The sequence below is a fragment of the Gastrolobium bilobum genome, unplaced genomic scaffold (assembly GCF_033153095.1).
Source record: "Gastrolobium bilobum isolate Gb01-03AN ecotype WA unplaced genomic scaffold, APGP_CSIRO_Gbil_v1 utg1863, whole genome shotgun sequence".
NCBI classification, from domain to species: Eukaryota; Viridiplantae; Streptophyta; class Magnoliopsida; order Fabales; family Fabaceae; genus Gastrolobium; species Gastrolobium bilobum.
In genome coordinates this window covers 116829-261007 of record NW_026898976.1, presented here as the reverse complement: position 1 = coordinate 261007, position 144179 = coordinate 116829, and the positions used below count along the sequence as shown (strand labels likewise).

The following is a 144179-nucleotide window of genomic DNA, read 5'->3' as shown; positions in this document are numbered from 1 at the left end:
TTCATTTCTTCAATGTTTATACTTCCCACATTGGATATAAGCCAACCGAACGAAAGGGGTGGGCCTTCTGTGGGGTCGTTCCTCTAGGTGTCTTTCATGTGTTCAATGACTCTTTCAAGCGATTTAAAGGCAACTTCTTCAAGGTGGTGGCCCAAGACGGGTGCCAACCTTGGTTCCTTTCTTCTAATGAAGGGATGGAGGGGGAATTTATGCTTTATTGGTCGTACAATCATTACAATTCCATGCTGTCTAGCTACCGTACAAGGGAGTCCAACCTCTCAACCGAGGAGCTAGCCTCAACCCAGGCATTGCTAAAATTTATTAATGGCAGTGGTCTTGTTAACATGACATCACTTGTACAAAATTTTGAGGCCGAGCTAGATAGTTGAGTATGATTTTTCTTTCTTTGTTCTTAGTCTGCGCTAAACTCCTTACTTTATTTCATTTAATTGACGATTTCCATCTATTTGCCTTGGTTTACTTTCTTTTGATTTTATAGTTCCAACAATGACTAGCCCTAGTTTCCTCGCAGTTGTCGTGGGTTCGATTCCCAAAGACAACACCAATGTTCTATCTTAGCGGATAGAGAAGTCTACTCGATTACTAGTAAATCGATATTGCATCTAGGGCTCTATTAGGTATCTATAAAAGAGATACCTTTGAAGTGACAGATCACTATGCACAAAATAACGACGTAGCCAATGGGTGATGTGTGTCACAAAGATAACAAGTAATGAGAAAGAGAGTATCTGTCATATCTATAGACTTTACCTCTTATTTATCGAATTTTTCTGTGGGTAGTGAAATTCTAAACCTTTAGTGGTTTTTCTAGGGCCCTACTGTTAAGTCCATTACTTTCGTATTAGGATTGGTAGCAAACAATGATTATTTTATTTATTTTCTTTAGTTTTCTCTTTCTGTTGCCCTTTCTTGTATCTTATAAAATATGAGCCTCTAATATAGGCCCATAACAAATTATATTCTGGAAAAAATTCAAAAAAAATTCCTTTTAACTTTAATCAACGTAAAATTCAATTATTAACCTTTGATAATATATTTGCAAATCCTTGAACTTTTAAACATATACACTTTATTATAAGATAGTAACGATCGTCTAATTTGGACGGAACAATGCAAGTGATTCTTAAAATGTTGTCAAGCCCAATGTTTTTAAAATCGAGATCTTAAGTAAAATTAGAAGGAGATTAAAAAATCGTAAAATGTAAAATTGTAACGTAAAGAAAATCGTAAAAAATCGTAAAAATGTAAAAGTGTTTGGAATATTAGTAAAATCGTTTTGATGAAAAAAATCGTAAGAATATAAAATCGTAGTGATAAATTGAGATTTTAACAACAATCAAGCCAACTCATGTAACACATCATGTGAGGATATTTTGGAGATAAAATCAATAATAGTATTACAAAAAAAATATCAATAATAAATGCACTTCTGTGTTTACTTTATTTTCTTTCTGGATATAAACTTTTACATATTATAGTTTATTATATCATATCTTTAAGTATTTAAATTACTATTTAATATGTATAAAAATATTTAAATATATATTTCTAACATGACTTCTATAATTTAGCACATGTAATATATCATATAATATTTTGAGTGTTTATAACGAAGAAGGTTATATTTACAAAAAAAATTATTTACAAATTATACTATGTCTTACCGATAAGACATTTTTGAGTGAATTGTTATCGATAATATATAGTGTAATTTGTCAAAAAAAAAAATTGTCAATATAACCCTCATCATTTATAATAGATCGTAGTTATCTAAAAAATTCTTCTTAATACCCAGTTTCGCTTAAATAAAGTTGATCTATCATTAAGTTAAGAACAAAAATAAATCAACTTACTTTAGAATCAATGCTAATTTTTAGAAGATAAAGTTTGTGCAATTAATTTGCTGAAAGATAAAGTTAGGACTTGTACAAAGAACAGGTGGATTGGAAGGGTGAGTGAGATTCTGACAAAGCGCATTGTAATTGTCCGTGAGAGCACAATAGATAAGAGAAGTGCCACTGAGCACTGGGCCCATTGTCCAACAGCAGGAGGAATAAAATTTTGGTGTTATTGTTACATCAAGATTCAGTATATCTCATTAATGAGAGCATTACATAGCATAGAAAAGAGAAAAAATTTGACAGATAAAAAAAAATTTAGCTAACATGTAATATTTTTTATTGGTGGATGAATCTTTGGTACAACAGTAACACTAAAAATTTATTCCACCGGGACACACTGTACTATACATGCCTTACACGTGTCATTACCACGAGAGTGGCGAGTGCGTTCACTCTTCACTCACTAATATTACACCAACACATACCTTTGTTTAGGAGAGGCGTTTCGTTCACAACTTCTTGCTTCTTTACATGACATTTTGTTCACGCCGTAATCAATTTTTAATTTAGATACTATACTTATTTGGATAAACGTATCTGTCGTGTATTGAAATCGATTATATATAATTGATGAATTAGTAACCTCAAACTTGCTTTTTTGTATTTAAAAACACACCATCTAATATATGATATGATATGGTACTCTTTATTTGGGTGTTATTTTCATGAATGATTTGTAGGATATTCTTGTTTGAGGAATGGGATAAACTTTTACATTAACTAGGAATCAACAGTAAGAGTCATATAAATGAAAAACACATGCACTTATTGACTTAATAATTATAAAGTTGATAAAATATTAAGCCACAAATTATAAAGTGTAAAATAAACAATAAATGCTATTAAAGTTGATTAAAAAATTAATATTTTCAATTTAAATTAAGATTGAGAGAGTTAAGTACTGGAAAAAGTAAATTAAAGGAGAATTAATTGATAAAGACAAAAGTTAAAAAGAGTATGTAATTTATCCTTTAAAGTATGATAAAATTCACAATAAATAAACAAATAGATAAAATGAAAATTTTCTTTTCTTTCATATACTAGCATGCATTATTGTATCCTCTACTTCGCTAAACTTAGGCCCAATAATTTATAGATTTTCCTAGCTAGTAAATCATTTCCTACTTTGAAAAAGCGGTCAAAGGAGAAAGAAAAGCAAGTCAAAAGAGTAAAGTATCCACAAAGGAGGTACGGATTTAGTCTTTTTTTACTTGATGAACTTGATGCATTCATTTTCATGAAAGTTGAGTTCGGAATAATAAAAATGTATATGATTTAATTTGAATTAAATTGACTTGATTTGTTTATAATGTTACAAAATTAGTCCATATTTTAAAAAAAAATTAAAAAGGTTCATTAATGAGTAAATGGATTTTAATTTTAATTTTTTTATTTATAAATCAAATTAAATTCTTGAAATTAATGATTCCAAACAATCTTGAAGTTATATAATACTTCCAATTGTGTCATTGACGAGTAAGAATAATATGATTCGGGTTGGTTTCCCTTTATGCCAAATTAAAACCAAAGTAACCTTTGGACAATAGGAATAGGATAGTGGAATGTGCGTGATAGTCTATGGAATTATAAAATTTCCAAAGGCAAGCTACACGGGCTAAAAAAAAACCCTCTAATCACACTTTGAACTTAGCTGAGAAAAAAGCCCCCTTATCTTTGCCTCAATGTGCAAAACTTCAGGATAACTTTCTCCATTCAAAAGAGGAAGAAAAACAAGATAAGTTAATAAAACAATCAATGAAAAACTAAAGGGTTTGTCCAATCAAACTCAGGATACGTAATGGGGTGCCATAAGTGATTGGGCAACAAACCTTTGCAATAACTAATAAGTGGATATATGATGTCCGCATTTGTACACCGTGTGCCTAGTGCTCCAAGGGTAGTGCTCCAAAGTAGGGAGAAGTTGTGGATCACTTCAGTAATTTAGATTATGCTAATAATGAGGTTCCCATCCAATTAAAATAAAATAAAAAAACTGTAAAAAAATTAATCTGTATGATAACTAACAATGAGAGTCAGCCAATCTTGATATTTCCAAAATTCAACTCATGATATATATATATATATATATATATATATATATATATATATATCCAAATGATTCTGTGTAATTTAATATAAGTGTTTCACTATACATTATTAAAATTGCTAAATAAAAAGTATTAGGTCTGGCTTCACCTACAAGGTTAATACCACCCTCTTTTCGGGGACAAATCGTGGTAAAAAAATTGTTAAATATTAATATGCTTTAGAGGGTTAGAAAAAGTGAAATATTTTTCTCTTTTTTCTTTTTCTTTTTTTATATATTGATTCTAATAATTTCTTTAAGGTGAGTCGACTTCTCAAGTATTTTCACAATCTTCAACTCTTTGAGTTCGAGAATTAATCCCGATTCTGAGTTTTTTCCCTCCCAAAAGATATATTTGATGGAATTGAACCCAATTTTTATCCCTATTCTACTCCATCTGTGTTGCTACTGAGCTATACTTATTTTTTTATAGGGAAATATATTCTTTTGAGCCGTATATATATGTCTGTTGCTAATTAAAGTGGTCCATTAAGTTGATGCTTGGAGTGGGACCTTCTGGATTTTGGCTTAATTTAGCCAATTGGATATGACTTAACGTCTGATTGTCTTCATGTTTCACCTTAACATTGTAATGATTGGATTTATTTTAAATTTGAAAAAGCTTTATAGTTTTTACTTTGTAGTAATTTTTCCCCTTTCCATGAAAATATTGTTAAGGTGAAAAGTAAAGGTGGCAATAGATGTGATGATTCGTAAGTCGATCTGCAATTAATACGATACATCAAAATGCAGGTTATATCAATATGTGCATGTATGAATTTTGATATAAACAGCACAAATTATTATTGTATTGAACCCGCAAATTTTTTTTTATCCAAACAAAAAAAAAATTGAATCTGTTGCGAGTCATTAATCAACCCACGCATTTTATTTAGTTTTTCCCTTCTATTTTTAATTTTCTTTTTAAATTACATTTTCAATTTTTGTGTGTCAATCTGTGTGGCCCGCGATTTACTGCGAGTTGTGTCTCGATTTCAATTTTGAATCATGAACAAAAACATATTGCATGCGTGTTGGACAATTTAACCACCAAATCAAACCATCACATGATATGAATCCAATCCACCCAACATGTTTTGCAACCCTGGTAAAAGTAATGGAGCTTCCTTTTCTCCTCTCTGACATATCACTCCAATTTTGCCGTCGTCCAGCATTTAACAGTAATATTGTATAGTAATTCCGTCAAGTAACGTGTAATGCCTGACAATTTGCAAAAATCAACTACTGTCTCCACACACTAACATGAGACTTTTCAGCAAACTTCCTAGGTGGTCATTCATCCCAGAATTGCCCCAAGTCAAGCATGCTTAACTATGGAAATTTTCCGTTCCGAGCTACCGAAAAGTGGATGCATCTTGTTAGTATAGGTAGTACCAATTAATTCTTATAAGCTATTCTCAACTGTACCGTCTCATACCAGCACAGCCTCTGGAATCCCTCTCTTTCGGGTGTTGATTCGATTTATTCATGTACCCCCGTCACTGGAAGCCTGCCAGGAGCCGCTCCTTGTCCATGTCCTTTCGCACTGGCGATCACTCCTCGCCCTCGTTAGCGCCCGGGAAGTTACATGCCCACCAGCTTCCGCCTGGTTCGTCCTCGAACCACACCGTACTTGTAACGTCTGGCAACTTGCAAGGATCAACGACTATTCCCGCACACTAACACGAGACTTTTCAGCGTGTTTTGTCCTCACTCGCACTCTTCCCGAGAATACTTCCTTGTAGGTCACCCATCCCAGAATTGCCCCAAGTCAAGCACGCTTAACTATGGAGTTCTTGCGTTCCGGACTACCGAAAAGTGGATGTATCTTGTTAGTATATGTAGTACCAATTAATTTTTATAAGCTATTCCCAATTATACCGTTCCATACCAGCACAGTCTCTGAAATTCCTCTCTTTCGGGTGTTGATTCGATTCATTCATGTACCTGTCGCTGGAAGCTTGCTAGGAACCGTTCCTTGTCCATACCCTTTCACACCGGCAATCACTCCCTACCGTCGTCAGCGCCCGAAATGTTACATAATGCATGTCTATCAATGTTCCATTGTAGCTTGAAAAGCATTACCCAACCCAAAGCGCAAACAGTATAAATGGTCAAGGAGATTATTATAATATGAGAAAATCTAACTTAGATTATCCATGGCAATAAAAAAAGTGCTGCCAACCCGAATTGGTTTAATATATATATATATATATATATATATATATATATATATATATATATATATATGGGAAAGTTATGTTTACAGAATTTTTGTTTACAAACTACACTATGTTCTTCCGGGAGAATACTAGGTTATACTATGTTCTCCCGGGAGTACATAGTATGATTTGCAAAAAAAATTTAAAAAAAAAATTGTAAATGGATCTTTCCCTATATATATATATATATATATATATATATATATATATATATATATCCCTTTTTTCTTATACAATATGAGAATTTTTCTCCTATTATAAATATAAGATATGGTAGGTCCCACCATCTATTAAAAATAAAAAATAAAAATAAATTGTTACATATAATTCGATATCTCACTAGTAACATGAAAATTATTTTTCCTTATATTTTTTTATTTTTATTTTTGTGTACTTGACTGTAATTTCGTTTTAAGGGCTACTAACATTGTGATATTGGCGTTGGTAATCGGTGCCATTCTCCAAATGGCCAAAATATCTGTGGCACTCGATTCCTCTATTGGGCTTCATTGTTAAAGCTTAAAGGCCCATACAGTGTGTGACGAGTTGCAATAAAGATGCGGTTGCACTTGCATCAGTGTTTGAATTTGAAGATTAGGTTGAGAGCCAACAAAATAAAAAATCTCTCTTTCAAATTTTATTTGGGCCCAATATATAAATAGTGCTATAAGAATTATATTATAAACACTCACACACACTCGCAAAAAAAAAAAAAAAAGAGAACAAAAAAAAAACGTAAACACCCTTTTTAGTCCCTGGCAATATCTACGAAGTCCTTTTCAGTCCCTGACAATAAAAAAGGATCAAATTGGTCCCTGAAAGTACAAGAAAAGGGTCACTCTACATATTTGGGAGTTGACATAAGGACTAACATGACCCTTTTTTTGTAATTTCAGGGACCAATTTGGTCCTTTTTATTGTCAGAGACTAAAAAGGACTTCGTAGATATTGACAGAGAATAAAAATGGTATTTACTCAAAAAAAAATTGAGATATAATTTATTTTGATTTACTCCATGTGGACTATGTCCAATAATACTTCATTATATTCTTCTCATCACACTCATTACAATATACTGTGTTTATAAGAAGAATATAAATAAATTTAGAAATTCTAAATAACAACAGTTATTTATAATCCTAAACTAGAACTATTAGAAAAGAAAAAAAATAAAATAAACCCAAGACTTTCACGATAGTACCAGACCTCCGTAGTTAGACCAACAAGAGTCATTATTTGAATACGAAATATGAGTCATACCTAACAAATGTTGATTGTTGATCCCACTTATATATCTAACAACTTTTATTTTTTTTGTTATGTGAGTTTTTGGATATAAGTGAATCAATGACAAAAAATTAAATGTAAAATTTCTTATTCATACTTTGGTGTAAAGAAAAATAATTTTTATAGAAGGTGCGAAATTATATATAAATTAATTTTTTTTACTTTCCACATAAAATATATATTGAAACTAAAATCGGGGGAGTGAGAAAGCAGAGGTGAGGGAAATCATTTTTCATACGACCATAGTAGGTATGTCTGCCATTTAATAAGTGACATTTAGATAAAAAATATTTTTCTCTCCTCAGCGTACAAATATCACAATTATTTCTCTATTTTTATTGACTAGTCATACCAAGTGAATGGTGCGACCATAGCACATTAAATATTTCCGAAGCGAGGGCCTTCCCTAGCTCCCTCTCGGTCCATCCGTGCTCGTATGGTTGTTTCTATCTTTGTTATTTCTCATTTGTCTCGTCTTTGACTGGTACAACCTTTATTCTTAATTCAGTGGCGGAGCTAGTAAGACATTTTAGCTAGTGCCAAAAAATTCAGCTGGTATCAAGATAGTTACTTCTATATAGCTATGTCCAAAACGTGGTTAATTTTCAAAAATTAAGAAACATGATTTGTTATATTTATTTAATTACGTTTGAATCATGGCTAAATTAGCTAGTATCAAAGAGAAATATTATAATTAAGTGGACGTTTGATATAAGAGAAATATTTTTTTTATCCAAAAATTATGATGTTTGAGAATATAATGAGGATATGAGTTTTTTGAGAATATTATAAAAAAATTATTTAGTAGGCTAAAATATTTCAAAAAATATTTGATTAATTTTTTTGATATTATATTTGATTGTTTGTAAAATATTAACTGAGAATATGAAAAATAATCCCACCTTCAACCAGATACTGTGTGTGATGGAAAGAGCAAGCAAAATGCCATTGTCTTCCCAAAATGCGATCCTCCAGTACCTTTTAGCTTCATTATCGTCGCTGTCTTGCTCATAGCGATTCTGCCTAGGAATGGTCGACCCGAATCGATTTTTTTAAAGAATCGAACCGAACCGGTTTAAACCCGTTCACTTCTTTGAATCGGATTATTTTTACAAAATGGAACCAGTTCAGTTCTGGTTTAAAATTGGTTCGAACCGGTTCCGTACCGGTTCGACCTGAATCATTTATGAACTGGCTACGAACCGATTTCGAACCAGAATCATTTCCGAACAGATTTCGAACCATTTTCGAATCGGTCTAGAACCAGAAATTCTGCCCCATGTTCAGTTTCGCCCCTTTTTCATCTCCTTTTCTTTCCTCCTATCGTTTTTCTCCAATTCCAAACCGTCTCTGAAGAAAAAGTTCACGTTTTTCGTTTTGGGTTTTTCCTTTTTTGTTGTTGTCGTGCAGTGACACGCAACATGTGAACTTCACTTTAAATCATTTTCACCGTTTTCATCGGCTCTCGGAACCCTCCAGAAACAACTAGGGTCTGTCCTCTGTCTCTGTCTTGTTTGTTTTGTTTTGGTTCCTTGTCATTATTTTATGAAATTGTTGGTATTTTTATCTTCATCAGGCACACCTTTAAGAGCATTACTCTTCTTCGTTGTGCCATGACTCATGCTTCCATCTCGAAGGAGAACAACAAAGCTTTCAGCATTTTGGGTGCAGTATCATTGAAACATCTATGTCTTTTCAGTTGCTTTCAAAAGACATTGATGTTTCTGCAAAAGAGCTTAACATTCGATTATCTCAGAGGATGAACATTTCTGCAAAAGACGTTGATGAAGATTTCCTTTTCCAAAGGATGAAGAAGAAGAATAAGGTTAATTATGTCTTAAAAAAATTATTAAATATTTTTAAGATTATCAAAATATCAATCATCTGGTTATATTTTAAGATGGATTTTTTCTTCACAAACATGAATACCAGGAATTCAATTTTTTCGGGAAAAATGTTACACTTTCTTGTATCAAACATGAAAAAATAACGTTCTCAATACCACTTTTCCCATGAATCCAAGATATCTGCACATACCAAACACCCTCCGCAAAATTTCACTTTTTAAATGCTCTTGTATTTGCTGCTATGAAACTCTCAACGCTTAGGAAGAAAAAGATGTCACAAAAGAAGAAGCGATTCCCTTACGGAGGGTTTGGTTGAGGAGAAATTTTTTGAATACTAGAAAAATGTAATTACTAGGGAAATGGTTGGAAAGTAAGTTTGGTAGGAGAATGTAAAAAAAAGTTATTTGGTTGACCGAAATATTACCAGGAAAATTTATTTAAATTTACAAAATCTATGTTCGGGAGAGACTTCGCACCTTTTTTTTTTTTTACTTTTCCCGTTATCTCAAAATTTCACATCTCAAGTGGTATTCTGTAACAGTGAATTTCATCCAAAAATCAACACAAAAGTCATTTTTCTATCTATCCTATTTGCCTAGTATTTTTTGAAAAAACCTGAACCAAACTTGGTATTTCTTGGAGCAAAATAAGCCCACATCAGAAAATACACAAGTTGATCCACCAAGCTGTGACACGTGGAAGAGTTAGTTAGAGTAATTATAACAGATTGTTAAGTAACTCTGTAATCTGTTTTTCCCGCTTCTAGTGTAATTGGTTGGATGTATAAATATGACAAATCCTAATGAGAAGGGTAATCGAAATATTCAGAATGAAATGTTTTTCCATGAGTCTTAAGATGGTATCAGAGCCCTAAATTGGGGTTCTGATATCGCAGTGAGAGAAAAGTGAGTTTCTAGTTTTCTTCAATGGCAGATCTTGGTGTTGGTGATGCTTCTGGTGTTGATGATGTTGCTGCTGCTGTGAAGCAGCCATCGTTAACGAGTTCACCGTCAATTGCATCTTCAATGGTGCCTGATTACTATACAAATCCTTCTCATCCATTTTTCCTACATCCGAACGAATCGCCGTCCACAGTTCTGGTTCCTCAATTGCTTAATGGAAACAACTATCATACGTGGGCTAGAGCGATGACTGTAGCTCTTATTTCGAAGAACAAGATAGGTTTTATTGACGGTAGTATTAATCCACCTTTGGGAACTGATTCTTCTTATTTTGCTTGGCAGAGATGAAATAATATGGTGAATGCATGGATCCACCGTTCAATTTCGCAATCAATTGTTCAATCGATCATATGGATTGAAAAGGCTAGATATGTATAGATTGATCTTTGTAATAGATTTTCTCGTTCCGACATTTTTCGAATCTCTGACCTTCAAGAAGAGATATATCGTTTAAAGCAAGGAGATAGAGATGTTACAGTGTATTTTACTGAGTTGAAAACCTTATTTGATGCATTGAATAATCTGAAACCATTGCCGATTTGCAATTGTGCTGTTAAATGTTCATGCGGTGGATATATGAAGATGAAAGAATATCGTGAAAGAGATCATATCATAAGATTCCTCAAAGGATTGAATGAGCAGTACTCACAAGTTCGATCTCAGATAATGTTACTCAAACCTCTACCTGATGTTAGTCAAGTTTTTTCGATGGTAGCTCAACAAGAGCGTCAATTTCAGGGTGAAGGTCGTGCAGGTAATTCCATGAATAGCCAATCTTTTGCTGCCTTTTCTGATACTGGTTCTTTTCGAAGAAATCAAGGTGCTCTTGGTGCTCGAGGTTTTAGAGGCAGAGGCAGAACTCCTTTCAACAGTCACAATGGAGGTCGTACCCAACTTATGAGGATTTGTACTCATTGTGGTAGATCTAACCATACTGTAGAGACTTGTTTCCACCTTCATGCTTTTCCACAGGGATACAAGACACGCCCTGCAGTTTCCCATGCTGCAAATAATGCAATAGGGAACACTACTGATAATTGGCTTCACAAATCTGATAATGCTGCAAATAATTCCTCGTCCACTGTTACTTTTTCCAGTGATCAGTATCAGCACATTCTGACTTTGCTTGAGAAGAATACTATGGCTTCCAACATTACTCCTCCTGCAACTCATGCTACGAATTTCACTCAAGTTTCCAATCTCAACACTGAATCGATAACTCAGCCAGGTAACATAAATGTTCATTGGATTTTAGACACTGGTGCCACAGATCATGTGACATGTTTGAGATCTCAGTTCACACAATTGACAAAAATCCAGCCTATTTCAATAAATCTGCCAAATGGATCCACAGTACTTGCAGAGTACTCAGGCACTATTCACATTTCGCCCAATCTTGTTTTACTTGATGTTCTTTATGTTCCACAATTTAGAGTTAATCTCATTTCTGTTACAAAATTACTAACCACCACCCCATGTACCTTAATTTTCCATGCTTCCTATTGTATTATACAACAGATCCATACCCAAATGAAGATTGGTATTGCTGAGCAACACAATGGGCTATATGTGATCATGGGAAAGAATATCAAAGGAGTGTCCTCGATGAAGAATATCAGTAGTGATAGAGATACTCAAGTCTGTAATGTACAAAATCAAAATTCAGTTCTTTGGCATAAAAGACTTGGCCACATGCCACATACTGTAATGAAGGAAATGTCTGTTAGATTCCCTTTCATTTCTTTTGATTGTTCAAATCCTTGTGATACTTGTCATTTGGCAAAACAGAAACAGTTGCCATTTAATATTTCTGAAACAAAATCACTCCATAGCTTTCAGCTTATTCATGTTGATATTTGGGGCCCTTTTGCCACTGCTTCTCTTGAGGGTTATAGATATTTTTTAACCATTGTGGATGACTACTCTAAATTTACTTGGGTGATGTTAATGAAAATGAAATCCGAGGTTGCAGCTCATATACAGAATTTTGTGGCTTTTGTTGAGACTCAATTCAAAACAACAATCACTGTTATTAGAAGTGACAATGGCAGGGAGTTTTTTATGACTGATTTCTACTCACGAAAGGGTATTATACATCAATGTAGTTGTGTAGAGTGTCCTCAACAAAATGGTACCGTAGAGAGGAAACATCAACATATTTTGAATGTGGCTAGATCACTTCTTTTTCAGTCGAATATACCAATTTCTCTTTGGAACTACACCATCACACATGCTGTCCACCTTATTAACCGAACCTCAACCCCCATTTTGTCTCACAAAACCCCTTATGAAATCCTTTACAATCAACCACCATCATTTCTTCATTTGAAGGTCTTTGGTTGCCTTGCTTTTGCTTCAACACTTCATGCTTATCGTTCTAAGTTTTCACATAGAGCTCGTAAGTCAATATACCTGGGACACAAAACTGGTGTCAAAGGTTCTATTCTGTATGATCTTTCATCCAGAGAAATTACTATATCCAGAAATGTTATTTTTTATGAGCACATTTTTCCTTTTCTTGCTAACACAGCCTCTTCCCTTCATACTCAGGATACTCTTCCTGATATCCCTGATTCAACTACCATACCCGAACCATCTTTTGAGCTTGACCATTTCTTTTTTCCTTCAAATTCTCTTAATCATCCCATTACACCTTCAGTTCTCCCTTCCTCTCTACCTGCAGACACATCACATGATATTGCTGACCACATACCAGAAAATACACAAGTTGTATCTGATACAGAAGACACTTTCCTTCATGGTACTAGGAGTTCTATACAACATGCTGCAGAATATGACCTGTCTTCTTTGCCTCAACCTCGAAGATCCACCAGGACAAAAGCACCTCCTAGATATCTTGAGCAATATCATTATAGCCCTATTACTGTTCAACATGCCAATTTTTGTGAAGGTAAGCCTATCTCCATACCACTCAAACATTCCATTTCCAATGTTCTCTCTTATGTCAATTGTTCATCTCAGTATTCCCATTTTTGTCACAATATCTCTACTAATATTGAGCCTAGTTGTTACACTCAAGCTGTGAAATCCATTAATTGGAGGAAAGCAATGGAAGCAGAACTTCAGGCTTTAGAATTAAACAAGACCTGGCATCTTGTTGATCTTCCACCTGATAAACACCCTATTCAATGTAAATGGGTTTACAAAATAAAATATAATTCTGATGGATCCATTGAACGTTACAAGGCAAGGTTAGTTGCCAAAGGATTCACACAATTGGAGGGAGTAGACTTCTTTGATACATTCAGTCCAGTGGCCAAATTATCATCTGTTCGCATTCTTATATCCATTGCAGCTGCTAAAGGCTGGTTTCTTCATCAATTAGATGTGAATAATGCCTTTTTACATGGGGACCTTCATGAGGAAATTTACATGGTGCCTCCACAAGGATTGGCTCTCTCCAAACAGGGACAAGTGTGTCGTCTTCAAAAATCCATTTATGGATTAAAACAAGCTAGTCGCCAGTGGCATGCGAAGTTGTCCACTTTTCTTCTTTCTATTGGTTATACTCAAGCAAATTCAGATCACTCTCTTTTTGTCTTACATACACATCAGACCTTTACTGCTTTGCTTGTTTATGTCGATGATATTCTCATTTGTGTAGATGATTTTTCTGAGATTACAAGAGTCAAAAGCTTACTTGATGCTACTTTTCGCATCAAAGATTTAGGTGACTTACGATACTTTCTTGGCTTAGAGATTGCTCGATCATCCAAAGGAATTATCTTGAATCAACGCAAATATGTGTTTGATATCATCAAGGATGCTGGTCTCCTTGAAGGCAAATTTGTTTCATCGCCGATGGATCCTTCAGTTAAACTTCAAAGTAATCAAGGAACTCTGTTATCTGATCCTTTTCCTTACAGGAGGCTTGTTGGTAGACTGTTATACCTCACCAATACCCGTCCTGACATTTGTTTTGCGGTTCAAAACCTTAGCCAGTTCATCTCTGCTCCTACCACTACGCATATGGCTGCTGCAAAGAGAGTGGTTCGTTATCTCAGACAGGCACCTGGTACTGGTCTCTTCTTTCCAGCCGTCAATGATCTTTGTGTACAAGCCTTTGCGGACTCCGACTGGGCAACTTGTCCAGAAAGCCGCAAATCAGTAACAGGATTTTGCGTTTTCATTGGTTCTTCATTGGTAACTTGGCGTACAAAGAAACAATCCACCATTAGCAGATCATCAACTGAAGCAGAGTATCGTGCACTTGCCAGTCTCTCCTGCGAACTTCAGTGGCTCCAATATCTTTTCCAGGACCTTCATCTACCATGGCCAAAACCAGCTTCTGTCTACTGTGATAGTCAATCTGCTATTCATCTTGCCCATAATCCAATGTTCCATGAACGATCAAAACATATTGAAATTGATTGTCATGTCACTCGAAGTAAAATCCAATCAGGCTTGCTTCGTCTTCTTCCCATTGGAACCTCTCATCAGGTTGCTGATTCTTTCACAAAGCCTTTGGGTCGTGATGCTTTTTCTGCTGCTGTCTCCAAGCTGGGGATGTTTGATATACATCGTCCAGCTTGTGGGGGGGGGGGGGGGTCTTGGAGCAAAATAAGCCCACATAAGAAAATACACAAGTTGATCCACCAAGCTGTGACACGTGGAAGAGTTAGTTAGAGTAATTATAACAGATTGTTAAGTAACTCTGTAATCTGTTTTTCCCGCTTCTAGTGTAATTGGTTGGATGTATAAATATGACAAATCCTAATGAGAAGGGTAATCGAAATATTCAGAATGAAATGTTTTTCCATGAGTCTTAAGAGTATTTTCTAATATCCACTTACACTTTCCCATCAACCCAAAATAAACCTTCAACCAAACACTATTCTCCAAATGGCTTCGTTGATTCTTCAAGAATGTCTCTATTCTGTACGATATATGCTCTTAACTTTTTGCTAATCATTGGAGAAAGATTTAGATAGGAAATCAGATTTCTTAAGTCATAGAACGCACAACTCGTAAAATTTGTGTAGTTGCTGCTTAGCTCAGGGAATAAATTTTGGAGGTATTGAACACCAAAGATTCAGTGCATCCCATCGATAAAAAATATTATATGTCAGCTAAAATTCTCTTTTTTATGCCAAACTCTCTTTCTCTTCTTTGACATGTAATGTTCCCATTAATGGGATGCATTCAATCTAAATATAACATATGCACCTAAGATTTATTCCGGTAGATGATGCTTTAGTTGTTTGTTTTTAATATGATATATAATTTGGGGAAGACATGGTTGAACCCAAATTGATTTTTTCTCTGAATTAAACTAAACAAATATCTTATAAAAAAAAAAACTAAACAAATATAACAAATTATTGGAAATTGGAAGCGCTTCAGCCCAATCAGCATAATATACATTTTTTTTATCTCCATTATCAAATAGCGTAATTAATAAAATATATACTAATTCCAAATATATTACTCAATTTATCATTCAAATGATAACCAAGAGGATTTAATAATGTCAAAATCTTACCAAACAAAGTTTGAAATTCAAACATAAGTCATCAGTTAAAATCCAGTTGAAGCATTAGACCAACATCAAGGGATTTATAAAAATTAATCACAATTAATAAGGTAATTCAAACACATTTTTTAATTTATTCAAATAGAAAATAATTTTTTCATATGCTCAAAGTCATAATATTCATTATCAAATAATGTAATTAATACAATAAATCTTAATGCCAAATATTATATCAGCTTATCATTAAAATGATAACTAATGATTCAGTAATGTTAAAATCTTACCAAATAAAATTTGAAATTACCACTAAACACGTGAATTAATTAGTAGGGAATTTTTTTAGCTTAACTAGTGATTTTGAATTTGAACCCTAATATATATGGTGTGTTAAAAATTTGGTAGAAAAAATCTTATTATCCTTATGATCCTGCTTTACTCAAACCAAATTAATTATATAATCGATAAATCAATAAAAAATTTTCTAAAATAAAATAAAATCTGAAGTTCAACCAAATAAAAATCAGTTGAAGTAATGAACCAACATTAAGGGATTTACATAAATTAATCATAATTATTATTATTCAAATAGCAAACAATTTTTTCACATGTTCAAAGACATAATATTCGTTATCAAAACTAAAAATTGAAGATAATTGTAAAGAGCCAATTCCCCAAAAATTTAAGCTGGTGGATGAGTTTATATTAATGATTTTATATATCTCTAACATGTCCACTCGCAGGAGAGTCCATTGGACTTGAAAGATGGATGATGTATCAGGCTCAATCCACCTATGCTAAGAAATTTCACAAAGAAAATGGGAGGTGACGAGGATCAAACCAAGGACATCGAGACTCTGATATCATGTAAAGAACTAATTCAACCCAAAAATTCAAGCTAGTGAGTGAAGCTTTATTAATAGTTTTATATATCTATAACAATAACAAAGATAATGAAAGTATTAAAATGAGAATATTTTAAATTATTAAACGTCTAAATCAATAATATTTACCAAAAAAAACTAAAAATATCACGCCTGTCATACATATTTATAATCTTGGAAAAAATAATATTTAAAAATATTCATATAATAAATAGATTCATATTTTAAACTCACAATTGCCTTTTTTTTTTTGTACATTTCAAGGTTTTAAAGCTTCTATCAAATGATAGTAGCTTAATTGGTGCCAAGAAACTGAGCAGTGGGGGTGAGAATATATGTTTGATTCTCTCCAATATCATCTTTAGGAGGGATTTAAAATCTTAATTTTAGAATCCGCCTTGATCGGACTAATTACGAAGCAATGAACCAATGGATTATCTTTAACTTGGTTTTATCATGAATTCTCTTTTTCTTTCATCTTTTGTTCTAGTTTCCATAAACATGCTAGGCTAAGTCTTTTTATGTAGTTAGAGCGAGACAGAACCAATGGATTCTTGAATGCTGTTTAATTATAATGTAATTATTATTCGTATTTCAATTATGCAATTAATCTATTTTAAATTCATAGTCTTGTTTATGATCTGATCAATCTTGAATGAGCAGTAGATTTTTGCATGTCAATAGGGATATTGTATGCTTGAATCCGATTGGTTAATTGCTAGAATATGTATGTTCTATGAATAGTCTTATAAATTCTATGACGCATAATTCTTGACCTTAAAGCTTGCTTTAGAAAAAAAAAACCCTAAGGGATTAGAGCCTTGGAATAAAGTAAAGAACTAAAACCATTAATGGATTGGGGATTCAGTTAAATTAAAAATAATTGTCAATAATTAATTGCAAACTTTAATTGCATGAAAGTTAAATTCGTTAAGAAACTATTGGGGAAGTCGAATCCCTAGATACATTCGTCATTAATTAAAGTTAAAATCATTTTCTTCACATTATTAATTCTTGAATTCAATTTTTGAGTTCTTAAATATGAAAAATTAAAAATAATTTCTTTAAAAATTCTGTTTTTACAATTAAATCAATATTCTCAACAAATCTGTTTTAAGATCAATCCAACTTTAATCACATATTCTCTTTTTCTTTCATCTTTTGTTCTAGTTTCCACAATTTTATTTTAGTTTTATTTAGGCAATACTGATTACATCACAATAAGGATATTTTATCACCCAATCCTAACAATTTAGCTCATTCTTGGGTGGAAAGAAACAACAAAGAGATTCCATAGATCTAAGATAAAGAAAACAGAGACGATGCTGTAGCACTGCTCTAGCAGCAACCGTGAGCTCCACCACCATCAACCTTGCCTCAGCCGCCAGAATAATGCAGCAAGTTATTGGGTTCAATGATCTCTCAATTGAACCCTAGCTCCTTCCTTTGATTCGCTGGATATCTCCCTGATGAGTCTCCAATTTATTATGTTTTAAGGTTCAATATGAGCATGAAATTGATTTAAAAGTAATCAAAAGTTATGAGAATTATAATTAAATTGTTATTTTATTCTCAATAATATTCTCATAAAATTTCTTATATTTTGCAGTAAATTTTAGCTCAATAAAGAGATAAATTGGAGAGATCAAGTAGATTGCTTTGGATTTCTGAATCATTTAAGATCTTATCAAATCTTAGTTTGAATATTTTTAAGAAAAGTTTTCCATTAAATTAAAAAAGGGAAGATTTGAAGGACTGGATCAAAGATATGATAAGAGATTCTAGTGAAGATTCCATTGAAGATATTATGGAAAATTAAAAGACATAGTTTCATCCCTATAAAAAGGCATATCTTGGAAACACAAATTCACAATTCGACAGAGGCAACAATATTCAGAGGAGGAGACTCACGCTAGAGATCAGGATTCCGGAGAACTTGAATATTGAAGACCATTGATCTTTCTTCTTCATCTTTTTCTTTTCTTTCCTTGTTATGAATTCTTTTTACTATTTTAATTTGTTAAAGTCAGATATGTGTGGCTAATTTTCTTTTGTAGTTGGGATCACGGACCTAATGTGAATCCTTTATATTTTCTGTATTGTTTTTATAAGTTAATTAGTTTATTTTGTTTTATTCTGCCTGTGTTAATTTTTTCATATCCTGATTAAAACTGATCACTTTAATTATAAGGCTTTGAGGGTTAGGGCTCACAATAGACATATTGAGATTTTAATCTGGACAAGGGTAGACTAACAATTGGTGCATGACCTAGATATAAGCTTACATAGATTGCAGACTTTTAATTCATTTGCTTAATGCTTAATTCAAGAGGGATTACTAAGATATTAAGATTCTAATTGGGTTAAAGGGTTGAAATCACTAAGACATTAGGTTCAACTATTTTATAGGGAAATAATGAATTGTCTGAGCAAACCAATTAGTTAATTATAAAATGCAATATAGGAATATAAGGGAGGCTCGGAGGTGAAGTGCATCCTGACTACAACCTTTTTACAATTTTTAATCAATCTCATATTTTCCGTGACGTTCTTGATCTTTTCTTACATGCCTTTTAATATTATTGTTTTTAAAATTTTGTTTTTAAAATTCCAAATATCAATCACCTTCACAATCAAACCAATTTCTTTTCCAACTTAAGGGAATAGTTAAATTAATACTTGGTGCATTAATCCTCGAGGGAACGATCTTTACTTATCATTTTTATTACTTGAAATGAACGGTATACTTGCCGATTTCGCAACACTCCCAGTCAAACCTTCAAATTCATTCTAAGTGTTTCTCCATTTTCTCTCTCTAAAATATGCTTTCAATTAGGTGTGTAAAATATTTCCAGCCGTATCTCCTGTGTGTAGTTTTCTTCTCTTTATATATTTTTATGTTTTGGGCTTTAATCAACTCTTCATATCCATTGCAAATCTCATTCAAATCTGCCTTGCGATTGATTGGGAATATGACTCTGTTTTGCTGTAATGCTAACAGAGCATGTTGCTGCATATCTTCTCCAAATCTTTCCAAATATATAATTCAGATTTGAGTTGGAATTGTTTGTGCTGATTTGTGAGATATTTGATTAGGATTCTTGAAGATCCTTGAGTGCGTATTCAGATCAAATCTCTGTTTTGCACGTTCAGAAGCTTCCTCCATCAATTTGGGCTTGGATCCATAGCTTGCTGGTGATGATGTCAACCACATGCACTGCTGACCTCATCTACACTGCTACAACATTGTTTTCCGATGCTACAACATTGACCTGCAATAAATAGCAAATGTAATAATTGGTTCCAATACTCAAATTATCTTCAAATATTCACACTTAACATATTTCTCATTCAAATCATGAAAACATAAAATTCATACTTTATTCATATAAAATCAAGAGAATTATGCATATTCTTGGCACCAAAACATCACAATTAAGCCAAAAACAACTCTCTTTTAGAGAGTTATCAATTATGCCAATGCAAAATTAATTAAGAATTAGTTAGTGAAATTAATCCATTATGTGATGACTTACGATATATTTTATTTTTGTGAGTAAGCATTGATTGAGTTAGTCTAAGAGTCAGCAGGAATATTAAAATTACAGTATAAGTAATTGAGAAATAGCATAATTAATTGAATTGCACACTTATAGCCGTGAGGTTTTGAGCCTAAACAAAAAATTCTATTTGGTGTGCACTTCATTATTGAAAATACTTCTGGAACTTGCTTTGTTTCTCCTTAAAATGGTTGTTTACATGCATTTTTGAAACGATTAAGCCATCTTTTTGTTTTAGCTACTTACCAAAAAAGCCAACTATTATGATATCCTTTGTTTAACCATTTGAGTCTGAGCCTTTTCTTTTGTAAATAACTTATTATTTTAATTAGCCACTCTTCATACACATCCACCTTAAATAGGATTGGATTATAGAAAGTTCATGGTAAGGAGTAAGCATGAGTACTGTATCATTAGGTGAGTTGAGCAAAAACAAAGGTTGGAAAATGGTAAAAATAATTATTTTTGATTCTATGCAAATAAAAGTGTTGAAAAATATAGAAAATGAAAAAAAAAAGTATTGAGTGTTGAAAAAGAAAAATACAAAAAAAAATAAAAGTGCTGAAAAATAAAAAGGAGGAAAGCGGGAGAAAAAACATTGTCTTGTTTAAAGTGTTTACACTTTACCATGATATTTGTGTGTTCCAATGCTTTAGTTAGTTTTATCTTATTTATCCTTCCTTTAGCCAAGCCCCATTACAACCCGAATAAACACCTCCTGATCTTTTGTGCATGTTAATTAATTGTGGAGAGTGAGAATATGATCAAGCTTATGTAAGTTTTGATCCAGTGAAGATTTGAGTGAAACACTTAGATAGTTGAGTGATGAGTGACTTGATATCTCCAGAAAGAGGTGTGTTGAAATTCAGTTGCTATGTTTGATTGATAGATCTCATGTAATGATTTTATGACTTGCTTGCTTTCAAGACTGCTTAGTTGGATGTTTGTTCCCAAACTCTGTTATTTTTCATTAAGTCTGATCATTTGTGGATTGATTTACTATTTGAATCTTGCATTGAGCATGATTTTTATGCTTTTGCATGTATCCAATGTTCTTAAATTAATTCATTGTTGAGAACAACAATGAATAAATATGGGGATGATTTGATGAGTGTCATAGACACTATGCTTTTAAGATCAAATTATATTAAATAAAGATAAATATGATAATGAACATAATATAAATTAATAAATGCAAAAGATTATAAAAATGTTATACTTGATATGATTCTGATATCTTTTTCATCTTGTTTTAGGTATAAAATAATAATTACAAATACTAAGGGATAAAGGTAGTTACAAAGTATAAAGGCCAAGAAAAATAAAGAATTAATGAGAATTAAATCTTGCTCGCTGGCTTTCTCGCTTTCTGATTCGCGTTCCCTTGCTCTGCAGCTCGTTAGAGCGAGCATGCAAGCAAGGAGTTAAAATTTGCTCTCTGAGCATCTTGCTTCGGCGAGCGCCTCAGCGAGCCTAGTCCAAATTCAAAGCCCAGTTTTATTTCTTTAAAAGAGACGTAATTAGGGCTTTTGAGAGGGATTCACACGGCCAAAGACCTGGAGAGGAAGCAAAAGAGAGCTTTTGGAAAGGATAAGGAAGAAGAACAACTCAAAGTTTCACCGTGGATCATATTTAACTTGGTTGTATCATGAATTCTCTTTTTCTTTCATCTTTTATTCTAGTTTCCATGAACATGCTAGGCTAAGTCTTTTTATATAGTTAGGGCAAGACAGAACCAATGGGTTCTTGAACGCTGTTTAGTTTTGATGTAATTTTTATTCATATTTCAATTATGCAATTAATCTGTTTTAAATTCGCAGTCTTGTTTATAATCTGATCAATCTTGAATGAGCAGTAGAATTTTTCATGTCAATAGGAGTATTGTATGCTCGAATCCGATTGGTTAATTGCTAGAATTTGTATGTTCTAAGAATAGTCTTATAAATTCTATAACGCGTAATTCTAGACCTTAAAGCTTGCTTTACAAAAAGACCCTAAGAGATTAGAGTCTTGGAATAAAGTAAAGAATTGAAACCACCAAGGGATTGGGGATTCAATTAAATCAGAAAGAATTGTCAATAATTGATTGCAATCTTTAATTGCATGAAAGTTAAATTTGTTAAGAAACTATTGATGAAGTCAAATCCCTAGCTACACTCGTCATTAATTAAAGTTAAAATCGTTTTCTTTGCATTATTAATTCTTGAATTCAGTTCTTGATTTCTCAAATATTAAAAATTAAAAATAATTTCTTAAAAATTCTATTTTTATAATTAAGTCAATATTCTCAACAAATCTGTTTTAAGATCGATCTAACTTTAATCGCATAGATAAGTTACTGCTTGATAATCAGTCATTGTGGGAATGATAACTCCACTATTTTTCGCTATATTACTTGTACGACCGGTGCACTTGCCGAAGTCGCAACAAATAAGAATAATAACTCCAACATGCATAAAACACAAAATTTCCTACATGTTTTTTTGTTTTTTGGGAAATTGTTTTAAGGGTATTCCCCCATCGAAAGCCAAGAACTAATTCCCTTGAGGCAGAGAGATCATGCGATTGTGAGTACAACTTTTACCAACAAAGTCTTTTCTATACACACGGCCACTGATCAAACTCCTGTCGCATGTATAAAAAAGGCTTTGTTGGTAAATGTTGTACCAATGATCGTGTGATCATTTCACCTCGAGGGGATTGATTCTTGACTTTCGGTTAGGGATACTCTTGGAATATTTTTTTTTTTTTTTTAAAAAAAGGATTTTGAAGTTAAGAATAATTGGAGTATAACTTTTTTCCACAATATTTTATTCCGACCAAGTGGTGCTCTTATCCATCTCGTTTCTTTGTGAATCTTCAGAGTCTAACATAATATCCCCCACTATACGAAATTATTATCATCTTTTTTGTTTTTTTCTTTCCGAATGCCATGACCATGAGATTATTTTTTGAAGTAGGATATTCATACTACCAAATTTTTTTACTACCACTCCACTATCACTCTAATCACCATTGGATTCAAAAATTATTTTTCTTTTCTCTCTCTTGATTCAATTTTTCCTCTAATCCAATGGTGATTAGAGTGGTAGTAGAAAAATTTGGTAGTTATTACAAAAAAAAATTGGTAGTATGAATATCCTACCTCTTATTTTGTTGATATATTTATCCTTTTCACACTAAATTGATGTTAGTTGAGATGACTGGATTATTAACTAATGAAGAATGGAGTAGTTGAACCATTCAAGTTAAAAAAAAAAAGAGGCACTAAATATCCTGCTTTCTGCAAAAGCAGAAAGCAAATCAAAATCATGCACAGAATGTTACACATTAATTTATAGGGAATTAATTTTTTTATTTTATATGAAATTTTTTTCTCACGCTACATTCACAATACATAAGTGAGGTCCACAAAAAGATGAGAAGACAAAAAAGTTAAAACGAGACCCATTTATGTATTGTGAGTGTAGCATGAAAAAATTTTCTCATGTAAAATGAGAAAACTATTTTTCTAGTTTATATTCACAACCCACATTATTGAATATGATTCAAAATATGTTCTACAAGCTTCTCAAAGCGGGGAGAACATACATGTTTCTAATCATTGAAAAAAGGAAGAACAAAACCAAATCTTATAACTTAACACATATTATAAATAAGGTTTTATACATATTATGTTGCATGACACTAGTGTCATGCTACTCTCACATGATAAATGAGACTCGTCTTATTTTTTTTTCTTTTTAAGTGGGACCCACGTCAAATGTATTAGAGTAACATGACAATAAAAGTGTCCAACGTAACATATATAAAACCCTTATAAATATATCTATGTTAATTCATACAAAATCCCTATTCTCATTCGCGTCCATCTTTCCCTTTCCACTACTAGTGACCACAAAGTCAAGGTTGTAAAGCACTGGAACCATAGCGAGAGAGCACAGGAACACCAATACCGGGCCAAAGATCCAGAGCAACAGAGGAAGTGCTGCATAGAAGAGTCTATTTCCGACGGTGTTCAAAATGAAGCCTTTCTGTAAGATCTCATTCACATATTCTGGGGTCACCAAGGACATTGAGTCCTGCGGGGTGTTGATTAGGATGTTAACTTGATTTATGAACCTTATGGAAAGAGAGTGGCAGAAGAATGAGAAGAGGAACATAGTGAGCAGAGTGACATATTTGAGAGCAACCATGAACTCCCCATGTGCCCCATAGACTGTGTCATCGAGTGGCTTCTTCCCACTGTAAGTGCTGCTTATGACTGCTGCTAGGCCTGTGCACAGGAGAACAGAGGTTGTGGCCATTAGGCTCGAACCCATGATTGCGTTCCGCAGTGACTGAACAGCCAGGATGTTTTTTTTCTCATTGTCCTGCCAAATTCAACACTCTTGCGTTGTTAGATTATTTGAGTTGAGATATATAGTCCTACATTCGTTGTATTTATAATTAATGTGGAGTTTATAAGGCCTTGGGCACTCCCAACCTTTGAGCTAGCTTTTGGGTGGTGTATCTCAAGGTTTTTTACATGGTATGAGAGCATCGCCGCCCCTTGCTTTCTCTTGTGGTGTTTCTTAACACAGACAAGTTGGGCCTGTTGCATTGTCCACTCTTCAAGTCCAATGGACTCTCGTGTGAGGAGGCGTGTTGAGATATATAGTTGCACATTAGTTATATATGCAACTAATATAGAGTTTGTAAGATCTTAGACACTCCCACCATTTGAACTAGCTTTTGGAGTGGTGTATCTCAAGTTTCTTTACAATTTACTGTTTGCTTTTTCCAATGAAAATTACTACTTTAGGTCACAATTAATTCCAAGGAAACATTTTGTTATCATTATAACTTTTTTTTTTTTGTAACAAGTTATCATGATACTTTAATTTTAGGTGAAATAGCACAAATTAATGAAAAGTACAGTGGTAGCCACTTCTTCATCGCCTACAAGGTCATAGCCTATTTGCAGATGTGATTGATTGAAAGACACTGCGAAATTCTTGTTGAGGATATGACAGATTATGTTTTAGTTTTAGGTACATGAGATACGTACGACAGCTTTGTAAAAAGTCAAGACTCAAGAGTGCTACAAATTAAGTTCACAAGTCTTTTTTTCCCCCCTCGTTTTCTTGTTTGCTAGTTTGGTATATACTAAGGAGAAAAACCCATTAGTAATTGATCACGCATTAAAACATGAATAAATTAAGGATTCCTGCGATTTAATTTGGACAACATTTGAAGGAATTGTTCACAAGCAGATGCAGCACAATGCTTAGATTTTTCTATTTTAATGTTTTATCATTAATATGTGGATTTGCATACACATTATCTAAGTCTAGCTAGAATATGTTGGGTAGGATATTCGCCTAATTATATCCTAAATAAAGAACATTCATCTTGCTTTGTTTGTGACTAGTAATGAAAATGGCATTTTATCTGGTAGGAACAAGAATAAATTGCGAAAACCCAAGTGGAAAAGGAATATATAATTAACACGCAAAATGCTGTTGAGAAAACAAAAAATCACTTTGACTTTTAATTACTCCTTTATTCCATTCTCTCTCCTTAGAAATATCATATGGTAAAAATTAATTCCAACAACAGGTTGCTGATGAGCCCAACTATTAATGTTCCGTAAGTACTAAAAAGGGAAGACCGGGTATATATAATTAGCTAGTGCTACGCATATAAACTTTTCGCTGACACTATTAATTAGTATTAAGTTGAAGCTTTTAAGATAACTGGTCGATTAATAACTAGAATTATGCATGGAAAATGAACGTTCAATATTACATTTCAAAGGTATAACTAAAGAAAGATAGGTACCTTCATCATGGCAGCAACCCAATTCCGTCTACCACTGGCATTGATGCCAATGATAGTTGTGTGTGGATGAGTTCGAACAGCGTACCACAGCCAGAAATGATAACCAATGCTTATCAGAAATGCTAATGGCACCAATATCACATCCAAATAACACTTCTTCCATTCCATCTCTGCGTGAGCACTAGCTAGCTATCGTTTTCTTAAGGTATAATATTAAGCTCGAACTTTCAATTGTGCCTCGAAAGTAAGCAAGCTCTCTTGAAATTTGATATCCTCTCTTCTCCATGGCAATGCCAACCATGGGTTATATACACATGAACATTTTGTTATATCATTAATATCCTCTTTCACAAGCTCTCTTGATTCCGTAGTTTGACCAACAAGAGTCATTATTTGAATACGAAATATGAGTCATACTTAACAAATCTTGATTGTTGATCCCACTTATATCTAAAAGTTTTTATTTTTTTGTTATGTAAATTTTTGGATATAAGTGAATTAATGACAAAAAATTGAATGTAAAATTTATTATTCATTCTCCGGTGTAAAAAAAAATACTTTTTATAAAAGAGGCAAAATTACATATAATTTAAATTTTTTTACTTGCCACATAAAATATATATTGAAACTAAAATTGGGGGAGTGAGAAAGCAGAAGTGAGGGAGATCATTTTTCATACAACCATAGTAGGTGTGTTTGTCATTTAACAAGTGACACTTGGATAAAAAAATATTTTTCGCTCCTCTGCGTACAAATATCACAGTTATTCTTCTATTTTTATTGGCTAGTCGTACCAAGTGACTGGTGCAACCGTAGCACAATAAATATTTCCAAAGTGAGGGCCCTCCCTATCCCCCTCTCGGTTCATCCCTGCTCGTATGATTGTTTCTATTTTCGTTATTTCTCATTTGTCTCGTCTTTGTTTGGCACAACCTTTATCTTTAATTCAGTGACGAAGCTAGCAAAACATCTTAGCTAGTGCCAAAAAATTCAGCCGATACCAAAATAGTTATGGTTATATAGCTATGTCCAAAACGTGATTAATTTTCAAAAAATAAGAAACATGATTTTCTACGTTTATTTAATTATGCTTGAAACGTAGCTAAATTAATTAATATCAAAATAATTATAAACACAACATGACTCCGTCACTAAATTCTTATTAAAATTTACATGAAAGTTTTGTAAAGAATGATAACAAGCGCAATTTAAATAATCCACTTAAAAATTCAATTGCCTACTCAATGGGGTAAGCATGCCAACCGTCCCGTACAAAAAAAATTACACAATTCCAACCCTTATGATTTGTTGATATGTACGAATTAAATGTGTCAAATGCTTCCATGCATGCTCCCACCATCCAAAAGCGCCAAATGCAGGCTGATGATAATTAAAAAAGGGAAAAAACAAATGCCATGCAATAGGAAAGTGATTTAGTTTCCTGCAGACATTTCAAAATTTGTGTTTTAATATTTATTTTTTTAAATTATGGTGGCCCTCGTTAGTTTTTGTGTGTGTAGCATGACGAGATTAATGTCCTGTAAGATGACAATTGTACTTTGACCCATTAAAAAATTCATGAGATATCATATAAAATTTTATATTTGTTATGTTATATAATCTAATTTTATTTTTCTACACATACATCAAAAAAGTGGAGTGCATATATTTTTCTCTTTCTTTTATCATTTCACTTTTTCTCTTCTTTTTGTTGTGTGTATAAAAAAATGAAGTTAAATTATGTAACGTACTAAACATAAAACCGTATGATATATCTTATATTCAACAAAAATAAAAGTGCATCTGATGAGTAATGCGCGCGTGAGACTTGGACCTATCGCTGGTTGTCTCTTAATAAATACCAAAGTACAGTAACAAGGCATGTTGCTCCTTGCTATCAAATAATGAAACAGATTTCAGTCATAGTAAATTAATGAATTTTAAAGGTTACCGCAGTATTTATATTTGCCTAATAAAAAAATAAATATAACATTTGTATTGATATAATTTTTAAGGAAAGAGGAAATTTTTTTATGTCTATGCATTTTCGAAAATATATAATTTATATTTATTTTGAATGAAAATCATACACATTATTTAATATAAAGATAATATTAAAGATGTTCTCCAGGAGTACTTACAGAAAATCAAGTATAGTTTTCTTATTCCAGTGATATTTTGGAGTTTTAAGTAATATCTTTTCAAATTATATTCACTATCTTTTCAAACCAAGTATCCTTGCAACATCCTAATATTTAATTAGTTTTGTTGGAAATAATTATTCAGCCCCATGCATTTCTATAGAAACTCATTCAAGTCTGCATGCAAGCACCATTGGTTTCTCCTTCAAATAGTTATTACCTATTTTAATCCGAAATATTCTAGGACAAAGTTTTGCATTACATTATTAATATTTTTGCTTAAATTTTTCGGAATTTTTTTTATTAAAGGGGATTCGTAAATTAGAATATATTTATGATTTTATTTAATTTAAAATGTATCATAATTATAATTTATTAACATTTATAAAATGAGTATCTATACCCTTACTTATTCATGTTAAACAAAAATCTACTTTAAAAAATTATTTTACATTTTTTCTTGGGTAGCAAATAATGTCGCCGAATATTTAGGAGCGTTTGATTCAAGTGATAGAGGTTCTAATTTTTATTTTATTTTAACATGAGGTTCTCATTTTTTAAGCACATACATCTCTATTTTTTGAGTTTTTCTTAAGTATTCTCCGGCCGTCAATCGAAAAAAATTAAAATTTTTAAGGTGTAAAGATCACCAAAGTGAATTTTGTCTCTACCAACAACGCATTTTCTATAGACATGACCAAAAATTGAACCTCTATTAACATAGTTAACGAATCTAGCCATCTACCAATTGTGTTGTACCTCTATTCAAGATCCATGCACATAAAAAAATATCGTTTAGAAGAAATATTTATTTCCACCTATTATATTTTCATTATTGGTTGGTGTTGCGATTACGACAAGTATACTGATCGTCTCAAGTAATAAAGTAGTGAATAAGATATTGTTTCCACGAGGATTAATGACACCAAGTACTATTCCCACTATTCCTTCTAATTTGAACAAATCAATTTGATTGTTGAGAATAATTTTTGAATTAAAATAAAATGAAAAGTAATTGTAAAAACTATCAAGAACATGCAAGAACAATTAAAGAATTATAATAAAGAACTGTAGCCAAGATACACTTCACCTTTGATCCCCCTTATTAATTTAAATTAATTCTTATAATCAATTATTTCAATTGTTCAGACAATTCATCCTCTTTAAATTAATTGATTAAACCCTAATGTCTTAATATATTTAACCCTTTAACCCAATTAGAATTCTAATGTCTTAGTAATCCCTCCTGAATTAAGCATTAAGTCCAATGAATTAAGAAGTCTGCAATTCATACAAGATTATGTCTAGATCATGTACAAATTGTTATTTTACCCCAGTTTGAATTAAAACCCTAATATGTCTATTGCGAGCTCTAACCCTCAAAGCTCTAAAAAAATTAATTGTTTAGGCTCAAACCTCACAGGCTATGTTTTCAAGTTAGAATCTAATCCTAATTTCCACATCAAAACATTATCTAAAAATTCTCAAAAACAAAATCACACAAACGAGTAGTCATATTCTCTAGATAATATTCAATGCAATGTCATGACAAAAAAAAAATCATTATGAATTCTCACAGTGTCACTTGTGCCTCTTAGAGTTTATTCAGATTTATTAATTAATTCAGCTCATGCTATCTTGGAAAAATATTCAGAGACTAGTAGAATAAGAAAAGAAAGCTAAAAACAAACTAAAAATCAAAACAATCAAAAGGTCAAAATAATAAAAATAAAGAAAATAAAAAGGATTGAGATATCTCCCCTGAATTTGAAAATTCTTTTAGGTGTCCCTCTCTTGGTGTCAGTTCCTTAGCCAAAATATGCTATGCACCCTACAAAAAAAGAAAATTAGAATCTAACTTGAATACCCCTATTAGGATAAACAAAACACTCATCACTCAAGTGTTTGGGTATAATTGCTCAATCCATCAGTGTAATAGCACTACCATAGACTTGATCTTATTCTCAAGTTCCTAAAGATGAGGAACATAGATAACATGTAGAAATTGATCAAAAGGTATTTTCAGGGTTGTAACATGACCTGATTTAGAGGTAGGAAGATTTGAAAAGTAGTTAACTTTATTGTGTGAGATTGAAATATATTTAATTTGATTCAGGGCTCAGTTAACTCTCATACAATGATTACTACTTCTTCTTTTCAATGCATGATTATTCCTTTTTCACCACTTCTTTCTTTCTTATTGCTAATAATTTATAGCATAAATTTTCTTTCACAATTTCTTTCTTTTCCTTTGCACATCCTCTTTTCAGACGGATTTCTTTTTCCTCTGAGGTACTATTTTTCTTTTTATCACTTAACTTTTAATAGATAACTTTATCTTGAATTTTCCTTGATAAGTATTTCAATCTCATTCAAGGATGAGTCAATAGGAATATCAGCTAAGTAATTTATGGAAAATTGAACAAAACCAGTCTAAGGCTCAAAAGGCTAGCAATGAATTTTTTTTTTTTCAGGTGGGCTATTTGGCCAAGTGGTTAACAAGAATAAAAATGCCTTTATCATTTCAATTCATGCATACATCACAGAGAAACAAATCAAGTTCTAGAGTACCACTATAGTGAGGCCTCTCAAAAAAAATTAACTATTTAGGCTCAAACCTCACAGGCTATGGTTTCAAGCTAGAATCTAATCCTAATTTCCACATCAAAACATTAGCTAAAAATTCTCAAAAACAAAATCACACAAATGAGCAGTCATATTCTCTAGATAATATTCAATGCATTGTCATGAAAAAAAATCATTATGAATTTTCACAGTGTCACTTGTGCCTCCTAGAGTTTATTCAGATTTATTAACCAATTCAGTTCATGCTATCTTGGAAAAATATTCACAGACCAGGAGAATAAGAAAAGAAAACTAAAAACAAACTAAAAAATCAAAAGGTAAAAATAATAAAAATAAATAAAATAAAAAGGATTGAGATATCTCTCATGAATTTGAAAATTCTGTTAGGTGTCCCTCTCTTGGTGTCAGTTCCTTAGTCAAAATATGCTATGCGCCCTACAATTCCCAGATTTAGAACATTATTGTCCTCGGCAATAACTAAACTAGACATGGGATGAATATATTCTGCACATTAGGAACATATACACTAGATGAAAACACAATAACATGAAAATACCAACATGAGATAATAGAATGAGTATGTATCTCAATACAACACTAAAAGAAAAAGAAATAAAATAAAAAAAATAAAAAAAAATAAATAATACAAAATAGAAAAATTGATTGAGTTGCCTCCCAATTAGCGCTTGTTTAACGTCACGAGCCTGACATTGACAGATGACCAAGGTGGCTTATAGCAAAGAACCAAAGCTGGCTTTTTTCCCTTGGTCATAGTCATCTTTTTGAATTTCTTTATCTTAACCCTGGGTTTGCTTTTCATTCTTAATAGATGAATATTCTTGAGCAATGTTCTTCCATCTCCCTTATCTTCAACAAATTGTGTTTGTACATCTGACGGAAAGATTGTAAGTGATGAAGAATTAATTATAAAATCAAGAATACTTACCTGGTCTCCATCCACTTTGTGAATTGCCTGATCTTTTAGCTCATCTACCACTACATCTGTGGTGGCCATGAATGGTTCTTCAAGAAGGTGTGCAAGAACAGGGTCTACCTCCATATAAATGACTGCAAATTTTTTCTGTACCCAAAGTTGCTTGCCTTCACTAATACATTTTCAGCAATATTAACCAACACTTGAATAAAGCGATTGGGAAATTGTAGAGTCATCTTCGCAGATCTTATATGCCTTATTCCCATTTTTTCTAATAAGGTCATTGGCACTTGATTCACATTAATCTCAACATCACATAAGGCTTGCTCAACATGTATGTCTACCATGGGGCCATGGGTGTTAGTACTTCTTTCGTTGCATGGCTCAATTGAATTCACAGGATTAACTTACTCGTATTCTTCCTCATTTGAAGATCTTGTCTCTAACTCCTCATAGTCTGCATCTTCTTCGGTTTTATACTCCTCTAATTCAAGTGTTTCATCATAAAGATGTATGAGGGTAATCGCCATTGGAGAGGGGGTCTCTTCTTTATATGTTTCATCTTATTGCTCTTCTTTTACATCAAAATATCCTTCGACTTTGGATTCTTCTTCTGTAGCAGATTCCTCCTCGGTTTCGAATTCTTTAGTAGCTATTGTCATATCCTGATCCTTCAAGTATGAATTTTCCTCATCATCGGGGTCTCTTCTTTATATGTTTCATCTTATTGCTCTTCTTTTACATCAAAATATCCTTCGACTTTGGATTCTTCTTCTGTAGCAGATTCCTCCTCGATTTCGAATTCTTTAGTAGCTATTGTCACATCCTGATCCTTCAAGTATGAATTTTCCTCATCATCTTCAGTGAGTTACTTGAGAAGGGGTGCAACATTTCTACATAATTCTCTTGAGCTAGAATGGATGGCTTCTCCTCAGTTTCTTGTTCAACTATTGGTTGGGCCTAGAGTGCCTGGTATTCTTCGTAAACCACTATCTCGATCAGCGCAAGAACTTCTTCAGGTTTCCTAGTGTAAGTGATATTCTAGCTGCTAGATCTAATTTTATTCTTGAAAGTGGGCACATACCGCTTATAAAATGGAACAAATTCCCAATCTTCAACTGGGCATTTTCTGCATAATCTCTTAAGTCTACCCCAAGCTTGATATAAATGTTCTCTTTCCTTTTGTGCGAAGGAGTCGATCTCCTTTTTAGTCTTTGTGGCTTTGGATGGTGGAAAATATTTGCTCAGAAATCTGAATTCTATGTCCTCCCATGTGGTGATGCTTCGTTGAGGTTGAGACTTCAACCACGTCTCAGCTCTACCTTTCAGAAAGAAGAAAAACAAATGGACCTTAATGGAGTCTTCAGTGACTCCGTCTATCCTTATGCCATTGCAGAAATTCAGAAATTTATCTATTAGATCGTGAGGATCCTCTGCATATTCTCCCCCAAAAAGTTTTGCATTTTCAATGTAGAGCAATTCTTCCTCTAAATCTAATGCAATTTCAAATTGTTCAACCAAGCTGTTAATAGTATATTATAGAGAACAATTTTTTTTTTATATAAAAAACAAAAAAAAAACCAAAATAAAAAATGAGATGAAAAATAAAAAATTTAAATTAAAAAAAGTCTAATGTTAAAGATCGAAAGTTACGGATAATATTGGCGTAAATTAATCTCCGGCAACGGCGCCAAAAATTTGTTGCGATTACGGCAAATATACCGATCTTTCAAGTAATAAAGTAGTGAACAAGATATTGTTCTCACGAAGATTAATGACACCAAGTACTATTTTCACTATTCCCTCTAATTTGAACAAATCAATTTGGTTGTTGAGAATAATTTTTGAATTAAAATAAAACGAAAGTAATTGTAAAAACTATCAAGAACATTAAAGAACAATTAAAGAATTATAATAAAGAACTGTAGTCAGGGCACACTTCACCTTTGATCCCCCTTATTAATCTGAATTAATTCTTATAATCAATTATTTCAATTGTTCAGACAATTCATCCTCTTTAAATTAATTGTTTAAACCCTAATATTTTAGTGTATTTAATCATTTAACCCAATCAGAATTCTACTGTCTTAGTAATCCCTCTTGAATTAAACATCAATTTCAATGAATTAAGAAGTTTGCAATTCATACAAGCTTATGTCTAGATCATGCACAAATTTTTATTTTACCCCAGTCTGAATTAAAACTTTAATATGTCTATTGGTAGCTCTAACCTTCAAAGCCCTATAAGAGTGATCAATTTTAATAAGGATATAGAAATTTCATTAAAGGTAAAATAAAACTAATTGAAATAAAAGAATTATAAAACAATTTAAATATCAAAAGGGTTCACATCAGATCCATGACCCTAACTACAAAAGAAAACTAGCCAGACATAGCTGACTTAAACAAAACAAAGAAATAAAAAGAAGAAGTCATGAAAAAGAAGAAGAATAATCAATGTTGCTTAATCTCCTTCAAGCTCACCTCTCTCTCTGAATTCTCCAACTCTGGTATCCGGTAATCTCTTTCTTCCTCTGAATTTGCTTCCTTCTTTGTGTTTCCAATAGTTGCCTTTTTATAGTGATGAAACCATATTTTTTGATTTTTCATAATATCTTCAATGGAATCTTCACTAGAATCTCTAATCATATCTTTAATCAATTCTTTCCTTTTATATTTAAAGGAAAACTTCCCTTAAAAATTATTCAAAAGAAGATTCAATAAGATCTCTAATGAATTATATGATTCAGAAATCTAAAGCAAATTCACTTGAGCTCTCCAATTTATCTCTTTATTGAGCTGACAATTACTACAAAATATTAGAATTTTTATGAGAATATTAGTGAGAATAAAATTATAATTTAATTATATTCTCATAACTTTTAGTTACTTTTAAATTAATTTCATGCTCATATTAATTGGGTTCAAATATGAATTAGTCGACATAGTTGACTTTTAGATATGTTATGATTTATTTAAAAACAAAATAAAATGAGGAATAAAAATAAAAATATATCGCAAAAAATCTTTCATCTCAATTTTTTTTTAAATTTTCTATTGATTATCAGTGACTCGGACTCGAGATTGCTTAAATGAAAATAATTTCTTAGGAGTTGATTCACATATGCGTTGGTTCCAATTTTTTTTTCTAAATCATATTTTTTTTGAAATATTACAATCGATTTATCGCTTCGCGACTAGTCTGATTCGGTATGAGTTTCAGCATTAAGGTTTTAAATCTCTTCCAAATATAGTATTGATGAGAATCAAACACTTACTCTCACTCACACATACTCAGTTATCTAACGCCAACTGAACTACGATACTTTAGTCTGACCTACATTTATATACACCATTAGATTACGTACTTCTATAAGGTAATATTTAAATGCTAATTTCCTTTGTTAGCCCCGAGGAAACAGTATAAAACCTTTATAAATTGAACAAGAACCTTGAACTTTCAATATTTTTGGTTCTAGCTGCACTGATTTGATTCTTTTACTCTTTCTTTCTTTATATATATATATATATATAAAGGATCCGTTTAATTTTTTTCCACAAATTACACTAAGTATGACCGATCATACGCTCTTGATTGAAGTATGACCGGTCATACTTAGTGTAGTTTTTAAGAGTTTGTAAATAAAAAATTTGTAAACATAACTTTTCCGACCGATCATACGCTCTTGATTGAAGTATGACAGATCATACTTAATGTAGTTTTTAAGAGTTTGTAAACAAAAAGTTTATAAACATAACTTTTCCCATATATATATGGAAAAAGTATTTCTCCAGTCACCGGAGATAAAACTATCTCCTGTGAGCTCAAAACGATGTTGTTTTAGGTTATAAGATTAAAAAATTATAATGATAAAGACTAATATAACCTTCCAATATATTATAATTACAAAAATACCTTGATTTCTGTCCCAAAACGACGTCGTTTTGGGCTCACTGGAGATAACTTTATCTCCGGTGATTGGAGAAATCTTTTACCATATATATATATATATGGGTTTCATGAGTATTAAGTCACTAGATATAAGCTTTTGTCCGATTACTAAATCATAACCGTACCAAAATACAAGAATGATAATGAAGAAAGAGAAAGAAAAAGAAAAAAGAATCATAGTGAATCAATTAATATAAAAAAGTAAATAAATAAAATGATATAATTTAATCATGACTTCACCATTTAGTGACATAATAAATAGGGTTTAGTGTTTGTCATTTTAAATGATATAAGTTATGTCATTTTAGGAGAGAGACAGACACAGGAAAATGGAAATCATGAGAGAGAGAAAGTGTGTGATTTTTTGTAATTTAAAATTTAAATAATTTTTATGTGTCTGTCTCTCTCTTAAAAGGACAGAGTGTTATGTCATTTAAAGTGACACACTTTTTCCTAATTAATAATAATCCATATATATATATATATATATATATATATATATATATATATATATATATATATAGAGAGAGAGAGAGAGAGAGAGAGTCAGGATCATTTTACACCAATGTAAGTTACACTCTCAATCTTGTCCATTGATTTCTCTTATATCTAAGGTCTCAAATTTTTTAGTAATGTGAGTCATTCGATACAAGTGGATCAATGATCAAGATTGAGTGTAAGACTTCTAACTCTTACACTAGTGTAAAAATATCTTACCTCATATATATATATATGAAAAATATATATTTCTACAACCATTTTAGATAAGGTTATCTACCGTCGCCCCAAAAACTATGTCGTTTTGATTAATGAAGGGTATTTCTGTAATTTTAGGTGAATTAATGAAGGGTGTTTCAGTAAAATGCATATGATAAAAAAATAAACAAAATTACATAAACACCCTTCATTAATTAAAATGACGTAGTTTTTGAGTAGCTGTAGATAACTTTATCTAAAGTGGCTGTAGATAACTATATATACCGGGAAGGATCCGTTTACAAATTTTTTTACAAATTATAGTAAGTATAATCGGTCATACTCTCTTGATTGAAGTATGACCGGTCATACATAGTTTTTAAGAGTTTGTAAATAAAAGTTTATAAATATAACCTTCCCTTATATATATATATATATATATATATATATATATATATATATATATATCTGCAGTTACTGCAGATAAGTTATCTACAGTTAGCCCAATACGACGTCATTTTGGGTCAGAAATCATGGTGTTTTTGTAATTTTAATTTATTTCAGGGTTATTCTAGTCTTTATAATTATAATTTTTTAATCTTTCAATCCCAAAACGACGTCGTTTAGGGAGTAAATGCAGATAACTTATCTGCAGTAACTGCAAAAATATTTTTCTGATATATATATATATATAGAGAGGTAGGATCCTTTAACACCGGTGTCAAATTTGAAATTTGACACCTCATCTAAGAGCCGTTAGATAAAAAAAGATCAACGACTCTGATTTGTAAGCATGTGACACCATTAATCTTTTTTGATCTAGCGGCTCTTAGATGAGTTGTCTAACTTCAAATTTGACACCGGAGTCAAAGGATCCTACCTCATATATATATATATATATATATATATGTAAGGTTTACATTTTCTGTACGTGCAACAATCAAATATTTGCCATATATATACTCGAAAGCATTAAATGCAGGGAATCATATTCATACAAAGGATGAAAGCATGGAATCATAACCATACTCCTGTCGTTGCTGTACGTAAAGCGGCTGCAAAAATGATTTTACCTATATATATATATATATATATATATGGGATAGGTTATTTTACCTACTCCTATTTTGCCTACCCCTTTCAATATCGTTAGATTACAATCCCATCCGACGGTAGACATTTGCGAAATAAAATAAACTCTTCTTTCTCCTCACCTCTCGCACCCTTTCTCTCTCTTTCCCTTTCTCTCTTCCTTGCGATGAAGATCGAAAATTCCGGTAACGCAAAATCAATTCCTCCAAAAGGAAAAACACATATTCAATAAAAAAAGAAAGAACAAAAAACAGAACACGATCGACGACCATCAAACGTTCTTATTCCTTAGGGTTCATAGAAAGCCGTCGCTTTCGATAAAATGATGGAGTGCTAGGGTGCTTATGCTTATACCTTTATAGAATTTCGAAATAACATAATTCATGCGGATTCAGTAATTCATGTCTCTGCCAAACAATTTGAATAATGGTATGATAAGCAAACAAACAATTCAATCTAAAACTATTCTATATACCTTTAAAACTCAATAGTTTGTTTCGCTTCCGGTAAGATTCTGAACGTGGTATTTTTTTTAATGTATATAGAATTGTTTGCAGTTTGAATTGTTTGTTTGCTTATCATACCATATTTTTTTTCTTCAATTTTTTATTAATAAATCATGCGGTTGTGAGTGCTTCTGGGTTTTGTATTGTGGTATTTGGTATTGGAATTTCATGTTTAATTATTTTTTTGTGCAAATTTTTCTCTTTTTTTTTGTTTGGATTGTGGTTTTGCTTTGAATTTTTGTAAAAAATTTGCTTGAATTTCTTTACAGGAAAACGTATTACTGAATTCGATCATGAACCAAAAACATATCAGAAATATAGGAGGCCAGGATTATATTAAATTACTCAATTGATTTTTGCCTTACCGGAATTTTCAATCTTCGTCTCCAGGAAGAGAGAAAGGGTGCGGCAGGAGGTGGGGAGAAAGAATGAGAAAGAAGGATTTATTTTATTTCGCAAATGTCTACCGTCGGAGGGGATTATAATCTAACGATATTGAAAGGGGTAGGCAAGGGTAGATAAAATAAGAGTAGGTAAAATAACCTATCCCTATATATATATATATATATATATATATATATATGTATGGTTTTAATATTTCTACAGTGAAAATAGATAAGTTATCTACATTCGCTCCCAAAACGACGTCGTTTTAAGTTGAAAAATTAAAAATTATAATGAAAAAGATTATTATAACCCTGAAATACATTATAATTACAAAAATAACATGATTTTCGCCTCAAAACGACGTCGTTTTGAGCTCAATGTAAATAAGTTATCTACATTGACTGTAGAAAAAACGAACCCTATATATATAGGGGAAAATATTTCTGCAGCCACTTTAGATAAGGTTGTCTACAGCTACCCCTTTTTAACTAAGTACGACCGGTCGTACATTAAACGTGCATTTTCTCTCTCCGCCACGTCAGCCGACAGTGTCTGAGGAGAGAGAAAAAAAGAGCAGCTTTATTGTTTTATAACTAAGTATGACCAGTCGTACTTAGTTAAAAAATGGTAGTTGTAGATAACCTTATCTAAAGTGGCTGTAGAAATACTTCCCATGTATATATATATATATATACATATGTATATATATATATATATATATATATGGACATGATCCGTTTACAAACTTTTTTTTTCAATTACACTAATGTAGGACCGGTCGTACACTGTGTGATTAATGTAGGATCGGTCCTACATAGTGTAGTTTGTAAGAGTTTTTAAACAAAAAAATTTGTAAATATAACCTGCCCATATATATATATATATATATATATATATATATATATATAGGGAAATGATCCACTTACTACCAAAAAAGTTTACAACTCTTACAACTAATTTAATCACCGTTGATTTCCGTCAATCTCACGGTTATAATTTATTGGTGATTAATAACATTTATTTTGTCACACTTATTAATTAATTATTAATTTCCAATAAATTATAATCGTTAGATTGACGGAAATCAACGGTGATTAAATTGGTTGTAAGAGTGGTAAAAAGATATACTTACCACCAAAAAAGTTTACCACTCTTAGAACTAATTTAATCACCGTTGATTTTCCGTCAATCTAACGGTTATAATTTATTGAAAATTAATAACATTTATTTTGTTACACTTATTAATTAATTATTAATTTTTAATAAATTATAACTGTTAGATTGACGGAAATCAATAGTGATTAAATTGGTTGTAAGAGTGATAAACTTTTCTGGTGGTAAATATATCTTTCCCTATATATATATATATATATATATATATGTATCGTTGTTAGCCACGAGGAAACAGTGGAAAACCTTCATATATTGAGCAAGAAGTCTAGATTCTTTCAATCTTTCTTGTTCTAGCTGCACTGATGTGATTATTTTACTCTTCATTCCAAGAAGAGTAGTTATGTTTTCTTTGTACTTTCATCTCCTTTTCCATAGTACATTGAACCCGAAAAGAAGAATTTTAGCTTAAAGTTGAAGATGGACCTAGGAACACTATATAAACTCCCAAAAACTGACTCAGCCTTCCTTCTAGGTCTCGTGGACTTGGCTTTTTCTTAAGTACTCAAGCATTTAATAATTTGTTAAGGACGCTCCTCTTGAGGATTCTCCATGAGATCAGCTAAAGGGCACTCCTTTCAAATTGATTTAGTATATTTAAATGAATTAATTAATTTCTTTAGGAAGTGGTTTACGGTTTGAAATTGAGTACTCAAAATAGGAAGACCCATATTGGTTCAATAAATTTTTTAAATTCTTCAAATGTAATCCATAAATGCTAAATAGATTGATATTTCTTATGTTATAAGAGATAATTTTAATTCCTATACACATAAAAATATGTATGATCTTTTTTTTTTTCTCTTCTTATATTGCCTATATAAACCCCCATACAATTTTATCTTTGTATAAAAGATAAAACTAATAAGAAATATTAATCTCAATAGTAAAGGTACGGTCGTACGGATAAAACTTGAATAATGAAGTAATTCTTTCAAAAATGACTACTATTTTTAAGCTCCTAAAAGTGTCTTTATCTCTCGTCATAAAGGCTGTTTAAGTAAATAGTGCCCTTGATGTTGAATGGTACAAATGTATAATTAACTGTAAAGTATATAAATATTGGGAAATAGTTATTTTATGTAATATAAAATAATTGTCTTATATTACATATTTATGAAATTTTGTGTCCGTTTTTTCTTTTTCTTTTTTAAAAATCATGGACCCCACAACTTTATTTCACTCATATAAAATACCTATCTTATATGACATAAGATTAATAACTCCCATAAATAAAAGTGTATCTCTTTTATTTAAAATATATTATAATTTCTTTTGGTAGAAAAATATATTATAATTTTAATCTCGTTAAAATTTAAAAATCAATACACTTTTATTTGTGCATTTTACAAATAGAAAACTTTTTCCTAAGTTGGAAACCAAATCATCCAGTACCTATCGCTGAGTCTAATATAATAAATCTGTTTAAAAATTGATAATTTACTCGTAAATGTCAGCCCTAGTCAGCCGTGATTTAAATTAATCAAAACCATTTGAATTTATCTTTGAAAACAAAGAATGGTGAGCGAGAAAGAAAGCTCTGACTTACACTAATCACTCACATGTGAAGCCTAGGAAATAGAGTTTGAACCTTTTTCTTTTGTTGGTTTTCGCATGCATGTGACGTAAAAAAACCAAATACTGATTATAATATTCGTTAAGAGAATTGAGATTTTCAATATTGAGAATCCCGAAGGTATCAATCTTCTATAAATTGGAGGCATGCACTAACCCATATAGCCAGACTTAAGCTAATCCGAAAAATGAAGAGGGTTTGGCTCATAATAAAAAAGCTAGCTAATGCTAGTTATTCCGAAAAAGAAATCAGATAGAAAACTGAAATAACCCAAACCCCATAAAGAGAGACACTACTGGGTCCATGGATCCACCAAAGAAACCTAACAAGATCAGGGACATTGTTAGACTTCAACAGATCCTTAAGAAATGGAGAAGGATAGCCAACTCTTCAAAAACAAGCAGAAGTAACAACAACAGCAACAGCAGTAGAAGCATAAACTTTCTGAAAAGAACACTTTCTATGTCTGAACGTGAGGGAGGAATATCAAGCAATGTTGTTCCCAAAGGCTATCTAGCTGTTTGTGTTGGGGAAAACCTTAGCAGGTTCGTTATACCAACAGAGTATTTGGGTCATCAGGCCTTTCACTTATTACTCAGAGAAGCTGAAGAAGAATTTGGCTTTGAACAAACCGGTGTTCTGAGGATTCCATGTGAAGTGTCGGTGTTTGAGAGTATCTTGAAGATAGTGGAAGGAAAGGACAAGTTCTCTATTCAGAAATGTAGATTTAGCATTGAAAAGATGATCGGATACTGCTCCTCAAACCAGCTTGATTATTCTCATTATCCTCAAAGTCCAATGTGCAAATAGTCTAGTAGGATCTTGACATTTTTATCTATTTTCTTTACTTTCTTTTTCTATTGCTACTTATGGAATCCAGTCCATGTATGAGAATGAAAGCGAACTCAATTATATGTAAGATAACCTGTTTGGGAATTATGAAGCAAAGAATAGAAATTTCATTATCCAAATCCTAAGGTAATAAATATCTAGATAAAACCATCCTCAAAGTTACAAATCCATGTACTACTATTGTCTGTATCTATTATACTAGAACTGAAAGTTTTGGTGCTTTACCATTCAAATCACAACCTCTTACAATCAAGAAAAACAGGCATTACCAAGCAATATATCATATATATCCATCTAGTAGGAAACTAATGATCATGCACATGCGGTATTATACAGAAGTTATTTAAAATCCCCTTCCCTTCAAAGTGACTTCAAATAGAAGTTTATGAAGTACAATTATTGAATCAAGAAAAAAACACTTAATTAACTGGAAGGCATTAATCGAAATCTTTGAGCTGAAGGTCAATTAAACGCCAAGAGTGGAGTAAAGTTCCAAAAAAGATATATACATGTTCTAAACTAAGTAATACATGCTTTCATCCACCAAAAAAAAAAGTAATACATGCTTTAAATAGGGAAGAGTGTCACTGTCTTTTGTCCATCTTGAACCCCCCCCCCCCCCCCCCAGGAACAAACTTTGCCTAATATTGATAAGAAACTTGTCAAAACGGAGAAATGCAACTTTCAATTTGTTATGATTGAAAAGGCAACTCAGAGGTGTATACTGTATAGCTTAGCCTCCTTGTACGAGATAATTCTTTCTTAACGGTGATTTCTTATTAACTTCAATAGTCTAAAGGTAATATATGAGAATAGAATGTGAGGTTGAGGTTAAATCTTTGAGATCTCAGAATGCCCACATACGAGTCTCCAAGTGACAACTAGATACTAATTAACATACGGATAATCTACGGAATTGTCCCATCTTAGAAGCCATGTCATTTATTCAATGTTTTCCTTGGATTCTTCTCCCATGATCCTTTCTCTTGTAAAATCGTGGAGATTTCAAGTTGCAATGCCAGTAATCCAGTATCCTCTGCACTAGGTAAACACGTGTCCTAATGGTGCAGTTATGCTTAATAATATTAAATTACAGTCACTTGCCTTCAAGTCGTGTTTGTTTAAAATTTCTAAATGACATATTATATTCGAGTTTAAGTAAGAAAATTTAACATTATTATTCAACGATGCGTTGCTAGATTTTTTACTGAATTTAACAATATGTGAGTTGTGAAACTCTTTAAATGATGAAACAGTGTAAACCTTTTTACATTCATAGTCCATACAAATTAAACTCTATTCCTCAAACTACTATATGCAGCTGGCATGCCATCAATTATTTCAGCAGCTAAAAACACATGTAAACAGTGAAGCTTGAGAAATCAGCCCTTGTTATCCATGGTATATCACAAGTAAAAACTTAAACTACTGCAACATATGGAATCTTCGGTTAAGTTCAAGAAGACTTCGGTTAAGTATAATGTAAAACATGGTCAAATAATCCCGGGCATAATTAATATGTATTCTGCCTTCATCAATTTAGCAGCAAAACACATTATTTAAAGGTTACTGGCGTTTTAGTTTTTCAAAGAACTGTATTTTTACTGCATGCAAATCAAACACATTGGCATTTAAAATCTAATAGATTCCAATCAAACAAGGAACAATAGTAGAGAAGTCAAATTGTTGAGATTCAGAGAGAAGAAACAGAGTATGTGGAAAACTGAATTCATTGATTATTCAATCTGAATACAACTTCCGTACCAGTTTTACATATATAGCTATCAATTTACACAGCTAAGATAAACAAAACTAACTAACTGAAAATCGTTTACATAACTTCCTAACTAACTCATATGGATCCAGCTATACAGCTTACGTGGCCTCTTTTCTATCGTGATTGGTTGCTTTAATAAGATGATTATTAAAAGCAACTGAATTGGGCTTGGTTTGCTGTATTTCATTGGGCCACTTTATGTTGGGTAATACCCCCCCACAAGTGGGACGAAGCAAATTGATGAGGCCCAACTTGGAGATGATGGGAAGAAAAGACTTCGATGGCAATGGCTTCGTAAATATGTCTGCAAGTTGAGCAGCAGAAGACACAGGAAGAAGGTGAAGAAGACCAGAGTGTATTTTCTCTCGGGTGACATGGCAATCGATTTCGATATGCTTAGAACGCTCATGAAAAGCTGGATTGTGAGCTAGGTATATGGCTGATTTATTATCGCAATAAACCGAAGCAGGTTTAAGCCATGGGAGGTGCAAATCATGGAATAAGTGTTGGAGCCATTGAAGCTCACAAGTCAGAGTGGCGAGAGCTCTGTACTCTGCTTCAGAGGAAGAACGCGAAACAGTTGTTTGCTTCTTGGAACGCCATGCAACTAATGAAGAGCCAACAAAAATACAGAGACCCGTAACTGATCGACGAGTATCGGGACAAGATGCCGAGTCTGAGTTGCTTAAAGCTCGAACCTGAATGTCTGTGTGTGCAGAGAAGAACAGACCAGAGGCTGGGGAACCTTTAATGTATCTCAGGATACGAGTTGCAGCAGTAGCATGAGTTTGTAATGGGTGAGCTATGAATTGGCTCAACTGTTGTACTGCAAAACTGATATCAGGACGTGTTGTAGTCAGGTAGAGAAGTCTACCAACTAAGCGACAATAAGCAGTTGCATCTTCAAGAGGAACACCATTGGTTCGACTGAGAGACAAGTTAGAATCCATGGGAGTGATGCATGGCTTTGCAGCTAAAAGACCTGCATCAGAGAATTTCAAGAGCGTATTTACGTTGATTGAGGTGAATCCCATGTTTTGATCGGGATACCTCTAGACCCAAGAAGTATCTCAATGCTCCCAGGTCTTTAATACGAAATTTGTTGTGAAGAAACTCTTTTACACGTTGAGTTTCACGTGAAGAATTTCCAGACAGAACAATGTCGTCCACATAAACCAGAAGGACCGTAAAATCAGATCCTTGTTGTAAAGAAAACATTGAATGATCCGCTTGGGCTTGCACATATCCAAGGGACAAAAGAGCCGAAGACAATTTACTGTACCATTGACGACTAGCCTGTCGTAGTCCATAAAGAGACTTATTTAAACGACAAACCTGATTTGCTACAGTGAGTACAAGTCCTTTTGGAGGTTCCATATAAACTTCTTCGTGAAGATCATCGTGGAGAAAAGCATTGTCCACGTCGAGTTTTTCTAGAAGCCAACCCTTTGAAGCAGCAACAGAGAGAAGAACACGAAGGGATGTGAGCTTTGCAACAGGAGAGAACGTATCAAAGAAGTCCACACCTTCCAATTGTGTAAAACCTTTAGCAACCAATCTTGCTTTGTATCTTTCAATGTCTCCATTTGACTTATACTTAACTTTGTAGACCCATTTACATCCAATGGGTATCTTACCTGGTGGCAAGTCAACTATCGTCCATGTATTGTTAAGAGCCAAGGCAGAGAGCTCCTTGTCCATAGCAATTTTCCACTGATCACTTTTAATTGCTTGGTTGTATGTACGAGGTTCTTCATGAGTGGTGACAAAGAGACAGAAGTGCTTATATGATGGAGTACAACAATTATAAGATAAAACATGAGATAAAGGATGATGAATATGATGTGTTGTGGAATTACCTGATGATGAATGATCCTGCTGTATTGCAGATAGGCTACAGTGATAGTCTTGTAAATACCGAGGGGGTTGATGTGAACGAGCAGAATGACGTACAAGAGGGACAGGTTCATTTTGGTCTATAGGTGATGTTGGATGGGTATGATATGGTGTATCTGGGTTATTTTGATTTATAGGTGGGTTTAGTTGGTATGGTTGTAAAGTGTCATGGTATGGAGGAATATCTGAAGGAAAAATAGGGGAATTGTTGTCAATATGTATGGGAATATCTGAGAGGTTGGATGTAGGGGATTGAAATGGAAATATAGTTTCATGAAATGCAACATTTCTAGAAAGGAAAAGCTCATTAGATTTCAAATCATATAAAAGATACCCCTTTGTGCCATTTCTAAAACCCAGAAACACTGCCTTTCTTGCACGTGGTGAAAATTTTGTTCTATGAGCCAAAAGAGTTGAAGCATAAGCAAGGCACCCGAATACTCTCAAATGAATGAGTAAAGGTGGCTCATTATATAGTCTCTCATATGGCGACTTATTGGCAAGCATTGGAGAGCAAGTGCGATTTATCACATGCACTGCGTGAATTACTGCATAACACCATAGAGGGGAGCTGAGCTTGGAAAAATAGAGCACGTGCCACATTCATGATGTGTTGATGTTTACGTTCAACAACCCCATTTTGTTGTGGGGTTTCTACTCATGTTCTTTGATGAGCTATTCCTCTTGAGCATAAAATTGATTCATGATGAATTCTGACCCATTATCAGATCTTACAATTTTGACATGAGCATCAAATTGATTCTTAACAAATCTGATAAAGTGTTGCAGATGTGTACGAGTTTCAGCCTTAGTTTGCATAAGAAAAATCCAGGTAAAACGAGAGAAGTCATCAACTATGGTAAGAAAATACTGGTGACCATGAACAGATTTAACTGAATAAGGGCCCTGTATGTCTACATGCAACAAATGAAAAATCTGAGTAGACTTTGTAACACTGGAATGGAAAGGCAACTTATGCTGTTTAGCTATATGACATACATCACATGGATTAATATGGGCAGAAGGTATAAAAGGGAATTTAGTGGCCATAAGGTGTAAGACATCTTTTGATATGTGCCCCCTATCTTTGATGCCAAAGAAGAGGAGTATCTTTATTTTGAACTGCATTGCAGATGGAACTGTAGGCTTTGGACTTCTCGGTTTCTTGTACTATCACATATAGCCCATCCTTGCGTTTAGCAGAACCAATCGTTGTCTGGCAATCTTGGTTTTTCTGTTGAATAATACAAGAAGTATCATTGAAAGTGATAATGCAAGGAATGAAGTTAAACAATTTGGTAACTGACATCAGGTTAATATGGAATTCAGGTACATAGAGTACATCACGAAGTGTAAGTAAAGTGGAAATACTAAGTGTACCAGAAATAGTTGCATTTATTTTAGAACCATTTGGAAGAGAGATAGGTATAGGTTTAATTTTGTGATAAGATGAGAAACTTGATAGGGAGTGTGTGATGTGATCTGTTGCTCCTGTGTCAACCACCCAATCAAAACCTGTTATACCTGATGGATTAGTGTCATTGTGCAAATGAGAAAGAAAAGCAGCATTAGCAAGATGTGGCTGTGACACATTTTCTGATGAATTGGATTTCTGCAGTAAATTCAATATCTGTTGATATTGATCTTGAATAAGGCTTATGGATGATGTTTCTTGTTGCACCTCAGCTGTAGTTGCATTAACAGCTGAAGAACCTCCATTCTTTTTGTAACCTGGTGGAAAGCCATGTAGAGCATAACACGTCTCCACATTATGATTATTTCTATTGCAGTGTGTGCAAAATTTCGTGCCATTGAATCCCCTTCCTCCATTACTACGACCACGTCCTCTGTAGTTTCTGTTGCCATTGAAAGCACCTCTTCTGGATTGATCTCCAAACACAGCTAGAGCTTGAGGATTGCTTGAAAAATTTGTGCCATTCTCAGATTGAAACTGCTTTTCTTGTTGTATCACCAAAGAAAAAGCTTTTGTCACATTTGGAAGCGGCTCAAGGAGCATTAGCTGCGATCGTACATGAGCATATTGCTCATTCAAACCTCTCAAAAATATGATAGTGTGATCATTCTCACGATATAGACGCATCTGTGTTACAGAACCACAAGCACACGGGACAGCAGGATTGGGAAGCGGTCTCAAATTCTCCAATTCCTCCCACATAATTTTGAGTTGAGTGACATACTTACTTACAGACTTTTCTCCTTGACAGAGTTTGTAAAGATCTTCTTGAAGATCACAAACACGAAAAATATCTGCCTGAGAAAAGCGATCCTGCAAATATCTCCATACATCTGATGCCTTCTCAATCCATAGTATAGACTGAGCAATTGTCTATGTAATGGATCTGTGAATCCATCCTACAATCATAGTATTGCATCGATCCCAAGCTGCAAATTCAGGATCATGCTCAGGTGGAGGAATAATGGTTCCATTAATAATACCAAGCTTACTCTTGGATCTTAAAGCCATAGTCATTGCACGAGACCAGGAGTGATAATTGGCTCCATTGAGGAGAGGAGTAACAAGAACTTCAGATGGACTTTCATTGTAGTGTAAAAAGAACGGATGAGTTGGATTTGTCAAGAACTCAGGAAGAGGATTCTGATTAACCATAGCAAATTCGCTATCAAGAAGAACTAATCAACGAAGAAAGAAATGCTACAAGAAATCGATTCAAGAACAACTATGATCCACTGAAGCAGATACCAGAGCTCTTTTAGAGCTCTGATACCATGTAAAGAACCATTTCAACCCAAAACCTTAAGGTGTTGGGTGAGGGCCTTTTTAATGATTTATATTATTCTCTAACATTATTTAAAGGTTACCGGCGTTTTAGTTTTTTAAAGAACTGTATTTTTACTGCATGCAAATCAAACACATTGGCATTCAAAATATAATAGATTCCAATCAAACAAGGAACAATAGTAGAGAAGTCAAATAGCTATCTTTAGATCCAAATTCAAGTATGTGATGTTAGTCGTTCTACTTGGAAGCATCCAAAGTCGTGTTCTACTTGGAAGCAATAATAGTCAGATTACCAAGGAGACCACGTGTTGCCTCCATTTTTAAAGAGTCATAATCATTAGAATTAATTGCAACTTTTGAGGGAATGAAAATAGGTGTTAGTTTTGATCTTGTTCAACTCCTTGTTAAGAAGACGTAGATGAGCTGATAAGGCATTTCAAAGGAATTAGCTTGTCGTCCATTACTTAACTGGGGAGAACCTGTCCTCCAGTGGTGTGACACGATAGACCTTGGCCTCTCTCTAGTCACCTAACTAGCAACCCTTAATTTTTAAGAAGGTTGCCCTCAGGATTTTTACTAGGATCAGGTTTTCTTTATTACAGCACTACTTTATAGCAATCTTCAACTTTTCACAGGCTCAACTGTGAAGTTAAAACATGGAACTCCAAAACCAAAACACAGCTAACCTAAGCAAGACTTACACAAATGGAAGCTATAAGCTGTGGACCAAACTATACATGTGATTGATAAGTTAGCCACACAATGAAGCTCTGTTTTACTACCAAAAATAACTGTTCTACAAGTACATATTCGAGTTGATAGATTAAATTTGCAAAAGATTTCCCTTTTTATGTAATTTAGTGGGTTTCCTTTTGAATAAGGTCTTCAGTAGTCTATTTTATGACCAATTCAAACAGTCTATATATAGTGTTATGAGAGCATCTGCTTTTCTTTCTTCCAGGTTTTTCTCATACTCAGAAGGGATTAATTAGATTCCACCCCCCTCCCAGGACGGTTCGGCAGAGGCAAGAATAGTTTCCATGAACCCCGGTTTTTGACTTGGTTATATATTTTGTCACACTTAGAAAGTACAATATAGAAGAGCAAAGGGAAAAATAAAGAAAATGGAAAAACCAAAAAGTAAGAAAAAGTGAAGAACATTTACAAGAGGCATTTTTAACACTAAATGGTGGATGTAATCACGTCGTAATGTTTTACCCAATCTTAACACAATGTAAGGGACTGCAATATAAATGTAACCTAGCTAAAGCAGTGCAATTACCTGTATTTCATAGCCAGAATTTAATTTATGAACCTAAATAATATGTTCTGTTGCTGAAGTATAAGGGAAAAAATGGAGAGGTTTAAAGATTTCTGCAGTAAGGTAAAGCTCGGATAGCATTATAGCAACCCGAACTATCACAAAATAAAAAGGAATGGAGTTACCAAGACAGATCAGCTGTAAGAACAATCTGCAAATCCTAGTACACGCAACATTAACTTTAATACCCAGAATATCTGTGACCTTTAACTTTGACCACTTACTAAAACTTCATCTGGTTTCATATTTGGCAATAGCATTTCAAATTTCTGGACAGATAACTCATTCCATTTATTTAGAAGTGAAAGTATAGAAAGTGAGTCAATTGAATAGGAATTTTGGTTAAACTTGACTGAACAAGTGCACTCCTAGATGAAAATTCTCTCAACTTTCTAATTATGAGCAATTGTCTTGTTTTCGAAATTTTGGGAATAAGCATTTGCCACATATTAAAAGTTTGAGTGAGGTAATTGCAAAATTAAAACCGCTGAGAGTTACTTGCCAAAGAACGAATGTTGACGGAGTTACTTGAAAAAAAAAATCACTCCCCGTTAAACCCGACTAACGACTGTGGGGTGGAGGTAATCCTTGTGCGCAACCTTACCCTTGCATAATTGCAAAGAGGTTGTTTCCTGGATTCGAACCCATGATCTTTCGGTCATAAAAGAACAACTTTACCACTGCTTAGCTTTACCAAAGAACGAATGTTGACGGAGTTACTTACATTATAAATTTTGAAAATCACAATTTCTAGATACAATAACTAATACATATTCAGACAATCTTTTTCTCTCAATTTGTATCATCATTTATCATAAGACAGACTGACTTAACAGTATTACAAAATTCGGAAAGGCTGGGGATTGCATAACAGAGATTACCATGTTGTTACAACTTAGAGATTAACTCCTCTTTAGCTCTAACAGTGCAAAATCTCATCATTAATTGATCCTTTTTCAAAACAACTATCATGCTTAAACATTAACATAGAAGAGGGACTCTGGCACTACTACTTCCAACCTCAGCTCGTGATCTAAAATTTAAATTAAAGAGTAAAACAAAAAATAAAAACTGAAGTTATATATAAGTTAACACTAAAATCTGAATCAGGAATGCATGACAAGCATAAAAATTTACAATTTTTTTAATCACATCAGTTACATCCATAAGAAATACAAAAAAGGGAGACACAAAGAATCAGAGAACCATCTCTTTCTTCAAATTTTAATTTGACAAGTAAATAGAATTGATTCCTCTCAAAGTAAGCTTCACAAAGAACTAAAAATTGTACATGTAGGAGACAAAAAGAAGCAGGGGCAACAAAAGAAAAACCTGCATAAGCACATTGCTGAATGCACCTTTCTTGGTGACTTGCACAACCATATTGGCATTGGCATTGTAGGAGTGCTGAGAGGCTCAAAAAGAAAGTTGGTCAACTCTCACTGTCATTGAAATTTGGAAAAGTGACACATTTGAAAACCTTACACCTTGAACACAAGACATATCCAACCTGCAGGCAGCAAAAGAAAGAACAAAGAGAAAAAACAGTTATACATAAGGGTTGCAATAGTTGACAATGAAATTGAGTTATTAATAGAGAAGTGGAAGTGGTTACGGCTCTGCAAGTGGGACATCGACGGTAGAGACGTTTGTTTTCAGCTTTGACATTTGTCTTTTGGCCTTTACAAAAGTCACAGAGTAACCATCCTTTTCCATTGCAAGGTTCACACATGATAGTTGCATCTACATCTGCATCATCAAACTTGAACACAGATGAATCATATTAGGAACAAGGCTACGACTTCAAATCAAACACAACAACAACCAAAAAAGAAAAAAAAAATATGATTGAGGTACCTGTTGGTGAATAGGAGCGCAATAGAGAGGCTTAATGTAAAAAACGCGCCTATGTCTATGACTATGGCTGAGAGTGAGAGTTGAAGGAAAGGAACAGAGAGAGGGAGAGGCTGCAAATGCAGAGGACATGGTGGCCATTTCCCTATGTGAGTGAGAATTAGAAATAGAATCCCTTATTCTTCAATCTCGTTATCCGAATTATCAACAATTCTAACCTTGCTTTTCCCAATAATAACACGCTTGCCATTTCCATAATTTAAAATCCACTTCCACCTCCTTGAAGCTGTTTTGTTAACTCCGCCGTCATGAGTTCGGCGGCGGTACCCTCCGCTGATGGTCCTCCTCGGCAATAAATTCTAATGGCTCTGAGCCTAATTAATCATCATTCATAATCTTCTCAAATCACAAGGGAGGTTTATTAATGTTCAAATACTACGAGTAGCGTCCCTTATGAGTAAGGTTCGGAATGATAACATAGGTCACAGTTTTTTGGTTTAAGTGATTAGATCGATTCAAGTTGTAATACTATAATGTTGGAAGACCCATTCTTTCTTAATTCATGAGAGAGTGAGAGTCATCGGCTTCTTTACAAGTTATTAGTTCATTTCGTGCAAGTGAGCACGTTGGCAAGCAATACAGTAATGACATAAAAATATTAGTTTACAATAATAGAATAGGATATTGTAACCAATATTGTTAAAATTGAAATTTTAAATAAAATTCAAATGGGATGAAAAAATCGTAAAACGTAAAATTGTTATGTAAAAAAATAGTAAAAAAAACGTTTGGAATATTGATAAAATTGTTTTCATGAAAAAAATCATAAAAACATAAAATTGTAATGATAAATCGAGATTTTAACAATTATGATTGAGATTTTAACAACTATGATTGTAACAACTAATTAGTGTTATTACCTATCAATTTTACCGTTAGATCGATTATGTTGATCCGACGGTTATATTTATTTTCATTCTCTATATTTAATGTGAAAGCATTAAATATGAAAAATCATAACCATACAAAGATGAAAATAAATATAAAGTATTAAATATGAGAATCATAATCTTACATAGATGAAAATAAATATAACTGTTGGATCAACATAATCAATCTAACGGTGAAATTAATTGATAGTAACAATATCATTCCCCTTTACTCAAATAATAAAATATTTTATATTATCTTCCTAACACTCTTCCTAACACAGGGAGTCTTTTGTACTTAAACTTGTCAACAATACAAAAGTCAATCTACCTTGTGTTGGAATTTTTGCTTTATTTTATTTTAATTAAAAAAATAAAGAGAGCAATTATTGAACTCTAAATGATTTTAAGGGATTAATATTTTTCATATTAATTTATCTCATACACACACATAAAAGTGTGTAGGGTCATGTGGGATCATGTGAAGAGAAAAGAGAAAAAATATATATGAGTCTCATATACTTTTACATGTGTATAAGAGATAAAATTATTTCCTATAACATAAAAAAACATTTTAATCATAATAAGGTTTGTGACACCATACTAACAATGATTTGTAAATAACTTAAGTGATTCTATAGTGACCCATTTTTTTTATTTAAGACTTTATAATAATTAATTATAAAAAAAAATTGCAACTATGAAAAAATATATAAATTAAATTATAATCAAATTCTAATTTATTACAAATCAAATCAAGAAATATAAGAATACATAATACAAGATAAATAAACAAATAAAAAAATAAATAAGCATTTAACTACAAAGAAAGCAATGAATTAACTTATTTATATCGCTTACTATTTCATTACAAGATAATAAATTCATATAAGGAATAATGAGGCTAGTTACCATGCATAATTAACCATACAAAGCATAATTGGCTAAAGGATGGAGATATAAATAGAACATCAAGTTTTAAACCCAAAGACCATGTGAAATAAGGAAATTCAAGGGTCTAATACAGTGATGAAGGCAATGAAGGGGTTAGAGGCAAATCGACAATTTCAAATTCATGCAAATTTTTGTCTCAGACCAATTCGAACTTAAAGAAAGGTAGTGTAGCATAAGTTTTCATTTCCTCAAGTTTAGCCTTCAAGCTTTCATCCTTATTATTATTCCTCATATATGTAGAAAACTTTGAAAGTTTTTTTAATTCTGATTACATATTAACCCCCTATCATATTATCCCGTTTAAATTTGTGTGAATTTTACTTCATTTTTCCTCTTTCACAATTTTTTGACTCTAGCATTGATGGTAAACTGTTGTGGATTTAGAGCTAGGTCTGTATCATTCTAGACGTATAATATGTTAATATAAAGGGGCTCAAAGAAGTAGTGATAGAGACCAAAGCTCAAGGAAAGTCACCACAGGTGCTGTTGCAAAAAGGGCTATGAAGATGGGGTGATGTGTAGGCTACGATGGCTCCAAAATCCAATAGAACAACAGCTCATAAATGTGATAGAAATCAGATGCTTCCTCTGTTAGATACGAGAGATTTATATAAGGGAGTGAATATTCCTTAATGATGAGAAAAAAAGAAAAGATAAGTCAAATCATTAGTCATGCCTCCACTATTGCAATGAGGCGTGCCTCACCATCGTGGGTGTACGATGATGAGCTGTGCAAGGTGAAGGAAATCCCCTATGGTGAGATTTCAATGCTCAACCATGGGAGTGCTTTTTTGATGCATCAGATGTATCATATATTTGTCTAAAAAAAGTGACAATTTGAGATATATAAGAAATACTTAAAAAGATATGAATGAAATGGGAAGAAAACTTTCTCTTTTTGAAAAAAAAAAAACATTAGGCATTCTGTGTATAGAAATTTTTTCCACCCATGGAGTGTCATCTAGTAGGACATTTATTGGGGCTTTTGACATCTGACCTATTACATTGGACCTACGAAGGCCAGCTAGAACAAATAGCATAATTACTCATGCTTAATTTTGATTAATTAAATCAAAATTAACGGGCCAAACACGTAAAAATTAAATCCATTTTGATTAATTACACATAATTACCCATGCTAGAACAAATCAAGATTAATTAAATCAATTTTGATGAATAATAACGGGCCAAACACGTAAAAATTAGTTGGTACTTGAATTCATGCTTAATTTATAATGTGGAGCATTAGTTAAGACTTTGACTATTGGTCGGCATGCTTGAAAAGACTTTTATTATAAAGAAAATACACTAATATTGATAGTTACGCTTGTAGTTGGAAATTTAAAGATGAATTGAATAGTTTAGGGAGAAAGGAGTGAAGCATAGATGTAGAGACCCCTAAACATTATTTAGTCTTTAAGTTAATAACTCAAACATGTTCCCCCTATTTTACTTAGGGTAAAGTGTGTGTCATTCTAAAGGATATAAAGTTGTGTCATTTTAAGAGAGAGAAAGAGATAGATAAAGGAGGAGAGAGTTGACAAAAAAATAAAGGTGTGGGTCCCACCTCTTTATGAAAGTGAAATGATATAAGTTGTGTCATTTAAAAGGATATACATTTTTTCCTTTTACTTATCAAACAAAACAATAAATATTAGCATTGATAAGCATATAAGCTTTGCTCCAACAAGAAGGAAGAAAACAAATATGATGAAGTGCACTTGCATTAATAAAAAGAATCTCGTGTTCAATAATATTTAATTATTTATTATTGATTGGATTAAGAGTAAATATCATTTTTGGTCCTCAGCAAATTTTACGATACTCGTTTTAGTCCCTAGCAAATAAAGAGGCCTATTGTGGTCCTTAAGAAATTCAAAATGAACCCATTTAGTTGAAATTGAGGTCCCTCATAAATTCTAAAAAGACCCATATTAGTCCCTAGAAAGACTAAAAGTGGATCCATTTTGAATTTCTTAGGGATGACGATGAATCTTTTTATTTGCTAGGGACTCGAGTGGACATCATGAAAATAAAAAAAATATTTACTCTTGCATTAAATTATTGGGCCGTACGTGTTGAGCCCAAACGCGGGAAACGTGTGGTCCCTTCCGCAAAGGTTTTGAAGGAAGAAAGCGGCAGAAAACCCCAAAACACGAACATCCCTTACAATCCCTACGTGAGTGATGATGATCATGCTCTCAGCATTCACAGAATATTTGATATCAATTTCACAACAATGACGAAGCGCAAGGATTTTGACCATGACTTCCCTTCAATTTCCCCCGCAACAAAATCCAGGAGACTGGTAACTGATTCTCCCCCTCTCTCATCCCTTTTTTTTTTTTAACTATTTCAGGTTCGATCAGTATATAGTTACGAATTATTTATTGTTTTCTTGGTTTAAATGAAAATTTTAGGACGGCGAGTTATGTGGTACGATGATGGAGGAAGACCTAAATGCAATGCTGAAGCAACCTTGGACCATAGATGAGGGTTCTGCTTCTGATTCTGCTTCTGCATATGTGCCAAACACGGACGAGAGAGCCCTCGTGGTTTATGACCCTACCAAAACCCCTCTTCTGAAGTCCCCAAGCACGCCCCAGTTCTCTATCGTTGTCAAGGCTGACTTGATTCCCGGTTTAAAGGGTAAATCATTCTCAATTATCTCTGGCTTTTTATTTTATTACAGGTTTGATATTGTCTTGTCCTTGGTCTATAATTTTGTGTGTATTTGATTTTGGATATATATATATATATAAGTTGTGTGTGTGTTTCGGGGAAGTTGGGTTGGGTATTGAAAATTGAAATATGTTTATGGCTTCATTGAGTTAATGATTTCGCATGACCATGATGATAATGCTCTCATCGTCGACTCAATTTTGGCTGGAAAGTAGAATTCTCAAATTTTGAATAGGTTGAAAATTTTCAAGCTTGATAATCATACATGAGATTTTATTCTATCTGATCATTCGCAACTTTTGAGAACAATCAAATCCCATGGATTGCTATTCATTAGATCTCTTCACGAAACTTATAAATATAACTAAGAGCTCTGGAGTGTTTTTGAATTTCCCTGGAGAGGATATCCAAATTATTATAGAGTTTTATAAAACATTGCTATGGAAATCAGAATCATCAAGAGCAATGGTCATTCACTGATAAGATGGTAAATGCATGGGAAATGTTGTAGAGAACTGTTATGGGTCATCCTAGATGCAGTATGTATGTGTATGTTTCTGTGATCTTTATATATCACCATTTGAAATTTCCCTGGAACCCACTCCCAATAAGAGTAATAGGTTTCTACAGACAAAATTTTGTATGCGTGAAGTGATTTTAATTTTTCTCAATATAATATTTGGTTTCTTGAATGAACTGATGGCTTGGTACAATTTTGATTACTAGTGGCATCTCATAACAGCTGCTGTTCTTCCTTGTAATTACACTGTTATGGTGAATATTGGCCATGTGAATTAATTATTAGCTATTTACAACATTCATGCTTGAAGAGCTGGGGTTTTGTTCTATTGCCTTTTTAAGTAGATTTTTTCTAGGCTGCTCATATTAAATTAGGAATTGAAAATAACTGATAAGCCTTTGGCATCGAAACTATGATCATCAGCATCGTGTTCTTTTCTAACCAACTATTCAACAAGACAAAGTTTCCACACTTCCCTGTTTTATTTATTTTTTGGGGGGTGTGGGGGGCGGGGGGATGAGGTTATTTATCTGCCTGGATATTTTTTGAACAATTCTTGCCATCTTTTGCAGATTATCTCTTGTCATGGGGTACTGTAAAGCTAGACAACCCTGTGGAAGATGAAGTGAGGAGGGAGAAGAGTTCTGAAGTAACAAAAGACTCTTTGGCTGTTGTCCCGTGGGTTGCATTCCATTCTCCTATGGCATGTGAAGAAATAGCACCAGAAGCAGGTCAACCTTTAGAGGTAGAAGAAGGTGAAATGATGGAGATGGATGAACCCTGTGTCAATAACAACTATGAGAAGGCTATGGAAATTGGTGATAAGGTGGAGGCAGCTGGACCTTCATCACCATGGCAACAACAACACTGTATGATGCCTAATCTGTTGCAGAACAATTCCACTCCAATCCATTGGTGTTAACACTCCTAACTCCCATTTTGTGTATTTGTTTCTGGTAGTTTTACGTTGCTTCAGGTTACCATTCCCTCCAATGGTATTTTATGTACATAATTATAGGAAGTTTTGGAGAACTATCGAACAAACTGCTAAAATTTCACGTAGGGCGGGTTTATATTTGTTGAGGACGCCTTGTGTATATAACTTGCTAATTTGCACCTCTCAAATACTTGCTATATATTATCTGGAAAAAGACTTTCTATATAATTGTCTTAGATCTAATATTTCGGTTAATAATTTCACATGACCATGATGATAATGCTCTCACCTTTAACTCAATCTAGGCCGGAAAGTAGAATTCTAATTGATAGGTTATTATGGGATGGAATACTTCTCAATTTTTGAGTAGGTTGGAATTTTTTGAGCTTGATAATCGTAGGGTTTTATTCTGTCATATCTTTTATAAATATAATATGAGCTCTGAAGTGTTTTTTGAATTCCCCTGGAGAGGATATCCGAATTATTAAAGTGTTTTACAAGATACTGCTATGGAAATCAGAATGATCAAGGGCAATGGCCATTTATGGAATAGAAGATAAATGCATGGGAAATGTCGTAGGGAACTGTTATGAGTCAGCCTGGATGCAGTATGTATGTGTATGTTTCTGAATTTCTTTGATCTTTATTTATATCACAACTTCATGAAATTTCCCAGCAACCCACTACCAGTGAGTCACAAAATTTTGTACTCGTGAAGTGGTTCTAGCTCTCCTTAATGTTATATTTGTAATCTACCAGTGGCATCTCATGACAAGTACAAGGAATTTAACTTAAAAAAGGCAACAGGACATAGATATCTGCTCTTCAAGCATGAAAGTTGGAAATAGGCGATCGTTGGCCAATTTACAGCATTCCCCATAATCATACTAAATTAGGAATTGAAAATAACTGATAAGCCTTTGGGACCAAAACGACTTATCTGTCATCTACTTGTTCTTTATTTTTTTATTAGTACAATACTTGTTCTTTTTTAAACTAACTATTCAACAACACCAAAGTTCTCTCATTGCCTTTTTTTTTTAAGATCAAACTCCCGTTTGTTAAACAGAAATGTAAAGCAAAAATCATGTCTGATTATTTTCATCTAGAATTAAGTTTGTTTTGAAATACACAGATCACAAAAAGTGAAAAAAATGTAATTTTTCGTTTTTTTTTTTTTTTTTTTTTTTTATCGTTAATATAAGTGACTTCTGTCTTCGAGGTGATTGATGCTTGAATACAAACACGATTTACAGCAACCCGTATAAATAAATAATAAGCAAAAGTGAATAACTTCTTTGGAAGCAAAAATTGGATTAAGTTTTTTATTTTCAGTTTTTAATAAAAATATGATATGTGTAGTTGTTTTTCATTATCCCATATTTTTTATGTGTGTTATTTTTCATCATCATTGGATATATTTTATATATTATAAAAATACAACGCCCAAATCAAAAGCCTTTCACAATGAAGCAAAGCTTTAGTCAAAGAAGATCTTTTAGCTTTTCCTTGAATCGTTGGGTTTAGACATTACTTCGGGGATCTTTAATCGTTTCCAAAAATGGCAGTATCATACCATTTTTTCTTTCTTTCAAAGAATTATATAAATTGAAGGTTGATTCCCTCGTATACACTTTGGATCGAAATAGTTTTACCAATTCCTCCTAAAAGTAAATTGATTTTTTTGGAAACCTTGATCGAATTGGATCCTTTTTCTTTCTCTATCAAAAATATAGAATGCAACTTCATCTCTGTCACAAAGCTCACCTCATCAAGCTTCTCAACATTAAAAACTACATGACATCAAGTTGCCCCTTCTACATCTCTTTGAATACTTCATCTCCAAATATACCTCACCACTTGCAAGCTGCTCGTATCTCCACAATAAATACATACATGTTAACACAAAGGTAGACATTTTCTTCTACATAAAAAAACCTGCTTGAATCAAATCTGACTTGAGCGTCGAGTGTCTTGCAGGTACACTCCCCTTGTTCCATTGAAGACCCATGGGTTAAAGCTGCTCCAACTGCAAGATGCTCTGATCCAAGGCGATTACAGACCATTTGTGTAGAGAAAGATAACATGATCGGTCCAATTGTAAAATCGGTTCTGATCACCATATTTTTTGAGGTTTTTATAATTTAGGTGTGTAAAAAAAAGTTACATATTATTAGAAAACTCTATATACCATAACCATACATATAAAAAACTTATATTGCTGTAACTTAATGATTTGTATCATTTAATGTCCGGATGTCACGAGAAGTTGATCTTTTTATGTTTGTTTTGTTGTTTTGCAAGAATTGGACTTGTCATTATTTATGTTTTTTTGGTCTATTATAAAATGAGAAGGAACATAAAAGAAAGAAGAAGAGAATCTAAATTTCATGAAAGGGAACAATATAAAAACGACTACAGAAGAACTCATTATTATTCTTCTAAAGTCTATTAAATGCAGTTATTTTTCTTACTCTCATTACATAAAGAGAAAGAATCCACGAGAATTCAAATTTCTTTAACAATACCAATATTCTCAATTAATGTGAAATAAAAGTATAATTAACTTAATTATATTATGATCAAAACAATTAGTTAATATAATCAATATGTAATGGAATCATCCACGCTGTAGAATCATCCAACTTTGTCATGTCTTCATCATAATTTGGTGAGGCAGTAATTAAGAGGCGATAGCAGACACTAGTCAGATAAAGGGTACAGGTGTTGCTTAATCTGCAACTCAATTTCATGCAAAATAGCCACGACACAATAAGCACCCTCAACTGTTGCCGCGTAATCTGTCACAAGCTCCACCTATAATGCTATATACTACTTCTCTCTTTCACTCTCATCTCATTAAACTCTCAACAACAATTCTTAGTTTGTACCTTTTGAAACCAACCACTCACACACACCATGTCTGATCAACCAAGAACAACAACAGGTTCCTATGGTTCCTATGATAACAATCCCAACATGAATAGTAGTAATAATAACTCAACCTCACGCCAAACAGTTAAGTTCTTAACTGCTGCCACTATTGGTGTCTCACTCTTGCTCTTGTCTGGTTTAATCCTCACTGGGACTGTTATAGGGTTAATCATTGCAACCCCTCTTCTTGTTCTGTTTAGTCCTATCCTTGTACCTGCTGCTATAGTCATAGCACTTGCTGCTGGTGGCTTTTTGTTCTCCGGTGGTTGTGGTGTGGCGGCGATAGCTGCATTGTCATGGATATATAACTATGTTTCTGGGAACAATCCTGCAGGTTCTGATACACTTGATTATGCTAAAGGGGTGATTACGGGTAAGGCTAGGGATGCGAAGGAAAGGGCCAAGGATTATGGAAGTTATGCTCAGGGTAGAGCTCAAGAGGCCACACAAGGGTCTTACTAATCATGCATGCGCATATGAATAGGGAAAGTTTGAGGTTAAAGGTGGCACTTGTCCCCTTTTGGATTTGCATGTTCATGTTCATGTTCATGTTCAGAACTTGTCACGTCTTGCTGTTTGTACTATCTTGTTTGCAATGTTCTATCTATGTTGTTCTGTTTTAAATCGTTCACCTTATAATTTGTGTAAGCATCATGTAATAATAAAAATCTCTTTTGTAGCTCCAATATTTGCTTGTGTTAAGAGGTATGTTTTGGATTGTTTAATTTCCTACCCTATTGCTCCTTTTTATCTTTATGTTTTTATATATTGTTGGGTTGGGAGGACAGAGAAGATAAGCAAAAATGAGACACAACAGATCATCAACTACCTCTGCATCTAAACAGGAATTAGAAAACTGGCAAAATTACCACCGAATAAGTTGGGTAATAAAAAAAGAAAAAAAAAACTAGCAAAATTATTAGCAACCACAAGTGACTTTCAAAATTCCATCTTCAAATGCCACAGTAGCAGAAATGTTATTTAAATCCGGTGCTATTTTGAAACAAGAATTGGATAACCATAAATACTAGTAATTTGTGCTCTCTCTGTATCCTGAACCTTTTGGGGGGGGGGGGGGGGGGGGGGGGGGGGGCGTCTTTGATTGCATATTCACCAGTTTCCCATGGCTTAAATTAGTCATTTTCTTTATGGTTGCTGGTGTGTGTTTATCTAGAAGTAATTGATTATATTTTCATCACGTTTCCGAGTTAATTTTGAAGGGAATTTATATTTATAAATTTTTTTGTTTACAAAAACTTTTGAAGTTAATCATATAATTCCAACTTTCTCTGGTTATAATACCAAAATATCAATTTGTGTTATTTTTTATTTTCGTGTAATATGATTTTATATGAACTGTGTGTTCCGAGGTGTGAAGTAAGAGAAAAAAAAAAATTTCATTTTCTTTTGCAAGAACGGATCTCAAGAAGAGTGAGGTTACGTTTGGAGGCTTTTTTTTTTTTTTTTTTTTTTTTACCATTGTAGCCTTTATTTCATAATTAATTATCAAATTGACCTTAATTATAAATTATTTCAAAAATTTAACTTATTTAAAAAATATAACATCTATCTATAAGTTTGACTATCAAACCTACCCGGTATCTCGGCTACGCGGGTAAACATTCATCTTTATTTCCTTCTTTCTATAAGCATTGCTCCATATAAGCACAAGGAAGGTAAGATGCTCAAATGTGGGTTTCTTTTCATTTTAGATTATCATATGAATGATCTTTTAGATTATAACTAGTCTTAAGAGGGACACCTGTTTTACAAGCTTATGAAACAGTGTTGATTGACTCAATTATTTTGTTTTGATTCATAAAATGGGTTATTAGTTAGAAATGAAAAGAAAAAGAATGTCATGATCAATAATTTTATTCTTTTGTTACTTTACAAATTTGAAGGTGCAGGTGCAGGTGCATGTCTATCCCATAGTACAGCTATACACGTTTAGATTGGCTTGTTGCTTATTTTTAAGCATTGAAGACTCTATCCTTGTGTCAAAGCTTTCCTCAAAATTTGATGAATTTCTGAAAGAGATGATTGGATTCCCCATCAATTTGCCTGGAACAACGTTTTATAGGGCAATGAAAGCTGCAAATGAAATAAGGAAAGAAATTAAAATGATTCTGAAGGATTCTGAAAAACGTTTCCCAGATGAATGTTTACCGGGTAGCCCCTTATAAATAATTCAACTATTTTTTTAGATTTTTAAAATATACCAAGGTATCCCCTTGACTACTCGAATAGGATAAAATTTTCAAAAAATACTCGGATAGAGGGGGGATACCTGGGTAGGCTTGCTGGTCAACGGTCAAACATGAGCAGATTGATGTTATGTTTTTAAACAAGGTTAAATTTTTGAAATAATTTATAACGAAGGTCAATTTGATAATTAATTATTAAATAAGGAGCAATGGTCAAAAAGCCTACGTTGGCATCATTTATGAATGATAAAAAATAATAAATGATAAATATTATAAAAGATATTAAAGAAAAGAATTATGTATAACACAAAGTATTTGTTAAATTTCGATTGAAGTTATTTTTTATCAAATAATACATAACGAATGATAGTTTTATGCTACTATAATTAAATATATTTTCTAATAAAAATAAAAATTAAAATTAAGTGTATCCCTTTTTTTTAATTTTTGTGTATTAAAAAATGTGAATTTAAAAGAGAGAGAATTCTAGTAGAACAAATTTATATTTGATGTTTTATCTTCCTTTTTAAAATATTTCAAATTTTTTTGGCGATTGTATTATTAAAAATAAAAAATAGATATATCTGCGTAGGTTTTATATTGTGATAATATATATGTTTTTCTAATTTTTATTTTATTATTTTTGAAAAGCTGAACCAAAATAAACTAAGGTGAAGTAACTCAGAGGGAAGAAACGAAGTAGATATACGAATAGTTATGGTGTGTGATAAAAGAAAGAGAATTATTTGAGAAGTACAAATGAGAATTAATAATAAAATAATTAATAAGAAACAACTTTTGTAAAGTTTAAATAAGGATGAATTTGAAAACATCATAAAAACAAAAAGGCGGAGAAGTGTAAATAGGCATATTAAACTATCAATAGCCTTACACGTACAAATATGCTGGTTGTCATATATCATTATTAATAGTTGCGGGTTATTATACATGCATATTTGCGTGTTGTGTGCACAACATTGATTTAAATCAAAACTAACTAATTACTCATGTGAGTTATACGCCATGAATTTGTTCTGACAAATGTTATGATATGATACCTTTCATGTTCCATGAACTGTTGCCTGAATTATTAGTCTTGAATTGTACTTATTGATATTCTGTACTATCAACAGTGTATATATCTATACAAACAGTACAACTCTAATCCATGAGAAGAGTCTATAGCAGGAGTTTTTTTTACCTTGTGGTTGGTTGTGCCTGGTACTTATTAGACCATTCTGCTTTGTTTCTTAATTTCTCTGATTGAAAGTGTTCTTGAGTTAATGTACAACTCTAATACATTATTTAATAATTTGTTGCTTTTATGATCCAAGTTTGTGGTGCTTCAGACTCCTAGGACCTTCGAGTAAACATTGAAAAAGACTATGCCTATACATCTGACATTATTGCAGCATCTGGCTACGAAACTTTCATGGCTCAAAGCTGGACAAAAGGAAATAGTTCTACTTGTTGCATTGTTTTGTAATTTTAGGAAAAAGTTATATATGGTAATGTTAGTGAAGCTGATAGATTCCCAAGTCTATGTGAAGACAAATAGAGGTTAGGTGGAAATGAATATGCATTGGGGGGAGGGGGGGATGGAGGAGGCAGGTAAAATTGTGTAGAGAGTGAATTTAAGATATAAGAAATCATTCATATCTCTTTTGGATGGATTGGTGACATCTTTTTTATAAAATAATAACACATGTCTCTGTTATACATATTCAGTCTTGATGACTTGAGGTGATACTCTTTTCTATTTCATCTTCTCTCTAAAACTTTTGAACAAAAGCTTATGGTGAGAAGGGGTCCATAAATGAGGCTTCATAATATAATCTGAATTTGCTATGTACATTTTATTTCAGCTTAAGTAGAGTTACAAAAAAGCCACAGGTTATTTGCGCCGCTGTGTTTCCCAAAAAAGTTAATTTCAGTTATGGGGCTCATTGAGCGGCTGATTATGGATTACATTGAAATACCCTTATAAAGTAGGACTAACATTTTTGGTCTGTTAATATAACTAAAATGAAGTTACATTGAGTTGCACATCTGGCCATTATAAGCCTTTGCACCATAAAAGGAAACAAGAATATGAAACAATCAAAGTCTGGCTCTTGAATGCTTAGTTTGCGTATGTAATATTCTAAATATGAAGTTTTCTTCGTTTTTGGGTGTTGCCATTTGCACACTTCTTTCTTAACATGGCCAATCAGACTTTACTCTTATCTTACCTGTTCTGTATTAAATCAGCTGCAACTTTTACAACTATAGAGAGTTATAAAATGTCTCCAAAAAAAAAGTGTTATAAAATGTGCAACAATATGGTAAGCAGTACATGAAACCCTATAAGACCACTGAATCCGGTGCTCATTAGCTGAGCTTTTGTTTACATTATATTGATTACTGTGCTAATCAAGAATAACCATTATTAAGCTTGGCATCATCCAGATACTATAGTTTCTTAAGCTCAGATCTTAAAGTCCCAAACTCCACCTAATTCACCCATCAATATCAGTTGGATAACTCTTTCTATTTTACAACCCAACATCCATCCATTATTAAGCTTTGACGAAAATGCTTCGAATGTAGTGCTTTGCATGGATTTGTCATGGTTCAAGAGATACAAAGTGCACCCCCAAATTCTGTAGGGCGTAAACCCTTTCCCTTCCCCACAAAAAAGGCCTCCAAGATTAGTATAAGGCATTGGGAGATTTTTATTATTTTTAGTATAAGGCCCCCAAAACAGGCATGAAACATTAGTATTTAGACTCTACAAAATAATAAAATATCGGAATACATAAATACATTACTGAAACCTTATCATTGTGAAAAAGATAGCGTTGAGATGCTTATTAAATCATCAAATGAATAATTCAAAGAGAAACTAATAATTATTAAGAGTGAATAGTATGATTCATAATTGAACCATACAACACTGCACAATCCACATAATGCAGACTCTTTACAAACTGAAAACATCAAGGCTCAAGTGGCTTATCGTCTTCTTGCTTATAGAAGGATTCATAAGTCTGAACTCTTGGCTTCGGTTCTGGCAATTCCAACTCTTGCATAAAGCCATCAGTCATCTTGACGAAATCATTCATGTGAACTTGTTTCCATTCCTTTCAAGTCAAAAAATCAGAAAGAAAATAAGAAAAACTAGAATAGGGAGGGATGCATTAGACGATAATCATATTAGCCGCGAGGGCTTTAAGATTTAACCATAAAGGAAGATGTTTTAACATTGATATAATGAAATGGCCTCCATTAAGTTAATTCCCTCCTTAACCCTAAGATCAAACTTAATGCTGTGTGACTACTAATGAGCCAAGAAGAGACTTGAAGAACAGGATAACCTCCTTTTATGCATCCCTTTAAAATCAATCATAAAATTAACCTTGATGAAACCTCAAACAAGTTTCAAGCACTTACATAGTCATAACTCTTTAGTTAACTGGTTTCAAAATCTTCACCAAAACAAAACATGAGGAAAGTGAAGGGAAACAATAAAAGGGGAGGTGCTTGATAAAATGCCATCCACCTTTTAATTTGTATGCACACAAAAAAATGCCCTTTAATTGTTCCTCAAGGAACTTGAATCGTTATGTCTGCCTGATTACTAAAATATAGACAAAACAGTCACATCTGATATAGAAATCTCCTCTCCCCCCTAACTACCCTGCGGCAGAATTTCTCATTAATCAGTAATATTATGCCCAACTTAACCCCTTTCCCTTTACCCAAAGTGCTTTGCAATGCAATTTACAGCCAACAAAGGCTTAAGTCACATTTAGCTGGCATAGTGAATAAGTTTTCCCAACACATAAAAGAAGGAAACAGAATAAATATATTTGAAGATCATTACATGATTCTCTTTTGTCCCGAAAACATGTTGCGAATTATATTAATTTTGAATTTGGCAAATGAAAAATAAGAAAGATGGCATGTTTACCTCAAAATCCCACTCTGCATATAAGTCTTGATCATTTGGGTTGCTCCAAACATAAGCGTGAACTTTTAACTTTTCAGAAGTGTCCTGTGTAAATAATTTTAGCTTTCTTATTAGGATTCTTCTGAAAGCACAGAATATTTAAAGATCATATAATGTATTTTATATTATGCCTTTGGGAAAATGTAACATGTGCCTCATTTATCAAGAGAATTTTTATTTGAACATCAAATTAGCTTTAAATGTTTCTAACAACGGTAAACTGAATAAATGCCACTTCTTCGATGCTCAATATCTTCTTGGATACATAGAAAGTCAAATAAAATACACTTGAGTTAGACTTACCATCAATAAAACCTCAACATCACTTCTAGTATATTCAATATCCTCGAATTCATCTAAAACATCTAGTTCCAATCCTGAGATGCCAAGAAGGACCTGAACAAAAAGGAAAAACAAAAGGAAGAGAAACGGTTTATCAGCTTCAATGACAGGGTAGGATTGTGATAAGCCCTTTTAGATTTGTTATAAATAACCTTAAAAAACAGGGAACCACTGCACAAAAAAACTTCGAAAGATAGATATACACATGCATGGGTATTTCAATTCTCAGGGGCAGCCAAAAAAAAAAAAAACGACAACAATATGGATGATGTTAAGGTGGTTAAAAATTCAGGGACAGACCCTGCCAGCAACTTTCTTATTCTCCACAGGCAGAATAGCGGGATAAACGCGACCTTTGATCTTAAACCTATGACTGCAACTCAAATACGAGTACGAGGTTAGAAAAGTCAAACGGCAAAAGCATGAAAAACAGTAATAACATATTATTTTTTATCTTTTAATTGTTGGCGACCCATTGTGTGTGTATATAGAAATGAAAAACACTGAAAAAATGGATTTTGATTGGGATGAGAGGGAAATTGATGAGAGAAATGGAAAGGAGACTAACAAGCCATGGAGGGTAGCAGTTGCTGATGAAGGGACGCGCTTCAAGAGGACACGGACAACATCATCGGACAAGAGGCTACCATAAACGAACACGTTGTGGGTATCGCCACTCACTCCCACTCCCATTCCACAATTCACCTTCACGCTCATCTTCTTTCCTACACCTCACTCTCACTCTCTGCCTCTGCTTCCCACTATCTCGCTCTTATAATTATTGTTATTGCCAAAATGACGTGTTGACTTGGGCTACTTCTGAGTTAAGAGATTGAGTCACACTCAGCTTTTGTTATTTTGTTTTACTAGAAGATAAATTGTGAACGTGGATATTTATGGTTACCAAAATCCGTGTCTGCTTATGATATCATATCGTTATTATTACTATAAAAAAGTGTTTATCATTTTAAATGACACAATTTATATTCTTTCACTCCTATAAAGAAGTGAGATCCACATTTTTATTTTTTTTGTCAACTCTCTTTCATACTTTATTTATCTCTTTTTCTCTCTTAAAATGACACAACTTTACATCTTTTAAAATAACACATATTTTACCCTTATTATTAATAGAATATTTATACTATTAAATTTTTCTAGTATCATTCCATTATGATTTTAATTATTATTAGATTCATTTTTGTTTCTCTTTTCCTTCAATTTTTTCTCTAATTCAATAATAATTAGAATAAAAATAGAGTGGTAAAAAAATATTTGGTAATATAAATATCCTTTCTCCTCCTCCGATTTCTTACTCGGAAGGAAGAAAAAAAAACTAACGATTGACATTCTTCGGAAGAGGAATCTTTCGAGAGTATTAACATTTATCACTATAATTTTTTTTGAAATCTTCGTCCCAAGTATGAGCACTATCGCACTTGTGAAACCTTTCTAATAATTGTCTTCCTCAATTTAAATTTTAACGGTCTTTTAAAAATATGACTCATTTGCTAACACACCCAACTCTAGTTAGTATTTTTACTAGAATGTTCCAAGTAATTTTTTTTGCGGAATTTAACAGACGTAAGATATAAACTTTTAACTAAATGAAACTCACTTTAACCAATTTCTTAATCAGCTAATTCACTTTTAATCAAACATTCTATAAACTTTGCAACCAAAATAACAATTCATATCAAAACATTTGAAAATTTTAGCAAATGTTACAAATAATCTGTTGTTACACAACTTTCATAGAAAAATCAAAAATAAACTCTTAAGAAACTAACCACTTTCACAAAAACCCAAATAAATCCAGACTCAAGGTTTGATTTCTCCAGCCTAACTCATCGACTGAGTCATTTTTTAATGCATGAAGTTGAAACTTAAAAAAAAAAAAATCGTACGTCTAACTACCAAGACCAAAAAGAAAAAGTAAACGAGTTGATAATTGCTTTGTATGCATCACCAATTCACCACAGTACAAGTTACTTCGGGGCCATATGATAGAAATAAAGGCATCCATGGTACAAAACATGAGGATATAACGTGAGCGAAAACAATATCCAACCAAACAATGTAATTGATTACACAAATCGATAAACTAGTACAGAGAAAAGGATGACAACAGAATATAATCTAGCAGGGCAAGATTCTTAACCACAGCAACTTCATATGCTCATTGGCTCTGGTGAACCAAGAATATCAAGCAATGAGTTATGAGGCTCCAGTTCCTCATGCCATAATGGAAGTTGATCGCCAGGGTAGAAATTCCTGGTCACTCCCTCTGAGTTTATCTACAAGGAATTCAAAGTCAGATGATTTGAAACTGTTGTGCATATTTAAAATAAAACACAAGTCCCTGATTAAGATGCCTTACTATGACTGTTCGGACCACCCCACCACTTGCACCGTCACGAGCAATAGCTAGCGAAACTGCCTTTTTTACTAAATCCTGCCATACAATATCAAATAGACTGTCAGCAACAAGGATTGGGACATAATTTCACCCAAACAAAATATCATCCTCAATCTACTAAAAAAATCATCCTTAAGGGAGCATTTCGTAAAGAATAAATTTTTTTATGTCCAGAAATCATAATTACCAGGAATATGGTGAGAAAATCACTTTTCGTAAATATTACCAAAAAAACTATTTGGTAGGCGGAAATATTAACGGGATTTTGTTCCAAAAAAAGTGTAAAATTTTCTCAACACTTGGGATTTCAAAAATACCACCCCTTAAGTGGTATTCTTGGATGACATTTTGAAATAAAATTGTACATAAAACAAAATCCTGGAAAAATTTCCAGAAATCTTGTACCAATTGTTGGTAAATAGGATTACCACTATCACTTTCCCGGGAATCTCAAAAAATTCCTCCTACCAAACACCCCCTAAATTTATTAATAGCTTCTAAATTATTAGCCACTGTCCATATCTGAAGCATAATATTGCCATAACAAGAAAAACCAGGCCAGGTCCCCAAAAAATTAACATCCACAACAATCTGTTTGGCACTTAAAATCATTATTTTTTAAAATTGGAAAGGCAGTAGCAAGAATCAAGACCCATACCTCAGCTTCATCCTTGGTCATTCCTTCTTTCCAGGCTTGGTCAAAAAACCCATACAAGTAACTGGAGCCAGATCCTGCACAAGACAACTCATGCAAACCATAGCTTCATAAACAAAAGCCATGCATCCTAAGAAAAAAGCTAACAGGCTAGCAATGAAAGATTTAAAAATAATAATAAGATGTATAACAAGAGAAAACCCATATAAAAATTCGCAACAAGCAATGCTCCAGGCTATTTCCAAATTGACATATTAAGACCAGTAAAGTGATAGAACCATATCATCAGAGACTTAACAAATACAAAATCAACCGTCTCCAATGGAAAAATCCACTATTCTACAAGCCTTAGCAACACTACAAAAGATACATATTGAGAAGCGAAGAAATTTATCATGTTTCCATAATAAGTGGAGTAAACCCTCAATTCGGTGGCCCAAAGATTAGGGTATCCCCACATTAGTCCTGCTTAGGTATTTGTCACCAACTTAGTCTCTCAAAGAATGAAGTGTAAGCGTTTTAGTTTTCCAAACATTTTTCATCAAATTGATCCTTCGAAGATAAAAAAAGTCACCAAATTTGTCAATATGAAAAACTAAATGGTGACACAAAAGGATGAATTTGGAGAATTTTATATCCGAGGGACTAATTTGGTGGGAAAAAAATTGGAGGACTAAAATGGAGACACTTTAATGAAGTGACACCCTAATCTTTGAAGAACAAATTTGAGGGTTTATTCAGAAAACTATTATAAAGAAATTTCAGATAATTTTCCTCTTTACTTTTCTTCTTTTCCTCCACATCAGACCAAAAGAGGAGAGCAGCCTATTAGGGTGCGCCCGAGCCTTTTATCTTCTATTTCTACAAGTCTCTATAGTCTATAGATAACCTAGATTAACTTTTGCAGAGGGTTCACCCTGCATCGCTAATTCTTAGGAAGTAAAATGACTCCACACGGATTCAAATTTTGATATCAAGGTACAATCTGGGCAAGTGATACAAGCAATACATTCATGCAGGAACAGACATGTATAAACTGAATGTGCATGCAGAAATCATAAAGGAAATTGTAATTATGAACATATATCATAGGTAAAATACCTCCAATAGCAAAAGGTTGCTGTACTATTGTTCCACCCAGAGGAACTCCATAAATTTGACCACCTTCATATTTGTCCCAACCACCAATAATTAACCCAGTCTCCAAGAAATTCTGTAAATGAAAGTCGATTTACAACAAAACCAAATACACACGCATACACACATATATGATAACTGACTATATGAATAAATAAAAAACAGAGACTAAAACTAGGAGGATCCATCAGGCTAACACAATGTCATTAAGCCTGTTTTTTTTTTCACGCTTCTCCGGTTGCCCCAGATGCACATTGCTTTTGTAAATAGCAATCAAACCAATAACCATAAAATAAAATAAAAAACAACAGCTAACTTTAAATGGACTAATTTTCAATGTTTAAACCATCAGCTGACGTGAATTCAGCACAATTCAAATTTCTCAGTTCCTAGAATTAAATGCAACAGTGACATGGAAAAAAACCTATCATTCAATTTCTATCACTAATGTCCCAAGCCATACAATAGTTGCAAATTCTTAACCTAATTATAAGCAAGGCAGAAGAATATCATATTAATAGACACATGTTACAAGACTACGAAAAGCACAGGATAAAATAATTTTTCTTCTCTGCTTTATAAGAATAGCAACAAAGAATAAAACTTGGAATAAATATCGTCAATGGAGTAGACTGAATAATATCCTTCAACAAAAATGGAAGTAATAGATAAGATAATTCATTTAAAATCTACTGTAAACTCCAATTTCTTGATTTTGTAGGAAGATAGTATAATCTTAAACTAGTGTTTGGGATCAGCAACTAGAATCACTGATGGAAACTCAACCGTGCCAATCTAATTGACAAATAAAATCCCTTAAAGTCGAACCTTGTTGTTATATGATAGAAGACGGACAAGGTTTGCAGCAACTTTGACCGTTGCAGGTTGTCCAAGCTGTATCCTATACACATACAAAACTAACAGTAAGTTGAACATCATTGTAAATACAAACATATCGTAGTCTGAAACTTCATTTAACAAAAAAGAATATCCTAATAGTACGTATAGGATGAGGAAAGTCACTTACGTGTGTTGATGGAGGAAGTAGCGCACATAGTCAGAGACAATCTGAGAATCTGCAGCCTGCAAAAAAAAAAAAAAAACGCAAATCAGCATTTTGAGGACCTAAAACAGTATCAGTGCATGAGAAATTCCATAATCATCTGCAGCAGCATAATAAAACGAGCATGCTCAGTATCATTGCTAGAACAAACAAAAAAGAATATGATATTATTATGACTTTAACTTAGAACCTTCACCAAAATGTTACACACACACATTGAAAAGATTCCTTTCAGCGAGGGAGGATATATAAAAAGGAGAAACCTATGCACTGAGAACAAAAAAGAAGAAGCAAGATCTACATTATGAGGAGGGAAACTGCATAATTACATCAAATACACTAGGTAAATATCCAAATAACAGAAAAAGGAAATCAAACCCAAGCTAATAATAGTTATACAAGTAAAACAAATTGATCTTCACACAAGAGTGATAGGATAGAAATAATAATTACCGATCCAGAGCGACACACATAGACATTATCAGTGAGCTGTGTAATTTTGTCTGATGCTCTGTTAGCAATATATACTCCTGAAAATTTTCAAACATCACTCCCAACATGAACAAAAAAGGAAAGAAAAAAAAAAACCCTAAGTTAATTTTCGTTTGTTTTCTGAAGGCAGAGATTGTGTAAGAGAAAAAAGGTGTAGTGAATGAGTGTACCGGTGCTGGTTCGTGAATCAGCTCCGAGAACGACACCGCCGTTATAAGTAACGCCGATGATAGTAGTCCCCATGGAATGGGGAGCGCTGAGATCGACCTTGTGATCCATGATTCCGATTACCCAAAGAAAAAGAAAAGAGGCTAAAATAAATGATTCAATACCCTAACACAAGGTGCCAAACCAAAAGATGGAACGAAGGCAACGAGGAAACTCAACTCTAGCTTCTCTTAGTCTCGTTCCATACAATTTATTTTCTACGGAAAATAGACTTGCTGCACAAGCTTTTCTTTTCCGAAAAAAAAAAAAAGGAAAGGGATAAAAATGTTATGTTAATCAATTATACTAAGATTTCTGTCAAGACATAAATTTATTTTCACTGAACTCAAAGCGACTTGTTTTGGAACGAAAATTAAGGTGTTTTTGTAATTATAATATATTGCAGGGTTATATTAGTCTTTGTTATTAGAATTTTTTAATCTTATACCTAAAACGACGTCATTTTGAACTCAATGGAAATAATTTTATCTCCGGTGACTAGAGAAATATTTTTTCCATTATATTATATGTGTTTAATTTTGTTGTATTCATGGTATTAACTTTTCTTATACTATCATAAATAATATAGATTTTTACCGAACACCCTTGCCATAGATAATAAGAAATATGGGCCCCTTAATCAAATGTTTGAGTTCAAGATTTGAGAATGGAAAAAATAATTTGGTAAAATTGCTCCTTTTAATAGGGTCCAATAAATAGGGATAGCAAAAATGAGCAACCGGTCGGATTGGTTCGGACGATATGTGGAGCAATTAGACATAAATGGATACCGACTCCTCAGAATTTGGTGTAACCCACATAAAATGAATCAGGTTGGTTGAAAAAAATAAACTGACGAACCGAGCCCGCTTGAAAAAATTAAGCCAATTTACGGGTCAAATCGTGAGTTATCCTTTTATTTATTTATAAAAAGAATATAAAAGAATAATAAGGGGTTCAAAGAAAATAGAAACATTTTTCTACGTAAGTTTATGTTTAGCAATTTTAGTTATCTTATATCATACTTATTTTTTTTAAGCTTTAATATTTTTTATCTTACTTCAATTATTATGTTTTTTTATTTATTTTAGGCTATTTTTGTTCCATTTTTTCAAGCCAATCCGGTTTGGGTAGGGTTAAGTTGAGTTTTCTAACTCGTTTTTCTTAGCCAACTTTAATCCAATTTTTTTTTTTGGGTTGGGTCGGGTCGAGCCGTTTTGTCATCCCTTCTAATAAGTGCTCGAACTGAATGTAGTTCGAAATATGAAGTGATTGAAAAACTAAAAATAATATAAATTTCTTTACACTATATGAAAAAATAAGTCAAAGATAAAATGCATTTATCCATAAAAAGACACAAATTCCATAATTAAAAAGAAAATGCCTAAAGAAACCACATAACCATTAGCAGGCATAAAGCAAATTTACCATTAATTTTTTTTTTTAAGGTTTTAATATTTCAACTTTGAATGTAAATAAATTATTTATATTTACACCCAAAATAATGTTATTTTGAGTTAAAAAATTAAAATTTTATAATAAAAAAGATTATTATAATCCTAAAATAAATTATAATTATAAAAATATCTTATTTTTGTCCCAAAATAACATTAGTTTAGGCTCAATATAAATATATATTTTTTTGGTAAGCAATAGGGGAAAAAACCCCAAAAAACAAACTCAAGTCAGAACAACCCTACGCAAATTACAAACTAAAGAAAAATCTGCCAGATACAATGGCAAAATACCAGGAGGAGGGGAACTAAAATTACACATATTATTATCTACGTCATGATCAAGTGGATATTTAGATAACCAATCAGCACAGCTATTACTTTCCCTGTAGATATGAACAAGTTGAACATCTCAATCTTTTTGTAACCATGCTCGAATGCGAGCCAGTAGCCACCAGACGGGAGACTCTCGAGCTGCTCTCCCCTCTTTGGTGAGCAAAGTGATAACAGAGCTAGGATCAATTTCTAAGATGTAACGTCTCCAACCCCCATTCCAGGCAGCTTGAAGACCTTTTAGAACACCCCATAATTCAGCTGAACAATGCCCAATGTGATATGCCAATCCATGAAGCCAAACACCAGAAGCATCTCTTAAAATAGCCCCACAAGCAGCCCCATCACCATTACTTCTAGCTGTCCCATCAATATTTATTTTTATCCAACCAAAATCTGGAGGGTCCCATCTAACAGAAATGAATCCAAGAGAATTTTTGGCTCTCATACTATGATGATTCCCCCAAGCTACAGAAAATTCCTTTACTTTTGATTCAATAAAATTAATATTGTAGGCAAAGTAATTCAATTCATTTCCATGAACAATTTCATTTCTCCACCACCAAGCATTCCAAATAGTAACAATAAAAATCAAAGACCAAGAAACATTAAATCGAACCTGAGTTTTATTCTGCAAGTTTCCCAAAAGCCAAACATCTAGATCAGCATCGAAGAATTCATCATTCTCAGGGTGCCCAATCAACTCCTGCCAGAGTCTTTTAGTATTACAGCACAACAGTCTCTAGTCATATGCAAAATAGTTTCATCATCTAAACTACACAAAGGTCAAGTAGCAACAACCATATTTCTCTTAGCGAACAAGCTCCTAGTTAAAAGCCTATGATGAGTCATTTTCCACACAAACAAGCTAATCCGATTAGGAATCTTCAACTTCCAAATTAAAGACCAAATATTGTGACCATGAATACCTTCGTCCGTGTGATTCATTAAAGGAAAAAACTATTCTTATGTCACATGACATAAGTTTTCTCTCCTACACACCCTTCGATAACTGTGTCACTTTTTTCTTTTCTTTTCTTTTCAGTTGGTGGAGCTCACTAATTTGTTTCTATGACATGAGATAATTATCTCCTTTAACATGAGATTAATAAAACCTTTCATTAAAGCATTATAAATATTTTTGACTGTGACCCCACTAGCACCCCGCAGCTTCCAAACAATTCTATCAACACCATTTGATTCATGAGGAGGAATATGACTCCTAATGACTTGGATAATTTCTGAAGGGAGAAAACAAATAATTTATTTACATTAACTGCAGAAAAAAATAAATTTTTTTAATACTATAAACATGTACTTTATTTTCGATCTAAATTGCATACTGGATCATTCTTGTATACTTTCGAGCAAAATAAAATTTAAAAAAATTTCGTTTAACTATCCACTCAACGTACGAGTTTAGCTTAATGAATAAATATTAAAAAAATTATATATATCTAATAGAAGATTAATTCTAAATTACATAACTTATACAACGCTAATCTGCACTCTATCATTCTTATACAAATAATTCTTAATCAAAAAAGTTTAAAATAATTTTATTTAAGTTTCCACACAGTACAAGAGTTTAGTTTAATGAAAAACTATATTAGTAGATGTGTCATGTACAATGAAATTAATATATCATAAATAATAAAAATGAATTGTTTTAAAACTTTTTCAAAGAAAATATGATAAAATTTATGATTTATTTGACATTATTTTTTTGAGTCAAAATATAGAGGAGGGATATTCTTACTACCAAAATCTTCTACTACCAACTCACTACCTATCTAATTACTATTGGATCAATATTTTCTCTTTTTTCAAACTTTTTTTAGCATTCTCTCTCTTTGATTCAATGGTGATTAGATAGGTAATAAGTTAGTAGTAAAAAATTTTGGTAGTAAAAATATCCTTCCTCCAAAATATATACATGTTCTTTAATAATTAATTTATATCATTTACAAATTTAAATAAAATAAAATATTAAAACAAAAAAAATATACAGTGGATTATACTCGTTTGATGTCTAAGTAAAAAACGAATTCGGAAGTCCATGAACAAAGTCCAGTGCATCAAAGGGAAATTATTACGCAGATTGGCTTGTTAACTTTCATCTCACTCGTCGTGAGGATGTGGATTATAAGGTGTTTTCTGCTCTTCCTAGCCTTAGTGTCCTTTTCCTAGCTGTTCTCTCGGCTGTGAGAAGATCTCGTACTATTGGGATTTCTTATATTTTAGCAAATAATAGTATTTTAGTTGGCGCGAGGAAGTTGAGAGATGTGTTTGATCTTCTCCATTATTATTTTTGTGAGAGATTTAAAGTCTTAATTCTGGATCCGTCTCAAACTCTGAATTAGTTTATAGAAACCTATAGGGAGTAGGGGTGTTTGCGATCTGTATTGGATCAGTTTTGGAAACAAAAATTATCCGATAGAATTCCTTCGATTTGATCATGTAATCATCCATTCGGTTTGAATTTTTTTCAAATCCGATCTGATCCAATCCAATTTTTTACAGTTTGGATTAGATCGGTTTTCGGTTTTTTGAAAATCCTAAAATTTGTTTCATGATTATTATACAAATAATATCTTTTGTATATATTGACTTTGTAAAAGAAAAAATTGAAATACAAAAGCATCGGTAAACGATAATATAGTTTTTTTTTGTTGACAATGAGATATGAAGTTCTACACAGATGAAATTTTGTTGATGAGATGTGACTAAGTTTTTTCTTGGATTTAATTGTTGGGTTAATGGATCTTGGGTTTAAAAATTTTTGAATTATGATTGGGGAAATACCCAAGTAAGTAGAGGAAAATTAATATATTTGATCGGTTTGGATTGGATCGGTTTTCATCAACCAATCCTAAAACCGATCCAATCCAATTAAAATTTGCAGTTTTTTTTCGGTTTTCGATTTTTCGGTTTTCGGTTATCGATTTTTCGTTTCGATCACCGCTATTTGAATCGGTTTGGATCGGTTGATAAACACCACTAATAGGAAGTGGATCCTCTCATGTTCAAAAAGACATGATATGGTCATGTGAGCAATCATAACCATACAAAAATAGATCAATAGTAATAAAAGACGAGAGAGAGAAAATATTAAAATAGGTAGTTATTAAATCATAACCATTGATTTACCTTTTTGTGATTATGATTGTTCTATATAACCATGTCATATATTTTCTTTAACATGAGATGATCCATTTCCAAACCTATGAGATTATCGGGGGTAATCTCAAAAAAAAAAAAAAGATTTCTTATGTTTTGTGCTTTTGGACCATTGCCTAAGTAAAAAATGAATGCTAATGATTAATAAATGGGAAAAAGAAGTATCATTTTAAAGAACATAAACTTGTGTTTTTTTAGTGATTTACACAAAGTGTGACTTGCTTGTTTTCTCACTCTCCTCAGTCATATCGCTGATGTCCACAGTGAAAAAAAAAAATTTTCAAATTTACACAAAGTACGTAAGTCACTAAGTTGTGTCCTTTTAAATGACACACACTAAACCCTTATTAAATTTTTTGAATTAGAATTGATATAATTACAGGATTCATTTATGCATTTTAATGTCTATTTTATATTTTGTCATTATGCTCAAATGGTACAAAATAAACCATTTGATTCAAATGACCGTTTGTTTTCTCGTCTCTCTTTATTTTAGTTTTTTTTTGCCATTATTAAATAATTAAAAGAAACTTTTAAACATCATTTAAAATGAAAATACGTTACTTTGTTTTATGAAATAGTAATTGTATATTTATTTTGACACAAATTAGATGCAATTGCATCTAAAAATATTATTCAATAATTAAACATAAAGAAGTTAAAACTAAATCCAAGTATAAAATTGCAAATATTAAAAGCAAATATATACAAAAGTAATACTAATAAAAACAAAAGAATTCAACTTCGAGCATAAATAACAAAAGATTCGATTACCAAAAAAAAAAAAAAAAAAAGATTCAAGAAAAACCACACATGAAAATCATTAGTTTGGTTTTAAGATTTTTCAAAGGGTTTAAAGTTTTTAAATTACTTTAGATAATTTTATTTAATGTTTACCAAAATATATACAAAAAAATATATGAGGTCTATGTGGACCCATGTAAGAAGAAGAAAGAGAAGAAGAAAAAATATGAACCTAACACACTTTTTTGTTTGTATTTTAATGAACATCAAATAAAATTATCTAAAGTAACTTTAGAAACTTTAAATCTTTCTTCAAATGATGTTTTATGTGCGACAGAAATGATAATATAATAAAATCAAATAAGGATGATTATGGTTCGGAGATAACTTGAATAAAAAAAAAACAATTTGAGCCAACGAATATCATTATTAATAGTATACTAGTTGTCTTTGAAAAATTATATAAAGTTTTGAAAATTAAAAAAATTATACATCTTAAGTTAATAAATCTGATTACAAAAATTGTTACAAATATATGTTAAATATAAAATATAACTTATCAATATTTAAAAAATTAGCCCAATTCATTACGGTTGACACACATCACCAATTAAGGCCCAAATGTAATTTTGTTTTAATTAGCTCAAACCCAGCATTTTAACGGGAGATAGCCTGCGGAGTGAACCTATTTTGATTCAATTTACCAGAATGAGGTGCCTGTCACATATGCATCAAACAGATAATAATTATGTGTAATATTTATTTAAACAAAGGAGTTTACATTCGTCATTTAACATGAACACAAAAAAGTTCTTACATACACAACATTTTGTGGAACCCGCATGTTTTGAAAAAAAAATAAAAAAATTATGACACGTAAAACAAATCTTTATAACATAACACAATCACTTTTTCTACAACATAACTTTTATAAAACCCTTAGAAGACGTTTGATTGAGGAAATTTTTTTTGAATACTAAAAAAATATAATTACTAGAGAAATGATTGGAAAGTGATTTAGTAAGACAATGTAAAAAAAGTTAATTGATTAGACAAAATATTACCGGATAAATTGATTAAAATTTTGTAAGTCTACGTTTGATTGAGTGTAAAATATTGATAAGAAAATGATATAAAATGACGAAAGTAACCTTTTTTTATTTTTGAATCTCAATAGCTTGCGTATGACCATGAGAAATCATTGTTTACGTAAATCTACAACTTCACAATTAGTTTTCTAATACAAAATGAAGGGTCATTTTGGTAACAATTTTCACGTTCAGTTTTCTACTTCCCTAGTTTTCCATAAATACCACATCTCAAAAAGTATTCTTAAACAGTGAATTTGAGCACAAAATCAACTGAAATATAATTTCCTATGCAAACTTCTTTCCTAGACTTTTTTTCATAAACTTGTACCAAACATAGCATTTTGAGATACCTACCCACATTTTCCCATCTATCCAAAAGAAAACCTCAACCAAACACACAAAAAAAATTACATTAGTGGAACAGAAGATATCAGCTAGCGGCACAAATTCTTTTCTTTCTCGCACTACCCTAAGAAATAAGAATGACCTTTGATTGCCAGGCGCTACTGTATTTTTCAAAATTAGATTCACGTCAATATACCCCACACCCCAACTTAATCAACTAGTACATCAAAACTAGTTCCCATTTCTGACAAAATCTACAGTAGTGAAACCAAAAGAACAAGAAACAGCCTTAAAGTAAAATCCATCTATTGTGATGCTGCAAGTAAACAAAACCAAACATCTACATACTACACAAAAAGATAAGTACTTGCTCGAAAACATAAGTATTCATTTCGAAATAGCTATGAAAAAACTCTCTACTCAGTAGGATTGTTGTAAACTAAAAAACAATAATGATAATAAATTTTAACCTTTTCAAGGGAATGGCTGGAAAAACCGTAAAACTAGGCGCGTGGAACAGCTATCTGTTATTTTATTTTTAATTTTTTGAAAATGAATGGTTAGCAGTGTCCGCAGAGAATCAGTTTAGTTGCCAAAATCAGCATCAGTTTCAGCCATCTCTGGCCCCTCATCTATCCAAAGCAATAGGTTGAAGGGTTGGGATGGCTACATGAGGAGGGTGTTGAAGTTGTGCTGATCCAACTAATATCTTGTCCTTTGGTCGTACATTCGCCGTTCCAAGTACTTTCCTCACTTCATTGGCAAGCTCTATCACCAAGTCATCCTCATGGCCTGCAAATCAAACATCTCAAGTCTTCAGAATGCATACAAGAACAAGTGCTTGCAAATTTCAAATGGGAAGCTAGATCATATGTACTAGCTGCATGAAGCAAATAATGCTGACTGTATAATACAGATAGACAACTTACCAATATCATACATGGCCTTTTCTAGAAAGAAAAGGTAGTCCCTGTTATTTCCGCAAGGACCATAAGCAGTTGCTATTTGCCTGAATGGATAAGCAAAGATTAGCGGAACCGAAAGACAAGTGACCGCTTCCACGTAATAAAAGGGGGAGGAAAATGTGTACAATATTATACCTAGCCATGTCATGCAGCGGAGCAGGTCCCAGGTAGTATTTGTTGTTTTCTTTGTCTGGTGTAGATGTGAATCTGTATAAATTGACATAAGTTCCGTTAATAAACTTCTGAAGTCTGAACAAACCAATTGTGTAACTATATACGGGGATCAATAAGCTCAAGAAAATCGAATGCAATGATAACTTACACTATTACTCCAGTTAAAGCAGGGTGCATTGAATCCCCTTCCTAAGAAAAAGATAGCAAATTAGCAGGAAGAGTTATTAAACATTATAATGACAATGACTTACAACAATAAAAAAAAAACTTTATGATTGGGTGTAACTCACCTTGTAGAAGTTTACAAGAGTCTTTTGATCATATTCACATTCCCGCCGCTCCAAATACTGCACAACAGAAGAGTAAAAAATTAGCTAGAAAGTACATAAATCAGTTAGGAAGGTTTAAAAAGTGTTCGGCTAATCAATAGCTTATTGAAAACCTAGAAGCCAATACTCAGAAACTTAATAAAAATGATTTTTGAGATCCTTTATGGATAGAGAAAGTCAAAATTTTGGTGGGTAAAATAATGCCTCAAATAGCAAAAGAATCCTCATATGCCCGGGAAGATAACATTATTGCAACAGGTTTATAGAAATAGTTTGGAAGTGAAAATAATTTTACCTGCATAGCCAGTTTTTCCTTTTCAGGGCCTCCTCGAACACAATAAGCAGCACCCCACTGGAAATATATTGAAGAAATTATAACAGAGAAAAATCTAACTAAAAATAAATAAATGAAGTACTGCAAAATGGTAAGGACCAAATTTTATCATATAATTATACATTTTTGTATGCTAAACCTATAGGTACCACAGTTAATAGAAACAAAATATGCGCTTACGCAAATTTCCCCTTCTTTCTGCTCCAATGTGCAAGTTCTTGCAGGGTTTTCAGGAGTTCCTCGGTGATCAATGCATGCTGAAAAAATGAAATAGTATGTCTAAGCAACTTTGAAAAAGCTATGCAAATTGAAGATGGCATGAACAAAATTTACTAGCATTTGAGGAAGGACTTTACCTAAATCAAAAACGCGTCTGTAGTCCTTTATGAAGCCAATAATTTTCTCATCGTAATCGAATCCTGGGTTCCACACCAGTGAACCATAGCCAAAAACCCAGAAAACCATCGCTGTTTAACTACGGAGAGAAGATCCAGTATCAGTTAAAAGTTTTTCATAAATTAAATGTATGAGATGATCATAAAGTGTTTCATTGTGGAATAAAAATCATTAAAAAAATAAATTTCAGTTAAGAAAAATTCCAACGGACAATCAACATTCACCGGCATTGTGTTATTCGTTAACTGCTGAATTAGGGAGTGAAATAGCAAATAAAACACGAAAATGGGCTAACAAAAATAGAAAGGGATTCTTACATCTGGATCCGGAAACTTTCCCAAGGAAATGAGGAAGAAATTACGGCGGCGATTAAGCACAAGAGAGAAACAATGAGAGGAAATGCTAAACGATTAGGGTTTAGCTTGCAAATTAGGGTTGCGATTGTTCCTCTCTCTTTCTCAAACTCTTTTTTCCTCCTCTTTCTCTCGGGTGAAGGCGTGAAGCATTCCCTACATCAAGCCTTCATATTTATGGTGTGAGCCGTACGCGAATTCAGCGGTCTTGCCCCACAACATGTGCGTCACGTGCCTCTCATTGATCCCCTTGCTGTGCTGTCCATTTTGATTAATTAACTAATTAATTCATGTCAAATATTATAAAGTTGTGAATTTATCTACCTAAATAAAGCTGCTAGATTTTATGAGTCATTAATATAAAGGTTGTGAATTTATCTACCTAAATAAAGCTGCTAGATTTTATGAGTCATTAATAAAAAGTAGGGTTTTTAAATTTATTTACTTAATAAAATTTTTTTATCAAGAATTAATAATATTTTTAGATAGTAACAAATAACAATGTACTTTTTAAAGAAGAGGATTGTGCGGAGTGGAGGATAGAGTGATACATTGAACCTGGACAAAATGGAATCGGTATCGTTTATGTGCTAACAACCACTTGACTCAAGCGTGTGATTGAAGTCATAGAAAGAAAGCTACCGAATCGAATTGGGTTCAATGAACCTGGACATATGCTGTTCCTGCCAGGACCAGCGAATTTTATGCCTGGCCAGTTAGGTTTGGAATTTTGAAATTATCAAATTTGTTGAATTGAATGGCTTGCTTTTAATACTCCATTCAAATTAGTCACTTTTATTTATTATTATTTTGGAAAATGTATGTATCATGTAACATGATTTAAAGTTGTTTTTCTACCCAAACAAAAACTTATGGGCCACAATTTTTTCTTTTCTCTTTCTTAAACTCGTTTTCTCTTTCTTCCTTTATGTTTGTGCTGGAACAAACATTGATTTTCATGTAACATTATACTAATATAACTCTATTATTTTCTATATCCGGCACGGCACGGCACAGTAACATATCATTTTGTACTATTTATTGGATTCTACATTGCTGCTCAACTATAATTAGCATGCACATATGGAATTGGCTTGTTTAAACTTGTTAGTTTATGCAACATTTCCTGTTAATAAGATCATTTCATGGTAATGCATCTAGGCACAGAAGCCTGACTAGTGATGTAAACTAAAAGCTGATAAATGATAAGCCGAATTATTGTTTCACATTTATTTATCATATTGAATCAATCAATTTCAAAAACAATGAACCTATATTATTTGGTTAAGACTATACAGCCACCATACTCAGAATCCACAGCACCAGAGAGAACTCAAAAGCAAACAGAGTATGAAGCAATCCTCGATCAAGTAGAAACCCAAATAGTGTTATCCCCCCATAGTTGTGCTGCAAATACGTCACTGCAACAACCCAAGACAGAACTTCACTTCACGTCAACATGATAGATAAATCAAAATAATTTCAACCCTTTTGGTTAATGTGGAGATAATACTCACCTAAAGCTTGCCTGGTTTGGAAAGAAGAGGGTAGTTGTGGGGTTACTGATATGTATATGTCAGAGGAATCAGAATCACTGCCACTGGCTTTCCACTGTTCTGATTCGTCGCCAGATGCATTAGTCACCAGCATGTGCCATCTTGCGGCAATTGATACTATCCCTTGAGCCCTGTGTGTGATTCTCGCAGCACCAATGAGGCACAAGAAGAAGCCACTTAACTGCACAGCTGAACAAATCTGCAAAACAAAAATTTAGTCTTAAATGGGAGGCATTGTTATTTACCAGTTAAGAATATAAAGAACAAAATTAGTGTGTGTTTACCACAAGGTCACCAGAATTGAAGAAGGTCTTGTCAGATTTCGATTCCAAAACCAGCAATAGAGAACTTAACTGACTCACGGTGATTGTCAACAAGCAGCTAATTATGAAGAACCTGTATCTATGGCTTGTGACCCATAATTGTCTTCTAATCCTTACATGCTCTCTGAATATCACACTTGAATCAGACCCACACTCTTCAAAAAGCTTATGAAGCCCTTCAAACCTCAGTATCTGAAGCTCGCAGGTGAGCTTAAAAAGCACACACACAAACAAGAACACTCCCGTTCTGTAAACCCAAGAAATCAATACCAAAGCAAACACAACCGAATTCAGAGGGAAATCGGGGGTGATATGTGGGACTGAAATCTTCACTCTCAAAAAGAGGAGGATTTTGTGCGCAAGTTCAACAAAGAAGGAAGGTAAGATTATACATGCTAAGTATCTGAATGCCTTCTGAAGCTCGCGTGAGTATCCACGTCGAACATACATAGAGTCATCCTGTAACACATCTAAGAACAGAAGCTGTCTAAGTCCATATCTGCAAAGTCATATGTACATTGAAGGTTTCGTTACAATGATTCATCAAAAGTATTGATATGATTTAAGAATGTTTCAAATGATTGAACTCTATTTGTCATAAAAAATTTAATGTCATTTCAGCAACTATTATACCAAAAGTTTAAACTATAGATAAAAATATGGGGAAATGATTTGTCTTTTTAAAAGTACGTAGATTATGTCATTTTAACAATTTATAATTGTATCAAGAGAGGATAGTACATAGTTATAATATTAAAGTTATATTTTTTACTTTCTCTTCACTTCAGACACTGTTTGTTGACATGAAAAATAGAAGAAAAAAAACATTAATAATATAATTATGTACTATCCCTAATATATAGTTATAAATTGCTAAAATAACATATACAAAAGACAAATTTTTAATCCTAAAAATATATGTATAATTCTATATTTTCATAACATCTCTAAGATATACCATGCAGTTGAATGGGACAGAAAATGCTTGTTACTCCTCAATCACAAGTCACATCATCATAGGTGGCAGAATCAACGAAGTAGTGCAAAAAAAAATATGATAGGACTAACTGGTATAAAATGATAAAAACTATATGGATATGCATGTGTGTAAGTTTAGTAATGTTACGCGAATGAAAAAGTGGTATAAATGCTGTTTATGAAGAAATCTCTAGTGTCTACACATTTTTTACACTCTCTTTGGTACCTTCGAAAGAAACGGGAGAGAGTGAAGAAGCCGATAATGGAGAGGGCTGATTCTGGTAGTTGGACAAGCTTGTTGAAGGAAAAGGGGTTGTTGTCTTGAGAAGCTGAGGCAGGGACGCGAACGAAGAGGGAAGTGAGGAGAGGGATAGCTACGGTGAGGAATATGAACAAAACGTAGGAAATGAATTTTCCAACGGAGGAAGAGTGGTCAAGAGCACACCATTTAAGGCTCATGCGAAGGTTTTGCAGTTCGTCTGAGGTGATAGATTTTGATCTCGCATAAGATGGTTGCAGGAGCAGGGGAACATTGGGTTGGTGTTTTTCTTCATTTGGGTAGGAATCAATGTCAATGCTGGTGGTGGCTATGGCTTGTTCTGAAGAGGGCTTCATTGTTGGGTTTGTTTTGGGAGTATTTTCAATCACAGATTCAATAGAAGAGACAGAGAGAAACAGAGTGATGAAATGAGAGTAATGGATTTGTCACTAATATATACTAATTTATATATTAGTAATGGGTTAATGTTATTTGCATGCCTATTTCAATGTACTACTTTTATACTTTTTTTAGTGAAAGTTGAAGTTAAAAAAATACGCATTAGATGGTTATTTTTTATTTTGTAGTGTACAAAAATAATATCAACATTTTGGAAAAGGATCCTGTTAAATTTTCACATGATCTGATTATGTAAAAAAAATTTATATTTATATATTTTTTTCATTAATAATAATTGGATTACGAGACAATTCACTCCCAAACATTTTTAATGTCTAAATATCATTATAATCAAAGTAGGAAAACAGTGAAGAGAAGGAATATAAAAAAGGTATAAACCTAGGATACCAAAAAAAAAGGTATAAACCTTGCTTTGTCTTGGGAGAGGTTCCCACGTTTCAGCCAAGCGAAGAATAAATGGCATACGAGAAGTCGAGAACCAGTGATATTTATTTGTAGGGAAATATAAAAATCGTTTGTGGGAAGGAAAATTTGGTCACGTCACATATTATAAAGTATGATGCACGAACACATATACGAGATATGGGACATGACACGTTAATTTTAAAAGATGTAATATTTCGACACGTTGGGACATGTTTTGATATTAAATAAATTTTTTAATATATATAATATAATTTATATTAATACATATAAGAGTTCATAATAAGTCATATAACCAATCAAATATTTAAATTTCATAACACAAATATAAATATAAATAATTTTTCGTACTTTGTTAGTTTTTCATATCAAATTTCATAACAGAAAAAAATTAATTTATAAATTATTTCTTTTATATTTAGTTAACAAAATAAAATTAAGATTTTTTTAAAAAAAAACGTGCCCGAACGTGTCCGAGTATTGATCGCGTGTCCCTAAATGTTAACCACTTGTCAGACGGGTGTCAGAGCGTGTCGGACACATGTCCGACACGCAAAATTTTCAAACTTTGGCGTGTCCGTGCTTGAGAGATTATAACTATATATTATGGATAATATATAATTATAATGTTAAAGTTATTTTTTCTCTCTCTGTCGTATCAGTCAACATCCTTATGAGGAGAGAGATTTTTTTTTAATATTATAAATATATATTATCTATAACACATAATTTTTTTTTTTTAGAACCAAATTTCTTTACTGGATGCAAATACTAATTTGTTCAAAATTAATTGTATTGAAGCTATAACATCATCACTAGCCGGAATCGAAATATCTGCGAGATCGGGTCGCAATTTGTATCGATTAATCTCCAGAAAATATTTTTAATTCAACCCCTCCTTTTTTTTCTCCACTCGGACATCTGATTTGATTCATTCTCAATAGACACGAGATGATCATCTTAGGGTGATTCTTTTGTTGACTGATGCTCCTATTATACTCGTATTTTGGCTATTCTTGCCCCATGCTTTTTAACACTACATGAAAGAATATTTCACAGATATGAACAAGTTGGATCTTCATTTTTCAAATTCCACCTATAACAATGATTTATTTGTAATTTGGCTTTTAAGATATGTCAATAATGCTTCCCCACAATCTCCTTCTTTTTGTTTTTCATTTTGGTTATTTTTTTTTATGTCTCTTCATGATTAATAAAACAAAAAATGAGGTAATATTTTTATACTATTAATAAAATTATATCGACTAAAAATAAAAATAAAAGAACAAAACAAAACAAACGAACCCTTTAAGTATAAGAGAATACTAGAACATTTTTATTTATATAAAAAAATGCACTATTCTTGTTAAACAATATCTATTTAAATTTTATTATATTTAATTATTCTTTCGGATAAGATAATTTTACAAATTATTTTAAAATACAATTTATTAAATTTACATAAACAAAATATGCGTAATACTTCTCTCATTTAATATGAGAGAAAATTTTTTCCTACACTAATAAAAAATGTGGAACCCACAAGTTAAAGAAAAAAAATTATAGACACATCTTTTTATGTCTTTGTGATATGAGATAATTATCTCCTACAGTTAGAGAAAATAATTTCCCATAAAATATCAATTTCAGTGATAGTTATCTCCTAGTTGGAGAAAACAATTTTCCATAAAATATCAATTTCAGTTTTGTTATATGTTATTACTTTTATTTAATAATTGTTTCTTATGAAGTTGTCATGTTTAAATATAAATTACCCAAAAATATTTTTTTTATCAAATTTAAAGTGTAGTGAATATACAAACCCACTTGTTAAAATTTAACTTAATTCACTAAAAAATCAACGGTAAAGATTGAATTGTAGATCACTTTCAAAATGATTCAGTCACCATACAAATAATATATAAGGAGAATTTCATCTACTTACATTATACAATCACTCATATATTTATCCCTATAATCACACGCAATCATTTCGAATTTCCGATAATTAAACTTGATCTCCCTTAATTATGTTTAACTTCACAGCTAAACCAATCAAATCAACAATGGAAAGAAAATATACAATCACCTATAATCAATTTCATAATTAAATTTGATTTCCTTATTATTAAGTTTGACCTTAAATAAAAGGCAATTAGATTTTTTTTATAAAAAAAAAAAATCACCTAAAATCTCCACTAATTCATCTGCCGTTCCTCAATCCTAGTCAATTTTACATAAGAAATTTTTAAAGCTTTGTTTAGTATGATTTTAAAGGTAAAAAGGAAAGAAGAAGATTCAGATATGAAATCCATTATTGATCTTTCTTTTCCTTTTTTTTTTTTAATTTTTACGTAAAAGATTTGAGGAGAAGCAATTTTTCTAACTCTACGTAGTACGTATAGTTACATGTATTTTGATTCATTTATAACTATTTTATTATTTTTTATGAAATCCAGAAAGAGAAAAAAAAATGTGTATTTTTTACATGCATTATTTTTATTATACCTCTAATATATTTATATTATATCTAACATATGTCGTCTTCAAATAATAAATGAATAATATGCAAAGCCACTTATTTTACATTGAAATTTAATTGTTCATAGTAAAAAGGAGCGGTAAAATCCGCAAAATAATTTTTTTACAATTATGCAAGAGTAAGAACGTAGGTAAGGATTGTCTTTATCATACTCTTATTAGTCGGTGTTTAGCAAGGAGTTGTTTAACATTTTTTAATGTTTAAAAAAAAGGAGCAGTGAGGATTGAACACTAAACTACCAATAGGGGTTTTGATATCAATTTTAAAATAATGATGGATTTTTCCCCCCTTAAAGTCTAGGTCACTTGATGATTGAGGAGGATTTTGTCCTATTACACTATACAATGACCCACATTTACAGTCAGGCTCAATCATTCCCATAATTAAGTTTGACATCACAATTAATTATGGCAATCAAAACAAGAGAAGAAAGAAATTATATAATCACACATAATCATTTGCATAATTAATTTGATCTCCAATAATTAAGTTTGATTTCGCAGATAAGGCAATAAAACTAGAAAGAAAAAATAACCTAAATGTCAACAAATTCTTCCGCTGCTCCTCCATCTTAGTCCATTTTATATACTACATCAGTCTTTGCTAATACTTTCCCAATGCTAAGGAAATAATTTGATCCCAATGCTATGGAAATAATTTGAGAGGATATAGACAAAATGATTTGTAATGTGACTGCAAAAAAGTATTGATGCATTCACCTAGAACTACATTGTTTTGGGTGGGATAAAGAAAGTTCGTGTTCAAAATTAATTGTAGAAAATAGAAATATTATATTTATTTTCCCTTTTTTATGGTTATGATTCTCCATATTTAATGCTTTATATTTATTTCCACCATTGTATGATTATAATTCTCCATATTTAATGTTTTCACACTATAAAATCACATAGTTTTATATGACTGCACGAATCCTTAGGTGCAGTTATTGTACATCCACTAAACATTATATATATATATATATATATATATATATATATATATATATATATATGGGTCAGGATCATGGTAGTTAAAATCAGGATTCTACCTAAAATCAGAAGGAGGATAAAAAATCATCAAACGTAAAATCCTAATGTATAAAAAATAGTAAAAATATAAAAGCGTTTGAAATTTTGATGAAATCGTTTTGAATAAAAAAAATCGTAAAATCGCATATTTAAATCGAGATTTTAACTATCATGGTCAGGATCATCTTACACCGGTGTAAGAATAATAAGTATTACACCAAATCTTAAATATTAATTTTTTGCATTTAACGGTTAAGATTTATTAGGTCTCACTCATTAATTAATATATATATATATATGGGTCAGGATCATGGTAGTTAAAATCGGGATTCTATCTAAAATCGGAAGGAGGATAAAAAATCGTAAAACGTAAAATCCTAACGTAAAAAAAATCGTAAAAATGTAAAAGCGTTTGAAATTTTGATGAAATCGTTTTGATTAAAAAAAATCGTAAAATCGCAGATTTAAATCGAAATTTTAACTATCATGGTCAGGATCATCTTACACCGGTGTAAGAATAATAAGTATTACACCAAATCTTAAATATTAATTTTTTGCATCTAACGGTTAATATTTATTAGGTCTCACTTATTAATTAATTGTTAATTCCCAATAAATCTCAACCGGTAGATGCATGGAAATCAATGATTAAGATTTGGTGTAAGATTTATTATTCTTACACTGGTGTGTAAGTTGATCCTATCCCATATATATATATATATATATATATATATATATATTAAAAATGGAACAAATGAGTGCGTATTTTAAAATTTGGAAAAATTTGTGATAATATAGTTTAGGCAAGTATGTTAACTTATTTTTAGTAAGGAAAATCTTCTGCATGAATATTGAATAGTATCAAGCTGCAGAGTGGTGAGTGCTAGCTAATATCTAATCAATGTTGGTAATCAAATCACAGACTCATTTGTTGTTAACTTATTGTAAGGACGACCAATCATTGAAATTGATGACTTAAATACTCTGAAATCCGTCTGTCGAAAATGAGGTCCAAAACACTCATATATATGGCCCGCCCAACCAGCTTATGCTTTGCAGGAATGACCTTGTCAATGTTACCCTATAAATCATTCAATCTTACTTTCTTATGCATACTCTCTATCGTTTCTCAATATTCCTGATCTTCTTTTTTCTCTCGTTCTCTCTATTTTCTACGTACCTCATTAGCCTAAACACATCATCTCAGTTTTCATCTATCCAATTATGTCTCACAAAAGAGAACACTGTTGTCTTTTCATGTTGTTCATGTTGGCCACTTGTTTTTTGCCATCATTGGGTGACACAAACGCTCAAATTCTGCTCAACTTCAAAAGCTCCTTGTCCGATGCTGATGCTTTAAAGAACTGGAATGAGTCTATAAGTCTGTGTGGCTGGAATGGTATATTATGCTTCAATCAGACATTTCATGGATTGAGACTAGAGAATATGGGACTAAGTGGCTTGATTAATGTAGACACCCTGCTGGAATTGTCCAATTTCAACAGTTTTAGTGTCATTAACAATAGCTTTGAGGGTCCAATGCCTGCATTCAAGAAGCTTGTGAGTTTAAGGGCATTGTTTCTGAGCAATAACAAATTCTCTGGTGATATTTCTGATGATGCTTTTGATGGGATGGGACGCCTGGAGAGAGTATTATTGGCAGAAAATGGATTCACGGGTCATATTCCTACATCCCTTGCTAATTTGCCTAGGCTTTTGGATGTGGACTTGCATGGAAATAGATTTGAAGGCAACATACCAGAATTTCAACAGAGAGATTTCAGAGTGTTTAATTTATCGAACAATCAATTGGAGGGTTCAATACCCGAAAGCTTAAGCAACGAGGGTCCAATCTCATTTGCTGGTAAGTTGACAATCATCTCAATTTTTTGTCCAATTTGATAAGCTTACTCTTTATTTGTTTTTACCCATCATCATATGAAATTTGAAAAAATATATCAAAACCAAACCTTTTCTCCTCTCAAGTTGATTGTATTCTGAACATTCTTTTGGCAATGTTGTTTGTTAGACCCTCATTTTATTATTGATTTTCGAGTTATTTGGTGAATCCAATGACATATTTTGATATCATTGTAAATGTTGGAGTCTAAACCAAAGTTTAAATATGACAGTGACAAATTAACAAGTCCAACTCTTTATATGATATACCATTACACGATTTAAGAAACTTTACACCATCAAATATAAACGGTCAAATAATCCCTCTCCTTCAGCATTTGACAGCAAAAACCAAACAATCAATGACAATCAATTTATGCTCAGAAATTCGCCATGGTTTTTTTGTATACTATTTTTTTTTTTCTTCTTCCTAAGGTCATCATATACACCTGTTTTATCTAATTATTCAAGTGCAACAGGTAACCAAGGTCTATGTGGAAAACCTCTAAACCAGGCCTGCAGTAGCATCCCCCCTTCCTCCACCTCTGATCAACAACATCCTCCACAGGAAGAAAAAGAACATAAGAAACACCGTGTTCGTATTGCTGCCATTGTAGTTGCGGTTGTTGTTGTTTTGGCTTTAATACTAGCAGTTCCATTTATCCGTTGGCGTCGAATTAGGCAAACAGCACAACCCCAGAACAATAGTGCAGTTTCTAGTGAAGTCAGATCCTCTGAGGTGACAGCTGAATCCAAGAAGAATGTAGATGGAGAGTTTATGTTTGTTAGGAACGAGAGAGAGGTGTTTGATTTGCAAGACTTGCTTAGGGCCTCAGTTGAGGTTCTTGGTACTGGCAGTTTTGGTTCCACGTGCAAGGTCATGGTTTTGAATGAACCAGTTATGGTCGTGAAGAGGTTTCAACATATGAACAATCTTGGGGAAAAAGAATTCTTTGAGCACATGAAAAGGCTTGGAAGGTTGACACATCCCAATCTACTCCCTCCTGTTGCTTTCTTTTACAGCAAAGAAGAGAAGCTTATGGTTCATGACTTTGTTGAAAATGGCAGCTTGGCTAGTCATCTCCATGGTATGACATAACCACATTAATTTATTTATTTTACACTTTATAAGAACAAATATAAAAAGCTAGCAATTTAATTTAATGTAATGTAATGTATGGTTATAGTATGAACTTATATTGGATCCTCTCTTGTCTCATTTAATGTAGTCATGTGAGACGATTTTAGTCATGTATAAACAAATCAATGGTTATCCTTTCGCCATTTTTTATCCAAAATGTTACTCACTCCGTCTTGATTTGTCAATGCTTATAGTATGAACTTATATTAGATAACTCAAATGTCTCGTATGACCTAGTCTTGTTAGAAGAAACATGAGAGGGTTCATTCTCCTAAGATTTGCTTCAATATATTATAATGATACATATTAATCGGAATTGAAGTCTGTTTTGGCTCATGTTGACATTGATTTTCAGGTACAAGTGGTTCTGAGTTGGACTGGTCAACACGTTTAAAGATCATAAAAGGAGTGGCTAGAGGGTTAGCTTATCTGTACAGAGAGTTCCCTGACCAAGACCTACCACATGGCCATCTTAAATCATCCAATGTTTTGTTGGACCATTTATTTGAGCCTCGTTTGACAGAGTATGGACTTGTGGCAGTGATGGAGAAGAGCCACGCTCAGCAGTTCATGGCAGCTTATAAGTCCCCAGAGGTGAACCAGTTTGACAGGCCCAGTGAGAAGAGTGATGTTTGGTGTTTGGGGATCCTAATACTGGAGGTTTTGACGGGGAAAATCCCAGCAAATTATCTAAGACATGGGAAGGGAGCAAGTGAAGATTTGGCAACATGGGTGAACTCAGTTGTGAGGGAAGGGTCGAGTGGGGAAGTGTTTGATAAGGACATTTTGTGGAGAAGGAATAGTGAGGGTGAGATGATGAAGCTGTTGAGGATTGGAATGGGTTGCTGTGAATGGAGTTTGGAGAGTAGGTGGGATTGGAGGGAGGCTGTGGCTAGGATTGAAGAGTTGAAGGAGAGGGATATTGTTGAACATGATATTGAAGAAGGCTATGATTTGTTCTATGAAGTTGATTTGTCTCACAGTCATTAGTTAATGAACAAAGGCAACACTTCACACACACACACCCTGCATGTTTTTTTTGTGGTTTATGAATGGGATAACATTTTCTAGTGTCTTGGTCTGTTGGACATCTTGCGATGAATTGTTTTTATTTAATTCTAAATTATATTATTCTTATGTAGTAATGCTGATATGATTATTGATGAACCTCTTCGATCCTCAGTAATGTTATTCTTATTATACTTATCAAAAGTTTTAAAAAATAAAATGATACCAATAATTATTGGTTAAGTGTCAAGGAGTTTGTTCCTTTAGTTAAGTCACAAATTCGAATTTGAAAATGAAAGAGAATGCTGTTAGGATAATCTCCAAAATGAATCAACATGCTTAGTTTAAGGAGGTAGGATATTCGGATATTTTTATTATCAAATGTTTTTATTATCTATTTACTATCATTCTAATTATTGTTGAATCCCATTTTTTCACTTGATAATTTATGAAAAATTTCTAAAGAGGGAGAAAAAAGAAAGAGCACTTGTGAGAATAATAGTTATATTAGAGTGGTAGTAGGTAGGTAGCATATCATACCTCTACCAATTTTCAAAACAATGTTTTTATAAGGATGTGAAAATTTAAGTAGTTATTTTAATTAGAATTTTTGACAGAAAAAGTTCACTTTTTTAAAAAAAATAAAACTCTTTATTTTATTTAAGAATTATGTGGAATCTAACTGATGTTTAAAATTAAATTATGACAAATAACATTTTTTTTAGGGAAACTATCACCTTACCCTAGGGGGTGCTCATCAACCAATCCAAACCGATTTAAACTGCGGTGAGTGAATCGAAAAACCGATAACCGAATAAACTGAAAAATTGAAAATCGAAAAAAAAATCGAAAATTTTAATTGTATTGGATTGGTTGATGAAAGTCGATCCAATATATTAATTTCTCTCTACTTACTTGGGTTTTTCCCCAATCATAGCTAAAAAATTTCTAAACCTAAGACGCATTAACCCAGAACCTAAATCCAAGAAAAAATCTAGTCACGTCTCATCAACAAAATTTCATCTGTGTAGAGTTTCATATCTCATTGCCCAAAAAAAAAACTATATTATTGTTTACTAATGCTTTTATATTTCAATTTTTTTTTACAAAGCCAATATATACAAAAGATGTTATTTGCACAATAATTATTTAACAAATTTTAGGATTTTAAAAAAACCAAAAACCGATCCAATCCAAACCGAAAAAAATTGGATTGGATCGGATCAGATTTGGAAAAAAATTTAAATCGAATAGATGATTACATGATCAAACCGAAGGGATTGGATCAGATGATTTTTTCTTCCAAAACAAATCCAAGCCAGACCACGAACACCCATATCTTACACCAATGTTAAAATAATTATTTTTTAATATCAAATCTTAATTGTTGATTTTTGTAAATTTAATAATTATAATTTATTAAGTTATATTTATTAATTAATTTATTAATTTTCAATATATTATAATCATTAGATTGCAAAAATTTAACAATTTAGATATAGTGTGAAACTTTTTAATTTGAGAATTGTGTCAAACAATTTTGTCATATATATATATATATATATATATATATATATATATATATATATTATATCTAATAATAACCGTTCGCCCAAAAATATTTTTTTTATCAAATTTAAAGTGTAGTGAATATACAAACCCACTTGTTAAAATTTAACTTAATTCACTAAAAGAAATCAACCGTAAAGATGGAATTGTAGATCACTTTCAAAATGATTCAGTCACCATACAAATAATATATAAGGATAATTTCATCTAATTACATGATACAATCACTCATATATTTATCCCTATAATCACACTCCATCATTTCGAATTTCCGATAATTAAACTTGATCTCCCTTAATTATGTTTAACTTCACAGCTAAACCAATCAAATCAACAAAGGAAAGAAAATATACAATCACCTATAGTCATTTTCATAATTAAATTTGATTATCTTATTATTAAGGTTGACCTTAAATAAAAGGCAATTAGATTTTTTTTATAAAAAAAAAAAAAATCACCTAAAATCTCCACTAATTCATCTGCCGTTACTCAATCCTAGTCAATTTTACATAAGAAATTCTTAAAGCTTTGTTTAGTATGATTTTAAAGGTAAAAAGGAAAGGAGAAGATTCAGATATGAAATCCATTATTGATCTTTCTTTTTTTTTTTTTTTAATTTTTAAGTAAAAGATTTGAGGAAAAGCAATTTTTCTAACTCTACGTATAGTTACATGTATTTTGATTCAATTATAACTATTTTTATTATTTTTTATGAAATCCAGAAAGAGAAAAAAAAATGTGTATTTTTTACATGCATTATTTTTAGGGGAAAAAGTATCTGATGTTACTTTTGATAAATTTGTCTAATGTTCATCGAAACGACGTCGTTTTGGGGTTGAAAAATTAAAAAATTAGAATGACAAAGACAATTATAACCCTGAAATAAATTAAAATTACAAAAATACCATGATTTCCGCCCCAAAACGACGTCGTTTCAATGAACATTAGATAAAGTTATCTAAAGTAACTTTAGAAAAAACAAACCTTATTTTTATTATACCTCTAATATATTTATATTATATCTAACATATGTCGTCTTCAGATAATAAATGAATAACATGCAAAGCCACTTATTTTACATTGAAATTTAATTTTTCATAGTAAAAAGGAGCGGTAAAATCCAAAAAATAATTTTTTTACAATTATGCAAGAGTAAGATGGTAGGTAAGGATTGTCTTTATCGTACTCCTATTAGTCGGTGTTTAACAGGGAGTTGTTTAACATTTTTTAATATTTAAAAGAAAGGAGCAGTGAGGATTGAACACTAAACTACCAATAGGGGTTTTGATATCAATTTGAAAATAATGATGGATTTTTTCCCCTTAAAGTCTAGGTCACTTGATGATTGAGGAAGATTTTGTCCTATTACACTATACAATCACCCACATTTACGGTCAGGCTCAATCATTCCCATAATTAAGTTTGACATCACAATTAATTAAGGCAATCAAACCAAGAGAAGAAAGAAATTATATAATCACACTTAATCATTTGCATAATTAATTTGATCTCCAATAATTAGGTTTGATTTCGCAGATAAGGCAATAAAACTAGAAAGAAAAAATAACCTAAATGTCAACAAATTCTTCCGCTGCTCCTCGATCTTAGTTCATTTTATATACTTCATCAGTCTTTGCTAGGGGTGTAAATGGGCTAAGCCGGCCTATAGGGGCCTACGGCCTAGCCTATATTAGGCCAGACTTGGCCTATTATAATTAGTAAAATAGAATAGGCCTAGGCTTTCAAAAAAACTTATTTAGAAAACAGGCCATAGGCCTTTTTGTACATGCGGGCCTATAAGCTTACAGGACGGCCTATATCATATTATTTATTTAAAATATAATAAAGAAAATTATATAATAATTTTGAATAATAAAATAATATTATTTTAGTTATTCATTTAATTGTTGAATGTTTAATAGGCTTAAACATGCTAATAGGCCTAGACCAATGCTTTTATTTTTTGAATATAGGTCACGCCAGATTTGTAATTTGGAGCCTACACAGGCTAATAGGTCAGGCCATACCCAATGTTTTTTTGCACAGGCTTAGCCTATTTAAACCAAAGCCTAGCCTAGCCCAGCCCATTTACACCCCTTGTCTTTGCTAATACTTTCCCAATGCTAAGGAAATAATTTGATCCCAATGCTATGGAAATAATTTGAGAGGATATATATCTATCTGTCTCTCTGTCTGTGAGACAAAATGATTTGTAATGTAACTGCAAATAAGCATTGATGCATTCACCTAGAAACTACATTGTTTTGGGTGGGATAAAGGAAGTTCGTGTTCAAAATTAATTGTAGAAAATGGAAATATTATATTTATTTTCACCTTTGTATGGTTATGATTCTCCATATTTAATTCTTTATATTTATTTCCACCTTTGTATGATTATAATTTCTCATATTTAATGTTTTCACACTAAAAAATCACATAGTTTTATATGACTGCACGAATCCTTAGGTGCAGTTATTGTACATCCACCAAACTTTATATATATATATATATATATATATGGGTCTGGATCATGGTAGTTAAAATCGGGATTCTACTTAAAATCGGAAGGAGGATAAAAAATCGTAAAACGTAAAATCCTAACGTAAAAAAATCGTAAAAAATCGTAAAAATGTAAAAGCGTTTGAATTTTTGATTAAATCGTTTTGATTAAAAAAATCATAAAATCGCAGATTTAAATCGAGATTTTAACTATCATGGTCAGGATCATCTTACACCGGTGTAAGAATAATAAGTCTTACACCAAATCTTAAATATTGATTTTTTGCATCTAACGGTTAAGATTTATTAGGTCTCACTCATTAATTATTTTTAATTCCCAATAAATCTCAACCGGTAGATGCATGGAAATCAATGATTAAGATTTGATGTAAGATTTATTATTCTTACACCAGTGTAAGTTTATCCTATTCTATATATATATATATATATATATATATATATATATATATATATAAAATTAAAAATGGAACAAATGAGTGCGTATTTTGAAATTTGAAAAAATTTGTGATAATATAGTTTAGGCAAGTATGTTAACTCTTTTTTAGTAAGGAAAATTTTCTCCATGAATATTGAATAGTATCAAGCTGCAGAGTGGTGAGTGCTAGCTAATATCTAATCAATGTTGGTAATCAAATCACAGACTCATTTGTTATTGTAGGGACGACCAATCTATTGAAATTGATGACTTAAACACTCCGAAATCTGTCTGTCGAAGATGAGGTCCAAAACACTCATATATATGGCCCGCCCAACCCAGCTTATGCTTTGCAGGAATGATTTGGAAAAAACTCAACCGTCTGTCGGATCAGATTTGGTAAAAAATTTATATCGAATAGATGATTATATAATTAAACTGAAGGGATTGGATCAGATGATTTTTTCTTCCAAAACAAATCCAACCTATACCGCGAACACTCTATCTTACACCAATGTTAAAATAATTATTTTTTAATATCAAATCTTAATTGTTGATTTTTATAAATTTAATAATTATAATTTATTGAGTTATATTTATTAATTAATTAATTAATTTTCAATATATTATAAGGCTTTAATGTTTCTAAAGTGAATGTAGATAAGTTATCTACATTCGCTCCCAAAACGACGTCGTTTTGGATTGAAAAATTAAAAAATTATAATGAAAAGACTATTATAACCCTGAAATAAGTTATAATTACAAAAATACCTTGATTTCTACCTCAAAACGACGTCGTTTTGAACTCACTGTAGATAAGTTATCTACATTTGTAGAAAAAGCGAACCCATATTATAATCATTAGATTGCAAAAATTTAACAATTTAGATATAGTGTCAAACTTTTTAGTTTGAGAATAGTGTCAAACAATTTTGTCATATATATATATATATATATATATATATATATATAGAGGCAGGATCCTTTGACACCGGTGTCAAATTTAAAGTTTGACACCTCATCTGAGAGCCGTTAGATCAAAAAAGATCAACGACTCTGATTTGTAAGCATGTGACACCATAGATCTTTTTTGATCTAACGGCTCTCAGATAAGGTGTCAAACTTTAAATTTGACACCGGTGTCAAAGGATCCTACCTCATATATATATATATATATATATATATATATATATATATATATATATAGGCAGGATCCTTTGACACCGGTGTCAAATATTTCTCAAACTGCTTGAGATAAGTTTATCTCCGGTCACCCTAAAACTACGTCGTTTTGATTATTTATTTCTTTATATTTATTGATTCACCTTTGAATGGCTATGATTCCTCTTTTCTCTCTCTTCATTTATCACCATTGATCCATCTTTGTACGGTTATGATTTAGTAGCCGGAGATAACTTTATCTCCGGCAGCTTGAGAAATGATAAGCCCTATATGTATATAGTTATCTTCGGAGATAAAGTTATCTCTGGCTACTAAATCATAACCTTACAAAGATGGATCAATGGTGATAAATGAAGAGAGAGAAGAGGAATCATAACCATTCAAAGGTGAATCAATAAATATAAGAAAATAAATAATCAAAACGACGTAGTTTTGTGGTAGCCGGAGATAAACTTATCTCAAGTTACCAGAGAAATATTTTTGTCATAAGTGTAACTTATGAAAAAGTGTAACTTACACTGGTGTAAAATGATCCTGACCCTATATATATATATATATATATATATATATATATATATATATATATATATATATATATATATAGGAGGAATCTTTTGACTCTAGAGTAAGACTTACAACTCTTACTCTCCATCTCAACCGTTGATTTCCGTCCATCTAACCGTTATTATTTATTTGAAATAAATAAATAATTAATTGTTATAGATAACCGTTGGATGGACGGAAATCAACGATTGAGATGAGGAGTAAAAATTGTAAATCTTACGCTAGAGTCAAAAGATCCCTCCCCTATATATATATATATATATATATATATATATATATATATATATATATATATATATATATATATATATATGAGGCAGGATATTCTTTGTAAGAGTTAGAAGTCTTACACTCAATCTTAATCATTGATCCACTTGTATCCAATGGCTCACATAACTAAAAAATTTGAGCCCTTAGATATAAATGGGATCAACAAACAAGATTAAGAGTGTAACTTACACTGGTGTAAAATGATCCTGACCATATATATATATATATATATATATATATATATATTAATGATGTGTATCACATTACTTTATTTTTAAAATGGAATGAATACCAAAAAAAAAAAATGGAAACTTGGACCCAGTTAAACCAACCCTAAACCTTTGATTTTTAATGGTGACTATGTATGTAACTCTGAGACTCCCTCGCTGGCCCTATTTCGTGAAAACCTTCACCCTCACTCGTCAGTGTAATTTCCTTTATTGTAGAATGTAAATGCCCTAATATTTTTATGAGGTTGTTTTTCTTTCTACATTGCAATTCACTTGTGAAATGAACAGGATTCACGTTCCCTTTTGTTGAGTTACAGTTACAGGGGAAGGGAACGGTGACTGGTAGTGGTAGGGTTTTTCAATCCTTTTCTGCTAAAGCTATGCCTTGGTGGGAAGGTGTTCAGGAACCCAGGGTTCTCGTTGCACCCGGTAAGTTAGAGTTGCTGATTAGTTATTTCAAGCTTTGTGCTATTTAGAGATCTTTTTTATTTTTTTATTTTTAAATTAACTTTTGCCTTACTTTGCAATCATGTGTTAATGGCTTCTTTTCTTCTTCTCCAAGTGCAGATCCTGGTACAAATGGAAATGGTTTGGGACGTATGATATTGCTCCGTCATCCCAAATCTGGTAATTCAAAGAGTATACAATATTTTTTTATGTTCTTCTTATCATGTTTTTGTTACATACTTATATTTATATAAAATATATGATTTATTCTTATTTGTTTATCTTGATATATTACTGTGTTGGTTAGAATTCGATACAGTTCTGTTAATAGCATTACATTACACTACTTTGCTATAAATCTTTCTCGAGGAATTGGACCTTGTTGAGGCTTTTGAATGTCCTGTTTGTCTTTCTGTCTCTTCTTTAGCCTCTTTCATATGTTTTAACTTGTTTGACAGGAAATGCGACGCAATATCTCTTTGTAAATGGGGTGCTTCAAGAACTTCAATGGTTTAAGAACTTATATGGATCTTGGTTCTTGGGAGATTATATAAGCGAAGGTAGATGTTCAGTTTTCTAAAGATGCATTTTTCATTGTTATTAATGTTTATGTCATGTGGTGCATTATTTTCTCTCATTAATCTCTTATCTGATGAAATTATTCACTTCTATTTTTCTTCAAAATGATATTTTTGTTCCTGCTCTGTTTGTCTCATCCTCTTGTACTTTTTACCAATACTTCAGAAAAAATAAAAATCCCCTGTTCTTATCGTAGTCTGAATGCAAGCATTATGATTCCTCTTATGTTAGTAGTCTCGTGGTCTTCCACTTATGAAGAAACTATAGTGAAACAATAATTTTTGACAGAAATTCTTTCAATTTTTGTCATCATTGTCTTTATTTTGTTATCCAACAGATGGTCGTCTGTATTTATCCACGCCAGTTGATCCTGTTTTCATCATGTTGCCAATATTTGATGAAGCCAGAATGAAGGTAATTATATGTATCTTTTCAACCATGGGAATTGGAAGATATTTCTTATTTCCAAGTTGTTTTCCATTTGAGTAAATTCTTGGTCAACTGTTGCTGATGAAGCAGGAATAAAAGTTTTAGTTGCACATCTAACACCTCATGTATAGAGTCCACCCACACTAATAATTGTAAGTTTAACCTTAGAGGAACACACACACACGCAAAGCCAAAGATATGCCTTATTTGTGAGGTCGACTAAACTCCCATCAAGAAATATATCTTTGAAAATCACTGGTTGCTTTAAAATGCATGCAGAAAGGGGGTGATCTTGGGAAGTTCAGGCAATTGGATGAGATCTTGTTTATTGATGGGTATCCTGGATATCAGCAGTTAATGTCCGTTGTGGAGAACTGTATGCAAGTAGTTTGTGACGTCAAAGGTGATCCATGCTTGTACACCTTCTATTTACAACTTTAGTCTGAAAATTTGCCAAGTTATCTTATGATTTAATTAATAGATGGGGAAGATATTGAGGAAAGAAAATGAGAAGTTTGTTGTTGGCTTTATGTCTTTTATATTGCTGATGACTGCAAAGTATGGTGACCTCATTGTTAATCATATTCTTTCTTGTTTTTACTTTGCCTGGTTCTGTGAATCAGTAGAGGATATGATTCTATCCTTCGACATCAGTTTCCCTGTGCAATGTTGTAATAATACTGTCTGTAAGGTGTGGCTGTCTCATGGGAAAACATATACAAGATTGCACTTAAACTGTACTGAGATCATATTTTCTTTATGGTTGTGGTAGTTAAATATTGTTGTGTAACTAAATCTATCCTCTTCTATCCCCTGTTCATATGCAGAAGTTGGATCCTTAAAATTCTTTAGGCTTGATGATTCAAAGGTTCTACGTTGGCTGTGCTATAAGGTTGTCTGTATTTCCTTTATTGTCTTTTAGTTTACATGAAAACGATGTTTAAATCCCCCCACCCCCAAAACAAAAAGAAAGAAAGAAAGAAAAAAGCAAAAAATAAAAACTTGGATTCACCATGTAGCTGCATAGGAAATCCCATCCTTCATATGCTATTCTGGAGGTATAACATTTAGCAGATGGATGTCTGAACTTAATGTTTTTCATGTAAATGTGACTAAGACAGAAACAAGACTCATTTATTTTATCATACTGTAAACTTCGCATCGTTACAGAGTCATAGTCTATCTCTTGAGTTGGTTGTTGATCCAAGTATCTCTCTATAAAGTAACCCAAGGGATACTTGGGTTGCATTTTAACTTTTCTATTTATCTTTCGGTATATGTTTGGCTGTCTTTGATTTAGTTGGTAGAAAACTTTTCACTTGTATTAAAGTTTGTTATTTTTTTTTCCTCTTATTTTAGGTTTGTCAGCTAAAACAGACACTACCCACATTGGACAAAAACTATGCTGTTCAATCAGAGAAAGACGCATGTAAATTGTCTATTACCATTCTGTTCTTCTTGCTTTTGGAGAATTTTATTCTGTTGAGGTTTTCTATTTTGTGTAAATTCACGCTGAAATATTGTTGGACAGATATATTAGATAGTATAATGCATTCAAAACTAACAATTATATGTTACATTGGTTGTTAAATTTGGAAAATGGAAATAGGATAGCTGAATTTAACCTTTTTGTGAATAGGTTGTCTACTTTCCTTCTATGTGAAAACCATGCTTGTGGTTTCTGGTTTTTGTCTTGTTTGAGGAATTAACAATTATAGGTTGGTACATGAGCAAAATACACATCTATATATATTAATGCTTCCCGTGCAGTTTTGTATTTAAATACTTGAAGCACCTATATTTTTATGATATTCCCCAATCCCTAGATAGTAAATATTGATGGTGATGCTTGGCTTCATACTTGAAGTGCATCTCTGGTCTCTTCGTGTCACACTTTTGCTGTTGATTAACTTACTGATGTTACTGATGCAGTGGTTGATGCAGTGTCTATATTAGGAGAGTATTTGAAGGAAGAGCCTTGGTTGCAGTTTTTATGTAACCATCTTAAGTACGGCCTTTCAGAATGTCTTATTATAAAGATTTTACTTAATATATTCCTTGTGGTTACAATAGAAACCAAATGGTATTCTTTAAGAATGCTCGAGGATATTTTGCTTTTGCAGGTTAAATATACTTGAGGTTACTGGAAAAGCACAAGTAAATGGTGAAGGAAGTAACTCAGTTTTATATAATGAACTTCAGGTATTTACTGGGACACGAGAAGAATGAGTATATAGACTTTGCCAATTTGGATTGTAATTGTTTGTTTACTGCTAATTTTATCAGGAACAGAATGATGATAAAAAGGTTACAATTGCCAAGAAAGGTAGACAAGCAAAGAAGGTAAAATTGGAGACAGAATCACATAACATAAAAGAAATGTTTTCGAGGGCTTCCCGAAAAAAAAGCTAAAATATTCCCTTCCCATTAGTGGGAAAGGGTCATTGTCATATTGTATCGTTTTCTAGACCTGCGAGTAGTGGATAAGCATTGGGTCGCATAGCGTGGTTTGTACCGTCGACATTTTATTATTATTTATTATCAATTTATCTTTCACATGCAGTATATCTTATCGAATTTAATATCCATAACTTTTGAGCCCTCATAACGTATGGTGTATATTTTGAGAATTCCAGTATTCATCTCCATCGTTTCCCTACCCTTTATTATTGTTCTTTTCGTGTTTTTTTTTTACGCATCCCTAGCGAAGATGCTGACAACACGCAAATAGAGGTATTAAAACATGTCAACACATCATAGGCTGAAGGCTATATAAGTGGGTCAAGTTGACGCAGCTTTTGTGGATTTTACAGTTTAAATCATTAAAAAGTTAAAAAACAAACTAAATATCATAAAATGAACATTAAACTTAGGTTGCAAAATGTCAAAAGTTATATTGCAGTCATCACACTTAAATTATATTATAAAGAATATTTATAATTTTCAAATACAATAAGACAAAACTAAAAAAAAAAAAAAATCAAGTTATAGTAAATTAAGTCACCGATCGTTCTGGTCCAAACTCGTTAAATACGCAAGTTAAAATATTTCAATTTTTGGTGAGTCACATTTTAAATAATTCAATCATTTTGGTTTTGACATGCGAAAGGATATATCATATATGTGGATGTGATGTGCAGCTTGTAAAGAAAAATGAAAGTTATTAAATGATAAATTGTGTCATCATTAAAATAATATATTAATCATTTTTTATTGAGGTTTTGTTTTTTCTTTCACTGAAAAATTTGGTAATAATAATATAAGTGGCTGGTAAGTATAAATCCGCCAATCCCCTTCCATTCCGTTGGGTTGGACTGGTGCAAACAGTTTTAACAAACTTGATCATTTGTGACATGAAAAGAAAAATCCTTGATAATAGAATAATAAAATAGTTATTCGGAATATGCTTTTTAAGCAGATAAATTTATCTGCCATAGAGACATAAAAGAAGTGACCTCCATTATTATTTTTTCTCTCATTCCTCTATGCTTCCTTTTTCTATTCTTTTGTTTCTATGGCAGAGACAAATTTATTAATTTCAAAAGCAGAAATCATATTCTCATTATTTAAGCACAGTATTTTTACACGATATAATTAGTTATTTATTTAAAAGAGACATGCACGTATCTGCAGACTGCAGCGGCACCTGATAGCCTCCAATGCAGTCATCATCAGCATATCCGTTTTACAAATAGAGTATATGCGCAAGCTATTGAGTGTTTAGTTTTCAAGAAAAAACCAATAATAAAATAAAACTAGAAAGAAATAAAAGGAAGGGAAGTCTCAGCGTCTTACAACTAGAATATCCGTATATTTAAGATTGAAATGTCTTGAGGGGTATTTTGTCAAAATTAACATTAAAATAAGGAAAAAAAAACTTCTAATATTATAGAAGTCTCTTCTGATATGTTATAGATAATTTATTTTGGGTGTTAATATTTTTTTTCCTGGGAGTTGGGACCCACCACTTTTTTTCTATGTTGGAAGCTTATAACTTCTCCTGTTACAAGAGAAATTATGAGCCCTTTAAGATTGTAATAATTCTGATGAATGTGTTATGTAGCTTTTTAAAGAAAACTTGACCTCTTGCATAAAATGCTTTTTCAAATAATTCATCTTATGATTTCTTATTCTGAGAGTTTAAATAGATAAAGTACAATTTGAAAACAATAAATATCCATTATAATAACTAAACATATTGAAGTAAAACAAACTATCCACTGTTAGTACTTACCTAATAACTATCTAGAATCTATTCACTAACTTGAAATAAACCAACAATTTAAAAAATAACAAAATAACAAAATTATAATATTCTCTCCCCCTAAAATTACTCTTGTCCTCAAGAGTAAGATCAACTTATTGAATCATCTTCAATATCTATGTTAGCCTCTCCATTGTTGTTGATTGAAAAAGATCCTTTAGCCAATGACCCTTTCTTTCCTCTTCTCAAAGAATTTTAGAAATGAAGCTCTCATTGGATATTTCATATTTAAACCAAAAAGTTGGGGTCTAATTGAGGGATCTTGTTTGATTGAGATACTTTGACCATGTTCAAATTCTTAATAACAATGGTAGTATTTAGGGGGTGGTAAGAAAAAGAGATAAATGTTTGGGTATAGAAATCTAATAAATGAAATATAAACAATGACAATGGATATGAGGTTGTACTTTGGTGGTTGATACTAGAGCATCTAGTCGATTGGAGAGTTTGATAAACATCTCCTTCGATTGGATGGACAGTGCTCGAACTATATCTTCTAGTTTTTTCAAACGTTTGTCTACGACTGTTGTTTAGGTCTGATACTATACTGTTACATATATAGAATGATAATAGCTTTATTGAAAAAGTTTGACCTCTTGCATAAAATATTTTTCCAAATAATTCATCTCATAATTTTTTATTCCATATGATGAGAGTTTAAATAAATAAAGTAAAACTTGAAAATAATAACTACCATGACTAAAAATATTGAAGTAAAACAAACTACCCACTAGTATACTTACCTAATAACAGCCTAAAATCTATCTACTAATTTAAAATAAACCAACAATTTAGAAAATAAAAAATAATAATAAAATAGGCGCATGCAAAATTAAAATAAATAAAAACTACAATATACTTTAAATTAAATTAAATGCTCTTCATCTTCCCACCGTTCTCCATCATCTCCTTTCGTCTTGGAGACTCAACTTTCTTAACTCTCTCTCTCTCTCTCTCTCTCTCTCTCTCTCTCTCTCTCTCTGCAGGTGTTCTTCTTCTTCTACTACCACTGCAACTGTAAGGTAAATTACTTGAAAACTCTTGCTTATTTGCAGCACAACATGCACACACCACTTGTGTTTACTTTGGATTGCTTTTGCAGCAGTTTGATTGTTATTATTATTATTTTCGTAAAGTGATGCTTCGTTCTATGATGTTTTTGCTGTTAATGAATTCATGGCTCTTGACTGGGTTTGACGAAACTCAATGAAAAAATCAAGTTGTTCTTTAACGAATAATAGATAAGGGTTTTTATTTTTATTTTTTATCTTCCTCTTCTTTTTGCGCCAAAAATGAAGAAGCTAAATTAATATAGTACGTTCCATTTGAATTCAAAAATTGCCAACTTATTGAGTTGAGTAATGCTACTCACACACGCTTCCACACACACCGCTTCATATCTGCTCAGTTTTCAACATCTAATTATAGTTGGTCTTGCCTAAACTTTTATACACAAACTTTGATTCTGTCACCTTCGGAGATGTGACTCTTCCTATGTATCAAGCATCTTCCTATTGAGTTATAATAAAATCATTGATCATCAAAACCACTGCATGAATAGAAGAACCCAATTGGAGTGATGTGGTTTAGAGAATGCGATGCTGTTCCATTAGAAATGCGTCCACGCAACCCTTTGGCTGGTTTTAAAGACTGAAGCATCCTTCAGGGGAATATTCCCCATATTCGTTCTCATACATGTTCATCAGTTTCTTGTATTCTCTGTTTAATTGAAGTCTTCTTACCCATTTCCCACTTCAGAAATTGCTGTCAGCCAAGTTTGGTTCATATAGCTAGAAGATTTCTCCATTCTGCTTCCTTCCAATCTTAATTGAAGGATTGCTTCAGACAATTTGTGGAATTTAAGAAAAAGTAAAAGATACCCTTGCACAGAATTTGAATTTCCCTTTGTCTTCATGTCTATCTGTCCTTGCAAAAGTATAAACAAGTGTGAAAAATTAAATTATTATTGATAAGGTAGTATAGTCCATTTTAGATATTGCTTCCAAAACTCATATTTTTCTCTTGATCATTTAGGTTTCAAGGAAGCTTATAAAAAAAGAGAGGAGAACATCTGTTTTCTGCAGTACCCATGGCAGGGCTAGATTTTGAAGCCATTTATGTTGACAGCCATGATATTCTGAATATGTTTGCAGCTGAAGGTGTTGAGTTCCTTTTATCTTGTGAAGGGAAGGTAAGCTTAGTTTCTGCAGAACCATCCTTCTGTATTATGTGTGTGTGTTGCTTAGACAATAGGCTTGTTAATATATTCAACTTGAGATCAACTGGCTGTTTCAGTAGTTTAACTTCTAAACTATCCTGAGAAGGTTCTCTCTCCTTCTTCTTTTCTCAATAAAAAAAAAGGTAAAATCCAACTTAAAAAAAGAGAAGAAAAAATCATTTGCGTAGTTTGTGATCTTGGTTATTGTATCTAATACTTTCCATCTTTGAATCATGAGATTAGGTACCCTTGTCAGAATGCAATGGGAAAATCATCTGCCTATTTTTCTCTGCAAACTGGTGCAGGCCTTGCAGTGCTTTCATCCCCCATCTGGTTGAACTTTATGAAACACTGAGGAAGAGGGGAATAAGTCTAGAGATCATCTTCATCTCCTTTGACCGTGATGAGGAGGGATTTAAAGAACACTTTAAGAATATGCCATGGCTAGCCGTCCCATTTGATGTAAATTTACATAGAAGACTGATTGACAGATACCAAGTTGATCGAATCCCATCATTCATTCCATTATATTCAGATGGCATAACGGTTGAAGAAGAGTTGACTGGGTGCATTGAGGATTATGGTACTGATTCATTTCCTTTCACAAGGAAGAGACATGAGGAATTGAAAGCCATTGATAAAAGGAAACGTGAAGAAGGAAATTTGGAAGAATTATTGGCACATGAAGGACGCGACTTTCTTATTTCAGAAGATGATAGAAAGGTAGCCTAATGCCCTTCTTGGAGTTGTTTATATGTAGTAGTTACACACATATGACATGTCTTATTGTTGCAGGTACCTGTATCTGAACTAGCTGGTAAAACTATAGGCCTATATTTTTGTGCCTTCTGGTCTCCTCCTTGCCGTGCCTTCACTGTCCAACTTACAGATGTATACAACAAGCTCAATGCTGCAAAAGGACACTGCTTTGAGATTGTTTTAATCTCAACAGATAGGGACCTTACAGAATTCAATGTCAACATAAGTACTATGCCGTGGCTTGCTATCCCATTTGAGGATAGAACAAGGCATGATCTTTGTAGAATATTTGATATAAAGGGGATTCCAGCTTTGGTTCTCATTGGACCAGATGGCAAAGTCATTAGTGAGAATGGGAAGTTTATGGTCTCCTCATATGGTGCAGAAGCTTTCCCATTTACTGAATCACGGGTAAGAGAACTAGAAGCAGCTCTGAGAAAGGAAGGAGAGGCTTTGCCTCAACAGGTTGAGGATGTCAAGCATGAACATGTACTGAAATTGGATATGGCCAAAGCTTATTTATGTGATTCCTGTAAAATGCAAGGGAAGTTCTGGGCATTCTCTTGTGATGTCTGTGACTATGACCTTCATCCAAGTTGTGTAGAAAAAAGGTCAACAAAGACCGAAGTTGGTAGAGAATTCAATCACCGGAAGTTTGCAACCAGATATATCAACTAGCTACTTTTGTAGTGATGGAATTATTCAAGTTGTGAAATTTAAGAAACTTATACACCAAGATCTTTCTTTCCTATCTGTCTGCTATTAAAACTTGCCATTTGAAATTAAGAGTGGGGTAAATCGGGTGAGTTTTGTAAGGGAAAGGTCTGAGTAGAATTACTCTATTTAAGAAAGTTTAGAATTACTCTATTTAAGAAAGTTTAGGCTTGCACTTTTTTAAAGCATGTATGGCTTATATTTAGAACATGTCTGTATAATAGTTTGATACGACTCTATACATACTCATAAGTAAATTTAATGGTGAAAAAAATAAATAAATTACTGGAGTTTCTGTAACCGAAAATGTGTGTAGGAAAATAACTTATTATTTTCATATATTTCTTAGATTATTGAACAGTTTAAATTTTGCATGTGTTTCATTTTGGATTTGCTACTTTGTTTTCCGAGTTATTATATGTTATTTCACCGCGTCTGATATTTAACATTCTTTGTTCAAACAAACGTTAGGAAGCGTGAAAAAAAAATACTTTTAAGCGCAAATCTCTTCATCGCAACCGGTAAATCAGACAATTTATAAGAAGTTATACATTAATTTTGTCTGATGAGAAGTTAAAGAAAAACGGAATGATGAATAAAGAAGGAGATAAAATAAAATGATATGAAAGCTAAAATACAATTTATTCCCTTGAATTTTAGTCATGTTTTAAATTATCACATTATACTTTGAATTGTTTTAATTAACCCCTTGTGCTATGTAATAGTAACAAATTAGCACATCTGTTAAACAAGATGAAAGGGGTAAATTATATTTTAGCCTAATAGAAATGAAGTTAGAACAATAACCCATCTACACCTCTTTTCAAAATATAGAACTTAATAGTAATGCAATAAAACAGAAAATTATATAGAGAGTAAACAAATATGACATGATTTTAAGAAGGGTTCATTTTTTCTACAATCAATATAGATAATTTATTTCTACACAGAAAATTATCTACATTGAACCCAAAACAACGTCATTTTGAGGTGAAAATCAAGGTATATTTGTAATTATAATTTATTTCAGAGTTATAATAGTCTTTTTCATTATAATTTTTAACCCAACACAACTTCGTTTTGGGAGGAAATGTAGATAACTTATCTCCTCCATTAACTGTAGATACATGAATGCATAAAATATTTAGTAGATGTTAAACTGAATCCAAGGATTTTTGTGAAAATAGTTGTGATGAGATTCGTATATCAGAAATTATTTTATTTTATTTACAAATTTAATCACCTTTTGTTTTTGAGTATCGGCAATAGAGGTATAATACTATACACTTGTGGGGTTACTTACACAATTTATAATAACAATTACTTAATAAATGAGTGCACGAATGAGCTATGGTTTCAAGAAGGACGAAGTCAGAGACATCCCGCAAAGTTTGGTTATTCTTTCATGGGGATAAACAAGAGATAGAATAGAACAATTTGTGTGGTCGTTACATTTGGGAAAAAAGCTCAAAATAGTTAAAAATAAAGCCAAAAATGGCTGCTAATTATTCAAGGAAGATTGGTTATTTACTATTCTTTTGTCGTTTGAAGTTTTGAACACCAAAAGAAACTGCAACAAACTAACAAAGTAAACAAATTAAACGCATACCTCAAAGTTCATTGCTGAGGAGATTCAAAAGAAACAAGTTATCCTATATTTTTTGTTTCATTAAAGCAACGTCAGGAATTTTTGGTTACCACATAACAAAAACAACATAAGGGAAACACGAAAGGCTAAAAGCAAGGAACTTTCAATGGTCTCTTTCAAAGGGGTAGGAGATAAAACGTTATGGTTTCTGGGTTCCTTTAGTTTGGTCATTTGTTTTCATTGAAAAAGTACAAGAGATTTCAAGAGTTTTTGTAACAAAACGACAAAGAGAGTAATGTGGTTGCCAAAGAATCATTCTGACAAGAAGGATGGTGTGAATGGAATAGTAGCAGTGGCAATAGATAAAGAAAAGGGGAGCCAATGTGCACTAAAATGGGCTGTTGACAATATCCTCACCAGAAATGCAACTGTAGTTCTCATCCATGTCAAGCTTCTCACACCTTCTCTTTCTTCATCACCTTCTCTTTTCAACCCAAGTGAGTATACCTCATATATACTCTCTTATGAAACTGGCATTAATAATATCATCATTCTTTTGTTCCATATACCTTGTTAATGTTGAGAGAGAGCCTTGGAGCAGCGATAAAGTTACTTCTTTGTGAGAAAAAGGTCATGAGTTTGAATCTGTAAAATAGTCGATTTGCAAACATGCAAGGATAAGGTTGCGTATAATCAATCCTCACTATTGTACTATGTTAGTAGAAAGGCCAACGGACATAGTGTTTGAGTTGGTACTCCAAATGGCTACAAGATTGATTTCTTCTCACTTGGTTGATTGTAGGGGCAGGGTTATTTGGAAGTGGTGATCAGAGTTCACCTGTATGCAAAGAATCCGATGGCCAAAACAAAAACATTTTCCTCCCATATCGTGTCTTCTGTACACGGAAAGATGTAAGTGGAAATGAAATCAACAAACATTTTGGCAGTGATTTTCATTTAGAATTCCAGACATTATTATAGAATCTTATCCATCTCTTTGTGTTTTTTTCATAGATACAATGCGAGGACGTGCTACTAGAAGATGTAGATGTAGCCAAAGCTTTAACTGAATATGCTGCTCAGGCAGGAATTGAGCACCTGGTTCTTGGCTGTTCAACAAGAACTGGTTTGCTCAAGTATGAATCTCCCTTCTACCTTCCATTCTGACAACACAAGCAATAGTCAATATATGTAAATTTAAGGTGTCCATAATAAAGAATAGAGTATAGTAACAAAAATTACGGGCCCATTTTAATCCTTTAGGAAAAAAAAATCGACTTGTCGTCCTTGTGAAATTCAAAATAGACCCAGTTAGACAAAATCGTGGTCCCTCTGAAATTCAAAAAAGACCCATGTTAGTCCCTCAAAAGGATTAACATGGGTCTATTTTAAATTTCAAAAAAATCACGAATCAACTTTTTTTTTTCTAAGAGATTAAATTGAATTACGTGATATTTGTTGAAGACCAAAAAAGTACTATGAATATGTATTACTAAGCATAAATAAATGCCTAAATTTCTAGTTTGAATATAGGGTAATACTTCTCTCATTTAACGTGAGAGAAGTTTTTTTTCCTACACTAACAAGAAATGTGGAGCCCACAAGTTAAAGTTAAAGAAAAATAAAAAAGAAAAAAAATTGCAAGCACGTCTTTTTATATCTCACTAACTTGAGATAATTATCTCAAAACTATTTCCGTTGAATATATCAGTATGTATGTATTCCATTTCCTGAGGAAACTATTTTTTTATCAGAAGATTCAAGGTATCAGATATTCCAGGAATAGTATCAAAAGGGGCACCAGATTTCTGCACAGTCTATGTGGTTTCTAAAGGAAAGATTCAATCAATGAGATCTGCTTCTCGTCCTGCTCCAGCCATTAGCCCTCTAAGCAACCAGGTCAGTCAAGCTAGTATCAAGTCAGACCAATCAGACTCAACTGAGCCATTGACTAATAGTGTGAAAGGTTAGATCCATCTCTTCAAGAACCACACACACACACACACATATATATATATATATACCTATTGTCAGTGTGCTGCTCACTAAGAAATGTGGTTTCTTTCAGAACCTGCAAGGAGATCCATTGAGACACCACCACGTAAATCACTGGATGGAACAGAATCATTCAGGTCAGTGATATTATGTACTACTTGGCAAATGTCTTATTCTTGATGTACCAACTAGTTCTTTGCATGGTTAAATAGCATTTGCTTTATCATATGAAAACTAAATGCTATGGGAAACAGGTCACCATTCACTAGGAAAGGTTACATTGGAAGGCCTTATGGTGAAACTTTAAAGACAGATACTGACATATCCTTTGTAAGCTCTGGAAGGTCAAGTACAGACCGCATGTCCAACCCTCGGTTTTCATATAGCTCAGACACAGATGCAAGCTACAGCTTTGAGTCAATGCATTATGGAAGGAAGTCTGCGGAAATCAGCACTCCTCCAGAATTCACATCTCTTTCATTTGAAAGTGATAGGAATTCATCTTGTACATCACAAGCCGTGGTAAGAAAAACGGGCAATGTAATGTAAATTTGCCTGCATTTCCTGTGCTTCTATTAGTAGATCCTGCACTGATAAGGACTCCAAAAGAATTTTGTAATTTAGGTAAATTTTGTCAAAAAAAGGAAGATTTTCAAGAAGGTGCATAGGTTACATATCCTGAAATCTTAATGCAATATGATAATATCTTGTAATTTTCTGTTCACTTGCTTCAGACATTGCTAATAAGGCCTCCATGAGGGATAAATTTTTAGTACTTTTATAGTACAAACTACACTCGCTTAACTTATAACACTTGGACTTAAGTGGCACTACATATGAAGAAGTTGTAAAAAAATAGGTATAGATCATGCAATTAGGTGAATCCATGTGTTAAAATTGGAGTGTAGTATGTACAAAAAGGAATTGACCATGCAATGAAAGGATAAATAATCAGTGATCAAATACTGAAATATTTCAGTTTGAACATGTGTTGCTCTTTTAATTTATGATTGCTATTACCATGTGGATAATGCTGTGCTGCAATTATAGGATGACATGGAGGCTGAAATGAGGAGATTGAAGTTGGAGCTCAAGCAAACAATGGAAATGTATAATACAGCCTGTAAAGAAGCACTCACAGCACAGCAGAAGGTATGAATTAACATCTGGTTTATCTCTAATAAAGCTCAATAGTATCTAAGAAATGTTTTTACAAGCCAGGCAGTGGAACTTCAGCGATGGAAATTAGAGGAAGAGAGGAGATTGGAAGAGGCAAGGCTCGCTGAGGAAGCTGCATTGGCCGTTGCAGAAATGGAGAAAGCCAAATCTAGAGCAGCCATTGAGGCTGCTGAAGCACAAAAGAGGATTGCAGAACTGGAAGCACAGAAGAGACTTAATGCAGAAATGAAAGCACACAGAGAATCAGAAGAGAAAAAAAAAGTACTTGATGCTTTGGTAAATGTAGATGTCAGGTATAGAAGGTATTCAATCGAGGAGATTGAAGCTGCAACAAATTTTTTTTCAGAATCCTTGAAGATTGGAGAAGGAGGGTATGGTCCAGTTTTTAAGTGCCTTCTGGACCATACACCTGTTGCAGTAAAGGTTCTACGTCCTGATGCAGCACAAGGAAGGTCACAATTCCAACGAGAGGTAAGCCAAAAAAACAAAACTCTTACATGCAATAATATTAAGATTATCAGAAAACTATTTCTGTTTTTATTACAGAAACACTTTTCTGCCACACACAGTGTACTCCCCGAAGTACATAGGCAAATGATTTTTATTTTATTTTTTTGCTTGCATTGGTGGATCCCACTTTTTTTTTAAAAAAAAGAATGTCTCCGTGGAATAAATCTTTGGTACTACTGCTGTACCTAAATTCAGTACATCCCATCAATGAGAACATTACATATCAGAGGAGAGAGAAAAAATTTGACAGAAAAAAAAGAATTTTAACTAACATGTTATAATTTTATTGGTAGGATCTACTGAATCTTTGGTACAGCAGCAGTAGTACCAAAGATTTATTCGTCTCCGTGGCAGTGGCAGGCATTACTTCTCTGCCACAACTACAGAAAAGTAATGCCGTAAGATATATCATAACATAGTTTAGAGTATCTAGATAATATCATAAGATTAATTTCCATATTTCCTTATAATCTTAGTATTATATGATATCCCTAATAGCAACACTAGATATTCAACAATAGAAAGGGCTAATAAGATATTTGCATTTATGTTACACAGGTTGAGGTACTAAGCTGCATAAGGCATCCAAACATGGTTCTGCTACTAGGAGCATGCCCAGAATATGGTTGCCTTGTATATGAGTACATGGCTAATGGAAGCTTGGATGATCGCCTATTTCGTAAAGGAAACACTCCCTCACTTCCTTGGCAGCTTAGGTTCAAAATTGCAGCTGAAATAGGCACTGGCCTGTTGTTCCTTCACCAGACAAAACCAGAACCACTGGTGCATAGGGACTTGAAACCAGCAAACATCTTGCTTGATGGCAACTACGTTGCCAAGATCAGTGATGTAGGCTTGGCAAGGCTAGTTCCACCTTCTGTGGCTGACACTGTTACACAATATCGCATGACATCCACTGCAGGAACATTCTGCTATATAGATCCTGAGTATCAGCAAACGGGAATGCTTGGTGTGAAATCAGATATATACTCACTTGGGATCATTTTCTTGCAAATGTTGACAGCAAGAACACCAATGGGATTGGCTCATCATGTTGAAAGTGCCATTGAGAAGGGAGATCTTACTGAGATGCTTGATCCAACAGTGCCTGATTGGCCACAAGAGGAGGTCTTGAATCTTGCAAAGATGGCAGTTCAGTGTGCTGAATTAAGGAGGAAAGATAGACCTGATCTTGCCAAGGTTGTCTTACCAGAACTCAACAGGCTAAGAGAACTTGCTGAAAATAGTAATATATTGGGTAACTCTATAAATCTGTCCCATAGTAGACATGTTTCTATGCAGCTGGTAAGTTTCTGTGTTGTTTTTGTCTTTTTACTTCCTGTGTTGAGCTTATATTATACCATGTTAACTTTTCAATATTGCCTCAACTTTTTGCAGGATGGAAGCAATCCTACATTTTCTCACTCTGAGGAGATTAGAAGAAACACATCAGTCGGTGTCTGACAAGTTAAAACAAGATCCCCTTAACCAAAAAACCATGATTTAATTGTTCAATGGTTTGATCTAGAGGTTGATTAAGTGTAAATTACTTAGGTGATGTAATAGCATGCTTGATTCTCCCAGTTGTGTATTTTTTTTTTATTTTTTTTTTCCAATAGAGATTATATTAGGGATAAGGATGTGAAAATGACCTTTAGGGATATGCGATTTTGATTTTGTATGTACTATTTCTTATGTTGTACATACCTTTTGTATGCCTACATAATTAAAGGACTTTTTTTGTGTAATGAAATATACCATATTCTCTCATAATATTTAACATGTACTAGACCACTTGAATTACAGAAACTCTAATATAATCTCATGAATCAATTTTCTCTTAGACTCTTACCTAAAGACATATGAATAATTTTATATTATTTGTCATAACAAAATATATCAAAAGCGCAACCTTTTTAACGTAGAGTTTCACAACACAAAATCAGGGTCTCAAAATGTAGTTCGGCAACAAAGTAGTGCTAATAGGTTATCATAGTTTTAAACAAAAAGAGATAATTCATATATACATATACGTATATACGTAACCATATTTTTACGACATGCATAGTAATCAAGGGACATCGTGTCAGTTGTATAAGTCATCAATATAACTAACTTTAACTATTATTTCAAGAAAATATTAATAAGTCACATAACTGACGCGGTAGAGACTAAACCGAATATGTCCATTACATCATGCGTATCTAAGTATCCCTTGCATAAAGACCATACCATCCTTTTTTTCCGGTACTCGGCAGGTACAGCGTGAACATTGGATCTTTCGATGGACTGTGATTCCACGCAAGAACAATCCAACATACCCACAACTGTGTAATAATATTATGTGGTGAACGACCATTGCTAATGTATTTCATTGACACATAATACATTTTGTTCACCAATGTAAAATAATACATAAGAAATGTACTAGTTAACATTATAAGTCACTACATGGCGGACCGAACAAAAAAAAATTTATGTCCGCACATTTAGTGGCGGGAGTTCGGAGCAGCGTCTCCGAAATTTTTTTTTGTAAAAAAAGTTTAAATCAACGTTTCAACCCGCTCATAATCTAATTTCTTCCGTAACAAGCTGCAGACAATAGTTTGACCAATTATTTTCTCCCCTAAATCTTACCAATCCTCCAAAACAAATACGAGAATATACTCCCGCACATTCATACATCATCATTCTATATTATAGTGTGAATAAAAAAGTCAACACTACCTGTACAAAAGGCAAGCAAAATCACAGTAAAGGCCTTGTCCCTAGATATTAACTTATTTGAGAATGTTAGACCTGCAATCAATCATCTCTTTTTATAAAAATGAAAAAGGAAACAAATGATGAAGAGAGCATGAGAATGGGTATGTGACAGGGGAGGAAGAATAAGTTTTCTCTCTAATCAATTTGCGTTGCTACGTTATTTTAATCATCTTCGTATGTTGCTACGTTGCTAACTAATATAAGAATAAATATATTTTTTGGTCCCTAACAAAAAATTCGGTCCCCACTTTAGTCCATTATAAAAAAAATTAGTCACCTTGTCCTTATGAAATTCAAAGTGAACCCATTTTGATCTTTTTAAGGGACTAATGTAGGTCTTTTTTAAATTTGTGAAGGACCACGATTTTTTTAAGGGACTAAAAAGGGGGCCATGTTTTTTGTTAGGGACTTAAAATGATATTTACTCCTAATATATATATTGAACCAAGAGACAAATAAGATCCTACAACCAAGAAAGAAAAAAAAAATGAAATTAAAATTTTTGTGACCGCACTTGTGGGCATTTGCCCGCAAGTGGGTCTGTCACTAACTATAAGATCTAACAGTTAGGGGGCGTTTGGTAGAGGAGAAAAAAAAAATTATCTGAGAATCTCAATTTTCAGAATTATGATTTTTACATTCAGTTTACGTTAATATCCAAAAATTTAAAATTTAAAAAAATTCAGTTTCTCAATAATCCTGTCGAATACCGTGTACCAAACGCCTTAAGGTAATATAAACTGGTAAAAAAAAAAGCCAGTCACGCAGAAACGGTTAAACTCACTTTGGGCTTATCGGATCGAGTTAAAATAACAGTCCAATTTTATTTTATTTCTTTGTTTCTAAATTTTTCGTCTTCCTGTTAACAATTCAACCATTTTTTAACTCACGTACTAGAAACCTTAGGCATATGCAATATTGCCTAGCTATATACATTCCAAATTATGGTCCTAGATTCCATTCCCAGGCAGCAGGCAGAGTGTGCAGTTACTTCATGCTCGTATATCTTCATCTACGGTATTAATGTGTATAAAAATTACATCAATTTCACTTATACCAAGGACCCTTCCACAAGCAAACCACTTGTGAAGAGAAATAACTTAATACTCCAAATAAATATCAATCTCACATCAAAGTCACACTCAAAGGATACCGACAAACTTCATAAGAAAAATAAAAGAATGCAAGCTAAAAACGAAAGCATAACTAGCTGATACGGCAACTTAGCATCAGCTTGCATGAACGGTAAGATGGTAAGATGTCATAATTTCACCTCATATATACTCCTCTCCTCATCAAAAACTGTAATTATCTGTTTTATTTTATTACAAAATGTTACTTTTTTGCTAAAAAGCTAAGTAGCAAATCATTAATAAACTATCTATAATCTTTGTTATAGATTATTCAATTCTAAACAGTAATTATCTAAAGAATAATTTTCACACATCATGGAAAGCCAAAGTGAATAGGGCGCCTATAGTAAGTACCTCAAGTGATGAGTTTAAACTAAGCGTTTGAAAAGCATCGGCAACAATGTTAGGGATACAAGTCCCTCCAAAAAAAAAAAATTGTTGCTGATATAACGCACTAGCACATAAGTATTTGATCCATGAAGGAGCAGATATTCTGCCTTTAACGGCGCGAAAGGAAAACAAGAAGCATAGAATTATTAACATGAACTTGCGTCAATACTTATAATATACAATACCATTAACGAAAACTACCCAAACAAACATAAAACTCGCTGCTCTTTCTAGCAAAACCAATATAGATCCCTTTTTTTGAGTCATCAAACCCTCTTATAGAAAAAACAATACAACTTACAACACGACATTAAAAAATTTAACAAAATAACAAGCCGCAATACCTCAATCAAAAAGCCCAGTTTGAAAAGGACATGCTGCGGAGAAGCAAAGAGAAATGTGATGATGCATCAATGCCCTCCAGAAGGCAAGAATGCACTTGTGAATCTGCACTGGCTAATGTATCAACGATAGTACATAAGCTGCTGCCTTGATGAATTACCAGTATATCCATCATACATAGCTTGAGATCCCCCAGAGTTTATGCCCATTGAAGCAGGAGCTAGGCCATGTTGTCCGGTCATTTGCAGAAGAGCTTGACCCGAAAGGCCAGATACAGCAGCTTGACTCAAGGCCAGTTGGCGCTGATAAGCCAACAACTCAGCGGGAGAATAGCCTTGGTTCATCCCTGCAGTGGGAAGTATTTGATATGGTTGAGCAGGAGGAGGTAATGGATTTGAAGCTGTTCCAGGAGGAGTTGGCTTGCTACCCCATGAACACTGCGTAATCAAATAAAATACATTTTACCCATTGACATCAAATTTTAAAAATAAGCATAGTAGAAAGATTGAGCATTTATTTTATTCTTTTGTCATGGTGCTTAGAGGTGTATCGCATCCATGTAATTGCATTTAGACTTCGAAAGCATTTTAACTTTCCAACAATATACCATCAGTCTATGACAGGTGTGGAGGAATGAAGTAGAACAAAGGCCTCGCCCCCTCCTCCATCCCGCCTACCAGAGGTTCTGCTTGTTAGTTCATTTTAGGGGTAGGGTCGTGGGGACGATGTATGGGTATGAATAGGTGCAAGCATGTTTGTGTCTACATATGAGGAACATGGTCAGCTAGTGGCAAGAAAAAAGAAGACTTGCATCCCTATTACGTAAAAATGACTTACTACTGTATCCAAAAAAAAAAAATGACTTTACTAACACAAGACCAGTGTAGGTATTATATGGGGGCCAACATAGGCCCCAACACTGAAATGCAATTAATTAGTTGACCAGATAAGCAACAAGTAAAAGACTTCTCACCTTCATAGTCTTCCCACGAACTATTCTTCCATTAGCCATCTGAATGGCCAATGCTGCTTCATCGTGAGTGCTATATCTGACAAATCCAAAACCCTTATCCCTCTGAACTCGAACCTCCTCAATAACCCCAGCCCCCAGTGCATGGAACTGAATATGGAGTTCAGCTTGTGTTACCTGCGACCTCAAACAACAATGGTTAAAATATATTTGTGGTTCCTACATGTGAAACATTTTCAATTTAGTCCCTATGTATAATTGTTTTAAATTTGGTCCTCGCCATCTATTCCTGGTATATCACAGTTGGAGTTATAACACCACCAAGTTTAAGGAGCAAATTGAAAATAAGTGTTGCGTGTAAAAATTATAAATATATATTTTTTATCCTTACACGTGATAATCATTTTCAATTTAGTCCATATGCACAACAGTCATTTTCAAATTGGTCCCCACACATAACAGAAATGACAAGTCAATCTCATGATGTTATAATGTCAACAAACAAAAGGGACAATTTTCAAAATGATTATACGTATCAACATCAATATCACCTTTATGCCAAACTAGTTGAGTCAGTCAAAATGATTATATGTATAGGCATGATAAAATAAGCATAAACTAAAATACGTCATCCAATAAAACTGGAAAACAAGTTATAGCAATCCATCTTCTGATCATGTATTGAATAAATTAAACTAACAAATATATTTTTTTGTCTTATTTTAACAAATGATGAAAATTAAGAAGAAAAAAACAATATATATGTAATTCAGAGATAGTTTTTATCATTCTAAAGCCGAGTCCAAGGGTTGGGAGTAAAGACTTGGAGCTAGCCGGTAATGGCACCATCTTCTGGAAAACAAGTCATCCAATAAAACTGGAAAACAAGTTATAGCAATCCATCTTCTGATTTCATGTATTGAATAAATTGAACTAACAAATATATTTTTTTGTCTTATTTTAACAAATGATGAAAATTAAGAAAAAGAACAATATATATGTAATTCGGAGATAGTTTTTATCATTCTAAAGCCGAGTCCAGGGGTTGGGAGTTAAAACTTGGAGCTAGCCGGTGACGATACCAGAGAAACAGAATATTCAATTGTTATATAGAATTAACTGGAACTTGGGGAAACAACACCTTTAATACACAACCAAGCGAATGAAACAGTATTAGCTAACAGGAAAGTGAACCAAAAATTACAGACTCCAGGACTCTTACTACTATCTCCAGATCCAAAATAACAATTCAAATGAACAATAACAGCAAGATAACCCCTATTGCTCCCTTTACAAGAAAAGACCACTCTCGTAAAGTTCCCTTTCCCCACTTCACAATTCAGCTACTCAACAGATGCCCCACTTCTTCCTCACCACCTTCCGTATATGCAACCGAATCCTTCTTCCCAATTCCCCCACCTCCAATTCTCCATTCAGCGCTTGCCAACTGTCCACCTCATCAACTAACTTCCCCTCTCTCTCCCCCCATAACAACCCCTATTCTGCTGACTTGAAAGAAAAGGGTATTTGAAATATTATTGAATTGTGAATTAATATGATACAAAGAGGTCTCTATTTATAGAGACCAAAAACCCTAATTCTTGACCTAATGGGCTTGGCCCAATACAACAAATACTAATAATAAAAGACCTAATATTTACAACACTCCCCCTCAAGCTGAGGAATACATATTTATCATTCCCAGCTTGCTAGTAAGTTCTTGAAATCTGTCTGAAGGAAGTCCCTTTGTCAATAGATCAGCTAATTGACGCCCAGTGGGAATGTATGGAGTGGTAATCAACCCGCTATCAAGTTTCTCTTTGATGAAATGGCGGTCGACCTCAATATGTTTAATCCGATCATGTTGAACTGGATTATGAGCTATACAAATAGCGGACTTATTATCACATAGCAGCTTCATAGGTCCCTCACATTTTATTTTGAGATCATCAAGTACAATTTTCAGCCACAGTAACTCACAAATGCCTTGAGCCATAGCTCGAAATTCAGCTTCTGCACTTGATCTGGCAACCACATCTTGTTTCTTACTTCTCCATGTCACCAAGTTACCGCAAAGAAACATGCAATATAACCAGTGGTAGAACGACGGTCAGTCACGGATCCAGCATAATCAGCATCAGTGTAGACTTCTAAAGAGAGATTACCATCACGTCGGAATAACAATCCTTTACCAGGAGTAGCTTTAAGATACTGAAGAATTCTCTCTACTGCCTGCATGTGTTTCTCCTTTGGATCGTGCATAAACTGACTGACAACACTAACAGCATAAGCTAGGTCTGGCCTAGTATGGGCCAGATATATCAATTTTTCAACTAGCCGTTGATATTGTCCTTTATCAACTGGAGGACTCTCCTCTTCAAAGCCTATCTTGTGATTCTGCTCAATAGGAGTATTAGAGGGTTTACACCCGAGCTTTCCTGCTTCTTTGAGAAGATCCAAAACATATTTCCTCTGACTGATAAAAATTCCTTTGCTTGAATGAGCTACTTCTATCCCTAGGAAATATCTTAGTTTCCCAAGGTCTTTGACTTCGAACTCAGAGGCAAGTCGTGTCTGCAGAATTTGTCTCTCCACAAAATCATCACCTGTGATAATAATATCATCAACATATACAAGGAGCACAGTAAGCTTCCCATTTTGGGAGTGCTTGAAGAAAAGAGTGTGATCTCCTTGACTCTGTCTATATCCTAAGGTCATCATAACCTTAGTTTAGTAAACCTTCCAAACCAAGCACGAGGTGACTGTTTCAATCCATACAAGGCCTTTTTTAATCGACAAACTTTATTTTCCCCCTTCACAGAATCAAAACCAGGCGGGATTTCCATGTAGATTTCTTCTTCTAACTCACCATTGAGGAAAGCATTTTTCACATCAAATTGATTTATATCCCAATTGTAATGAGCAGCAAGGGACAACAAGATTCTCACTGTATTCATCTTTGCAACTGGAGCAAAGGTTTCTTCATAATCAATGCCATAGGTTTGAGTGTAACCTTTGGCGACTAATCGAGCCTTGTATCTCTCAAGAGTGCCATCAGAATTATATTTCAGGGCATAAACCCATCTGCACCCTACTGCTTTCTTTCCGTTGGGTCTATCAATAACCTCCCATGTTTTATTTTTCTCCAACGCATTCATCTCCTCTTGCATGGCTTGAGCCCAATTCCCATCTTTCAAAGCTTCATGTACTGATTTTGGGATTGAAGTAGAATCTAGTGCTGAAACAAAGCTTTTGTGCTGCACAGAAAGATTAGCAGAGGAAACAAAATGGGAGATAGGGTATTGAGTACAAGAGGGACAGGAAGAACAAGTTTTCTTGGAACAAGATCTTTTTCCTTTTCTTAAAGCAATGGGTAAATCATCCGAAGCAGTAGTAATGGGTAAGTCATCAGAAACAGTAGTAATGGGTAAGTCATCAGACGTATTAACATCATGATCAGAAATATGAGATTCAGGACTTACCAGTGGTTCAGACGATTGAGGTTGTTGTTGAGGCAATGGGGGTTGTTTCCTTCTTTGATATACCAATTCAGGTGTTACAATCTTCCGTATCTCTGGTGTATTTGATGTATCAGTCATAGGAGGATCAGTCACAGGAGGATCAGACATAGACACATTAGGAACAGGAACAAGAGGAAGAGACACTGACACAGGTGAAGGAGTAGACACTGAAGATTCAAAGAAGGAAGGTGATGAGTCTTCTGGTGAATTATTCTCCCCCTGAAGATGAGGACCTTGGAAAAAGGACTCAGATTCCTGAAATGTAACATCCATAGAAACAAAAAATTTCCGACTTCCAGGGTGATAGCACTTGTAGCCCTTCTTATCAGGAGCATAACCAAGGAAGACACATTTAAGAGCCCTAGGATCCAACTTACTGCGATGCTGTTTATGAATATGAACAAAGACAACACACTCAAACACTCGAGGAGGAAGACTTTGCAAAGTTGGAACAGAAGGAAAAAAAGAAGTCATGGAGTGAATAGGACTTACATGATCGAGAACCCGAGTGGGTAGACGATTGATCAAGAACGCTACAGTAAGAATGGCATCTCCCCAATAGCATTTGGGTACATGTGTTTGAAACAGTAAGGCACGAGCAACTTCAAGAAGGTGACGATTTTTCCTTTCAGCAACCCCATTTTGTTGAGGGGTGTCTACACAAGTAAGTTCATGAATCATACCTTGATTTTGTATAAATTGAGAAAAAGAGTGATTGACATATTCAGTACCATTATCTGTCCTTAGTCTTTTGATATTTTTACAAAATTGAGTCTCAATCATTTTATAAAATTGAAAGAACAGTTGTGGTACCTCAGACTTTTCACGCATTAAGTAAACCCAAGTGACACGAGTGTAATCATCAATAAAAGAAACAAACCATTTATTTCCAGAAGAATGAGGGACCTTAGAAGGACCCCAAACATCAGAATGAATAAGATCAAAAGGTTCAACACTCTTAGTAATACTAGAAGGAAAAGACACACGATGATGCTTAGCAAATTCACAAACATCACAATGAAAAGACTCAACAGACTTAGACAAAAACAATGACGGGAATAAAGATTTGAGTAAACTAAATGGAGGATGACCCAAACGCTTATGATGCAGCCAAATTAAAGAATCAGCAGTTGATTGACCATGAGACATGAATGTGTGATCTATTACTTTATTTGCGGGAGATTGTGACACCAGATAGTACAGCCCACCTTGCTCTTTAGCACTACCAATCGTCTTCCCCGTGGCGAGATCCTGAAAAACACAATGGGTAGGGAAGAAGGTTACAGTACAATTCAAATCTTTTGTAATTTTGTGAATAGAAAGAAGATTCGTGGAGAGTTTAGGAACATGAAGAACATCCTTAAGATGTAAGGACTGCTGTAAGTTTATGTCACCAGAACCCGCAACTGATGTATGTGAGCCATCAGCTATGGATATTGTATGAGTTCCAATGGTAGGATGATAAGAAATAAAGGAGTCAGCACAACAAGTCATATGATCAGTAGCACAGAATCAACAACCCAAGAATGTTTAAAATCATTACATGAAGAAATGAAAGAATGAGTTTTGGAGCTCATACCAGTCATAGCCAAAGCACTAGTATCAGATGGCTTACTCAGATAATCAAGAATGGTTCGGAGTCGTTCCAACTCATCTGGACGAAATGCAGATTGGGTCTCATTAGGTGCAGGGGTTATTTCAGAAGAAGTAAAATGCGCTTGACCACGCATCCTTGCCATCTTTTCTAAGACAGTTTGCTTTCCATAAAGGCGAAAGCATAAATCCTTGATATGACCTGTTCTTTTACAATAAGAACACCATCGATCATTTCTCTTAGGTCTAGAAGAGGTACCATCATAAAATTTTGAAAAAGAACTCCTTTGAGAAGAGGCCATACTACACAGAAAATGGTCAAAGAAAAGCTCCAAGAAGCCACAAAATCACAAACAAATACTAAACAACGTCAGATCTGACCGGAACAGTAACACAGCGGCCGAAACAGTAACACAGTGACCGGAACAAATACCAAACAACGTCAGATCTGGTCGGAGGCAAGAAATTGGTGAAAGAACAAACTCCAAGAAGCCAAGAAATTCTGAAAAAAAATACCAAACGATGTCCGATCAAAGTAGAGAGCACAGATCCAGAACCGGCTTGGAGAGACGATCAGAACCGTGGTGGTCCGCGGCCGAGAACCACCGTCACGCGCTGTCACGCGCCGGTGAAGCTGGCGGCGCGTGGGATTCACGCGCAGAGACAAGGGCGGCGCGTGGAGGCGCGTCTGACCTCCGATGGTGCTGGGTTTTTCAGGCGAAGGTCGTCCGGCGAGCGCGATGGTTTCTGTGGCTGTTCGGAGTGAAGAATCCACCGGAAAAAGGTTCCAATCGCGATGAACAGGTTCTGTACGGTGGTTCTGTACGTTGATTCTGTGAACGTTTGTTTCTGGTTGTGTAATAGACAAGAAAAAGAAAGAGGAACAGTGAAGCAATGGTCTTCTCGGTCCAAGAGGTCCCCGGAAAAAATTTTCCGGTGGCGGCTGATGGCAGCGAGAGACGTAAAAAAGAATAGAAAGGTTTCGTAGGCGCGGAAGCAGAGCCCTCAGGATCGAGAGCTTTGATACCAACTTGAAAGAAAAGGGTATTTGAAATATTATTGAATTGTGAATTAATATGATACAAAGAGGTCTCTATTTATAGAGACCAAAAACCCTAATTCTTGACCTAATGGGCTTGGCCCAATACAACAAATACTAATAATAATAAAAGACCTAATATTTACAACATGTTGTTCTCTTTTATAACACTTCCTTCCACTCCTTTCATGCCCTTTAAGCCCACTTTCCCTTGGGCCTGGACCCCCTGACCACCCTTCCTAGCCTTCTTTCTCTTATAAACATACTTTGGGAGCCCATCAGCCGGATAGGGATGGATCCAGAGAAAGTAACTAGTGAGGGGGCCAATTAAAAAGTTAGAATATGATTGATATTACATCTGTTCTCTTTTTATGGGAGACAACATTGGTCCTTAAATAGTAATTAATGTCATTAGTTTCGTCCAATGAAAGATCAATTTCGTGGAACCAGAAGGACCATTTTTATGTTGTTAATAAATAGAGGGAAAATGTGATGCCAGAACGTATTTGGAGGATCAAACAGGATGTTTACTGTAAAAGTTAAGATATTTAAATAAAACTTTTGTGGTTTAAATCAAAGTTGAGCACAGTACTCTTAATTTGTGTGTACCTTTCAGTAAAAACTTATTTATTTGTTTATTGAGTTAATGGACTAAAATAGCCTATAAAATACAGACCCATTAACTTAATGACTACATCAATTTTTCAAATGATATGTGCAAATTGTTGCAAATTAGAGGAAAAGCCTATATATTTAACATTAAAACATATTACATGTAATTAGTAGAAAAGAAAAATTAAGGGGGGGTGGGGGGACCTGCTTCCCCCCTTTTGAATCAGTCCCTGCTAGGGGTGGAAAAAATAAGTAGCGTCAGGATCTGTTGAAATTATGTAAATTAAGTTCAATCCTACACCACTGAATAAATTTTAAATTTTTTTAGAACAAATGTTTCACGGAATCCACCATTGATTGAAACTTGAAAGTACACATTGTTGGGTATAGCTCATACTTCGCATACTGATAAGGGCCCTTGTTGGTGGGGTTAGCAGAAAGGGGCCTAGTACTGTTGTGGGCCCTGACTTATTGCAATTTTATTTTTCTTAGTAGTTTGAGTTTGGGTCCATGAATAGCTGTTATTAGGGTTTTCTATATCCTATTTATATTCCCTTGTAAATCGAGTGACTTATAATGAGTGGCGGTGAGGTGAACATAGTACAGACAAGCTGGACGTAGCCTACATTGGGTGAACCCAGGTAAATCACTGTGTCAATTTTCTCTCTCCCTTTCTCTTTTCGTTTTCGATTTGTGTGTTATGCGATTGTCGATTTCCAACACACATCATGTTCAAAACGAAACAAACCGGACCACTAATATCCCTACTTGAGACCAGTCAAGTCAACACCAAGCAAAAATTATGCTTGAACTTTGAATACAATAATTCAAGTTCAAGTCAATACAAGGCTTGACAGGCCAAGGCATGTCTGTATCCCTAATCACATGTAACTAACTAGGCACTCACACAGTTGGAAAGATTGCAACGGAAAACTGTCTTCCATATGCTATGCAATTTTTCTGGCACTTTGATTTCATTAGTGTCAAGCTGATAGTTATATAACATAACCAGAAATACGAGGGTAATTCAGATATACATCATTGAAAATTATGCATGATTTAATAATTCCTCCAAAATTATGTTTAAAGCCAATTCTAACAAACCAAACCAATCCCAGCTAATAACTGCATATTTTTCCATATTTGTGAACAAAGAAATGAAATTAAAGTCACGTACCATGCATGTACAAACAATAACCATAACATTTCATTCTTCAGTTCATATAACTTACATCATGGGGAAGGTTGCCAACATAAACTGTTGTGTATGAAGGATTGCTTTCAGGAGCATCCTCATTGTTATTATCTTGACCTCCATCTGTAGAACACAAAAAAACAATTATAATCATAAGTCAGCAATCCTATAATTCCAAGCCTGTTTATACAAGTGCATAGGAAATAGAGAAGCAAATGATGTTATAGAGCTTAAGTGAGGTCCCAATTACAAAATAATTCCAGTCGCTATAATCATTTAACTACTCTATAAACATAGATGCAGAAACACTATTTCAAAGAAGTAATGGAAAATCCATATTAACAAATAATAATAGACTACTCAACATGTATATGAACAAGACTTACTAACGTCTCTCTCAAACTAAATTAATTAGCTTTGCTATTTGTTCTATGATCTACCTTAGCTATTCTCCTCTACCCATGTCTTTTGAACACATTATGATAAAAGTACATAATACAACAAACCCATCATGTTAACCAAGCATGCATCAAAACTGGTGTCCAACAAATCAAGCTAGTAGAACTCCAGTGCCATTTATTAGAAGGTAAGGCTTGTGTCTAAAAAATGTGAACAGCCAAAATAGATTATGAATTAGTATGAAATCATTAAACACATTCCAGGCAATGTAAAAACCAAATCTGGAGAAATAAAAAAATTTAACCCAGCACCTTCATCTATATTTTCCAGGTTTTCACAAATACGGCCTCAGGCTCTCAGCTATTTAGAAGTACATACCTGAAGATCCATTTGTAAGCACAACAGCATTTTGGTTGTCATTGTTCTTCTCTTCATTGGAGCTGCCACTAGCACCCTTGGTTGCCCAATTGCATCGTATTTGCCTATTTCCCAGCCATTTACCTATAAGATGTAGGAAACACCATAAGTTGGTAGGAACAAAAACAAATGACAAAGAGAAGCAGGGAACAAGCAGGAAGAGAATAAATAATAAAATGCCTAACCTGTCATATCATTGATAGCACTTTGGGCATCCTGCATCTCAATTGCATAGAAATATCAGTTCACTAATTCAGCACATAATTAAAATAGCTAAATCAAACTAACTTTTGATTGGGTTTGACTTGGAAGATGTTACAAAAGTTCAGATTGCTTTCAACCATCTAACAAAAAAAGCAGTAAAAATCAATTTGTATAGCATTTGTAATAAGATTTTGTGTTCTAAGCAACATTGAGTATGCTGATCTAATTTAATTTGGAACAGAAACATTTTAATGGTTTTTTTATAAGGATAAATTTATTCTTGTACTACTACATCTAACAGGACAGGGAAAAGGCATTGAGAGCAACAATAACAATCTTTCAAGAAAATAGTTTTCTTTTATCTCTCCAGGACATTCTAGTATATAGAATAAGCAATACCTGATGATCACGGAAAGAAACAAAACCATATCCTTTTGAGCGACCAGTTTTGTGATCCCACATAACCCTTGCATCACTGCAAATAATAAGAGAGAAAGTGGAAAAGTAAATTCCATAAACCAAAATATCTTGCAAGACTAAGTAACTCATTGAAAAGTTAACTCCCCCACATCAGTTATCTTTCTTCAACTTGTCACCGCTAACAAGGACTACAGTACAGTCACCATAAAAAAGAATATACCCTGTTCTAGTGACCACAAAAATTGCAACAAGGGGGAAAAAGCAAAGAGGAACTCACGAACAACTAGGATAGACTGAGAAGCATGCAAATAAAGTTGCATCAGTAGCCTCTGGACTCAAATCACCAACAAATATATTGAAGTGTCCTGATGATTTTAAACTAAAATTAAAGGAATATACAATTGGAAATAAAAAAGAAAAAGAATGCCCCCAAGAAGCAAAAAATCAAAACAACAATACATGGTGTGTTTTTAAAAGTAACCTGAAGTATCTTCCCTACTGCTATTGGCATATGCCCAATTCACCTTAAGTGCTTGACCATATCTGCAAATGGAAATAAAAGAAAATAAATAATTTGAATGTTGCGATTGCGACTAATTAAGTAAAATTCAAAGGAACTGGTCAAGATTGCAAAATTTAATGATAACATGTGCATTGCCAACTCAGTGATAAGTGTATTAGTAAAAATGACTGTAAAAGTGAAAAATGATAATAATTCCTCTATCTCCATCAATGCCAGATGGAGAATGCCTTTACAGTTCACATCCTATGCAAATATACCAAAGAACTAGAATAACCATGTATTCAACATAATGCTTACAGTTGCCGTCCATGCAATGTCATTATTGCAAGGGCTGCAGATGCTCGATCATGGTAGTCCACAAAACCATAAGAGGACTGCAACAGTAAGTTCACAATAAAAGGCGAATAAATCAGCATAAACCAGAAAGTAGAGAGCACAGATAGTAGGGATAAAGACTAGGAAAAGAATATAGTATATGCAGATGCTAAACCAAGAGCCACTGTCAGGGGAATTTTACTGAGCACCCCACGGCAGGACTGATGACTGCCAATTGTCATATAACACACAAGCAGGATCTAAAGCAATCTATAACCTTCATAGCTGCGGCATTTTCTCTCTCTCAAGCTCTCAGCTTTCGGCATACACAATTCCAAGTTAGAGATGCCCATCTTACACTGCCAAGGTTGCTAAACACCATGATAGACAAGTGGTCATAAATTACGACAACAAGGAGAAGGTACTACCACCCCATTCATCACAGCAAGAGAGGATTCTAAAGAAGGGAGACTGTAAAACTCTTAATTCTCTGTTAGTAAAGGCCAGCTTCACCAAACAATTTTTGAACTGATATGCATTTTTTTTTTTTTTCTGGAATATGATCCATATCATTTTAGGACTCCTTCAAAACCTATCACCTTTGTAGAATAAAGATTCCACGAAGATTCCTTGAAATAAATTCTGAGCAAAGTAACTATAAATCCTTACGCAAAAAAAAATTTAAAAAAATAATAAAAACTTATCAGTACTAAGAACCAACGTATTCATAATATTATGGAAATATCGGAAAACTAACAAATTTTTTTAGTTTATAAGACAGGGCTAGTTAAAAGAGGCCAATAATGAGAAAAAAGAAAATAATGATCATCAATGGAGAACATTAAGTTCAATGCTGAATCAAACCTTTTCTTTTCTTATGAGCTTGCACCCAGCAAGAGGACCAGCACTCTGAAAAACTTCCGCGAGAAGTTTATCGGTGACATTTACATGAATATTTCCTACATAACTGAAAGCACACAGCTTCAGATTAATTAGGTGTCAATGTAAGAAAACTAAACTACTTTTGGTACAGTGATTACTTAATACCATATAGAATTTCAGTAGTAAATTATCTCTCAGAAATTAAGACCAGTTAAAAATGGAAGACTTCACACTTTGGCAAAAATGTGAAACTAAGGGCAAAAAACATCTCAAAGCAGAAGAAATCCAACACTCACACGCTACGGCATGCAGAAGTGTCAAAACCAGGAGGCAGATTTCCACCAGGAACAGGCTCCATCTGCAAAAATTTCAAAACTACAAAGAATAAACAAAGGGAAGAAAAAGAAAGAAGGTCCAAGCACCTATAGGAAGATACCTTTAATAGAATCAAAAGTAAAAAAGAATTTAAAATTTTTTATTCATTGTAAAAGAATGAACTATTTTTCATATGACTCCAACAAACCAAATTATCAGATTAAAACAAATGGTAAAGCAATCAATTGCATAAAACAATTTAATTTCATATCATAATTGTGAAAATAAATAAATAAATCTTTTATAGCTCATGCATTAAGTGAGACAACAATATGTATGATTTATGTGTCCCTGGGATAAACATTCTTCACATTTTTTTCATACACTTAAAGAATTTTTGGCAATCATTAGGTTCTTTCTGTTGGTATATTAAAGACCTAAAAGTTTGGACCCAAAAAAACTTGCAAATCAAGCAAATACATATAATACACTAGTCATTTGTCAGTAATATAATAAAAAAATTATATGAAATTGACCACTAGAAGATTGGCTGACTTGCAGGATTATTATCAGCGGATGATAAAAATGGAGAGACAAATGAAAAAACAAAAATAAGAAACGACTAAAAGCAGCCATCACAATACTCCAAACGACGACAATAGATCACTGCAACAGCCAGCAGCAATTTCATCAATAAAGAAAACTAGATGGATACGCACCAAATAAATTTAAAACAAACAATATAAATATCATTAATTATTCCAACAAAGGAAGCAAGAAACACTATAGATATCAATTGTACAAGGCTAGTAAGTGGCCTCAAATAAATTTACCGAGAAACTGTAACATGAATCGTGTATTCTCTGTTCATTCATATACACTATCTTCCTTCTTCTTTTTTTATGGAAATGCAACAACGCAAATGCAATTGTAAATGCACAAATTTAATGAACGAATGTAGCGTTTGATGCGTTACTTGGAAAAAAGAAAAGATCAAAAGAGAGAATGAAAGGTTACCTGAGACATAGCAGCAGCGAGCATGCCAGGGTGATACATCTGCTGCTGCTGAATCAAGGCTTGTTGCATGAGGGCTTGTTGTTGTTGTTGCTGCTGCTGCTGCAACTTGAGCCTCTGTTGCATATTCCTCTCCTAATCCCGCGATTTAGAGAGATTAATTGATTGATGATTCGCTTCCTGAGAAGAGAAAACCAAGGGAGAAAATAATACAGATTATTATAGCGAGAATTTCGTAATTGAAAGAAATCATGAAACTTATAATAATAATAATAATAATAATAATATAAAAATGATAATAATCGTGAATCGGAGATTGAAATCTGGAGCGCATAGCGGATAGATTGGAAGGGGAATTTTCTCACCGTGATTCTGAGACAAGACAAGACAAGGTGGTGATGGTGATGGCGGTGGCGGTGGTGGGTATTGGCTGGTCCCAATTCGTTTTCGGATTTTGCACTCTCCTCAATCCTCATTCCAATGATGTCCATTCACTTCCACTGTAACTCAACCCGCGAGACTCGGATCTTTTGTTCGGATCGGGTAAAACCCGTTTACTTTTACTTTTTTTGGAAACAATAAATGACCGAGTTAATTCCACACTTGTACTAAGTACACACCATCACTTCACGCTTTAAACTACGTTAAAACACGATCATCATAAATGTTAGGAAAAGTTCAAATACCCCGGGTGGTTTATTTTTTATGTGGCTTTTTTTTAGTATTTATCTCGGTTGCTAAAAAATATAAGAAACAATCATTATAAATGTTAGGGAAAAGTTTAAATATCTCGTCTGATTTGCTTTTTGGGGGACGTTTGGTACGCGGCATTTTTTTGGATTCTCGAAAAATTAAATTTTTTAAAATTTTTAATTTTCGGATATTATCATAAACTGAAATCATATTTTTGAAAATCGAGATTCCCGGACAAAAAAAAAATTCTCCTATACTAAACGCCTTCTTATGTGTTTTTTTAGTATTTATCTCTCGTGCTTTTTTTTATCCAAATCCTTTACTGATAGAGTTAGAGTTTCTAATTAACATTATGATTCTACCTTTCTTACTTACTAAAACATATTTCAGCATTTCTTATTTCATCTTCTTCCTCAATCTGCAAGGGTTTTGAACCATATTAAATTTCTTCTATTTCATACAAAATTTGTAAAGTTACTATTATAAGGTATCAAATTTTCTTTCTCAACTCCTCTGTGATCAAATTTATTTTCTAGAATTAGTAGATACAGATACATCTCCAAAATTGTTTTCGTTCATAATCTTAGATTGAGTATGTGTGTTGTGTTTGAGTTATGCTAACCCAAATGAATATAGATGCTCATGCTTTATATACATATGTATTGTCACGCTCATAACCCACAAATCGAGATAAGAAAATTGTTGCTCCATATAACATCTCGCAATTCTAAGTTTAAATATTAAAATATTAAATGAGTAATTAAGTGATGGATTAGTGACAATCCTAAAGATTAGGCCAAAATCCAAAGAAATGGCAAAACGGTAATTAGCCAACACGCAATCCTATGAAGATAAAAATTGAGCAGAAGGCCTCACAGATGATAAAAAAAACCCTGGAAATGGATTCAGAACAATAAATTGAGTGGATAGGAAAGTTTCAGAAAAATCAGTGAATAGTGTTTTTACCGGGTAAAAATATCGCGGTACGATTGCACCGTAAAACGTGTCGATTGAGTTTTGAGCTCTAGGTTTCAAATATGAGTTATAAATGGTTTATGGAACTAGAAAATATGATTTCTGATAAAATTTGATGGAATTAAGTTAGTTTGGGGAAGCGTGCCAACGGCGCGCGCAACAGCTTAAAACAGTGTTTTCTCCAAACGACCGGAAAACTCCAGATTCATCTGATCAAGTATAATTAAAGGACAATGGTTAATGTTAAAAATTAGAGTTTCTAAATAGGTTGTGAATTTTTGGACGTTTAGTGAAAGTTCGGATGGATTTTAAATCGCGTGACGTGGCGTGGGACCCACCCACTTAAACTTCACTTAAGGCCACCTCACCCCTTCACTATTCATCATCATCCCTCCCTCCCTTCTCCCTCAAACCCGAGCCAACAGCCCCTTTCCCCCATCTTTGTGCAAAATTTCATTTCATCACAACTTGGTCATTTATCCATCGAATCCATCAATTTTTGTCTTGAATCTTGATGGAAAACACCTCCTAAAGCCATTGGTAGCACTCTTTGGCCTTGAAACCGTCTCCTTGGGGAGATCTTGGCCAAAATCAGATTCGAAATTTTGAAGAAAAGTGATGTTCATGGAGTCATTTGGTCTTCCATTGCTTGGATAAGTCTTGGAGGAGTATCAAGCCTTGGTTGTGAGTATGTTTCCACCACATTTCCATGGTTTATTTGTAGATTATATTTATGAACCTTAAACCTTGAATTGTTGATGTGTGATGTTAGAGAGCTCAATTGGGAAAAGTTTGTATATGAAAGTGTCTTAGAATAATGTGTATTAGTTATAAATGCAATGAAAATTTTAGGTGAAAAATATGATTTTGTAACTTAGAATATTTTGAGGTGTCATGACTTGAATTTTGGAAAATATGTTCAGATGTTATTGGTGAGTGGTTGGATGATTATATGTTGATATAATGGTATTGTGTGAAGTGTGGAAGGGTTGAAAATTGAATGAAATCTCTTGGAATTCCATAAGTACCAATTCGGCCCTTTAGGGGAGTGTAGGGATTTGATGTTGTTAGTCTTGCTTGGATGATGTTTCAAGTGTTAAATGGTATTTAGATGGGTTGTGTGGTGGTTGGAAAGTGAAAGAATCAATGAAAAGTAATAAATGGTGTTAAGGTTCATAAAGGGGCCTAGAGTGAATTATTAAGCAAAACGATGTTTAAAAGACGTAAAATGAAAAAACGGCACTTGGTATAGCCTCGTAGCAACCTAAGGATGTGTAATTAAATAAGAAAGAAAATTTAGAAAAAAAAACTTTGAAATAAGCCTTGTTTGGCCGAACCTTCAAGAGGAAGGGGGTGATTTTGACGTTTTTCGTGTTTTGATAGAATTGTCGTGTACTGACGATTCGTACATGGATATGTAGGTTGTCGTACGTCGATTTGAACCCCGAACTGTGAGTCGGTGGATTGCCCTTGGTCCAGGACCAAGTGGATTGAGGTAAGTGGTTGGATCAATGCATGTATAATTGTAAATTGGCATGTGTTGTATGAGTTTTTGAGTAATTGGGAATGTCCTTTGTGTAGGCATTCTGTTGAATAACAAGTTTGGAAAATAAGCTGTTGTGGAGCTAAGTGGAGGAACATATTGAGGTAACCTCTTGGTACTGGGGCTTGTTCCCCTTGTGTGTTCCACCATATCCGTTGAGGGTGATGGTAGGAAATGTATATGAGTAGTGTAGAATAACATGAGCATGCATGTAGTATTTATGAGGGTACTTATGTACCAAGTCTCTGGCCAGTAGACAGTGTAGCCTTCGGGTAGTTCGGACTTCCACTGGATAGGTCTCCGAGAGGGAGTTCCAGTTGACCTAGGATCGTGGTGTGTGATCCAGATAGGAGCACACTAGGAATGTCTCGGGTGTATATGGATGGGAGGGGTACCTTGGTTGGATGTTCTAGGAACACGCCTTGGGTGATACCCATAGGCTTATATATGCCGATGACGTTGCTTGGTATTGGTAGCTACCATTCCAGTTTCGTCGTATTTTGTATCCCGATATTCCCCAGTTTCTCTAAATCCCTTGCTTTATCCAGTTTCAAAAGTGGTTATTTTATATTACTTATATGTATTGAAGTAAGCCATTGCACGGAGTTTTCTCCAGAACCTCAGGGTTACTAAGATATAAGTATATCTCACCCCGTCTTGGGGGCTTTATTTCAGGAGGTAGCAGTGACAGTGGAGCGGCGGGCAAGAAGCCCGTAGGATGACTAGTTGGAGCACTTTTATTATTTTGCATTTTGGTGGCCACTTGGCTTAGGCTAGACTTAGGGCATGAACATTCCATATGTATGTAGGATGAGTTTCATAGTCATATTTGTTCATGTCATTTTGCCTAAGTCTAGTGCATATGTCATTTGAAGTTTTATGTTTCAAGTTGTAAATTAAAGTTGTGAATTTGTAAGTTGTAATTTAAAGTTGAAGTTGTAAGTTGTAACATGTGAGTTAAATGTTGTAAGTTTACGATGGATGCATGATATACTATGATGGAAGGGCTTTAGGCCTATTTTAGGTTTATGATTACTTGTATGTTGAGAATTTGCATGAAAATGGACTTTGGTGATTGAAACAAGTTAAGGATTATCAAGTGAGCTCTATTGTGTAATAAATATAAACTGAGTTGGGTTGTAAGTTCTCCAAGGCATTGTTGGTCCTTGTGTGTGCCACTCATTGGTTATTAGTTACATTTGAGGTACTAGAGATCTCTTACAAATTTGGGGATTTTAGGGGGGGAAAAGGAAACTCTGGCGAATTTTCTATAGAATTGGCAGATTTTAGACGAACTTCGGGAGAGCATATCTCCCTCCATAGAGGTCCGATAGAGACGTGCCATACGCCATTTTGAAGCTTGAGATGTCCCCTATATGTTGTTAAAATATTAGAATATTCCGGGTTGCATACAGCCCTGTAGAATCTTGTGAACATGGACTGTCCAGAACGCACCTATGCAAGGGCTATTTTTGGCAGTTTTTGGGAATTTTATTCCCGCTTCGTTTCTCAGTCAAATTAAGAGTATGATATATTAAATTGAAGGTTGATGTGTCTAGTTTGTGGTGTAAGAATTTGGGAGCAATTGGATGAATAGATTTTCTGCAGTAATTCGTGGAGTGAGAGACGTTTTGAGCTGTTTTGGTGTTGGTTGGCAGTTTTGCTTGTCCAACTTCAAACGGCGATATCCGGAGCAAACGAGATCGAAATGACTCGTGTGATGGCTCATTAGAAAGGTATTTAAGTAAGAAAAAAATATAACTAAAGATGAAGGTCTGGTTTTGTGCGGTGTGTCCGCAGTAAAATAATTATCGGACCATGTTCGGGTAGGTAAAAAACGTAAGATTGAGAAATTGGTACAATGGGTTTATGGGAACCCCTTAGTGTCTTATATTAAGTAAAATAAGATATAAAAATAGTTTAATCTAGTATTTCGCAAGAGTTTACAATTATGATCACAGCTGTTATTTGTTACGCTTTTTACGGTTTTAAATGCTCGCGTAATAAACGGAAAAAGTTTATCGCATTTTTATAAATGAACTGCTGTGATTGTAACTGCGCTTAATATCATAATTAATGTTAACAATACCGGTGTACAACGGGCTGTTACACTCCACATGATTGGTAACAGAAGCATCAAACATAAGATATGTGCAACAATAAATCTTATGTCGTTTAAAAACAATTGCAATGAGATAAAATTTACAAAAAAGAAAATAGTCGGATGTCAAAAACCAAAACTCTAGATTTATTTGATGAATTTATACCACATTTTTATCTTGAAATGAGCCAAATGACAAAAGTCAAAACTATAAATTTACAAAAATGAGAGTCAAATACCAAATTGCAAAGGCATCAAGTATCATTTTATAATAATTACTAATATAATTTTTTTTATAAAATAATTAATCTACTTCTGCACAGCCAACGCACAGACAATAGCCAAGCAGAAAAAAAAAACAATTTAGTTTCTAATTTATTTTTTATTTTTTGAAAATAAAAGAACACGTGATCTTAGTCACTGGATCGAAATATATAATTCTTTGTAGATATTAAAAGACAACAAAAGCTCTTTGTATTTGGATAGATTTTGTGCTCACTTTTTGTTCTATAACATCCATTAACCTATGCTTTCCTACCATTGTAGGATTATATAGTTTGAGTTCCATAGTTTATTATTCTTATTATTTTCTTCTCATTGCAATATCCACTAACTCTATTTGATGTCTTTGGCATTCGATATATTTTTATTTTATTTTTTTATAAATCTATAATTTTTGCCTCAGCCATTTAGATGATATTTTATCATTTTTTGTGAGAAGGGTAAAATAGGCATATTGATTAAGTTTTTAACTCTTGTTAGTGAGGGGCTTGGATGGAAAAAAGCACAGGGGGTAAAAAAAACAATGGGAATGAGTGATTTAAAGGAAAACCACATGGGGTATTTGAACTCTTCCCTAAATGTTATGTAGTTTATTAGCCAACAATGCAAAATAAAATTGAATACCTGGAAATATATTTTTCATGTTACGGGTGCGCATGACAACTTTCCCGGAATCATTTTTTTTTAATTTCTGTTCCCGGGAACAGAAATGGATAGAAAACTTGTTTGGTAAAATCAGTTTATTTTTTTGTTCCCGGGATAAACCGAATTAATTTTTTTGCTGGGGAACAGAAAAAAGAATCAGAAATTTTTTGCTTTTTTGTTCCCGGGCACAAAATGAGAAACATTTATATCTCTTAATCACTTTCCATCTCTACAATCATTCATCACCACAACCACCATCATCCCAACACGACCACTGCAACCATCGTCGTCGTCGCTGTCGTACCACTAGTGCTATCGTGACCACCCCCACCACCACGATGCCACCGCCACCACCTCCACCCATCACCACCACCACAACTACCACCACTGCCATCAACCACCACCACCATCATCGCAACCACTGCCACCGCTACCATCACCACCACTATCATTGTTGCAGCCACCATTGACACCGCCGCCACCAACCACCACCACCATCGCCACCATTACACCACCCCGCCACTACCATTATCGTCGCCGCCACCACAGCCACCACCACCACCACCATGCCACCGCTACCATTGTCGCTGCCACCAATGTCACCAACCACCATTATCACAGCCACTGTTGTCACCTCCACTGCCACTACCACCACCACAACGCCACCGCTACCATCACCACCACTGTCACCAACCACTACTATCATTGTTGCAGCCACCATCGCCGCCACCAACCACCAACATCGTCACAGCCACTACTGTCACCACCACCACCATCGTCACCATTACACCGCCACCGCAACCACCACTGTCATCTACCACCACCTCCACCGCCGCAGCCACTGCTACTGCCACCACCACCACCATCTCCATGATGCCATCACAACCACCTCCACAATGCCACCGCTACGATTGTCGCCGCCACCAACCCCACCACCATTGTCGCAGCCACTGCTGTCACCTCCACCACCACCATCCCCATCACTAGCACCGCCATCACCGCAGCCACTCTCGTCACAACCAGCACCACTATCATCACCACGTCACTGCCACCACCTCTGTCGTACCTCCGCCGCCGCCGCCACCACCACAACCACACCATATGGAAAAGAAAGTGATGATCCAAAAAAAAATTATATTTAATATGAATTATTTTTTATTATATTATTTGTTGTGTTATCAAACACAATTCTCATTCTCAGAATAAAAATTGAATATGTTATCAAACACATTTTTTTTCTCAGAAACTGTTCTAAGGAACAGAAATAGAAAATAATTGTTTCTTTTTAGAAACAGTGCTAGGGAATAGAATGATTGTCATGCACACCCAGACGAGGTCGAATTTTTGTTTCTTTTTTCTTTAATGATTTTTTTTATGAATGTGCATGAGACTATTTTATTTCATATATATTATCAACGCAATATTGTAAATAAGGGTTTTTCTTGAAATTGATTTGAACAAATAAAAATCGTCCGAGAAAAAGTGTAATTTATCCTATGCAAAGACATATAAGTGTCCTTTACAAAAAAAAAAAGACATATGAGTAAAGGTTGTTTTTTTTTAAATTTACATCTCCAAAGTTATCCTACTCGATTTTATTTGAAATATCTTAAACTGGTGCCAGGGAACTGAGCAAGTGAGGGTGATAGCATATGTTCGATCATATCCAATATTGTAAAACCTCGTTCTAGAATCGGTTTGTTAACATTACGTACGACATTAAGCGCAGTTACAATCACAACAATTGAATTAAAGTACGAATAAAATTTTTTCTTTTTATTTATAAACATTTTTGTTTAAAATCAATTCCGTAATAAAAACAATTCCCATAAATGTGATCATAACTTAAACTATATGTGTAACACCTATTGTAAGTTTTATTTAGACCATATGTTGCTATCATAGTGTGCCAAGTAGTCCTCTTAGACCAGCAAGGCTTAAAACTCATTTTTATCGTTATTCAACACTAAAAAACCGCCTCCTTTTAGTTAACTTAAGGAATTTTATAATATTTCTATGGTCTTCATTTTCCAATATGTTATATATTTTTTCATTAGCTACGCGTGGGTTCAAACCGCGCTCAAATCGGAGCATCGTAGCTCAAGTTATAAATTTTTGAAGAAAAAATGCAGAATTTTCACAGGGGTCCCACGCTGACAGTGCCAAACCCGCGCTGATAACGCCAACTTACTGACTCTTTCGTGTCTTACGGTGCCGACAGTGCCAACCCACTATTTGGTGGCGCCAAGAGCGCCATGGTTCTGAAGATTTCATTATATTTTGATATTTTTCCCATAACTTTAGTTATACTTATCTGTTTAACTCAATCTTGGTCTTGATGGGAAGCTAAGAAAAAGATCTACAACTTTCATTAAGACACAAGGGTCCAAATCTATCATATAGGATATGAAAAATGGACAACAAGACATGACATCTTTTTTTTACATTAATTCCCAAGCTAAATGTCTTCTTTCACCTAATTGGCATTGTATAACTACTACAAGACATTATCCTTACAACTTTGAGACACACATTTATCAAAATAGGCATCCATGCCCTTCCATCATATACACAATAAGTACAACATTTCAATATCCAAATGTCTTTAATACATAATCATGGGACTTAGATACAAAACACTATGATCAAATCATTGGCTCCCATCAACAAAAGAGACATCAGAAGAGATGAGCATAGGCTAAGTCTACCAAAATAAACATGGTGTACACATATCAATGACTTTCAAATATAAATCCTATACATAGGAACTACAAAATGACATGCATAACCAAAATAATGCAATATCCCCATGCATCAATCTAATCCAAGTATGCCACTTGCCACCAGAGGCTCATGCAACATCTGTATCAGGGGATCCCCACAACACGGGGTAAGATATACGAATACATCTCAGTAAACCAGGGGTCCTTGGAGCATCTCTCCACCCCATAGTTCACTCACAGTATAATAGCAATAATCGTAAATAATGCAGTAAATACATATCCATGCATTGTGTAAAAACATCTCTAGGAGACATCCCTCGAGCTCTCATGCTATCCTAAGGATACTCAGATGCAAAATAGTCCTATTGGCCAGCTAAACTACCAAGTATGAATTACGCATCGTCATGCAACATACAAAACATAGGGAAACACCATCATATGACACACCCAAAGCATACACATACGTATAACAAAAAATTAAACTACTTATTGCATTTACATACACTATCAATAACCATTATCCATTCCGTGCTTGGTGGAACAATAAAGGGATCAATTCCCAAGGTCCGAAGGCTTACCTTGTAACGCTCCCTAGACAATGCTTGGTCTAAGCACCAAGGTTCCACAACCACAAGTTTGCTCTCTAATCAATAATCAATAGCTTGCCAAATAATCACCTACTTGACAAGATACAATTGCAACCGTGTAAATATTAACATATATTCACAACCAACACAAGGAACTCTATACATCACTCATATGGTCATGAACTCACCTTCACTTGAAATATCTCAAGTGACAAGATCAAGCTCCATTGGCTCCTCCAATACTTAATCAATCAAGATAGGTCCACTTGCATCTAACCTAGAAGCACCATGAACATAATCAATACCAACAATCCAAGTCACACTACTTGAAATGCAAGAATTCACATTATCTAGGCCTAATTTTTGAAATTTGATGAAGATGAGTAAAATGATCATCCAAATACATTTTCACCATTAAAATCATCATCTAAATACTTTTCCCAACTTGGCCTAAGCCTTAATCATGCTCTAACTACCTCATTCAAAGACCCATTTGCATAGAAAACTTAGAAATTAATCTTCCACAAAACTCAAATGAAACTTAGAATTTCTTAACACTAACTCACCTAGAATCACCTAAGGAAGAGATTCCAAGCCTCACTTCAAGCAATGGACCACTTCAAGACACCCAATCAATAATGGGTCACCACTTTCTCAAGGGGCTTTCTCTCCACACACTTGGTTTCTCAAGATTTTGGATTATAGGTTACACTTACAAGGAAAAACCAAGCATCTTTGCTTCGAACATCAAGTGATTCCATTGAGTATTAGGAGAGTTGTGTTTTGGAGCTTAACAACCATAGGGTTTTGTTTTCTCAA

At 33.3% G+C, this 144179-nt stretch overlaps 14 protein-coding genes across 23 annotated transcripts; 7 read left to right on the top strand and 7 right to left on the bottom strand.

The window, feature by feature from the left end:
• Positions 1–24100: 24100 nt before the first annotated feature.
• On the bottom strand, positions 24101–26252 carry LOC133286041 (uncharacterized). Its single transcript, XM_061483381.1, has 2 exons — positions 26085–26252; positions 24101–24634 (listed from the first exon to the last, which is right to left on the bottom strand). Exons 1-2 carry the CDS (start codon positions 26250–26252, stop codon positions 24101–24103), a joined length of 702 nt encoding a protein of 233 aa, XP_061339365.1.
• A 15175-nt stretch (positions 26253–41427) lies between these two features.
• LOC133286042 (protein SMALL AUXIN UP-REGULATED RNA 9-like) lies at positions 41428–41934 on the top strand. Its single transcript, XM_061483382.1, has one exon. It carries the CDS (start codon positions 41428–41430, stop codon positions 41932–41934), a length of 507 nt encoding a protein of 168 aa, XP_061339366.1.
• Positions 41935–50664: 8730 nt separating this feature from the next.
• LOC133286045 (uncharacterized) lies at positions 50665–51967 on the bottom strand. Of its 2 annotated transcripts, XR_009748075.1 has the most exons (5): positions 51804–51967; positions 51589–51730; positions 51347–51493; positions 51064–51241; positions 50665–50764 (listed from the first exon to the last, which is right to left on the bottom strand). XR_009748075.1 is itself a non-coding variant. In XM_061483384.1 (4 exons), the coding sequence occupies exons 1-4, from the start codon at positions 51839–51841 to the stop codon at positions 51164–51166; spliced, it is 405 nt and encodes a 134-aa protein (XP_061339368.1). In that variant the 5' UTR covers positions 51842–51966; the 3' UTR covers positions 50849–51163. The 2 variants fall into 2 exon arrangements, 1 of the variants encoding a protein (XP_061339368.1); XM_061483384.1 differs by lacking the exon at positions 50665–50764 and having other exon boundaries at positions 50849–51241; positions 51804–51966.
• Positions 51968–55608: 3641 nt separating this feature from the next.
• LOC133286037 (uncharacterized) lies at positions 55609–57811 on the top strand. The gene is made up of 3 exons (XM_061483377.1): positions 55609–55776; positions 55889–56117; positions 57243–57811. The coding sequence occupies exons 1-3, from the start codon at positions 55708–55710 to the stop codon at positions 57590–57592; spliced, it is 648 nt and encodes a 215-aa protein (XP_061339361.1). The 5' UTR covers positions 55609–55707; the 3' UTR covers positions 57593–57811.
• Positions 57812–60526: 2715 nt separating this feature from the next.
• Positions 60527–61003, top strand: LOC133286043 (oleosin Ara h 15.0101-like). Its single transcript, XM_061483383.1, has one exon. The coding sequence runs from the start codon at positions 60527–60529 to the stop codon at positions 61001–61003; it is 477 nt and encodes a 158-aa protein (XP_061339367.1).
• A 4568-nt stretch (positions 61004–65571) lies between these two features.
• On the bottom strand, positions 65572–67882 carry LOC133285996 (AIG2-like protein D). 3 transcript variants are annotated; one of them, XM_061483328.1, is made up of 5 exons: positions 67650–67882; positions 67382–67454; positions 67055–67135; positions 66701–66784; positions 65572–65870 (listed from the first exon to the last, which is right to left on the bottom strand). In XM_061483328.1, the coding sequence occupies exons 1-5, from the start codon at positions 67796–67798 to the stop codon at positions 65727–65729; spliced, it is 531 nt and encodes a 176-aa protein (XP_061339312.1). In that variant the 5' UTR covers positions 67799–67882; the 3' UTR covers positions 65572–65726. The 3 variants fall into 3 exon arrangements, with proteins under 3 accessions (XP_061339312.1, XP_061339311.1, XP_061339310.1); XM_061483327.1 differs by having other exon boundaries at positions 67043–67135; positions 67382–67448; positions 67650–67881; XM_061483326.1 differs by having other exon boundaries at positions 67043–67135; positions 67650–67877.
• A 1139-nt stretch (positions 67883–69021) lies between these two features.
• LOC133285995 (proteasome subunit beta type-6-like) lies at positions 69022–73270 on the bottom strand. Its single transcript, XM_061483325.1, has 8 exons — positions 73018–73270; positions 72809–72885; positions 72320–72375; positions 72121–72193; positions 71257–71368; positions 70159–70232; positions 69462–69536; positions 69022–69378 (listed from the first exon to the last, which is right to left on the bottom strand). The coding sequence occupies exons 1-8, from the start codon at positions 73124–73126 to the stop codon at positions 69253–69255; spliced, it is 702 nt and encodes a 233-aa protein (XP_061339309.1). The 5' UTR covers positions 73127–73270; the 3' UTR covers positions 69022–69252.
• A 6469-nt stretch (positions 73271–79739) lies between these two features.
• Positions 79740–82883, bottom strand: LOC133286002 (gamma-glutamylcyclotransferase 2-1-like). Its single transcript, XM_061483334.1, has 9 exons — positions 82717–82883; positions 82360–82478; positions 82184–82260; positions 81965–82021; positions 81631–81687; positions 81489–81529; positions 81302–81373; positions 81131–81210; positions 79740–80993 (listed from the first exon to the last, which is right to left on the bottom strand). The coding sequence occupies exons 2-9, from the start codon at positions 82466–82468 to the stop codon at positions 80830–80832; spliced, it is 657 nt and encodes a 218-aa protein (XP_061339318.1). The 5' UTR covers positions 82469–82478; positions 82717–82883; the 3' UTR covers positions 79740–80829.
• A 1159-nt stretch (positions 82884–84042) lies between these two features.
• LOC133286014 (uncharacterized) lies at positions 84043–86224 on the bottom strand. The gene is made up of 4 exons (XM_061483347.1): positions 85836–86224; positions 84593–85130; positions 84270–84507; positions 84043–84173 (listed from the first exon to the last, which is right to left on the bottom strand). The coding sequence occupies exons 1-4, from the start codon at positions 86222–86224 to the stop codon at positions 84043–84045; spliced, it is 1296 nt and encodes a 431-aa protein (XP_061339331.1).
• Positions 86225–91505: 5281 nt separating this feature from the next.
• On the top strand, positions 91506–94337 carry LOC133286047 (pollen receptor-like kinase 5). The gene is made up of 3 exons (XM_061483388.1): positions 91506–92145; positions 92660–93268; positions 93677–94337. The coding sequence occupies exons 1-3, from the start codon at positions 91506–91508 to the stop codon at positions 94309–94311; spliced, it is 1884 nt and encodes a 627-aa protein (XP_061339372.1). The 3' UTR covers positions 94312–94337.
• A 6804-nt stretch (positions 94338–101141) lies between these two features.
• On the top strand, positions 101142–105133 carry LOC133286028 (uncharacterized). Of its 6 annotated transcripts, none has more exons than XM_061483367.1 (11): positions 101142–101270; positions 101397–101508; positions 101647–101706; positions 101985–102086; positions 102443–102519; positions 102814–102937; positions 103362–103426; positions 103894–103963; positions 104467–104542; positions 104658–104736; positions 104821–105133. In XM_061483367.1, the coding sequence occupies exons 2-11, from the start codon at positions 101460–101462 to the stop codon at positions 104944–104946; spliced, it is 828 nt and encodes a 275-aa protein (XP_061339351.1). In that variant the 5' UTR covers positions 101142–101270; positions 101397–101459; the 3' UTR covers positions 104947–105133. The 6 variants fall into 6 exon arrangements, with proteins under 6 accessions (XP_061339351.1, XP_061339348.1, XP_061339346.1 ...); XM_061483364.1 differs by having other exon boundaries at positions 101158–101270; positions 101368–101508; positions 104827–105133; XM_061483362.1 differs by having other exon boundaries at positions 101158–101270; positions 101368–101508.
• Positions 105134–107696: 2563 nt separating this feature from the next.
• Positions 107697–110774, top strand: LOC133285991 (probable nucleoredoxin 3). Its single transcript, XM_061483320.1, has 4 exons — positions 107697–107820; positions 108833–108989; positions 109260–109739; positions 109812–110774. The coding sequence occupies exons 2-4, from the start codon at positions 108888–108890 to the stop codon at positions 110451–110453; spliced, it is 1224 nt and encodes a 407-aa protein (XP_061339304.1). The 5' UTR covers positions 107697–107820; positions 108833–108887; the 3' UTR covers positions 110454–110774.
• A 1418-nt stretch (positions 110775–112192) lies between these two features.
• LOC133286013 (U-box domain-containing protein 52) lies at positions 112193–117225 on the top strand. The gene is made up of 10 exons (XM_061483346.1): positions 112193–112574; positions 112880–112989; positions 113092–113213; positions 113835–114043; positions 114146–114209; positions 114327–114594; positions 115123–115224; positions 115294–115722; positions 116320–117066; positions 117160–117225. The coding sequence occupies exons 1-10, from the start codon at positions 112373–112375 to the stop codon at positions 117223–117225; spliced, it is 2319 nt and encodes a 772-aa protein (XP_061339330.1). The 5' UTR covers positions 112193–112372.
• Positions 117226–120385: 3160 nt separating this feature from the next.
• LOC133285992 (RNA-binding protein 208-like) lies at positions 120386–134301 on the bottom strand. 2 transcript variants are annotated; one of them, XM_061483321.1, is made up of 13 exons: positions 134177–134301; positions 133815–133991; positions 132779–132840; positions 132465–132567; positions 131583–131659; positions 131244–131305; positions 131040–131127; positions 130742–130817; positions 130324–130354; positions 130100–130222; positions 129360–129445; positions 121366–121539; positions 120386–120829 (listed from the first exon to the last, which is right to left on the bottom strand). In XM_061483321.1, the coding sequence occupies exons 2-13, from the start codon at positions 133935–133937 to the stop codon at positions 120515–120517; spliced, it is 1320 nt and encodes a 439-aa protein (XP_061339305.1). In that variant the 5' UTR covers positions 133938–133991; positions 134177–134301; the 3' UTR covers positions 120386–120514. The 2 variants fall into 2 exon arrangements, with proteins under 2 accessions (XP_061339305.1, XP_061339306.1); XM_061483322.1 differs by lacking the exons at positions 132465–132567; positions 132779–132840; positions 133815–133991; positions 134177–134301 and adding an exon at positions 131878–132421.
• Between the last annotated feature and the right edge of the window lie 9878 nt (positions 134302–144179).

Coding starts and splice junctions, on each gene's coding strand:
- LOC133286013 (XM_061483346.1), top strand. CDS start 112,373: ATGTGGTTGCCAAAGAATCATTCTGACAAGAAGGATGGTGTGAATGGA. Junction 113,214..113,834: donor ACAAGAACTGGTTTGCTCAA/GTATGAATCTCC, acceptor TTTTATCAGAAG/ATTCAAGGTATCAGATATTC. Junction 114,210..114,326: donor GATGGAACAGAATCATTCAG/GTCAGTGATATT, acceptor TATGGGAAACAG/GTCACCATTCACTAGGAAAG.
- LOC133286002 (XM_061483334.1), bottom strand. CDS start 82,468: ATGGTTTTCTGGGTTTTTGGCTATGGTTCACTGGTGTGGAACCCAGGA. Junction 82,022..82,183: donor AGAAAGAAGGGGAAATTTGC/GTAAGCGCATAT, acceptor ATATATTTCCAG/TGGGGTGCTGCTTATTGTGT. Junction 80,994..81,130: donor AAAGGCCATGTATGATATTG/GTAAGTTGTCTA, acceptor TTTGATTTGCAG/GCCATGAGGATGACTTGGTG.
- LOC133286041 (XM_061483381.1), bottom strand. CDS start 26,252: ATGGAATGGAAGAAGTGTTATTTGGATGTGATATTGGTGCCATTAGCA. Junction 24,635..26,084: donor GGGTTGCTGCCATGATGAAG/GTACCTATCTTT, acceptor TGAATTTGGCAG/GACAATGAGAAAAAAAACAT.
- LOC133286042 (XM_061483382.1), top strand. CDS start 41,428: ATGGATCCACCAAAGAAACCTAACAAGATCAGGGACATTGTTAGACTT.
- LOC133285991 (XM_061483320.1), top strand. CDS start 108,888: ATGGCAGGGCTAGATTTTGAAGCCATTTATGTTGACAGCCATGATATT. Junction 108,990..109,259: donor TTTTATCTTGTGAAGGGAAG/GTAAGCTTAGTT, acceptor TCATGAGATTAG/GTACCCTTGTCAGAATGCAA. Junction 109,740..109,811: donor TTTCAGAAGATGATAGAAAG/GTAGCCTAATGC, acceptor TTATTGTTGCAG/GTACCTGTATCTGAACTAGC.
- LOC133286037 (XM_061483377.1), top strand. CDS start 55,708: ATGACGAAGCGCAAGGATTTTGACCATGACTTCCCTTCAATTTCCCCC. Junction 55,777..55,888: donor CAACAAAATCCAGGAGACTG/GTAACTGATTCT, acceptor TGAAAATTTTAG/GACGGCGAGTTATGTGGTAC. Junction 56,118..57,242: donor CTTGATTCCCGGTTTAAAGG/GTAAATCATTCT, acceptor CATCTTTTGCAG/ATTATCTCTTGTCATGGGGT.
- LOC133286045 (XM_061483384.1), bottom strand. CDS start 51,841: ATGGAAATGGCAAGCGTGTTATTATTGGGAAAAGCAAG. Junction 51,731..51,803: donor TTATTATTGGGAAAAGCAAG/GTTAGAATTGTT, acceptor TCACTCACATAG/GGAAATGGCCACCATGTCCT. Junction 51,242..51,346: donor GATGTCCCACTTGCAGAGCC/GTAACCACTTCC, acceptor TGCTGCCTGCAG/GTTGGATATGTCTTGTGTTC.
- LOC133285996 (XM_061483326.1), bottom strand. CDS start 67,798: ATGAGCGTGAAGGTGAATTGTGGAATGGGAGTGGGAGTGAGTGGCGAT. Junction 67,455..67,649: donor ACTGCTACCCTCCATGGCTT/GTTAGTCTCCTT, acceptor TTTGAGTTGCAG/TCATAGGTTTAAGATCAAAG. Junction 67,136..67,381: donor ATAAGAAAGTTGCTGGCAGG/GTCTGTCCCTGA, acceptor CTTTTTGTTCAG/GTCCTTCTTGGCATCTCAGG.
- LOC133285992 (XM_061483321.1), bottom strand. CDS start 133,937: ATGCAACAGAGGCTCAAGTTGCAGCAGCAGCAGCAACAACAACAACAA. Junction 132,841..133,814: donor TCGCTGCTGCTATGTCTCAG/GTAACCTTTCAT, acceptor AAATTTTTGCAG/ATGGAGCCTGTTCCTGGTGG. Junction 129,446..130,099: donor GCTTACAAATGGATCTTCAG/GTATGTACTTCT, acceptor TGTGTTCTACAG/ATGGAGGTCAAGATAATAAC.
- LOC133286028 (XM_061483362.1), top strand. CDS start 101,201: ATGGTGACTATGTATGTAACTCTGAGACTCCCTCGCTGGCCCTATTTC. Junction 101,271..101,367: donor GAAAACCTTCACCCTCACTC/GTCAGTGTAATT, acceptor TGAAATGAACAG/GATTCACGTTCCCTTTTGTT. Junction 104,737..104,820: donor TTTTATATAATGAACTTCAG/GTATTTACTGGG, acceptor TAATTTTATCAG/GAACAGAATGATGATAAAAA.
- LOC133285995 (XM_061483325.1), bottom strand. CDS start 73,126: ATGGATCACAAGGTCGATCTCAGCGCTCCCCATTCCATGGGGACTACT. Junction 72,886..73,017: donor TGATTCACGAACCAGCACCG/GTACACTCATTC, acceptor GAAAATTTTCAG/GAGTATATATTGCTAACAGA. Junction 72,194..72,319: donor TACTTCCTCCATCAACACAC/GTAAGTGACTTT, acceptor GTATGTGTATAG/GATACAGCTTGGACAACCTG.
- LOC133286043 (XM_061483383.1), top strand. CDS start 60,527: ATGTCTGATCAACCAAGAACAACAACAGGTTCCTATGGTTCCTATGAT.
- LOC133286047 (XM_061483388.1), top strand. CDS start 91,506: ATGTCTCACAAAAGAGAACACTGTTGTCTTTTCATGTTGTTCATGTTG. Junction 92,146..92,659: donor GGGTCCAATCTCATTTGCTG/GTAAGTTGACAA, acceptor CAAGTGCAACAG/GTAACCAAGGTCTATGTGGA. Junction 93,269..93,676: donor CTTGGCTAGTCATCTCCATG/GTATGACATAAC, acceptor ATTGATTTTCAG/GTACAAGTGGTTCTGAGTTG.
- LOC133286014 (XM_061483347.1), bottom strand. CDS start 86,224: ATGAAGCCCTCTTCAGAACAAGCCATAGCCACCACCAGCATTGACATT. Junction 85,131..85,835: donor CTCTCCCGTTTCTTTCGAAG/GTACCAAAGAGA, acceptor ATGACTTTGCAG/ATATGGACTTAGACAGCTTC. Junction 84,174..84,269: donor CCAAACCAGGCAAGCTTTAG/GTGAGTATTATC, acceptor GGGTTGTTGCAG/TGACGTATTTGCAGCACAAC.